The sequence below is a fragment of the Scleropages formosus genome, chromosome 22 (assembly GCF_900964775.1).
Source record: "Scleropages formosus chromosome 22, fSclFor1.1, whole genome shotgun sequence".
Classification (NCBI taxonomy): Eukaryota; Metazoa; Chordata; class Actinopteri; order Osteoglossiformes; family Osteoglossidae; genus Scleropages; species Scleropages formosus.
This window is the reverse complement of record NC_041827.1, coordinates 13798133-13942311: the sequence shown is the minus strand read 5'-3', so window position 1 is coordinate 13942311 and position 144179 is coordinate 13798133. Positions and strand designations below refer to the sequence as shown.

Genomic DNA, 144179 nt, shown 5'->3' with positions numbered 1-144179 from the left:
GCCTGTCACAAGGTATAAACACATATGCTTTCTATAGCACTCCGAATCTACAAATTAATTCTTTATTCTATGCCGTTAATTAAGATATATTAAGCATTAATGAATTAAGATACGATAACATACTTTATCATTGTATGCAATACAATGAAATTTTGTGTGGCAGCCCTCAGTAGTCACAGTTAATCACAGCGGTGTATTTTAATGTCCGTTATTTATATGCATTCTGTAGAATGGACATCTCCAACAGCATTAAAAGTGAAACGGACCTCACAGCCTTGTGACGACACTGAAGGAAAGCAGAAGAGGCCGACACATCACCGGCCGAGGGGGGCTGTATTTCCTTCCTCCAGCATATGTGCCTGAATGTGTGACCACAGCAACTACAGAATAATCAGAAACACATGCAGCGGTCTGAAAGCTGGCAGAGACGCGAGAAGCAAACACCGGCGCTATTCTTACCATCGTCAGGATGGACACTCACCAGAACACACACGTGCAGGCACACGCTTTCAATGGCTGTTTCCACCTCTCCCAAGTCTGTTTTTTTCAAGTCAAAGCTATAAGGTAGAGTTTTCATATATGTTAAATATTGATGTAAATGACAGAAATATATATGAGATAGAGGAATGTCCAAAAATAAATTTGGAAAAAATATTGCACTGAGTTTATTTCACTGAAATCTGATTACCTACACACAGTCTTATGTCATACTCTCACATGGTGCTGTCATAGACATTAATATAGGAGTAAATCATAAAAGCATCCACAGCAATGTTTATAAAGAAAGTTAGCACAGTACCATAGTATTTTTATTTTTTATTTAATTTAGATGCTATCATTTTCAAAGCAAGCTTGCACTTCAAGGAACCCCTGAAGCCTATCCATGGGCCCAGAGGGCATCACTGGATCACAGGTAAAAAACATGTGATAGAACTGTTAACTTGGACAGAATGATATGCAATGACTGGATTTTTTTCTGTTCAGTAATAACAAGAAATCGAGCTCTGTTTTATATTTTACTTCCTGTAAGATTTTGAAAAATTGTTAGAGTAGTTTTGACACTTTAAATATGGCTTTCAATACTCTGCTGTTTACATCGGTATTTTTATATGACTTTCTTTATTCTCAGATCTTATCTATATAATGTATGGGTAAAATTATACGAAATATTAATAGTTCACCAAAACTTAGTAGTATTCTATCATGTTTAATTAGCAGGAAACAACCGGAGCCACAAATAATACTCATAGAAGAGAGACCTGAAATGACACAACATCAGTAAGAAACTGAATTTGTCCAGGTACTAAAATGGTGTTTCTCAAAACTGGAAGAAGTTTGATTAAAATTAAAAAAAATGAAAAAAAGCAACTTTTAAATAAAAAGGAACAGCAGGTAGCACAGTGGTTCAGGACATGTGTCTGTAACCTGAAACCTGTTCCTCGCAGCCCCTTTTAGTCAAAACCATCTGCAGTAACATCTCCCTAGTACAATATATGGACATGCAAAGAAGAAAGTGTACGCTAAGCAATGAAATCCTATTTTCTGACAATACATTGCGATTCAGTATTTTACACAGCTTACCAACATGGCGAAGAGAACTGTTCCCTGTTTAGGTCTGGCAATGTGGGTTATTTGTTTAGGACCACTCGTTCAAAACACCCACGGCTCAACTGTGTATAGTGCTCCCAGAAATCTCATCAGTCATGGTGAGGACCTGCAGTACAAACAAATGCTCTCTAAGGCAAACAACAAAATCAGTGTTCAGAGGAATTAATCACAGACAACAGCACTGTGGACTGGGAATTCAATAGCTAAATTAAAACAAAGAATGAGAACAAGGGCTCAAAGTAAAGGACTATGACTTGCTTGAGCTTTACTTCATTTCATACTCATCCGGTAGCAATAAAACCTGTTAAAAAGGGTGAACTCTGACATATATGATTCGGGCAGATTACTTGTGTTTTTACTTTTGCGAAAACTGCCGTGTTCATAATAAGTGAAGAATAACTGCTATCAATGACAGATAGAATACGAACAGTCCTAGTTCTGACAGTATATGTTACCTCTCCTTAGTTTAAATTTGAGAGATCATATTTGCTTGAACATTAACAACTGGAAAATGATTGGAAAATAATTATGCGTGACATGAAGTAGGAGATGCACTGAAGACTCATAAAGTGAGGAAGTGGGATGAGTAGTACATGTGGAACTGTTCTCGACATCATTCTAGCAGAAGCATCCTCGTTGCCTTTTTCACATCTGGAAGTAACAACGATTTAATCTAAATTGTGATCATTAGCCCTAAAATTACAACAGAGTTCACAGTGAGGAAAAAGAAGGAGAAATATACAGTAGTAAATACTGTACAAATTACAGTTACAGGACTGTACCAGGATGGGATCTCTAAAAACAAAGGCACTGACACAATATTTCAACAATAAACAAATAAAAGTGAAATTTAAGTAGGAAAAAATGCAGTCTCTGACCAAACACTGTGAAATGAGAATGCTACGGTCAAACATTTTAAAGCCCTCAAAGTGGTCTAAATTATGGGCTACTGTGGCATGCTTTGACAGTTTTATATTTCAGCCACACATATAAGCGATGGACAGCATTCCTGGCAACACTTGCATTTGGCTGCATAATCACGGGTACATGCATCTGGAGGAGAGGTTTATTTGCAATTATAAAGCTGTGGGTATAAATACAAATATAAGAAACTATTCTATGCAAACATGAGGTTAGGAGTTCCACAATTTCACAGGGCCCTGTCACACTGACTGTGCACGTTTAACAGATCTAAAGCTATCTTATCGGAAGTTAACAGCACATTGTTAAATCTGCATTTAAAAATGAGTTTTGAAAACCCATTTTTTCAATCAGAGAACATATTTTCACATAAGATTTAAAAACTGACAGGAGACTAAACCATGGTGTAGGACAAGGCTCTCTACATTAAAATTTCCCTGATTCCTTAATCCAAAGCAGGTTACAATTATTTACCTGTTGAAACAGCATCCCATGAAGCAATTCAGCATAAGTGTCATGTTCAAGGGTACTGTGACAGGAATGGGATTTAAACCAACAATTTTCTGCTTTCGAGGCAACAGCCCAACTCTATGCTATGCTCAGTCCCAAGGAGGGATATCCTCCAGGATGTACCCTAGGCCAGTTCTCTGTTAATGAAGACCAGATGCCCTCAACTGAACATTTAGGACCTTCGATTAGGTAGCTGGTTTGAAATTAGCGAGGAGGAGCTTACAGCTGCTTGTTCATGGTGGTTTGTACAATTTCCTTTGTGGCTTTTTTTACACTGCCTTTGGTTTTCAGCTTTCTTCTTTGGTTGACCCACTATAAAAAGGCAATAACCTATGTCTCAGTGTTCTTTAAGCTAATAAAAGCTAATACATTTTGTTGGAACCATTCCTCTTCTGTGTCTCAATTGTGCCCATGTGGCCACATCCATTTACACAAAAAATACGTACAGACGGTCCCTGACTTACGATGGGGTTATGTTCTGATAAACCCATTGTATGTTGCAAATATCGTAAGTCGAAAATACATTTAATACACCTAACCTACCGAACATCATAGCCTAACATACATGAGATGGCCATTATGGGCTTGCCGCCTTCATGCTGGGCAATTATCTTCAGTTTCTCCTCAAGTAATTGCCTTCCTCTTCTTCTTCCCATCAGTAGCAGGAGACAGAAATGGGCATTTCGTAGACATGATGGATGCAGAAAACACAAGATACGGGGTGTGGTATCCAAAAAAATGCTGGCAACACAGAATACTGTAGAGTATTGGTTGTATATACTACCGACTGCATGTTAGACTGGGAGACGTGAATCGCTGCCACTGCCCAGCATATCGCTTGCCCAGGAAATTGATGGTTTCTACTGAATGCGTATCGCTATCACAAAGTTAAAAAATTGTAAGTTGGACCATCATAACTCAGGGACTGTCTTTACATTAGAAGGTAATCTGTTGATTGGAATACATGGTAAGGATTTCAGTCCATCCATCCAAACCACTCACCCCATATGGGGCACCGGAGCCTAACCCGGCACACAGGGCATAAGGCCGGAGGGGGAGGGGACACACTCAGGACGGGACGCCGGTCCATTGCAAGGCACCCTAAGCGGGACTCAAACCCCAAACCCACCAAAGAGCAGGACAAAGACCAACCCACTGCGCCACCGCACCCCCTTAAGGATTTCAGTAGTTATTCGTTATTCATTAGTTTTATTAGATAAAGGTTCACTGAAGTTTCCATGTGTGGGAAACAACTGGGGTATTTGTTAGGTGATGTGAGTTATGGTACCACTTCAATACGCACTCAATCTCAAAAGTTGAATCCAGTGGTTTCTTCAGTTACATAACGAATAACTTGATACTTCAATTTATGGTATATATAGCAATTGGTTGGTGTTTTATTTTGTTACTCAAAACAAATAACTGTCTGAGGAAGGACATAAATGTATGCTGTTTTGATGGCAATTGACAACTCTCCCTAAGTAATGGAAAAAAGTGAGCGTTTTTAACATTATGCCATGTCCTTTTCACTGTCTCATAAGAAATCACAGGACAGGGAATGGATTCTGTGAAGGCATTTGCCTGCCATTTTTTTCTCGAAATGCGTAAAACCTGACAAGCATACACCACTTAATCTACAAGCAGGTAAAAAGCTGTTTCCACTATTTTTCATTCTGCTATTCTCAATCCAACATCGTTTCTTTCACAGTGACAAGCGTTAAGAGCTACACTGGACACATTGCCATTATATCAGCCCTAGAAAAAATATCTGAAAAGAAAATTTGTGTTTGACATATTAATTCTCCACAGTGCTGATGGGGGAGGAAAAACATTGCTTCTTTGTGCTGGGCCAAGCTATGTCTTAAATGGTGGACTCAGCATTATCAGAAACACTCAAGACATTCACAGAAAAGCATAAACACATAAGGAATCTTTACAGGAGCATTGTAATACTTATAATTTCTCATCATCAGTAGCTTTCATTCTGAGAGATCTTTACAGGTCCCAAACCCATCACATCAGCAGTGATCAGTAGAACACATCAGTAGGTCTCTGGTCGCTGAGACTAATAATTGATGAGATGAAAGGTGAGCAGACAAAGACATCCAGTAACATGTGAAAACACTTCAAAACATTCAACATTCCCACCCTTCTGACACACACACACACACACAAATATAGATATAGATATCAGTTGATATAGATTGTATTGGATGTCATTGGCAATTACATTGGATGTGAGGGGTAACAACACCACTAACCGCTAAGTCTAGAGCTGAGACAACAGACCAACGATCTGCTGTTAAAGAGCCTACTGTAGGAGGCCTGTTTCACTTTTTGGTTCACGTTTACATGGAACTGCCATTCATACCAGCACATCTGGGTGGGTGGTATGTTGCAAAGTTTTTTCAGCAACGTGAAAAAGGATACAAAGTTCTAGCTAATAAAATCTTAGCAATATCCATACTAATAAAAGCAACATGAGTCAGTCAACAAATAAGCTTAAAAGAGTAGCAACAAATGATATAAACTCTTCAACTCTACCTTTTAAATTCTCTTGTCAGTTCTGTCAGGGATGGTCTGAACAGCTGAGACAGTTAAAAGAAACCAACTGAACCATTAAAGATAAAACTGTTCCAAGAAGTGTTGGAGAAAGACGTTGTTGAATAATTTTTTCTAAATATTTTTGTTTTGGATGTAAGAAATCAAAGGATTGTGGACCCACTGCTACTGTTTTAATTAACACAATAACTGCAATACGGTATAAATCCTACATGAGATCTAAAGTTTGCAAAAAAATTGCACACCGCAAACATCTGAAGTAAAAGTGGAAAAACCACAGCAGGTGCCAGCATGGTATTCACATTCAATTTTCTTTTTAAGGCCACTGCAAACATACCTGTCATACAGTTCAGTGACAACATTGCTGAGTGATAACAGCATCTGCAGTTCTCAACGAGAAAAGAATGTATGTGGGACAGATAATTTCCAGTCAGTAACTTTTCGGTCATGTTTACGCAAGGTATGAAGAATCATCCTAAATTAGTAAATCAGTACATTATCAAACCCAACAGAGCAAATTAGACATTGTAAGCTGCTGGGAGAAGAAATGGTGTGCAACAGACGAGGCAGGAGACAACAGATGCGGTGCCCGTCTGTGAATGGGTTTTATTTAGTCTTGGTTCAAGGAGAAGGAAGAGGATGGGAAAGGGGGGACAGGGAACGGGTAGGATGGGGCTTCGTGCGGGTCAGGGAGGCTGGGAGCCTTGGGTCGGTCTGGACGGTGTCGTCTCCGGGCTCGGGTTCGAATTCGTGCTCGTGCTTGTCTGCTTGGATTGCAAGATGGATCGCAGATTGCTTGTCCGCTTGGATTCATTCAACCCCAGCTGCTACCCCTTTGTCTCTAACTCCGCCCCCTTCCCCGGCCACCTCGGCGTGTTACATGGTGGTACAAGGTGGAGCTGCAAATTGCAGCAGATCCCCAAGGCCCACTTGGTGCCCTTAGTTAAGGAAATACCTTGGACCGGGACAGAAGGCACATGGTGTCTAAGAATGGGGAGAATCTGGAAGGAGAGCACAGCTCCTGCTCTCAGTGGAAGTTTCTACAGGTTTGTTGTTGTTTGTTTGTTGACCACTATTTCTAATTTTGACTTAGTATTGCTACTGAGGTTTTTATTAAAGGGTCCATGCCCTCAGTTTTTGTACTGGGAAAAAAATTTTGACTCTCTTCTGGATAGTGACTGGTTTTTCTCTATGTGACCAACTACACCTCAACAACTGCCACAAGATATACAACTAATAGCAAAATTACATGTATGATGTGAAACAGAGTAGGCCTTCAACATTTTTATAGTTGAAATGCATCTAGTTGCTTTAAAATAGTAAAATAGGCCACATTAACAAACACAATTTGTAGACCATTAAAAAAACCCTCAGTTTTCCTCAATCCATCTGGCCACAAATGGATGTGTTACATAACCTGTGGCACAAAGTGTCTGGTTTTGCAGAACTGGAATGTTCCACTACTGAATTTGGTGAATTTTCTAGCCAGCATTATTTATCAGAGCAAAGAAAAATACTATATTGGAAAAACCGTAATTTTTCTGCTCTCTCAGTGACGTTATGCGAAAAGGCATATAAACAGACGAGGTGGCGAAGAAGAGAGAATGAACTTATTTGAACTTCAGTTGAGCTAACAGCCCGATGAAAAAATATTAAAATGAAAATAATGACACAGAAAGAGTCAGTAATGTAGTGGAGGTTCAAACCATGACTTCAAGTTTTTCGCACAGGATGAACGTATTAAAGGAAAGAAAAAAGTTAAGCCTTGGTTTAATAAGAAACAGAATAGAGCCCTTTTGGTCTCCTATTCAGCATCACATAAAGGAAGCACAGTATTCAATGCACTTAAGAGGGACTTCTGGGGTTTCTGCATATCTTATCTGTGGCACACACACACACACACACACACACACACACACACACACACACACACACACACAGGCTTACAGATTTACACACATGCTAAAGCCTGCAGGGCCCATGTGAGCACAAAGAGAATGATATAGTTGTAGGATGTGTCCCACTCAATACCATCCAGGGGTTAATGTAGGGCTCTTTCTAGTTAGACACAGAGAGACTAACTTTTGCTTTTGTTACATTTTGTTGCAAGAAAACTGAACCCTTAATTCATTTCTACAAACCAGTTGCTCAGTAGTAGGTCACAGGAGTCCAGAGCCAATCCAGCAAAGTGGCACAATGCTATAGGGGAAAATCAGAGACACCCATTCAGCTGCAACACGCATTTAGATTGTGGGTGAAAACAGGAGAACCCCGAGGACACCAAAATGAACATGTAAACACCACACAGATGGATCCAGATTCAGGCCTAGATAGAGACTAAGAGTTGAGGAGTTGTGCTGCACATGCCCTGACCACAACACCACCTCCTGAGGAAATCTGAGATCTGACAATAGAACCATTAAGACACACACACACACACACACATTTTCAGAACCGCTCGTCCCATACAGGGTCACGGGGAACCGGAGCCTAACCCGGCAACACAGGGCGTAAGGCCAGAGGGGGAGGGGACACACCCAGGACGGGACGCCAGTCCGTCGCAAGGCACCCCAAGCGGGACTCGAACCCCAGACCCACCGGACAGCAGGACTGCGGTCCAACCCACTGCGCCACCGCACCCCCACCGTTAAGACATCTCCCTTGAAATTATCATGAGGTGGAGTTTGTTCACAGGCGAAAGAAACGGATCCTGGCTACTGTGAAAAAATGACTTCTGTGTATGCTGAGTGACAGCCAGCCTTTAAGTTCAGTTCCCCGAATTTTAGTGTGTTCCCCGACACGAACCTGCAAAACGGACTGAGCGAGAACTCAGAAGACGAAGTCATGTTACAGGAACTGAAGCGTCATGTTAACTTCTACAGCAATTAAAACTTCTTAAGTTTCTCTTTGGTTTTAAGAACCTCTTGTAAAATGAACTGCACATCAACTTCTGCAAAGGAACATAAATGCAATTATACAAAAAATTGCAGCAAATGCAATTATAAGACAATTATACAAAAAATATTACTCTGTGAAACTCAAAAAATGCTAAAATAAAAACAGCAGACTGCAATTGTTCCCCATTCTCTCAGGGCTTGTTTGTTAAAATCAGAACTGTAGTAAATTTTGTGGTATACTCCCTGCAAAAGGATGCATAGCAGCACATTCACTGCTGAGTGTCTGTCCCAGCTGAACCAATAAAGGTAAGGTTGTCACAATGGTGGGCTTCTGCCATCCCCCAACCCCAATACCCAAACATCTCCCAAATCTTGCATTCTTCACATGTCAGTGACCCCTCCTCCACCCCCCACTCTTTCTGCACTCTCAAATCACCCTTTGAACCAAATATTTCCCACGCTTTGATACATTTCCCTAAGCAGTGACGGCCGACATCCCATCTCCTACTTAAAGGGCCATTGGAGGCACCGGTGGGTGAAGCTGGAGTGAACCTGAAATCCGCTGACACCGAAAAATCAGAGAAAGGTGAAGATCATGTCCTTTCCTGCAGATTAAAGGATTTATGCTGAAAATATAGATAAAACAAGGTCCTACACACTACAGTGAAACAACTTTGTTGTGTAAAGATCTTTGGCAGCACAGGGATTAAATGTTGTTATTTAGAGCAAGTAGTGTCTCTTGAACACAGGACGCAACTGTTACCGCATTCAGCAGGTACTTCAATGACAAAGATTGTAGAAACTGCTTAGGTACTGTGCATCACAGTAAATATAGTCCATTATTGCTTAAGATCAGCGTGGGGAATAGAAGGAACAGCGTCATTTCATGGGTAATGGGTCTTTGACACATGGGCATTAGACTTGATAATCGAAAAACCAAACAATGGAACAAACTATGGATCGAAGGTCAACGGTCTTTTCTTTCTTTGCCATCAACAGCAAGGAAGAGGAAAGTTCACAGGTTGTGCTCCCATCGCTCAATTTCCAGGCAGAAGCTGTGCACACCTGGCAACACTTGTTTGCAAGAGCATTATTGCTGCAGTGGAGTGCAGTTTATTTATGCCTGTCCAACCTGAGTGCCTCGTTCAACACTAAAGGGTTCAACTGGTTTTATGGTAATTGGGGGGGAGTTTTATTGCACTGGCTTGTTAAGTGTTGCCTAGCACAAAAATGTGCTGGTCTGTAGGGTGCAGGATGGCTAGAGAAGCTTCAGGACAATCACATTAATCCACTAATGCTTCTGCAGCCTCCCTGGAGAGACAACATGCATTTTTCTTATTTTACACTTGTGCACAGCTTGGTCGGTAGTTTAAAAAGTCACATTTGGTGCCGTTCTCAAGAGTATGACACTCTTACCAGCTTGCTGAACTTTCAACCTCTTCCCTCTTAGCAGTAAATGCTGCTCTTCAGCTTTGCTGATTCTATTTTGTATTCATAGTGCCTTTAAGGCATGTATACATCCAAAAGCACAGTCACACCTTTATTGCAAAATCATCTCACATAAATTTCTCAAGTTTGCAGCGCTAATCTTAAAGAATGTAATACATGTTTTCATTCCTAACTCCCCTCTGCAGGAGCAGCACATATTTTACACATATTTTAATGTTAAAAATGTAAGTTATATTTTAAAGTTTTAAAATGAACAAAACCATCCCACCTTTATGTTCATTTATAGAGATCTGTGATTGGTTGTTCATGTATGGAAATTACTGAGATGTTGAAGGAGAGGTGGGATGCACTGAAAGTGCCTTCAGGCTTTTGCTTATCGACGATTACTCACATTTTATACCTCCCCACACAAAACTAGCTTCATTGTTGAGTCAAGGGTTGTGCTTGGAAGCCTTTTTGGGACACACACATACCTTTTGAAGTAATCATTACAAGCCATTCCTGAATATTTTACAATCCATCTCTACACACTCCTACTGCACAAAGCCTTAATGAGGATTTTCATCCACTGAAACACTCCGCACCACCAAACCTGAAGAGATCATGCTTTCATTTCTTTTAATTCCCTTTCATTCTAAGCCTCTTTGGAATGCTGGGTATGTGTGGTCACCGCACCATGTGTTGTTTCTTAAACATGTCACAAAACACACATCTGTTGGAGGTGAAGGTGGTGCAGCATGGAGCACTGGCACATGAGTAGCTTTGAAGAAAACCTCTAAACACTACGCACTTTGAGATGCACAGCTGATTAGACCCATATCCGCCGCCTGGAAAGCTTTAGCGCTCCAAATCTTCTGAATGCCTTGGAGAGAAATAGTGGTCAAGAGTGAAGAAGTAAAAGTGTAATAAAAAAATGAGAAAAAACTAGGAGAACAGCTCCAGCTTCCAGGCTGCAAAAGGCGAAAATGAGAGGTGGTTAGTCAGATTATACTTCTGAAGCGTGGTTCAACACCAGGGTCCTAATGGTCTCAGTGTATATTTAGAAACAAGCCCAGACCAATGAAAACTGCAGTTTGAACACTGGGTGAACTTGGGTACACTGACAAACTCAGATTTCTGCTTTGCCAGATTCAAATTATGGTTCCATTGGGATGCAGAGGTCATCAAATTCAGAGTGTTGAATGAAGCCAGAGGCCTTTTCACTGGCACTTCATCCATTTGACTGGAGCGTTCAGCCCTCTGCTTTTCCTCCACTGTTTCTACATCAGTCCAGTCACAGATATCACATTTTCACTGGTTACCCTTTACCCTTTCGAAAGAGGAAGTCAGGACGAATCATAAGGTGAAGACAGGAGATTGGTTTTCTGGAAGTGTGAGGTTGGTTAGGATCAGGGGTGAAATAATGAACTCCAGGCTCAGACTACAGGTCCGAATGTGATTCCACCGGCGAGTGCTCTCCTGTGCGCTCTCCACCCCGGGCACACAATGGCCCTCTGTGAGCCGGCCGAAGGAATGCTGCGAGATGGCCGGGCTGAAGGGGTGGGGAGGAGGTGGCGCGGGCGGGGTAGGGAGGTGGGAAAGGTGGTGGTTGGGGGCAGGAGTGGGGGAGGGTGGTGGCTGCCCCAGCACACAGAGGCTCCAGTGGTCGTGAGGGTGCCTGGGTTCTGCCAGCGGAGCAACCAGCCCGGGATGCCCGAAGTGGCCACACTCCATTCCTGTTAGGGAAGAGACCACCTCGCAAGTACACACCGAGAGCGACACCAGGGCCCTTCTGACCATTTCCAGATGAAGAACAAATAGGAAAACACATTATAGAATTAGAAATTGAAAAACTGGTTTTTATTTATTCCTCGGACTCTTATGTTTTCAGTTTCTGATGTAGGAGACAGGTGATTACAATTAAAGTCACTGAATCAGTGGAGAATGGGGAGTATGCAAGACTGATTTAGACAGGACCACATTTCTTAAGGTTTTGTACATGAAAAACATAATGGGAAAGGGATTTGTTAGCACTGTGTTCCCTTGGAGACATAGTGTCTGCTTCACAGCATAGCTCTTTGGTGCTCTATATTCCCCAGCTGATCCTCCTTACCTCTGTGCGCCTGTTCTACCTGTACTAATTCCAGCTTCTTCACTCAGGACACAGGAGCGCAGGACTGCTGGCTGCCTTTCTGCCAGCGCAGACGAAAATCTCCTGACTCAGACCACCACCAGCTGATGCAGTAAATGGGAATTAAGCAAACAGCCACAGCAAAGCAGGTCACTGGGACAGGCATGGAAATGTGACGGCAGACAAAAGAGCAGTGTTCTCATGAATAAATGGCATTTATGCAATAAATTCATTGGAAATGTGAAGAAAACCAAAACAAACAAACACCATAAACAATGAAAACACTATGGCAAATAACAAATCAATCACTGAATATCTCTGGTAAAAACCAAAACGTTAAATGAATAGTGTGTATGGTCGGTTTGGTGACTGATTACTGTTTTTGTTTTTCCATCATGTCCCTTAACTATAGCTGTTCTTTACGCATTTGTTTGATTCAAATTAAAGTTGGAGTGCAGAGAATCAGCCCATTGGAGACGTTTCGTTGAAAATATGCCCCTCTGTGGCAATTATGAGCCACTGCCCCTATTTCTAAGGGAGCCAAACAGACTTTGGATCAGAAATGCGCAACTGAGATCCTCGAGGGCCTGAGTACTGCAGATTTTAGAAAATACAATTTAATTACTGCCTAGTTCAAAGCTGAAATACCATGTGAAAGGGTAAAGTATGCATTTATCCAAATCAATAGTGCAGTTAAGTATTCAGGCCAGGGAAAAGCCAGCGCAGCCTGCGGCCCTCCAGGACCAAAGTCACACGCCTTTTCTTAATATAATTAATGGAGAGTAGGGACAATAACAAGATTAAAAGTTGAGTTAAATAGCATTTAGGAAAATACAGTCAGAAGGTGCAGTCATAACTAAGGCACTGATGACATTAGCGGTGACAGTAAGCGCCTTTCTCCTCGCTCACCAGAACCCATCTGTCGCACTGGGCACTGAGCGAGTTCCACACAAGCTGGTCTACCCTGCACTGCACATTACTGAACACATTTAAGTTTGCTCCCACTCCAGCAACAAGGCAATGATACCTCAATACATGTAATTTTTCATACATGTTTTCACACATAAATAAATATGTATAAATATTGTAAATTTATTTTTCAAAGATTTTTTTCCCCCCAAACAAAATTATCATTAATACACGAAGAGTAACTGAAAGATTCCTTTATGCCAATCAATCACTCTAAAGAATGTCAAATTAATAACCGTTATGAACGTGAAATGAATAATTGACTGATATCTGTCTTTTGACTTCCGAGTTCTGGAAGCGTGTTTGTAGATAGAAAGTGAACGTGGTGTAAGGTATGAACATATTGTACTACTTTTACACTGTTTCACACAACCACTACGTGTGCCACTGTTGTTGTCTCTATGGTCTGATGATTAGGCTCAAACCTTTATGCTGCTCACATTTGTTCCTGTTTAAAGTTACAGGAGTCTACTTTTAGCTATGTGAGGGGCAGGTTCGTCACGGGAATAACCCAAACTGCCTCTCCAGACTGCTCTCACCAGAGGAAACTGTGCTCCTTCTTGGAGTTTAATCGCTCAGTGGCAGCGGTCCAGTCAGCATCATTAGAGCCGTTTTCAATGCCTGCTCTGTGTAATAACTGGGTATGCTGGGGAACGGGCCAGGAGCTCACATGGTCAGGTGTCCCTGGATCAGAACCTTTTTTTCCCACTGCCGAGGTGAGAGTCGACATCACATTCTTTTGGATTAATCAGAATACCGCCAATTCCACACAGCTGAACTGACATCCGAACGCTACGGGACAAACCCTTCGGTCAGCGTAATCTTTTTGTGGCTGATCAGTTCTGCTAAGAATGTGAAAACAGAAAACACAAGTTGAAAGCAATGTGAGGTGGGGATCCTTCCATGCACTTGGCAGCTTCAGCTGTATTTACTTGGATTAATGGCTGTGCTTGTTACTGCCTGGCTGGGCTGCCTGGCTGCAGGCTGACAGACTGTGCTGCGGAGGAACAGGTGTGTGTCACTGCACCACTAATTCTAAAAGGCAGGGCAGGGCAGGGCAGGGCACACTCCTTGCTGTCCTCAGAGGCCCCCGGGTGCCGTCTGCTGGCAGGCCGGGAGACACACTCCTCGCTGCCCGGCTAGCGGACCCTCCAGCCTCAAGTGGCTGGAAAGCAACATTAACCCACTGCGTGCTCCCATGTTCCGGCAGACCCCTGGGACACGCCATGCCTACGCACCCATGTGTAAGGTATGGCTGTGGTTAAGAAAGCACGTGAAACACATTTCAGTTTGGCAGAACGCTCGCTTGCTCGCTTGGCGCTTTGGACTCAACCGAGAAAATGCACATCACTTGCGTGTGGTATTTCATTCAGCATTTCTCATAAATTTTGCTATACTTTGCACAACACAATTTCAAACATGAGAACTGAAATGTTAAAAAAAAGCGTGTGATTATATTCATTATGAGGGGGTGCGGTGGCGCAGTGGGTTGGACCGAGTCCTGCTCTCCAGTGGGTCTGGGGTTCGAGTCCCGCTTGGGGTGCCTTGCGACGGACTGGCGTCCCGTCCTGGGTGTGTCCCCTCCCCCTCCGGCCTTGCGCCCTGTGTTGCCGGGTAGGCTCCGGTTCCCCGCGACCCTGTATGGGACAAGCGGTTCAGAAGATGTGTGTGTGTGTATGCTCATTATTCTCCTCATATTATTCAGTTTGATTAGTTTTGCGCAAGGGTATGACACACAAGGTAGAGGAGCATGTTTTTGTTGAATTTAACTCGCTGAGGATTTTCAGAATAGCTTTCACTAGAGACAAAAATTTTGCTCATACATTGAATGTTCTAATTTTTTTCAGTCTTGATCATAAATCCTTGTGAAAATGGATAAATCTCAAAACTTGGAGCACATATCTATTCTGATTTGTATAAAGTTTTAAAATGAATACCAACGCCTCAAACATTCATCAGTCTATCATTAAATACACATTTCAAGCTACTCTGCTGCTTCACATGACCACTAGCATCCACAGGATAAAATAAAAAATTTTGATGTTAGAAAAATAATTACTACCCCTGTAATCCTCCAGTGTTTGTAAGATCTACACAAAACATAGACTACTGTGTTTGTACTGTTCTCTGTCAGCAGGGGGCTCCTTGTTTAATAACCACTGAGCCCTTAGGTTTAAAGGCCCAGAGAAGCTTCTCTCATCTCTCGTACTCATGGAAGAGCAGCCGGCTGATGCGGGTACAAGAAGTACACATAAAGGGCCAGCTGGCAGTTTCAATGCACCATGAGCTAACTGTAAACCAAGAGGCTTTGAGTGCTTTTTCATCCCTCTGATAAAATCTTAATTAGCACATTAAGAAAGTTTGGAATACGACCGGCTTGCCCAATTTCACCCACTGTTTAGACGTTCTCAGACCAAACACATCTCCGCCACGGTAACTCCTCAGTCTTTCCCCTCTGTGCTTATTAAACACAGGATGCTGGTTCATAGTCCCTGAGTTCAAAGCTATAATCAGGAGGATGGCAAAGAAACACTGCCTCAATTGACCCAAATTGTAGGAGGCGTGATTCAATCCAGCATTAGTGTTTTATACAGACATAATTTAGCACACACAGAATGCATGCACACCCTTACACACACAAAAGTACACATCAATGCACTGTTGCACTATGTACTTTAACAAACAATTACTACTTTGTGTGCAAACCGTGGGGGAGTTGGTAGCGCCCAGGTTGGACTTCACAAACCTCTGTAGAGAAATTAGTCTGCTGTTTAATTGCAAAACAGCACGTTTTCCAGTAACAGTCTGACGGCCCATTGTCAAACCATTTACTGCTTGGCTCTCAGCCACGTGCAGCAATATCTGGAGTTTTACAGCACAGGAGTCAGTGCTGACTTGAATTGAACCAATAGGCTTTTGAAGCTGTATGTTCATTGAGCTGTATGGGATTGAGTAAATATGAGTCTTCAAGTGCACTATGGTTCCAAAAATTTCCCCAGAAACTCCTCTGGATATAAGGGTAACAGAGGAGAGGAAAACAAACAAACAAAAAAAAAAAAACCCAACTGCGAAGTAGGGAGAAAGTTAAACTTCTAGGGGTCCAATTGTCAGTGGCCGCCCACCCCTCCTGAGCATTCTACTGTGGTAACAGGGAACCCATGTGGACGTGTTATAATATGAAGATCAGAATGTCTATGGAGGTAGAACTAAACTCCAAGGATGTTGAAGTCATTAACATTCTAAACTGGGCTTCTTCTCAGGGTACCATTCATGATTTCATCTCTAATTTTAATTCTAATGGTCAGATGAGTTGTGGAGAAGAGAGACCTGTGAGAACTTGAAGGAGCAGCTGGTCAGACACCAAGCTGTAAGGAGAGTCATTGGACTGGTTCAAACTAAAGGAATACTGATAAAATAGCACACATTTACACACAGAGTCATGAAAATGTTTTTTAAAAAAATATACAAATGTCTGTGAAAGAACGGGAAATGGTAAAGTGAAACTTCCTCTTCAACTCAGTCACACAATTTACAGATGAAAAATACATTACAACAGAAGGATTATCAGGGTTTATTAACAATTACTAACACCTTAACGAACAATGTGTTTCTCGTTGTGATAAAAACTGAACTGACAAGTACCTTTTAATAGCTAACATCACTATCTACTACAGTGAAAGTGAAAACTTAATGTACACATTTTACCTCTGGGTCATAAATGCTTTTGTGTTAGCAACACAATTTTTATAAAATTGTAATTCCTGAAGAAACTGATTTTCGAGAAAAAATAAAAGAAAAATAAAAAAACAAAAGATATTTTTATTTAAAAAATATCTTTGACAATTCTTTAAGAGGAAAATATGAAGAATTTTGGTGCATAAGGTGTGTAAGTTAAATTTAAATCAAATGTGTAGTATAAGCCTGCAGTCTGCAGAAAAGGGACTTTTCTGTTCTCTGATTTTTTTTTTCTTTTTGGAGGGAAACATGTCCCTCAGGAGACAGTAAGGTATTATTCCTTCCAGCAGTCCCCCGCAGGACCCCGTTTAGCACTACAGTACCACATCTGTCTGTGGCACTGTACGAAAATGCTCCCCTCTATGTTTGCATTGCATTAGATAAACATGCGAATGCAGAGGTATTTCTGTTTAGGTCAGAGTTGCTTCTCAGTGCTGCCCTGCTTACACAGTCGATACAATCATAACATTTTCCAGGCATCGGGGATATTTTTCCCTATTTCCTACAGCATTCCTACCTTTCCCCTACTCTTTTACAGAGATGATATTAGAGGAAAATATGTTGCACAAAGTCGTACATTCTTCATAGACAAAGGAGGAAGGAAGACTCAGTTTGGTCCATGCGGAAACATAAAGCAGAAGTCAGCTGACCGCTACAAAATACAGGTGTAGCCATTAAGAAGCAAAGAATAAATATGCGTGATCATTGCTGTGTTATATTTCGACCAACAGCTACAACTGCAAGCTGAAGTGTTGTTGAAACACACAGAAAGGAACGGAAATAACCGGCAATAGAAGTCTTTGTTCTGCCCATCAGTTGGTTTAGGGAATCAACTCTATGGACTCTGGTTTCCATTTGAAGTCGTTTCTGCGTGTTGCCTGAGTGAGTGGCCAAATTCTCATCCACTGGGGACCAGTTCACTTAAGGGACAGGGTCAGACTGGAGATCCCTTTAGCACAGTAGATTACAGAGTGCTGCTGGCTGGGAGTTAGCTGACCTTCTCATTCCAGCACTATAGCGAGGTCCAGCTCAGTTCCGTCATAGGAATCAAAATTTTTGCTGGAGCAGTTGGCAGCAGCTGTGACGAAGCCCTCCCGGGGGTCACGTGCACCCACCTCACCACCTCTTCCTTGACACAGGTCATCCAACCTAAAAGAGAAATATTCAGCTTCTTATTACATTTGATAAATATGTTTGTTTCATCCAGTTTGTCCCAAAGACATGGCAAAGACTAAGAAGGTGCAGCAGCAACAGTTCCATCGTTGGTGGAGACCCCAGAGTATAACTGATTCCTGCTTTAATAAGTGGCCAAAAAGTAAAATACAGCTGCCAAAATACATTTTTACTTGAACGTGCATTGCTATGAATAATTGTTTTCTGTTCAGGAATGGGAAAGCACAATTGTGAACTTGAGACAATTTTTTAGAAGCCACTCATTAAAACAGTTTCTTGGGGAGATTTTCTGTTCCAAGTAGCAGCGCAGAATCAAGACAGAGTGCTGCAGCTTAAGTCAGATACGATATTCCATGGAAACTTTGGCTATAGTCACAATTTTCCAGAAATTAAGCTTCAGGTTTTGACATTATGCTCTGCATGTATTCTGAAAAGGCATATTTCACAAAGAACATTTTACGTTTTTTCTTCCTTAGTGCTTTAGCAACATTTTGTTTTATCTTTAAGGGTGCAACTTGAAGGCTTGGTTCCAAAACACCGTCTGTCCACATAAACAATACCAACACAGGTCATGGCACACTGGCAACGGATGTTTGGAATTCCACTCTCTTGCTGCAAAGAATAAAGAACCATATTCATGTACTTGACTCACAAAGTCGGTGGTTTTCTGTACTTACTTGCAGGAACCTTTATTTATCAAATATGTATGATTACAGTAGTAGACAATAAATCAGTGCAGTAAATCAGCAATGTATGTGTAGACCATCTATTACTTAAATCCTCAGTTCCAGACGTAAAACAGATTGCACAAATGTTAATTAAAGAAGCCGTTTTTTAACAATAGACAAAAATACAAAAAAGTCTGCTAAAGGTGAGAACTAACATGTCAGCTGTGGTAAAAGGTTTATGTTACATGGAAAGAGCAGCTTTCTTGAGTGAAGTTCTTGTATATCCTCTTTTGAAATGAAATGATCCAGAGTCTTGTGTGTGTGTTTCTGGGTGTGTCAGTCTGCATGAACAAATCATGGTGCTACTGTGTACTCAGGCTAAATGTGCACATAGTTGTAATGCATCATTATACCTCTCTGCATTAGGAATTAGTTTGTATTAAAACTGGAGGCCCTGTTAGTGCATTTCACCCCTAAAGGAGCTAAAGCAGATTACTGGAGAGAGGAAAAGTGTACTGTCATTACTGCAGACTCCCTGGACAGCTCTGGGCAGTAGACACTGCTGCCTAGGTAGCCAGTTGGGAAGGACCTTATCACATTTCATCATTGAATAAGTGAGGTGCAAAACCATTGAAGAACTTGTGCTTTTCTCAGGCATCAAACAATTTAGGAACTTTTTTAGACATAACAAATCATTATTTATCCATTACCTTTATGAAGAAGGCAGAGCATAAACGCAGCTCTGCAAGTTAGTAAAGGCTCGCTGCCCGTTCTGCAAAAATAAAACAGAATCTTTTGATTGGTTTGGAGTGATCGCTTTTGGATGTGTTCCTGTAACTGGCTTTGACAGAGTTTTGAGATACATTCAAAGCAAAGATTTCCAAGTAACCCACAATGCCACAAAAGTTTGTTTTTCTTTAAAGTACGTAAATCTCATAATTATTGTGGTCATTTTCTACACATAAATCTGAGTTTTTCACTTTTCCAATTACTTCTTAAAGATGACTTCTATAACCAGACACTTACACTGGTTGAAAGCATTTCAAGGCGTGCGTTCTCCTCTGTACTTAAAAAATTGTGCTTTTCTAATTACGGACTTCCAGTGATTTAAAAAGAGACAGACATACAGTATGTCTGAAAACTGTGCCATTTCTTGACTCAGACTGTAACTTCTCTCACAAAAGGTATTGGCTATTTATATTCACTACATTTTTTGTCCCAAACAACAGGTTAAGAATTTGAAATGTCCTTCTTCATCCATTGAATCACAACTGGATCATGATACTCATATTACCATATTACCGTAGTGCTGTGAAGAAGATGAGCAGAGATAAATTCACATGGCACTGAACTACACTGAAAATACCTTTGTATACACATGCAGCATCTGTTAGTCCGTATAAACACAGTCTGTGGTTCGCAACAAGCGAATGTATGCACTATACACCATCAAACTTGTCTCTGTCCTGGTGGACATAGAAGATACAACGAGAGGAAGCTATTTCTCCTTTAGCCATTTCCTGGTTCAAGGTTCCTTTGTTGCTCTTGGATGGAGATGAGAGGGTTCCTGGGTGGGTGCATCCACAAGCCAGTGCATGATGGGGGAGAGGGGGGTTCAGAGAAAAATGGAAAACATACACCTCCCTTCACTTCCCCACTTCAGGCTCCAGGAGAAACATCCATGCAGAGGCTGCTCTGTGGGCCTGAGCCAGACTGACACAAAGAAGAGCACCAGCACCTGACACCAGTCTGACCCGGTGGCCCAACACAGGACTGCAAGATGTCAGCGGACCACAAATGCTTACTGTTGTCCAGGAGGATGACCTAGGAAGTATGCATCAGCACAGAGGAGCTCATCACATAGCTGCACACAGCCCATTTTAAAAGCCTGTACTGTTTGCCATGGATGAATAAATGGAAAAAATGTAAACAGGCTTTGGGAATGTCTTGGTTGCTATTTTCAACGCTCGTGTTGAAATTAGATATTAAATACAAAGAGAGAAGTCTACACTGCGCTTTGAGGGATGAAATCGTACATGTCCAAACTTTGCTCTGTTTCAGATGGAGGTTTTCAACTTGCTTACAGAACGTCCAGCGGCCAAGGGATATCTGTCTCAGAACAAAGCCTGAAAATGTTCATTTTCATCAAAATTGAGCAAAAAAAAAAGAAAAATTTAAATGAGGCAACAGACATCAACAAAGTCAGGGTGGTGGTGGGGAGGTTCTAATGCTTTCCTGTCTGGTGTTTCAGAAAATCTCTTCCTCTGAGAAAATCAAAACAGCCATTCTACAAACTGTGGGCACAAACTAAAGGCAAAATTTCTGACAGCTATGTGGGTACAGGGCAGAATAAGGGACAATAAACAAAGCACCCCCTCCCTTAGCCCTAAACAAGTCAGAAAGAAAAGCAAACGCTTCTGAGATGACCTTTGCTGTACTGGTGGGCAGCTGGTTTCCATTTGAGGTGCTGTGTGAACTATTGTCTCATTAGTGGAATGCCAAATGAAGACGACCCTTATTCCAGGATGCCTCTTCTTCATGACTCTCCATATTCACACAAGTGTTCCAAATCAGTGGACACCGGTGGGCCTTTGTAGTGGGAAAAAAAAAAAAAAAAACAGATTAATCTGTTATGTCAGCATTAGAACAGTCAGCATAGAAATACATTAAAAGTGTCACTAGATCTGGGCCACCTGGGCAATACCTGTATGAGACAAACTGGAGAGGAGAGCGAAAGCAAAGCAACCCACAAGTGTCCGACATCTCTTGGAAGTGTTACAGAAGACCTCGGAAGACATGTGAGCTCATTTCCAGCCCAGACTTGTTAACTGAATGCTTTGTAGAAAAACTTGTTTTCTCAAAGTGTACTCAGACTTTTGACTGGTATCATGCTACACAGTTTTTAGGAAAGCGTTTAGTAGGTAGACATAATTTTTGATCAGACAGGGAGTTAGAAAAAAAAATATTAATATGAAGCAAAAGCAGATTAGACTTAATCCAAAAGAAGCCACTTAAATGTCCTTCTCATAAATTTTCACTTAAAATTTCTTAATTTTGACTGATTTAACGCAATACCATCTTGCCTTTAGCAATAATAACTCTACTTCACTGCACATAATTAAAGAGCTTATGAATGCTGCAAGCAAGGATGTTGTTATTTTTTGAAAAATGAACCCACATTCATCCCGTAAGATACTGTTGTTCTTATTTAATGCAGTGGCTTCTGGAGCAGATGCCAGATAATCATGCATGGGGGAAGAATGGACAATGTGTTAGTGGGACACATTCCCCTCTCCTGCTGGAGTCAGTCTGGCCATGTCCTGCACACTGAGCCTCCATTGAAGAAGCTGGGCTCCTGGGCCACACTGCTGGTCAATCCAAAGCATCCTGATCAAAGAACTCAACCTAGCCGCAGCCCCAGTGTGCCTCTTTTCCTGTCTGAGACGGAGCAGAGGGACATGGCGAGCTCTAGGAGGCCAGGAGGGGTGTGGGGGTTGCTGAAAGGCCAATGGCTCAGCGAGGAAGTGCGGGGGACAAAGCTGCCATTCATCTCCTCAGTAATGGAGCAGGAGAACTAGATCTGAGAAATCTGCCACGGAATCGAGGGACACCAGAAGTAAGCGGTCGTAGGGCCTGGCCCTGAACTAGAATCTCTCCAGGCTCTTTTGGACTTGAAGGTTGTAGATTTAAGTCCCACTGCCAGCTCTAGTACCCTTGAGCAAAGATCCTACCCTCAATTGCTCCACTAAGAATAATCCAGCTGTATAAATGGGTAATTAATTGCACATAACTTAACATTGTAACTCATGCTGGAGAAAACCATCTGCTAGATGTAAATGGATTTATAGAACCGGGTAAATTTTACTGGAGCAATTCAGTGTACCTTTCTCAAGAGTACTAAAGCAGGAGGTGTTACTGAAACCTGGAACTTTGAATGGGTCTTTCAACTGAACGTTAACAGCACTAATGACTTTGTTAGCTGCCGTTTTGTGGGACAAAATTGGAGACACATTAAAGGTTAACACTGATACAAACTAGGGGAAAATATACTATTATTTACTGAGCTTGAAAAGGCAGAAATGTCTGTTTGGGCACATGAGTCTCCCTGTCCACCTGTCATATAACAGTAGAAATGTTTTTGTGCCACTGTAATGGACACTACTGCAGTCATCTATTTGAAAAAACATACTCTGAAACTGGGCACAGAAGGAGATATGATTGAACATAAAAAAAACATCCCAGAAGAACTCTTTTCTTCCGACTGGCATATTTGCTGATTCATCGCTTTGAATCCATTCTCTTATTTTGCTCAAGCGCTTCATGTATCCTCAGTGTGGCCCAGGCAAGATGCCCTGTGCTGTTGGCCGTCACTCTGAAAGCCTTTGAAGCCCATTGCAATGTTGTTGTTATTGTGTGTCTGCTATAAGGGCTGTGAGATTAAAGCACACAGCACATGAGCACTAATCAGGTCATACGTCGGAGATAAAACAGAGCGTTGTTGACATTGCCGGTGCGATCTGTATTTCACAAGAAAGCACGGAAAGTGCATCTAACACCGTATTTCATGATGTGTTCCAGGCTTCATGAAGTTAAGTGTGAAAAAACAGTTAGACTAAACACTGAAAATGAGAAACTGAGATTGGTCGTAGGTGAGCATAATTTTTTATATCTATGCCATAACTATCATTTTTAATGTGGATCCCTCAAAAATGCTGAATCCATTTCAAAATTCAAGAACAATGTCAGAACACATCTCTTCTGCATGCACTTCTCTGCTGATCTTGTAACAGCTCCATAAATTTGGATCTTTCTGTGTGTCACGATGGCCCTTGAAGTTCCGATCACTTCCATAGGCAACTACTTGTGCGGTGCGTGCCAGCAAAATTGGTGGTATCCAACAAAGCGACAGTGCTTCGAAAAGCGAGTCTGCATCCATGTCTCTGCTGCAAAATGTGCTTTTGTTTACTCTCAGTAGAATGGCACCTGGAGAAAAGCATCTGACAAATAAATGCATGGAATGTACATGTAAAATAGTAACAAGGAAATGCTCTATATCAGCGCATTTTTGCATAGTGCAGGTCTAAATAATATTTACCCTTGATTTATCCTGAATATTTGAGCAAACTCGCAATTTCCATTTAGACATGTCACTTTCAGTTCACACCAGTCCCTCGCAAGGCACCCCTCGCAAGGCTCGAACCCCAGACCTGCCAGAAAGCAGGACCTGGCCAAACCCACTGGGCCACTGGGCCACCGCACCCCCCTTTGCAAAGAAACTAAAAGCCGCAAATCATCGGGTCCAGAATTTGGGACGGGTCTGCCACAGCACCGCCTGGTACTGGGGTAATTTAGTCACACTTTCCACACAGCCTAACAAACTAGCGATAGTGCTGACAGCAGAATGCACCTATTATGGGAGAACTCTCGGGCCTCCCCTCCTGGAACGAGGAAGCGCCGTGGACACGAGCTGCCCAGGCCAAGCCCCTGTCAGACATCTGTCACTGCACTGCAGGGATTCTGGGGCGTATCTCCCTTTACCTGAAGGCACCTACGACAGTATCGGTCATCATCAGCTACAAATAACCAGCAATTATTACCTGTGTAGGTTATGGGGGTGGTGACTGCTCTTGAATTCAACTTGATTACAATCTCTCCGAAATTGCTCTGAGGAAAGTTACGGTCGCTTGGTAATAACTTTGGAAATTTGAATAAGCAGATTAGAGAGTAGCACTGAGGTCATTTATTTTGTTCTGGGCAGTTATAGATGAAAAGCATTCGTACTAAACCCCTTTTCAGGAAAAGAACTGGGGAAATCCAGTAATAAATTTACTGCACGAAACAGGTTTGCAAAATCTGTGTAAAATACAAGTTCCGATGAATCGTAACTGGATGTCGCTGTTGGATTAACACTCGTCACTGGGAATAATTTATACTCTTAAAGGTCATCGGCACCTTGCTCATTTTGCTGCGGATTTTAAAAGCACGGATTCTCCCGTTTGAGAAGAAAACATGACTTTTCAACCACGATCCGCTACACGGTAACCGCAGTCCAAAAAAAAGCGGATGAATGAGAACGTGTTAAGTTGGAACGAAAAGTACAACGAAACAATTTAAGAAGGGTGGAACACAGGCTGCTCTTCCTGAAATGGGCCAAGATTAGCAGTGAGCAAAGAGGGAAGCGGAGCGGTACGCTGGCACTTCATTCATGGCTTGGCTGGTGAGAACACTGGAGCTCTGTCTGTGTAGGTGACTATTCCTGGGAGAGCCTATCGCTACCGCTAACACAATGGCCCCTCAGACCTGGCCACACCGGCAGAGGCGGAAAGAGAGCGCCCCCTATTGGAGAAGGCCCTTGCAGAAGGAAAACGTTCTTTAGCCAGGGAAAGAAGATCCCCAGCAGTCAGTAAAGGTGTGAGGTAAAAGCAAATAGAGCAGGGTAATTCCGCTGCAACGGAGGCGTATTGTACAGCATTTAACAGGCAGCAAGAAAGAATTTGGTATGGAACCTTTTTAGCGTATGAAAAAAGTTTTCCATATGTCCGCACTTCTGATTAGTTGGCAGGCGAGGAGAGGAGGAGAGAGAGAGAGAGAGAGAGGGAACAGAAGCCGTTCTCTGTTGAAACATCGGAGACCAGCAGCTGGCAGTTACAGGAGGATCAAGAAGAAGTTGCACATAATACATTTATTTGCTTATTCAGACATGAATGAAACATGCTGCGGGCATCAGTATGATGCACTAAGTCATGAAAAAAATAAAGCCGCGTTTGTTTGAAAAGACTTCGTGAGAATTTCCCCGAAGAATTTCAGATTACCTTGTTCTGACACCCACTGGTTATGGGAGGTATTGCTCGTAAAACTAGAATTCTTAGTGAAAAACTAGAATTCTTCAAGACTGGTGTGACACAAAGGCGGGGTGTGGTGGCACAGTAGCGCAGTGGGTTGGACCAGGTCCTGCTCTCCAGTGGGTCTGGGGTTCAAGTCCTGCTTGGGGTGCCTTGCGACAGACTGGTGTCCTGCCCTGGTTGTATTACTTCAGCCTCGCGCCCTGCGTCGCCGGTTTCGGACAGTGCGCGTGTGGTGTGACACAAAATACCAAGAACAACAGACAAGGAAATCTTAAGGTAACATGATATTAAAAATAATGTATTCATTTACTATATTGACTTAGCTGGAAAAGTGACAAGACAGACACACCGTACTGTAACATTCCCCTTTCCATTGTAATTAAAAACAGGAGACCACATGTATAGTACAACTGCTATAAAAGACAGGATGTGTTTAATTTTAAAAACACGTGATCTTTGTATGATTTTATAACACTAAGGCAAACCTTGGTTGTGTATTTGAATAACATCAGCGTTGCAGTTGCGTGAATCAAGAAATTAGAATAACTGCAGATATAAAAGCTACAACAAACAGAATTAAAACACAGTCCAGTTATTTAATAATACACACACACACTCACACACATTTGCAGAACCGCTTGTCCCTTACGGGGTCACGGGGCCTACCCGGCAACACAGGGCGTAAGGCCAGAGGGGGAAGGGGACACACCCAGGACGGGACGCCAGTCCGTCACAAGGCACCCCAAGCGGGACTCGAACCCCAGACCCACCGGAGAGTAGGACTGCGGTCCAACCCACTGCGCCACCGCACCCCTCTCACACACATCAATAATATTTTATTAAAGCTTGTATAATAGTGACTGCAGCTAAAATATTTTTGCTGCTAAAGTCAGCAGAGACCTAGAACAACCATACCACAAGGAACAGCCCACTTGACTGTGAGCATATTAACGTACCACCTTCTCATCATTTACTTACATGAGGCACAAGCAGCCTTGAAAACTCTTTTAATTAAGCCTTTATTAAGACAGCAAGAGCACAACTCTGATGAAATGGTCAGAACTTGCACAAAAAATGCCTAAATTGGACCACCTGTGTGTTAATCCCCCTTCCCTGCTGGGCCCTTGCCATACACACAATTTGTTGTTGGCATTGTTCATTTTGCAAGGCATTTTCATTTTTTTCACACAAGATTTCTAGGCTTCAGACTAAAAACTGCAATAACAATAAAATAAAAAAAAATATATAACAGTAAAAATGGAAAAAGAAAACTTGCTTTTTAAGACAAACCCATACTATACACTGGAAATGATGCTGAATAGTGTTTACTTTACTGGTGTAGATCATGACACATAAATACTTAGGAATGTACTTGTTCTCACTGAGTCCATTTTTGGTACCTTCCTTAACCCTCTCAGGCCTAAATTAAGACTAGCATTTTGTGATACTCATTTGCAACATCTGCCTGGAGAGTCACGGTACCTTGATCAAATTTCTCCATTAAAAATGACCTGCCTGTATAAATGGTTAAATAAATGTAACCAGCCTAGTGCGTGAACATTGTTTTGGAGAAAAAGCACCAAAAATACCTTGTGTTACAAACATCTGAGTTACCAATTTTCAAAGACAGGAACATTTCTCAATTTTCATTTAATTTTCTGTTTGCTAAAATTCATGTTGAACATTTTCCACCGTTGACTGGGGATTTAACTCTTCTGGATTAGACCGCATCCTGTAGGACACTGGTTCCAACGTTTCGCTTCCCCTGTTGGAAGCATCTTCGGGGAGGAGCTGCCGCATCTCGTGAAGGCTAGATGTGAACTGGAGTGTTCGACGAGGGTGGGTGTATTTATGGGCGGGATCGGGGTCAGAGGTCGTAGCGGATGGTCCTGATAGGTGGTGCCCCTGCTGTGTTTTCCACTTGCACTGTATCTTTCGTGTTACAGGTCGGCTCGTTGAACTGAGCTTCCTTGAGAGGCAGTCGGGTCATGTCCAGGTTCTTGATAGGTTGAAACCCTCCTCCCGACTGAAGTTGTCGGGGTGCTTCTCTATCTCAATCGCCTCTCTTACTACATGGCTCTTGTATCCAGGAACACGTGGAAGAACTGTGGTCTCTTCAAAGTGGATCTCATGACCGGTCTGCAATGAGTGTTCAGCCACTGCTGAGTTGATGTTATTGTCTCGTCACTCTTATGTGTTCTTGGAGCCATGTTGAGATGTGGCAGCTCCCTGAAGATGCTTCCAACAGGGGGAGAGAAACGTTGGAACCAGTGTCCTACACGACGCGATCTAATCCAGAAGAGTTAAATCCCCAGTCAGTTGACACCAGCCGCGGAAGCCTACGGGCTTCGATATTTTCCACCGTTAGATGGCAGAGAAGTGCACACAAGTCTGCAGAGTGACCTGCGCACTCACAAAGTCCGGAATCTTCCCGGGAAGTCTTCTTGTACAGAGCTTCAGTGCTGCATGGCAGTAGGACTGTAGTGAGTGTGAACTATCATTAACGTCATTTTACTGTGTGCTATACCCATATAGCTCCTTAGGCTATCATACTGTGGAAGGGGTTCATTGAGACATGTGATACTAAGAATCCACTCCATCCACTAGCTCTACGTACAGTTACGTGCTCCTTTACGGCTCCCAAACAGCTGGGCTTTATACCATTTGACATGGGCTTTCTGGACAGGTCTTCTGAGAGACAGACTATGAAAGAGAGAGAGAAGACCAATGTGAGAGACAGAAACAGATAATGGTCTGTACCTCAGTAGTTATAGGACCAGATAATTCCTTACTCGCCTACAAGCCCTCTGCACTCCTCCACCTCTGACTGCATGGTGATCTCACTTACAAGTGGTACAAAATCAGTCTGGACTCTGATGTGGTAGACTGAGCTCCCACTCTCCCTCAGACCTGCTGAGTCCCTTATGCATTCAGGAAGGGTTTTATTGACCCATTTCTTTCTGATTTACTTCTCTCCTGATCAACTAAATTGGCATCCCATTGACAACAACAGCTCCCTAAATTGGAATCCCACTGCGATTGTTTTTGTATTTCCAATCTACGCCTTCCTTCTGGGAAGCAATGTGACCCAATGGTGTCAGACAAACTGTTCTTCAGTAATCATGTATTTAGCATCTAAAGCACTTTAACAGCTGTGAAATGCACTTATGTTCACCCTGAGCTGTCTGTCACTTCAAGGGACACCGGAAGCAAGCAGCTGGAGGCCCTGGTTGAATCACGCTGTTTATCCACATCAATGATTAAAAGCACAGAATAAATAGGTTGTGACCTGAGCAGGGCAACATATGTCAAATTAATAAATGTTGATCGCGTCAAAGTTAAATGAGTCACCAATAACTTTTTGTTACCTTCCTTCTGAACAGTCCAAATTGCAGGGGAGGAAATGGCAGGTCATTAGTGCTCAATTCCAGTTCCCAGATGGAACCGGGGGCTCCTTCCTAGGTAGGAGGATTATTGTTGCTCCAAGGGGGCCGAGCTCACCTCCAGCCTTGTGATGCTGTGCCAGGCGGAGGGATTTACGGCTCAGCAGCACCTTGGATTGTCAGCCAACGGCTTGCAAGAATCACCCGGGGTGCATGCATCTACTGCTGGATCGAGTGCTGCTGCAGCTGCTGCTGCTCGCGAGGTTTATCGTTGTGTGAGATGGGCTCCTGCATGCCTGGATTCCAAGGCCCTCAGCGAAGAGAATAACAGTGAGCAAGCAGCTGACTTAACTGAATCATCTATTTCACTTTAGCCCTTGCACATGCTAGCGCACGCCAGCGTTCCACTACGGCAAACAAACTGAAAAATTACTTCGAAAACTGAAGCTGTCGTGACAAATGTTCAGGCTTAAGCAATAGGCTGTCATCCTGCTATATTCACGGACAACATTGTCTGCGTGAATCGTTTCAAACTCGGTCTTCTTCTTACACAAGAAACAGAGAACGCTACCGCTTGAGCAGCTCATGAAGAAAGTCCTGACAGCAGCACTTTTTGGAGAAAAGAAATTGGTGCAGTTTGTCCAGCAGTTGTTGGGCGTACGTTACTAACTGCCTTCCACAGACTTGTACAAATAACACCATTTATTCTCGTGACACGTCTGAGAATGTCTGGTCTAGGAAGTGACACAAGAGAGCATTGTAATTTTTTGGAAAAAATAGGAGAGCTTTTAAAAATGCCCACAATTACACCACGGGCACAATACTAAGTGACTATAAGTATCAGCCCGAGATATGGGACGGCTATTCCGACACGATGTCACAGGCCACAGCTATGCAAAAGGTGTACGAACACCTAAATGTCTGTGCAACCTTGGACAAAAGAACTCCATGAGAAAACCCAATCTGCCCGTAAAAGGATGATTCAGCAGCCAGTCATCTCATCTATGCAGTATCTGCGTAAAAGAATCAAAATTAGCAGTTACAGAAGTTTATAAGCCTTATAATTAACTTGTTGAAACCACAGACCGTCACACAGACACATTCAGACAGACCCCCGAGCTTCTGAAAATCTGTTAAACTTCTCTAGCTGAAGCAACGGCTCAGAAAGATCTCTCTTCTGACCATATTCAAGAGCGCGGTGGGAATGCCTGTGGCTGAACTGGTGTACGATCAGTCCTAATATGAGTACGCTGCTCTTGGGTTGGGTTTCAGCTCTTGCTGTGCTTCCAAACGGTTTGTCTCTCCACAATAAAGTGAGTCCAGATTCCTGGAAATTAGCCTCTGGAACAGCTGACTATTACATATGGAATAGAAGAATGAGGGAAGTATGCAGTTATAAAATTACGGGAGACTGCTGGGAAATAAATCAGGGCTTTGAGAAGGTGTGCATATCTATGATGCACGGAATATTTACCTGGGGCATGTCTTATCATACATTGTAATGTCCCTCCTGTGTATGTTATACATATAGTGTCAAATGGGTTCAGGTTTTATGGAAAAGACATCGTTTAAGCAGTCTGTTTTAAATATTATTCCATATGCCACTTTCCTGGCAGGAGCGCTCCAATTGATGCTTTCAACATGGTTGCTTCAAAGTTATGCTTGGAAAGCTGGGAGGATTGTGGGACTGTAGCAGCGCTACCATCTCCAGCCATGTCTGTCACTCTCTACACGTTACATATTACCCACAACAACCCTACTCACTACTTACTTCTCTGATTCTCCACAACATACTTCTATTCTCTACATTCTGCACCCGCTCTCATTTTCCACACACTTCTCCATCTCTCTTTGCAGCACGCTGGTGCAGGGGGTACCACTGCTGTCCAACAGCTCTTGGGCTGTGAGCTTCAACTTGGGTTTGAATCAAGCACGGTCTGTGTGGTTCTTCCTGTGTTGTGTTGAACTGGTGACCGTAAATAACGCTCTGTGTGTGAGATTACCGTGTGACAGAGCAGTGTCCCATCCAGAATGTGTCCTGCCTTATGCTCTGTGCTTCTGGGATAGCGACCCTACACCAGACAGGACAAGTAGTTTTCGGTAATGGATGGATGATACTGACACCTACTGGAAAGGGGAAGTAGTGCAAGCCTGATTCAAAACTACACACACACACACACACACACACACACACACACACACACACACACACACTGTCTGAAACTGCTTGTCCCAAGCGGGGTCATGGGGAACCGGAGCCTAACCTGGCAACTCAGGGCGAAAGGCTGGAGGGGGAGGGGACACACCCAGGACGGGACGCCAGTCCACCGCAAGGCACCCCAAGCAGGACTCGAACCCCAGACCCACCAGAGAGCAGGACCCGGTCCAACCCACTGTGCCACCGCACCCCCTTGATTCAAAACTATTCCTTTAGAAAAATATTTTTATGATATCAAGATACACATGCATGGATATGAATGTAGAGTCCTCATCTAAAAGGCCCACAGACAAAAGTTACAACTGTTGGTTTTCTATAAGCTAAAGCAAGGATTACAAGAGACAGGAAGCCGTGACGACACAGCCTGTACGGCAGGACCTGGTGATATCTACAGCTGTGGTTTCCTACTATTTCCGCCACGACACACACACACACACATAGCCACCACTGGCGACATGAGGCACACTTCTGTTTGCATGGGAAGATCGACGGTGAAGTAGAACCGAACTTCAGACTCTTTGATCGGCGCTCTTCCCCGAAATGAACTGGAGAGCAGAGCGCTAGGGCCCGCCCACTCTTATGGGGACAACGCAACGTTGAAAAGGGTGTGGTCATATTGTGTGTGACCAAGTCGTTGCGAAGAGTACTACCCCTGGAGAAAATAGAGGCACGACAGGGAGTACAACACCTGGTGCCATGGCCTACCAGCAGAAACTGGCCGAGAAGCTGACTGTCCTCAATGAGAGGGGCAGAGGGGTCCTCATTCGGATGAAACACATAAAGACGGTGAGTGAGGAACAAGCTTCCCCATAAGATCGTGTCACTTTCTTCTGAAAATAGGAAGTAGAACTACTCAGTTTATGACTGAAGACATTACGTCTGCATTTAGAGTAAGCAGGATAGATGCTACAAACATAGGTGGCATCCTGCAGGTCTTGAGAACCTTCTTAGCAGCAGAACAGATGGGACAGGTGTGCAGGAAGAGCAAATTTCTTCCTTTTCTCAAGCGGGGAGATGATCAAGGCCACAACGCAACAGATGGGGGCCCCTTCACGTAGCGTGAAAAGTCTAAAGGATAAGGCAAACTGTCGGACTTGTGTTGTGCGGCTGCCGTTAAACGTATGCGAACGGTTGCAATAACGCGTCAAAGCTGTGTACGTGTGTTAGTTTTAGCGATTAAAGTGCTCTGACAGCAGAGAATTTCTGTGCCCGCACTCAGTAACTGCAGATGAGACTGCTTTCGGTTCTCGAAGGCCACCCCAATCTTGAAAGCGGAAGTCTGTACAGGAAGTAAGACTGCTGAAAGTTCGAAACAGCACAATTGACACAAATGCTAATTTTCAATTCTAAAAAATGCACAATCGTCGAGCGATATTCTCACCCCAGTTTTTACGTTACAACACTTTAATTTTACGGAAAACCGCACATATCATTGAAAGATGTGTCGCATATAAATGTGACGTCCTGTGAAATATGTTGTCAGATTCGCTGCATTTGCATTTGCTCGTAGCCCATCCAATGAGGTTGCATGAAAAGATTTTTCCATACTGGATCACAAGGCTACTCAGGGCTACTCTGTGGTTATGACCAGTGGTACGGTTAAGCAGCATATGGCATTTGACAGTGTTCTACTAAACTCTCAGTGCCTTGCTACCACTCACACTTTCATCTTTACATCTCTGTCATGTCAGGTATGCTCTGACCCTCAGCTCAAACCCTCGTTCTTGACAGAGAAGGCAATGGAGCCTGCTGTCAAATACATCAACAAGAAATTCCCAAACATTGACCTCCGAGGAAACATTGTAAGTACCCATGCTGCATTCAACCTGATCTAGTTTTCCCTCTTTCTCAATGCTAAATTCATTAACTAATCATCAGGTTGGGCAACTCAATGGGATAGCGGATAGCATAGTGGTTAGAGCTGCTCCCTTCGAACACAAAGGTGACAGGTCCAAATCTCACCTCCTGCTGTAGTAGCCTTGAGCAAAGTACTTACCCAAAATTGCTCCAGTAAAACTGGTCACCTGTGTAAATGGGTGAACAACTGCAAATAGCTGAACGTTGTCAGCTGCTTTGCAGAATCGGCTAAATAAGTAATTGTTTCACCTTTGCACTGTTACATTTCTTATAATTACAGCAAAATCTATCTGGTGTCCAGAAGCAGAAGTCAGAAATACTCGTAGCCCTCACAAGTTACTACTATTCCTTCATTGATGTGATGGAGTTCAGGGTAAGACAGCTGAGATCATGGCACTTCTACTTGTTGAAATTTGTTGGTGTTTGTTATGAACAAATTAAATTTTGACATCTGTTAAGCAATTTACAGGTAATTCTTGTGAAAAGTATTACTATTTTCTGTTGTGTCTGTTCTTTTAGGATCATGTGTATGAACTCTTGAACACCATAGATGCTTGCCAGTGCTTTTTCAATATAGTGAGTATGAAGCTATACTGACCCATCACTGTGAGATGAAAATGTAGAACCCAGCAATTGCCCCTTGACATGTTGTTGTCTGTTTTATTACCATATTAATCAATAACAAATAATAACAATACTGTATTATTATTATTATTTGCTTGGCCTGTGACATAATGGAAAGTAACTCGGAAGGTGACTTTTAAATCCCAGGAACTGAATCGGTTAAAAGGTGCTATACTTAACCACTAGTCTAGTCTACTTACTGCCTATTGTTAATTTCAGAGGTCAGCCCTTGCCAGTGAAAAATTGATTCCTGTTTTCACAGACAGTGAACTTTGACTTCACCAAGAGCTACCTGGACCTCATTGTGACCTACACCTCTGTCATTATGATGCTTTCCCGTATCGATGACAGGAAGGTGCTCACTGCCATGTACAACTGTGCACATGAGATGTCTAATGGCAACAGGTAAAGTCAAACTAGCCAAAGATCAATATTCATCAATATTGACAGCACAAAAATTCATGTCAATAAAAAAACTGAAATTACAAAGAACTCTGAAGATTACCACAGTGTTCAATACTGTACTCAATACTTTTTCTGCTGTCCTCCCCCTTTCTATACTCAACCTTCCAAAAGTGTGCGCTGTCAACTTGCACAGTGATGATGTACTTTTAAGACAGTTATGCAAACAGGAGACTAGAAGCCCTCTTTCTCACTCCTGTAGACGCAAAAAATCAACGCTCAGTTATATGTGTTACAGTCAATAAGTTCCGATGGCTTGCAACCACAGCATGATCACATGGCGACCCGCTGTGACTGTGACATGTCATAACATGTTACAAGGTGTCTCTTGAACAAGTGTAGCCTAACTGATGTAAAACATACAGTGACTTCTTGAATTACACAAGAACAGTGTAACAGATTGCTGCTTATACACACTATGTGCAACTTATTGCCACCAGCTTATTTGAAACACACATTTGGACTGTGGGAGGAAACCCATGCAAGAACATACAGGGCATACTCCATGGAAACTAAATCCAACCCGTGTCTTTCCGCACAAGGTGCCGTGAGACAACAGCACTACTTGCTGCGCTGCTGTGCTGCCCGTATTTGTTTATTTGGCGTTTATTTTCCTGTAGTGATCCTTCTTACCCCCGGCTGGGACAGATGATCTTGGAGTATGACCACCCATGGAAAAAACTGACAGAAGAGTTTGGCCCCCATACTAAAGTAAGCCTGAGTGGTGATGGGAATTTCTCGAAACCTCAAAACAATCACATTCTATTCGAAGTTGCACTAACAGTTTTCGCATTCACAAAGTTTTTTCTTTAAATCACAATCTGTCAGCTGAGTCAAACTTGGAAGGAACAGTGCTGTAAGAAAAGTGTGGGAATGATACTGATGCCAAACATGTCCCTGCTTCCTGTTTCTCTTCCCTTCCTGAGGGCAGTCGGTGACGGGTGCTGTGCTCTCACTGCACATGGTGTACCCGCGCAGGAACCTGGGAGCTGAGCAGTGGCGTAGCGCCCAGCTCCTCAGTCTGCTGAGCGTGCCAGCCGATATGCTCTCCCCAGCCTGCTGTGAAACCGTACGTACCACATCTCTCCCTGAGCACTTCCGGGGGCTCTCCTTGCAAGAACTCTCTTGTTTTGCGTATCTGGTAAAACCGTGTAACATATAAACATGAAAATAGAACTGGAAAAATCACAAAAGTGAAAACCACATCAATTGTAAGTTAGGGATATCAAAAAGAGAGCAGAAGACACACATCTCCCATATAAACGCCTTATTTAGTAATTTATCTATAGAAATATATTCTATATGTTGTGGCGGTTATTTTTGTGCATTTGTAAAATATAAAATACTGAAGAGAAACACATAAAAGTGTATATTAAACATACTCTTTCCAAACCATCCATTTAAACACGTGGAAAAGGTGCAGTATAGTATTTTACGCAAGTACTGGAGAAGGTTAGTTGGACTGTTTCTTCTTCTTAGATGCCTTGTGAGTACCTGCCTATGGAGGTGATGGAGCGCTGGATCATCTGTGAGTATTTGCCAGCTGGCCCACCAGTAATACTTTCTACATGCTGCAAACTCATTCCCATTCTAGTTATCATGTGCTAGGCTTTTTGTAACTGGAAGAGAAATAAAACTCCTTGGCTAAGCTGTCTGTGTAGAGTACAAAGGATTGTCCCTTCTTGATTCTTTGTATGTTTGTACCCATGTGGTCACAAGTGTCCACGTACGGGGGCAGGCTGCTCCATGATATGCTTCTCATTTGCCCTTCGGCCATCCTCCGCAGTGGGGTTCCTGCTCTGCCACAGCAGCCTGAACACTAACCAGGCTTCACAGGACCTGTGGAAGATGGCACTGCGCAGTGGCCTGTACATCACGCTCATCAGAGATGAGACAATCAACATACATAAGGTCACAGAGGACTACTTTGACACCCTCAAAGGGTATGTGCCAGACTTTACATTTACATTACAAAGTTCAATACGAGGCATCGGTACCCAAATAATTCATGCTGAACAGATGGCAAAATTATTGTTCAAATCTAAAACTGCTTCATTTGCTGTGAAGCATTCTTCTTTTTTAAATTTGCCTCTCAATTGGTTGAAAAAGTTGTATACCATCTGTATGTACCTTTCTACACATTCTGCAGTATACAGATTCTACTGCCATAAGGCACCACTGCTGTGGAACACCAATAATGTGAGCTGAGGAGAAACATTTCATGTTTATTATGGCTGGCTACAAATTAACATTTTAATAAGTCCCAAGAACTTGAAATCCAAAAAAAAAAAACAAAAAAAACTGTGTCTGAAAGCCTTACCTGCTTTATTTCTGATTTTATTTTTTTGTTTGGAACAGATACAGCAAGCGGATTGCAGATATCAAAGAGTGCAGAGAACATGTCATAGTTAACTGGTGAGAAAATGCAGTTTTTAAACATTCAGGCACATGTCAAAAGAAATGACCAATTGGCCTTAAATGTAACATGTCACCCTTTGTGTTATTTCACAAAGCCCATTTTGTGTCTCTGTGTGTTACAGTGGAGCCATACACAAAGAGAAAAGACAATTCTTACGAAATGCAATAAAAGAATTGTGTAAAATTCTAGAGGATGAACCAGGACTGCTGGGACCTAAGGTCTGTTCACATGTTTCTGTTATCTTTGGAAAATTTGGGTCAAAAAGAAATATAAAGCAAACATCAAAATGACTGCTGTGAATAATTTGCTCCTTAGACATAACAGGAATGAAATATGTGAAAGAGATTAATAGAATAGAGACCTAACAGGATCATTCATTTTCTCTTGTGTTAAAAAAGGCCTTGTATGTGTGCATGGCCCTGGCGTTTTCTCGCGATGAAGTGCTCTGGCTTGTCCGGCACTCAGAGAACGTCCCCAAGACCAAGACTCCTGAAGACTACATAGACTCGTGAGTCTACACACTCAGTAGAACGTCATGTCTGACTCTTTGAATTTCATAATTTTACCATACTCAATGCTAACCCAAGACCAACCAAGAATGGAAAATGTAGTAACAAAGAAATTAAACAAAATGCTAAATAACTGGGGATCAGAATATGTTTAAAAACTTATTATTGGACCTCAACTTATATTTATTTGTTAATCTGATGCTTTTCTCCAGAGTAACTTACGATGTTAAGACACTTACAACAACTTATCCAGCTAGGCATATTTCAACTGGAGCAATTTCAGTGCCCGTACCTTGCTCAAATGTATTACAGCTGGAGATGAGGCCTAAACCCACAATGTTGGGGGTCCAAGGGGAGTAACTCTAACCACTACACTACCAGCTGCCTCTGGTCCTTTAATGCCACTATTATTATTACTATGAGATGACAGGTAATTAAGAAACCATCATTAATCCATTTGCTTGGAGCATGTGGTGAGAAAATAAAAACACGGACTTCAGTCCTGACTTTGCTCGCCCAGCTCTGCAACAGCGTTGACGTGTGATGTCTTCTACTGTGTGTGCTACAGGCAACTGGCCGAACTGCTGTTCTACACAGAGAAACTGAAGACATTGATGTGCCGGCACAGCCGTGTACTGCAGCGTTACCACCTTCAGTACCTGGCGCAATTTGATGCCCTTGCATTAAACGACACAATACAGGTACCACAGGAGGTGTTAAGGATAGAGCTGCTGTCATTCATAAGAATATCTACCAAAAGTCTACTGCCCACATATCTCTGTTTCTAGAACATGAATGTGTGTCCAGAAGAAGAATCAGTTCTGATGACATCATTTGTCTCTACACTGTCTGCATTAACAGTGAAGCAAGGTATTAAAAAATAACTTCAAACAGATTTGTTTTGCTCCGCTTTACATAGGCACCTATCTGGTCATTTGTACCTAGTATTCTGAGGCTGATCTGTTTTTCTGTATGGTTTGACAGTGGAAAATGGGGAGGAGTTTGATTTCAGAGCTCTCAGACTGGATTGGTTAAGGCTGCAGGTAGAAGAACCCTTCCATCAACACTACTTTTACAGAACAGGCCTTATTTAGAATTCTTCTTTCTTGCACTGTCAAGTAAGGAACTTGAATTAAGGGAGGACTATTTGTTTCTTTCAGGCGTACACCAGCATGGCTAAGGCTCCACTCTGTCTCAAAGATTATCCTGACTTGGCCAAGATAATGAACATGACTGAGTTTCACACCAAAATGATGGATGACATTGATGGGGTCCTTCGAGAAACCTCAGATCTTTCAATACTCTGGTTGGTATTCATTAAGAGTGTACGGCAGGAAATCTGTACTAATTATGCTGACGATGCATGCTGTACTCTACATGATGGCTTATAGTTCTGAATCCTTTGACCTGTACTATTGCCATTCTCTGAAGGCATCTTTGCTGTTATGGCTCAGATAAGTAAGTAGAGCTCCAAATTATTTACAGTCTGCTGAATTTAAAGCTTTACGTCATATTACGGAAGGCACAGTGCCACAGTGATTAGTACTGTTGTCTCATAGTACTTGGCTGGTGCGAGAAGACATGGGTTTGATTCCCTGCTCAGTCTGTGTGGCATTTGCATCCTCTCCCTGTGTCTGTTTCCTCCCACAGTCCAAAGACACGCTGTTCAGGTTCCCCCATAGTGTGTGAGTGACACAGAGAGTGTGTTTCACTGATGTATGGATGAGTGACCCATTGTAAGTAGTGTATCTAGCAGTGTAAGTCACCGTAGTGAATAAGGTGTGTGTGCTGATAGTGCTACGTAGAGTTCATTGGAAGTTGCTTTGCAGAAAAGTGCCTGATAAATAAATGCAAACATTAATATCATGTATTATGCCAATCAACATAAATATGTTTGCCACAGAAATAATTCAAAATAACCCAATATTTATGCAATAAATTACTGACATTTATTATTAGTATTCTAAAGATTTTCCATTGAAGCACTAAAAAGCAAGCTGTACTTTTTTTCCCGACAGCTTCTACCCACGTGTCTTTGAGAAGATGTTTTCTCAAGGCTGTGAAGACGTATTAATGCAAAGATATCTTATTGCATTTCCTTTGGTCTGCTCGCACTTCAACCAATGTACTCATCAGATGTGCCCAGAAGAGGTCAGCATTGAAGAACACATGTAACTGATATTAAATGCACAGGCACTAAAATGAATGAGACGTTTGCTGAAAGTGACGAACAAAAACAGTAAAAGGGCTGCGGTGTAAATATTTCTGTTTACTATGGATTTAAGTTTGCAATGACATATGCATACAATGAAGGACACTGGCTAAACTGAAGGTTGGGACAGTTGGTAGTGCAGTGGTTAGACCTCCTACCTCTGGATCCATGAATTGCAGGTTTGATCCCTCCTCTGGCTGTAGTACCCTTGAGCAAGGTACTTACCCTCAATTGCTCCAGTACAATTACCCACTTATACAAATGGGTAAATAACTGTAACCTTAACATTGTAAGTTGCTTTGGAGACAAATGTCAGCTAAATGAATAACTGCTTTCCAAGCCATTTAAAACACAAAAAAAGATCCAGAAACAACACAGCTGGAAAACACCGGCAGTGTGACGTGCAAACATCTCTTCTGTGTGATGTAATTTTGTGTCAAACGGTAGTACATGTAATGTCTTCTGACTGAAACAAAAACATCCTTTATAACAGTTTGATGTGTAATATCTCCTCTGTTGCTCAATCCAGATGGATGCCATAGAGAAGAGAAGTCTGAGATTTTGTGTGACATTCCTGGAAGAAATTGCAAAGCAGACATGCAGTATTGTGCTGGAGATCTGTGCAGAGCAGTGCAACTTGGATGACCAGGTGCTGCCAAAGAACTTTACTGCCACCACAGTTCAAACATCTACCTGTCTGTATCTGCCATTCATCGGTCTTAAAACACAGCAGGATTCAGAACATATTTAAAATACTAATCCTTTAAAATAGCATTAAAATATAATTTTGCATATATGAACTCGGTACTAGTCGGCAGCTGAAATACACAGACTGAAAAGCATTTTTAAATCTGTCATCAAAATGCACATTTCCAGGTTTTCTCCACACCATTTAAAAAAAAAAAAAAAAAAAAAAACACTGATGACTGAGATGTGGTGAGAAGAATCCTATTCTTACACGAAGTACCTGGACCTAGATTTTAAAACTGTCCTGCCATGCCTTTGTACTGCAAATGGAGGAAGGCTATGACAAAATTTATTACCGTGGAAAACTGAAAAATTTTTATCATTACACCCAAAAATTCCAACAGGGATTATTAAACAATAGTGTAAAAGCACACTACTTTTCTTATAAATTATGTTATGTGTATGTGTTCGGAATTAGTGACATGAAAGCTCTGACTTTGCTCAAGTTTCTCCTTTCTTTCTGCAATGGGCTTGTGGCCCCTTCGCAGCTGCTGCCAAAGCACTGTGCTCACACCATCAGCACCGCCCGCAACAAGAAGCAGAAGAAGCAGGTGCCGAAAAAGGGGGAAGTGCAGAGGGAAAAGCCGGGGACTGAAAGCATGAGAAAAGACAGAGCCGTTGTCACCAAGTGAGTGCTCCAAGTCAGTGTACGCATGCAGTTATGTCTTGTTGTGCTTTTACCATCATCTAGTTTATTGCAGTTATTGTAGCCAACTGATCAGTGCGATAAAAATCGAGGGAAAAATCATTATAATCTATGCCATAACAGAAACATTAATACAAGTGCAAGAAAACAGTTGATGTAAATGTGCTCTTCCCATGGCTGCAGCATGGACAAGCTTCACCTGACCCTCACAGAGCTGTGCTCCTCCCTGAACTACTGCAATCACTTCACCGTGTGGGACCACGTCATCATCCCCCCCGAGTACCTTCTCTCACAGCTGGAAATAAACCTCGCCAAGTCAGTTACACCCTCTAATCCTTCAGCTGTTTTAACAAATTCTCAGTAAAAACATTTTATTGTATGGTGTGTATGTGTGTGCATGTGTGCTTGGTTATTGTACTTAGTTCACAGTAATAGCGATATGTCTGAACTAATAGCCATGCCAGCTGAACATTCAAATTAGACAGATGGCTGAAAATGGAATGCAACTAATTTCTATAAAAGCTCAAAACGTACGGTATGGGGCGGCTGCACAATGAAGTGTGTCACACTGCTCGTGATTATATACAAACAGTGCAAGAACAAAACTCTGCAGCAATTACACTAGTGGCAGCACTTATTTACATAGCCCCCAGGAGAAAATATACAACACTGAATCATGGTTCATTGAATCTTTCATGGACTACTTGCACATAATGACAGATCTCAATGCTGTTTACAGGGTCATCGTGCGAATGGCCAATTACAACAAGGCCACCCATGAGATCACTCGTCCGTCAGACCTGTTAGCAGGGATCAAGGCATACACATCCAGCTTGTACACCCTATCCCGGTACTTGAGTGTGGACGTCACCCGACTGGTGAAAAGTGTTCTGCTGCAGCAAACCCAGCCACTGGACTCCCAGGGGGACCAGACCATCACCACTCTCTACACCAGCTGGTAAAGACAATTACATACTACACAAGCATGGACTAATATTCTGTGCCGTCCCCTGCACCTAGACTGGACTGAGTTGTTCACAGATCATCTGTGTCATACAATGTATAAGGAGTTTTCTTGGATTATGAATCTCTGTGGAAAAGAGGATGACACAATAACCTGGCTCTGCCTGTGACTCACAAAAATCTGTATCTCAACAGGTATCTTGAGGGCCTTCTTCGGCAAGCGAGCAGTGCCTTAATTATCCACTGTCCCACCATGCATTGCTTTGTCAACCAGCCCAATGAGAATGAAACAAGATTCAAAGCAGAGGAGTACTCTGATGTCTCTGGTGAAAATTTACTTCTGCCTTTTACCATCTCTTGGTCAAACAATGAGCAAACGCTTCATACTGAATGCAGGGTATGACAAAATGGAATTTTCGTGACACAAAAAGTCTTCAGTGCTGGAAAATGCTGTGGCTCATACTGCGAAGGCCTCTGCTTATTTATCTTTGTGTGTTTTCTCACCTGCAGTATGACTTTCTTCCTCCTACACATACCAGTATCACCCACCTTCTCACCTCAGGAGACTTTGTACCCACTTTTAATGACTATATTATACCTATTTACATTCAAAATTCAGCTCCCAGCATGGCCAGGGCTGGAAAAAAGCTCAGCTCCCACACACAGGGTATCTGAATGCAACTGTAAATAAGCCTCTGTAATAAGATCTATAGTCAGCCATCAACATGAGTCAGTATGTGTCATGTAGTTTTGCCTCCCTCTACATCTCACCTCCCAGAGTTGCAAGCACTGGCAGAGCTGATTGGTCCATATGGACTGAAGTTCCTGACTGAGAACCTAATGTGGCATATCACCTCACAAGTCAGCGAGCTGAAGGTAAAGTTTACCAGTTTCTTAACCACCTAACACATATTCCAGCAAAAGCCAGCAACAAACATCTAGTTAGTGAAATTTTTGACGTATAACCCCATTTTCTGTTTTCCAGAAACTTGTGATTGACAACATGGATGTTCTAGTGCAGATAAGATCAAACTTTGATAAGCCCGAGGCAATGACCAATCTCCAGAGCAGGCTCCCAGGTATGGTGACTTCTGGCATGCAGGCATTCATGGAAAATGTTATGTATGTTAAAATATAAAAGACAAATTCGTTGTCCTCAGCAGGCTTCTTTCCTATTCCTTCTCATTCCTTCTCAGCATCTGAGAATGTTTTGAAGAGAATGACCATCATTGGCGTGATCTTGTCCTTCAGAGCCATGATACAGGCTGCACTGGGAGATGTACGTATCAATGCTTTCTTGGGATCTATTCAAGAACCATGCTATTCAATTTTTTTACTCTTGAGCTGTCTGCATGTGACAGCTCTCTCTGTGGTATCACATAAAAATCCACACATAAAAAGACCTGCTTCTGGCAGCCGCTGCATTATGATAATAGATTGCAATTCTGCATACCCAGCTCCAGCAGAGACTATTGACAAACCACCTCCAAATATACCCCATAAAATATTTAAAAATATATGAACAAGAGGGAAACAGTAATCTCATTTCTAAGAAGATACATATGTTAATGAACATTATCTAAGTCATCAAAACATAATGTCATAGTAGAAAAATAAGACAAAAATATATTGAAATTGAATAACTTAGTAAAGGTACAGTATTTAAGGCTTCAAATAGATAATCCATGTAAAACTAGGCAGAAAAGTCCACATCCTTTCTAAATACTGTAACCACAGGAAAAAAAAATTAACTACACACACATTTTCTGAACCGCTTGTCCCATACGGGGTCGTGGGGAACCGGAGCCTAACCCGGCAACTCAGGGCGTAAGGCTGGAGGGGAAGGGGACACACCCAGGACGGGACGCCAGTCCATCACAAGGCACCCCAAGTGGGACTCAAACCCCAGACCCACTGGAAAGCAGGACCTGGTCCAACCCACTGCGCCACCGCGCCTCCCCAAAAATTAACTAATAAAATATATTTTTACTTTGTTTCATTTTCATTTAAACGTTTTCTGTCAGTTAACCCTTCAACTTGCTGAGTTCATGTTAACCTTTCTTTTCAGACCATGCAGAAACATTGTCCCTACCTGATGGGACCAACTGAGTGCCTTAGGGACATGATCTCTCCAGAAACAGACATTAAGGTAAATGCATTTGTCATCTTCAGGTAAATTAGGAAAAACTAAAATTAATGACTATGTGTTTAACTAATCCTCAGAGTGATACTAATAAAAGTAGCTCACAAATTTCTATATAAATAGGACATTTAAAGAAAAGCAACAACTGTTGATGTTTGGGGGCAGCTGGTAGGGTAGTGGTTAGAGCTGCTGCCATCAGACCCAGCAGTTGCAGGGCTGAATCTCACCTCCAGCTGTAATACCTTTGAGCAAGGTACTTACCCTAAACTGCTCCAGTAAATAATTAGCCAGCCAAACATATGGGTAAGTAAGTGAAGGTCGCTTTGGAGAAAGTGTCAGAGAAATGATAAATCATTATAAATACAGTTTATTAAAAAGGCTATACAGACAGTAATAGGAATTATAGAGGTGGCAATGGTGCTTGGTTGGTCATTGCAAAACATATTCACATGAATTCACTATGACAGATACAAGTATGTGGGCTTAGTGTTGAGTACTGCCAAACAATATCCTTCCCTCTGAATCAACCCTCAATGCTGAAACTGATATATTCCGCTTCAGATGTATGTATAATCATCTGATAAAGATTTAAATATTATTTATTATTGGAATTAAAGTAAAACGACACTGTACAATGATCTAATTTACCCTGTCATAAATGAGAATCCCACATCCACTTATGGATAAACACATTAAAGCAAGCTAGGATACCAATCCTTTATCTTTGTGGCTAATATGGCTGAAAAATAGAAATAACAGCAATTTTCTCTTGTGAGATGACCGTGTTCAAAACTCACTTTAACTTCCAGTGACACTGGCAGCATTGATGGTCTGATGAAGCATACTCAGATCTTATCTACAGCTTGTGAACTATAACCACAATAACAACGGAAATATTCTGAGCAGGAGCCAGGAAGAGGTTTCATGCAGTGGCTGTGCATTTGTTTACTGGTTCATTTATGTGTGCTGTGTGCTCCTCTGCTCCCTGTGACATGTAGGCAACTCTAAGTGTGTTTGAGCTGGCCTCTGCAGCAGGACTGTCTTGTGACATTGATCCTGCCCTTGTCACGGCCATCGCCAACATGCGCACAGGTAGAGTGAAAATAGAAGGACTGACAACTTCAGTAGTAAGGATGTGTGTTTTGAAAGTGTTCTTCAAACTTGCCAGGATGTTTAATGTGTGGTTGCTCCATGCTTACAGATGGTTCATCTTTAGAGGAGGAGTACAAGTTGACATACCTCCTCCTGATCTACGTCGCAGTGTCACTTCCCATTCTCGCGGTGGACCCTAATTCATACTACAGCCGTGAATATGGAGGTAAAGCCTGACCAACGTAGGCCTAACTACCAAATCAGCAATGAGCTGGAGTTAACACACAACATTTCAGTGTGACTGCTCCAAAACTGCAGACATGAATTGTGGGAAGAATGTTTGGCCAAGAAAAATTTATTTACAGACATCTACTTCTGACGTGCATTCACAGTGTTGCTGTTGGCTTCCATCCTAGTGACCTCAGCTATCTGGCTTAAAGCCTAAACAAAAACGTAAAAACATTTTTTTTTTTTTTTCAAAAATCCAGCAAAGCAAAGGATGGCATTTTCCCTATGTTGCTTTTTCCATGGCCTGTTAAGGTTTTCCAAGAATTAAACTCTCGGGCCTCAGTGAACCAAATGTTTCCAATTCTGCACTGCATGCGTCTTGCTTTGTGGTCTGTTACCGTGTTAGCAGCCACTTTCACTGCAATTTTCTCTCTCTCACAGGGCACCATAACAACATCCATTGTCTTGCCACTGCCATAAACCAATTGTCAGCAGCTATGTTTACAGCTCAAAACAAGAACATAGAGCAGCACTTGAAGGAATTCCTCTTTGTGAGTAGAGGTGAAAATTCATACAGAAGATGCACAGCAAACATTTCACCTGTTCTTTGAAAGTAAAAATGCAGGAAGGTTGTAAAAAATTGCCATCTTTGTTAAACAAATACTGCTTTTCCGCATTGTCATTCAGTGCAATCAGGCATCTTACAGTGAAAGTTATGTGAAAAGAAGCAAAATCTTTCCTGGGTATCTCCCACAGGTGGCCTCTTCCACCTTACTGCAACTGGGTCAGAATGTGGAGAGAACTGACAGCAAAAACAGAGATTCCATTTACCTACTTCTGCACATGGTAATCCTTCTCCATCCATTTGCTCATTAAATGTGTGTGGTCTATGAAGTGAAAATTCATTATAACAACACATCAATATGTTCTTGAAAAATTCAGCTACACTGGCCCTACAGCTTACAAACACAACTGTGATGCATCTCAATTTGTTTCGAATTACTCAGTTTTATCACTGAGCAAAAAAAAAAAAAAAAAAAAAATCAACAAAAGTTAAATAATATAGATGTCCCCAAATTTATTCCCAGGTTAGGATGTAGCCTCAGATGAAGCTATAATTAATAAAAAACTCAGACTTCTATTCATTATCAGTAACTCCTTATCCAATGCAGTGTGATATTTAGAAGCATAAGGTGCAATATCAATAAAGGTTTAATACAGAAATTCCATAGTTAAAGAATTAGTTTCTGTAAAAATCTTGAATGTAGTTATAATACTGTAAATGAAAACATGTAATTTTTAAATTTCATTTATTTTCATTTTTACATTACAAACTTCAAGGCAAATTGAAAGTAATTTAAAAAAGGGAAATTAAAAACATCCCAACTCCACAAACTGCTATTCATATTTATCATCTTTTTATTGAACACCAACACTCTGCAAACACTGTAACAAGCAAGCTGAATTAATCCAGCCCCACACTTATTCTGCTTGGGTGCATTCTACAGACAACTAACTGCTGGACATAGAAACACAGTTGCTTCTGCTGCATAACAGAAAAATTTTAGAAGCAGTAACAGTGTTGAAAATGCAATTAAGCAAAAAAAAAAAAAAATCTTCATATATTTGTAACTCATATGTTCATAACACAAGAGCCAGTGTATTAGTTAAAATTTCCATGAAAATAAATGACTTGAGATTAATTCTATGAATTTCAAGGCTCCTATAAATTCACAATAGGAAATGTCAAGCCTGATAAGTATATGTTCCTTTATAGCGATGATAATAAAACCACATGAAAATGTCAATGTACCCTGATGTCCCTTTTTAATGTTTCTTTTTCTAGATAGTGGAAGAGTCCCCATTCCTTAGCCAGGACATGCTGGAGAAGTGCTTTCCATATGCCCTGTTGCGCAATGCCTACAGAGATGTGTACAAGTCATCCATCATTACTTTGGGTTGACGAGTCACATGCCACTTTCTACTAATAAGAGCCACACAGGGTGCATTAAATTAATCATACATAACATGGCCCAGTTATCTAATGACCTCTGAAAATTCCCAATGAAATTTGGTAAACCACTCAGCTAAAGCTACTATAAACAGTATGTGTCTGTCAAAGTGTAATTTTCTGCAGCTGCTTCTAAATAAAAATGAGCTAAAGATCACAAAAGAGTTGCATATTTTCAGAATAGAAGAACAGTGTACTTCTTACCTGATTAAGTCTTAACTTTTTGTTAGTAGGGGCGGCTGGTGGCGTCGTGGTTGGAGCGGCTGTTTTTGCCTCTGAAGGATGCTGGTTCAATTCCTGCCTCCAGCTGTAGTGCCCTTGAGCAATATACTTGTTCTGCAATTGCTCCAGTACCTCTGCCTGGCTGTGTGCCTGGGTGACTAGTTGTGGCCCTGCGATAGACTGGCATCCTGTCCAGGGTGTACACCCCCTCCTTCAGCCTTGCGCCCAATGTCTCTGGAATAGGCTCTGGCTCACTGCAACCCTGCACAGGGCAAGTGGCTATTGAAATTGGTTGGTTTCTTGCAAGTAGTACATTAGCATGACACTGAGCATATAGCTATGTGGTGCAGTGACACCTTTTAGCAGTCAAAGGCCTCCAGCTCTAACGTTGCCCTCTATCAACTCATACCCAAGTTTCACTCTGGTTCTGGACAGCCAGGTTGACACCCTGGAGATGTCGGTGGTGATCATGCTTCTTTTCACCAGAGTATGTGTAACATCCCAGTTGCATTAGTACAACAGTTACTGTTGGGCTTGTGTGTCCACAGTGGGAGGAAGCAGCCTGCCCAAGTGTGTGGGCAAGGACTGAAATAGCAGCATGCCCCGCACCCCTGCATTACCCTCACCTCTCTAGAGGCTGGTAACTAAGCGTGGTGATGCACATGAAGACAAAGCCAATGGGGCTTCAACAACCAAGAGAAACAAGTTCATAACCTCAGACTCCCACCTGTTTAAGCTTACATCTGTCATTATTATGCCATCAGTTATTCCATATTACAAAAGTCTTCATTTAAGTTTAGGAATAAAATTATCTGCATTACAACATAATGCATGCTCCTACTACAACTGCCATTTATGTTTCATTTTTGAGAGGGAGGGAGAAACAGACACAAAGATGCTCAGACATTGAGGTGAAGTACATATACACTGTACAAAACATCTTCACTAAGAATGGCAGAAAATAAAGATACCACACAGAATACATAAATCCTAGCACAGTACTAGGGACTGTGTTTTCATACCAAATATCCTGAAATTATATAAAGGAAATATATTTTAACATCATTTAACAATATAAATTTTCCTTTCGATATCATCATCAGGCCTGCACAAATGCACCTGGGAGGTTGTATCCAACAGCCTCTTAATTTCAAAGTAATCCTTTTCTCCAGAGGTGCTGATGACGACTGGAAATACAAGCTAAATAGTATTGTCTGCTGCAGGATGACTGGTAACACAATATTTCCCTGGACAGCTCATGTCACAGAGCCAACACCTGAACTCTCACTGGCAAATAGTCCAGGAGGAAGAGAGAGTACACATAAATTACATCCTAAATTCAAATATCTTCTGTGGAAAACAGGTGTTTGGTGCATAGTTAACTTCTTCAAGATACTGTTACTGTTTAGTAAATTAGTGGAAGTAATACAAATGCTACCACTTGTTCATTATCTGACACTTTTAACCAAGATGACCTACAATGTAAGATTAAATATGGAATTTGACAAGGATCAACACCAACTTTTAATGTAGTAAGACCTCTGGAAATAAGTGTATTTGTTGTAAGTTGGCAGTTGGCAGGATCATGGCATGGGGTAGAATTACTCTTGATGAACAGTTCTGAGATGCCTATGCTGTGTTCATTCTAACAGACAATGAGCTGCCTCTAATAAGACATTATGCAGATATAAAACACTGAGGCTAAAACTGAAAAGATAGAGTGGAGAGTAAGAAAACTGAAGATTCACTCACTTAAAAGGGCTAGGACATTCTTTTTTATTTTTGGTTAACAAATGCAATTTTTTTGTCATAACCCTGCTGTCTTGTCATTTTGTCTGCAAATGTTACTATTTACACCAGCAACAATGTCCATGTGAACTTTGCTGGGTCATTAAGAAACTGAGAAAAACCCATGATCCTACATCCTGACATGCTATGGTATGTCAGTCAAAACTGTCAAAAAACATTTGAAGACATGGCTACGATCAACTGCAATGGCCGAAGACAGAAAAGTCATGAATCCATCATATTTAGCAGTAGAGAGTAGGAAGCACATTTCAGTGGTAAAACGCTGTCGTTACATCAAGCATTCAACTGAGGAGGAAAAGGTCTAAATGAGACATCTAGTAAAGAAGAATGGCACTTAGGTGGTCACAGACAGGAGGACAAATGAAACCAAACATGGGGCAGTCCCATGACTGTCGGACATCCACTGCCCGTTTTTAACAATGAGGGCACCCAAGAGGCTCTGTTCAAGTTTTATAGGGATGTTTGCTACTTTATGTATTTTTATTGGCCTTTAAACAAAACCCTATCAAACCTAAAACTTATAATGCCACATTATCTTATACAAAGAAGTAATGGAGCCCATGCAAGAATTAAATATTACAATACCAGCATAAACATTTAAAAAACTCCTAGAAAATACTGTGAGACAAAAGTGCAAAAGTCCAGTTGTCCATGTGCTGAACAGTAAGTGCTTCAAACAAGGACCTGCATAAACACTATTGCTTTCATGCTTTGGTTAAGGGTTTCTCACGGACACACAGGCACAAACACTTACCGAAACAGCTGGAATATTACATATCTTTCCATCAAAAAAATGGACAAATTGGAATGTTCAATCTAAGAGGATTCTTAAACAGGACCCATGATTGAAGTAATATCATATGCCCTAAACCCAGAAGTGGCAAAGAGCATAAGAGCATGGGAACTCTTCAACCATGAGTCTAAGTGATATAAAAGTAACTCAAGCTTACACAAATAAATCACAGGAAAAAAGGAAGTCATCTAAGAGATCTCCAGTATCGAAAGCATAAAAACACATATTTAGAATGTTACTTAGGATTTTTTATGGGAGGAATCATAGACAAGAAAAAGGTATAATAAATCACAAGCAACCAAATTTGCCCATCCATAAATGGAAAGGTAGTTAATCTTAGCTATGCTGTACACGTTTCACCTACAAACCTCAGAAAAGACCATATAGCCCTATGAATCAAAGAGGAGGAAGTTACAGCTTATTATTTTAAAATTTCCTTTTCTTTAGTTTCCTTTTCTTTGATCACACTTACATATACTTCCTGTCCCCGGATTTATCCCTCTGTAAGAAAAAACATGCACTTTACATCCACATGGTTCTACAGAAAGTAAATTACCTAAAAAATTTGGAAAAAAAAAAAAACAACATCTGTTAAACAACACAAGCTTGCCACAAGCGACAGCCTCCCTCACAGCACAGGACTGCCACACACTGACTTGGCCAATCAGAGACAAGTAGGTCCCCAGGGGAGTGGGCGGCTGCTCTGTGCTGCTGGTGCGTTTCAGGACCGACAAGTTTTGTCATATCGTGAGAGCATTCTCCTCTCTGTCTCTTTCTCTCTGCCACTCCAAGTCTTGATCTCGCTCTACTCCTGTGCAACACTAGTCAAATTCTTCTGCTTTGAGGTGCTGGGGACACTGCCTAATTTAAAAAGAGATGGCTGAGCTTTTGAGAGTTCGTAAGAAACACCTTCAGACACCCATACGTAGGTAAGTGAGGTGGGGAATGAGCACTAGGCGAGATAAGTACAGAAGGTAATTTTGTGGCCTAGAACAATGAGGGTTTCCTATGAGATGTTCCTTATGTTTACATTTGTATGGCGTCTTTACACACAGTTATGGAAAGATAATGTTATGGCAACCTTTTCTTTTGTTCCTATGTGCATGAGGCTTTGAAAACTGTCACTCAGTGCTTTCAGGTTTTTACTTCTACATGAGTTTTGGGGGGTTGCTTTTAGCAAGCTTAGCATTAAAATTCAAAAACATGTTTTCATTTTTTGGATTTTTAATTTATCTGTTTGCTCTAAAAGATATCACATAGAAAATCTGGAAATTCTTCAACTATGTAATACACATGTATGATTCAGTAAAAGAAAAAAAAACTAAGAGAAGTATTATTGTTATTATTGTTCTAAAGATGGAGAAATTAAACTTCAGAATGACGGATACAGTATAAATATACTGCCAAGTTAAGCTTTTTAGTTTACTAACCAATTATTTTGATAGATTCTTCTATACTGCTAATTTGTTGATACTTAAACTCTGTCCATGAGGAAATCTATGTGTTAGAAAGAAAAAATCACAGATTATACATTGACATGATAAAATTTTGATGAAACTGCTGCCTTGGACTTCTGCTTTAATAATTTTGTTTAAAGTGTGTATGAACTCTGTTTATTTTAGGTCAACAAATTAATTCAGGAAATAAATATCTGCTTGGTTTAACATTGCATTTCTCAAGTGAGTACTAAAGCTGATACTATCTGGTATACACCAGACATTATGACATACTCCAGGCATATTTGACTAATAATTTTCTCTTTCCTGTTTTACACTAATTCAGAATAAACATTACTACAATTACTACAATGGAATAAAACTACAGATAAGGAGCAGCTGCCACATTCCAATGCATGCTTTTGCTGTGATCTCACTGCTGTACGAAAGTCTGGCTAACATGAAAAACACAAAGGCGGCCAGAGCTTCATGCCACTTTGGTTGCAAAAGCTGTCCATCATTTCTGACCGCTGCTAATGCGGCTGGTGATAGTTACCATGTGAAGCACAAGGGCTCTGAAATGACATGGCAGTGAATCAGTTCATCTTAAAAGGCCTACTATCCAAAAAGTGAAAATAAACACAGCTCATCTGTCAACATGGGGTTGTAAAACTTTTACTTTTAGTATGCATGAAAAGAGCGTATAAAAGAGTACAAGTATATTTTGGAAACTTATTTGCCTTTGTCTACAACATCAGTCAGGACTGAGCATGTGTTTGGCTGTACCATATGAGGTTTCCTGGGCGGGAGCTAACCAAACAGCATTTTTATTTTTTAAATAACCAAACTGAGAAAATGACAGATGTCTTTCCAAAAGACTTTGATACATCTACTCTATGAGACAAAATCATCATCTTACCTTTGGTCATGTAACTAGAACTACAAGACACAAGCATGAATTCCTTTTGACCACCACAACTTCCTTTGACAGTCTGAATTTACAGTTCCTGTTCAAAACAATTATTTTAGCTTGTACATTTAAATTCTGTGCCGTTAATTACAAATGTCATTTTTTCACAAATAAAATAAATACATTCGAGAACCCATTGTGGCTTAATACTTATTTAAAGAAAAAAATATGTTCAAAAGAATTTTCAGCTGCCATTTAAGCTGGGCCAAAATGCATTGCTTTACATCCCAGAAGACATGGTATTTCGTGTTAAATCACACATTTTCCCTTTTTCATTTACACTAGAAGAATCGTAATTGCATCCCTTCATTAATTCACTTGGTATGGCAAATTGTTTCAAACAAAACATAAAAAAAGAGCTCCTTGACCCCTTCTTCTCAGAGATACACTTGTAACACTGGAGTGTATTCAAGAAACAAACACACACACACACCGTCTGAAGCCGCTTGTCTCATACGGGGTCGCAGGGATCCGGAGCCTAACCCGGCAACACAGGGCGTAAGGCTGGAGGGGGAGGGGACACACCCAGGATGGGACGCCAGTCCGCCGCAAGGCACCCCAAGCAGGACTAGAAGTCCAGACCCACCAGAGAGCAGGACCCAGCCCAACCCACTGTGCCACTGCACCTCCCTCTCTTCTAGAAACAAAAAGTTAAATTTTAACATTAGTTTTTGTTGTTTTTCAGAATAAGTTTCGTGTAGCATTTCAATACACTGGCTACGGTACCCTGAAAACTACAGTTCCTTTTCTAACATGAGCCACCATTACCATTACAGTATATTATGGGAAATACATTTTTTAGGTTGAAGGCGTCAAAAACATTTCAAGGTTAAGATGTAGTAGCATTTTGGATTGCTGAAAACATTGCCATTGTTTCTTTATCTACAGGTTAAGATGCATGATAAAACAGCTTGATGAAAAAGAGGTGAACTTTGAAGATCTGAAAAAGAACTTAGACTACACTGCATCCCTACTCGAGGCAGTTTATATTGATGAAACGAGGTAAGGTTCAAACAAAATGAGGAAATTGAAGACACACCCTTTAATACACGCACAAATGAAAGTGCACTTATGGTTACCAATAAATATATTCAGTGTTAACTGGTTCTTTAATGTAGTTTTAACACAATACGTTAGACAATAATGCTGAAACAAACAGTGTTAACATCTACGAGATTAAATAACTGAAATATCTTTGATTTTCTCTATAACCTGCATAATACACAATATGGTAAGGTTTCTTACCCCTTTAATTGCAACTGAATACTTAGCTATGCCTCCAGTCAGCCAAACACCCATCTTACCTTAGGAGGGGGAAACACAAATACATTATGCCCTATGCGAGCTGTGAGTCGCCCTTTCTATTGAGTGTGTGGACAACAGTCTTTACGAGATGATGCAACCAACCAGAATCTAGTTACTACCCTATAGGCGCCAAGCTGACAGCAGGCATCATTGTGAATAATCAAAAGGAGGACATCTCAGCCAGCTGACACCGTGGACATTGGTCTGTTTGTGTTCACTGGAAATTTGTCATTGATTGCTAGAGCAGCACACCAGGAACTCAAATCCAGGGCTCCACAGAAGGCATAAGGCAGTATTTCCAGTGCACCACTGTAGAATATAGTACTTACATTGATACAATTTGTTATCAGTATCTTCCAAAACTGTAGCACACTGTGACCTATATAGTCATGGTGTTTTAAGTAAACCTTCTTTGTCACTGAACCCGCTTTTGTTCAAAGAAATGTGAAAACCTTCCTCACCTCTCCACCAATAGACAGGCTCTTGACGTGAAGGATGACCTCCAGCAGCTACGCTCTGACGCTGTGCCCTCAGAGGTGCGAGACTGGCTGGCATCCACCTTCTCTCAAAAAGGGCACCCCCCCAGCCGGCGCCCAGATGAGAAGCCCCGGTTCCGCAGCATTGTCCATGCGGTGCAGGCTGGGATATTTGTTGAGAGGTGAGCACTTTCAGATACTTTAGAATGCCATCTTTCACTCAAAAACATTAATCTCTCTTCTGAGGCACTTGAAGATGTAGAGCTTCTGTTCATATGGGACTCAGAGATTGTGGTTTTTCCAACTAAGTTGGACACAGACAGAATCTGGGTTCTTTGTTTACAACTTTAAGTGCTTTCTGACTTTTTTAAACATTTCTGTTAAAGGATGTTTCGAAAGGCCTATACAACAGCCATGCCAAACCAACCCTCGGCAGTTATTCACTGTCTCCGGGTAAGAGGAACATTTGGCTGAAGAATGTATACAACTAAATACCTTTGGCATAGTCTGTGTAAGACTTAATGCCCTCTTAATGTCCCTGTGTTGCGTTTCCAGGATGTCAACAGGTGGAATTTCGATGTGTTTGCACTGAATTCTGCAAGCACAGGAAATGCTTTACAGACTTTGTTCATGGAACTGATCACCAGATATGAACTTGGCAGTCGATTTAAGGTTTGTCTTACATACTATATTCAAATCAACACCGCAACAAAGTACTGAATAGTGTAAAAACCAGTCGTGCAAGTGTTAAAATTATAATTTTTAAAAATTATTTCTAAGATTAAATATTTACATCAGTACTGATTTTCTTTCCAGTGTGTTACCTTTGAAACACTTGAAATTCAATATTTTTCCTTTGCAGATACCCATCCCCCATTTGGTGTCATTCTTAGCTGCACTGGAGAGAGGATACAACAAACATGGCAACCCATACCACTGTCACATGCATGCTGCCGATGTCACACAGACCCTGCACTGCCTGTTGCTGCGTACTGGACTTGTGGTACTACACATACAGTATAAGAGAGATATTCAAATTACAGTTTCTACAGTACATTTTTACACATTCCTGAAGTGTCATTATGTTCACGCTAGCACTGGCTGACTGAGCTGGAAGTCCTTGCTTCATTGTTTGCTGCTGCTATCCATGACTATGAACACACAGGGACCACAAACAGCTTTCATATACATACAAGGTAAGGAAAAAGTGTTTTACACAACAGTTTATGATTATACCAACTGCATGACATTTCTACAAGTAGAACTTCAACTTTGTTAATTTGTTACTTAGCAGCAGAACAAGAGGTAGTGTAAAGTGTAGTCAATTACTCAGCAAATCTGTGCATGACGCCAAAGAAAAGTTGAATTCTTCAAGGTTTAGCGTAGATTTCTCAGCAGGAGGCCTTTAACCACACAACCATTTAGCAAAACAAAGTCCATCTAGAAAAGGCATTGAATTAAAGTCATAACTACAAGTGATGCAGTCCTGGGCTGCTTGAAATTTTTTTAAACTGCAACTGTATTAACATACGTTGTTTGGTTTTTACTTTAACTTCTGAAGTCCATAAGAACATAGGACTGTTTGCCTCATACTTTTACATGCTACAGTAATGTGTTGAATACAGTAGTCAATTGGCAAGATTGGTTAAATGTCTGTAAGTCCAAAATGGCTTTAGAAAATAAGTCTCATGGCAGACCTATATTTAGCTGAAACCCCCTTGGGAGTCTGAGTGCTGTCTCTTGGCATACTTCCTTATTTTTTATTGTGGGAAGGAAAACAACCAGTTCTCCAAGAAATGAAAGGTGAGAGGGGATTAGTTAATTGGTCCTGAAAAATGTATGGTAAAATAAAATGAGTACATAAGGAAAAGGCAAACTATTAATACAAACATCAATTCCAAATTAGTACATTTAAATGTATTCACTCAGCTAATGCTTTAAACTAAACAGTCAGCTTAAAGCAGTACACCCACACACACACACACAATGTCTACAACCGCTTGTCCCGAGCAGGGTCGCGGTGAACTGGAGCCTAACCTGGAAACACAGGGCGCAAGGCTGGAGGGGGAGGAGACACACCCAGGACGGGACACCAGTCCGCTGCAAGGCACCCCAAACAGTACACCATTTACAGTTATTTAAACATTTCTACAACAAGGAAAGGTTGACTAAATCTATTTAGATTAAGTACACTGCTGAAGGGTAATACAGCAGGAGGTAGAATTTGAACCTGCGTCAATCAGATCCAAGGGCAGCAGCACTAACCACTAAACTACCATTAAAACAAACACACAAGAAAACAAAAAATCCATGCTACTATTTAGCAAAGTATTACTGATTTTAACATACAGTGTATAAACAAATAGTGTGTAATGAAAACATACTACCTAAATATTTTTAAAGAAGATCTTATCTTTGTTAAGCACACTAAACTGCATTCATGTATGTCACATTTTTGTTTGCCCATTCCCAGACAACACAAAATTTGTGTCTATAATGCGTCACATGCCTAGTGGAAAGCAGCACTCTCTGGGGGGTGGCAGTGGTCTGACTTACAGAGGTCTCTAGAATCTTTCTTTTGGATACATTTTTCTCTGACTCCCCTCTGCAAGGTCTGAATTTGCTATGATCTACAATGACCGCTCAGTGCAGGAGAGCCACCACATCAGCGCAGCCTTCCGCCTGCTCCAGGATGAGGAAATGAACATTTTCATCAATCTCACACGAGAGGAATGGATGTAAGGATGGAAGAGGGTAACTTATGTCCCAGCCGAATGTTATGCCTTTCCTATGAATAATAACACAAAAGTTTCCGAGGGTCATAAAAGCTTTCGCTCAAAAAGAAAACACTAATATATATAGTCGTCTTGTAAGACATACATCACATTTTAAAATGTCAAACATTACTTAAAATAAGAAGAACATAAAACCTAAAGAAACTTCAGTGAAGAAGCTAATTGCTGTGATATTAAAAAGGGCATTACTAAATTTTGTTGGAATCACATCTCTTTAACTCAGAAGAGGAGCTGAATGTCAGATTCTTCCTCAGCTTTTCTCTGACTCACTGCTGAAGTAACAATAACATAGCATCTTCAGATTTTACTTATATTTTAGTCTGTAAGGTTTGGGTGAATTCCATGCACAAGTTACACCAGAATAACACACACATCTTCAGAACCGCTTGTCCCATACGGGGTCACGGGGAACCGGAGCCTACCCGGTAACACAGGGCGTAAGGCTGGAGGGGGAGGGGACACACCCAGGACGGGACGCCAGTCCATTGCAAGGCACCCCAAGCAGGACTCGAACCGCAGACCCACCGGAGAGCAGGACTGTGGTCCAACCCATTGCGCTACCGCACCCCATTCCCAGAATAACACTTTCCACCAATTGTATTTTAGATTGTATTTGTTTTACACTGATCTCATCATATTGGTTTAGTGATAATCAACAGCAGTTTCTTCTACATCCACTACTGAAAAACATGTTTGAGTGTACAGGCAGCTGGTTTCCTTAAAACTCTGAAATCACACATTGAGTGCTATACAGATTTCAAGTATGTGGTTTGTACGAAGAAAATGATGCCTCTGAAATCTTAACACACTTGATAACGATAACCATAGAGTTGCAAAAGAGCTATCCTAAGGTTATAAAAGCTGCAAGATGGTTGAGAGCTGAGAGCTCTTTTTGCTGGTTTATAACAAGTGTCACTATGTATTTGATGACTCTTCTTCGACATCTTGTTAACAACAGGGAGCTCCGTGCACTGGTGATAGAGATGGTCCTGGCCACAGACATGTCGTACCACCTCCAGCAGGTCAAAACCATGAAAGCCTGTCTACAGCAGCCTGAAGGGTGATGTGTCATAATTTCATAATAAAATAATTACTTTGTACTCAAGCTACTATTTTTAACAGTTACAAACCATCTAAGGAATAATCACAGGTATCTTATCTTCTATGGGAAAATGTGTTACAGATTCAGTGGACTGCATTCAAAATAAGTTCCACAAGGTTTTTTTTTTTTTGCATATGTCCCCAGGATTGAGAAACCAAAAGCACTGTCCTTGCTGCTCCATACTGCGGACATCAGCCACCCAATCAAGCCCTGGCGCCTGCACTCACGATGGACCAAAGCCCTGATGGAGGAGTTCTTCAGGCAGGTATGCATCCACTTTACAGAAAACCATATTTATGGTTTTTTTTTATTTGGAAGTCTCATTGTCATTATATGGTACTTAAGGCAAAAAGGTGAAACTAAACAAAATCAAACTAAAGTCTAATGTAAACATACAAGCATGTAACTTGGCAAGACCTAATTGACAAGATTACATAAATATTCTAAAAATAATATCTGTACAGCATTAGCAGTATTTCATGAATGGCCTTATCACCTGAAATGACATCTCTTTACATGATATCAAGTACAAAACAACACATCAAAAAAGCGATTAACTTAGCTCCACATATTCTGTTAATTCTATGACTGGATTTACTGTATATTACCATTTTAGCTCACCAGTATAACTATAGATTGATTAAGGTTATATTTTATTCAGTAAAGAAATTGAAAAAAGTTTAATAAATCTTTAGCATACATTTGCAAATGGATATACGTAATATATTTCTCAGATATTTCTGAGGACGAATTTTATTCTCTTTGACTATCTGTGAACCATTAATGACACTACATCAGAGGAGCTGTGTCCTCAATACATCATTGCAATTCTTTACTAATGGGAAGCGTGATGTTGCTGCATGTTTGTGTGTATGAGGGGGCACGGTGGAGCAGTGGGTTTGGCCGAGTGCTCTCCGGTGGGTCTGGGGTTCGAGTCCTGCTTGGGTTGCCTTGCAACAGACTGGCATCCCATCCTGGGTGTGTCCCCTCCCCCTCTAGCCTTGTGTCCTGTGCTGCCCGGTTAGGCTCCGGTTCACTGTGACTCCACCCGGGACAAGCAGCTTCAGAGAATGTGTGTGATATTTGTGTGTAATTGCATCATGATGTACTGATCCATGGTCTACCATATGTCATGCACTATGCCTGTAGACCACTACTGACAGCTTTGCGCAAGGTGACTTACAGTGCTAATTTTTTCCATTAATCTAGTTATAGGTACTCGTAGAGTTATGACATGTGCAATTCATGACCACATGGATTTACAATGGCTGTCCATTTAACCTTATTATTTTTTTGTCCCAATGTATGCTTGTCACTTCTAACAATGTCATCATAAAAATGCAGTCATCAGCTGGACACCATTTGTGCTGGGTCCCCACATTTGTTACTGTTAGGTCTTAGTCAGTATTTGGATGTTTAGTAGCCACTGATTTTTTTAAAAAAAACTTTCCACTTGTGACTCCCTTCAATATACTTTTTAATTTAATTTGAAGAGTCAGACACTGAAAAAGTGAGTGCTGGTGGTGCAGAAAAGAAAAAGGCAGTACATTTAGAAATGAAAGTGAAAAAGTGAAACATGAAAATATGATATTACTCATGTTCTATATTACTATTTATATGAATATATAAAACTGGTGAAAAAATATGACAAAGCCCTATTAAAAAAATGGAGCATTCATGCACGTTAACTGTTTATACATTGATAGAGTTCATATATGCAAAAGGAGATGTTCAGCTTACAATGAAGTTGACTCAGAAAGGGCTCATGGGAACAAAACCGTTATAAATCAAGGACCACCTGAACAATTATTTACCCATTTATACGGAACAGTATTCTTACTTCAGTAACCCACAGTGAGTACCTTGACAAAGGGCACTATAGCAGTAGGATTTAAAACTGAGGACCTTAAGGTTGCAAGGCTCCAATCCTAACCAGAGCACCACCTCATACTGATACTCTGTAAAAGCAGCACAAAGGTCCAGAAACATTAATAAAATGACCATCAGCATGTAACAGTATATCACTAGACACTGGTTGTTACAGTTTTTATTACATCTGGCTGTTACATCAGTGGGGGATGCGGTGGCGCAGTGGGTTGGACCGAGTCCTGCTGTCTGGGGTTCGAGTCCTGCTTGGGGTGCCTTGCGGCAGACTGGCGTCCTGTCCTGGGTATGTCCCCTCCCCCTCCGGCCTTACGCCCTGTGTTGCCAGGTTAGGCTCTGGCTCCCCGCGACCCCGAATGGGACAAGCGGTTCAGAAAATGTGTGTGTATTACATCAGTGCTACAGCCAGGGTGTAAAGCAGACTGATATTTTTCTCATATATTGCAAGTATCTAAGTGTGTTTGCTGTTTTAGTTGTACTTCTTTTCTTAAATTTTTTTTTTTAAATAAAAAATGAAGTTTCAGACAGCTCTACAGTAAAGAGCATTATGATCTAATGACTCATCAATTCATCATAAGATCAACTAATGAAATATTGATATACACACACAGTCTGAAACCGAGCAGGGCTGCGGCAAGCCTGCCCGGCAGCGCGGGGCCAGAGTAGGAGGGGGGAAACACCCTGGATGGGATACCAATCTGCCGCAGGGCACCTCGAACAGGACTTGTAACCTCAGACCCACCACATAGCAGGATCCGGCCAAGCCAGCTGCGCCACCGCACCCCCCCCAACATTTATACAGTTCATTGTTATACTCTAATGCATTACAGTGAAGAACAAGCTCTATTCCAGCTCTATTCCACTAGCAACAACTGAGGCACAAATACACTCAAACCCATAGATTTATATCCTGTAGGTTGCTGGATTAAGTCCCAAAGTTCTCAACCTAAAAGGCTACAGAGCTAACACCCAGCTTTTTGACAAGGTTAATACTACAAGACCCAAGGCAGCAAGCAGAGTGACCCAGGATGGATTCTCAGCAAAGATTAGCATGAGACTTTGCTTTCGGAAGTACAAATGTTTCCGGCAGAACTCTGAAGTAGTAAGATGTAAAAATCATGTGTTCCCGTATTTCAGATGAAAAACATTTATTACAGATAAAATGAAACAGTGTCTCTATTCAAACAAAAGTTAAAATAACTCAAGTGAACGGACCAGCCCAGATCCCGCAGCGCGCAAGCCACGTGAGCCCAGCTCGTGCGACCCCGGATGTGACCTGTGTAACGGTCGCGCGCGCCGGCCGTTGGAATGGAGCTTCTCTTCTCTCAAAAGACGGAATTATCTTTGGCGCTTTCCTAACAATCATAATACCACACCGAGCGCCTTAAAATTATATAAATAACCTCACATACTCTGCATAAATGACAATCTGTGCAGTTAAAATGCGTAAAACTGTTGAGAAAATGCCACTACAAAGTTGACGGAAAAACCATGTCATGCGCTCAGCTGGATCGTTTGTCTCGCTCGACAAAAAGTAAAATAACCAAAAACAGCTAAACACTTTTCTTAAAAGTTTTGTATCTGGCTACATACATTACAGTTACACATTTCGGTTGACTTCAGCAAAGGCTTGTGTAGAGACAAAAGGGAAACACGTCGCTCTGAGTGTGAGGTGCCAAAAGCAGATGGAACAAGCGCCGGAGGTTTAACCGGTTGTCCGGCGCGCGCCCATCCATCCCGTCCACTCACGCGCACGTCATTAAGTTCGGTATATTTTAAACAAACACCTAGAACATTCTTTGGACTTTTTCAAATTTGAGTTGCGTCTTTACACTGTCAGACACAGTGAAACCCCTGCGATCACACAAATTTGCGTATAACCCGCGACTGACTGGCTCCCATGATCCAGTATTATTAGCATTATTCGTATTGTATTTGTCTGGAGTCCAATTTGTTTGTAATAATCAGTCTTTTTCCTTAATAAATGAAAACAATAACAAATAATGACATTTTAAAAAATTTTTTCCACACAGTAACTGAAAGACTGACTGAAAAATGTTTACCATTATTAAGCTCACAGTAGTAACACGACCCCTCATTTTTGCAATTTGCATTTTTTGGACCCCACTTATCACGTTATAGCAGGGTTTCATTCCTTTACCTGGGACACCTAGTAAGTTTGTCTATGACCATCTGCTATTTTTATCTCTGTGGTAGTGGCGTATCACTGCCATGTAGGTATTTCCTGGAAAGATGTGTTTGCATAACAAACCACCCTGTGTGCTCCTGTCTACAGCTGTTCCTCCGTTCAGATCCACTTTTGTTTAGTTTTTTGGCTTGTGCGTGGTATCTAAAAAAGAGTTTCTCAAATATATGCATGTGTATGAGTTTGAAAGGCAAACATAAAGTAATAAAGCGCTGCTCTTCTTTGTAAGGGTGACAGAGAGAAAGTGCTAGGCCTCCCTCTTTCCCCTCTGTGTGACCGGAAGAACACGTTGGTGGCCCAGTCCCAGATTGGTAATGTACTGACCTCTTTACAGTACCAGTGAAAAGTGTGAGTGCACTTGGCCCACCTGGACAATACTTGTGTGAGATGAACTGGAGGGAAAAATTAAATCAGCTGGTAGTGTAGTGGTTAGAGCTCCTGCCTTTGGCTCCAAAGGTTGTTAGGTTTCACTCCCTCCTCCAGCTGTAGTACTCTTTCATAATTTTCGTAAAAAGTTTATTTAATTTAAGAAACCAACACAAGGTTTCAAGGCAACTCATAGATGACAGCTGGTAGTGTAGTGGTTATAGCTACTCTTTTAGGACCCAAAGGTTGCAGGTTTGAATCCCACCTCCAGTTGTAGTACCCTTGAGCAAGGTACTCATCCTAAGTTGCTCAAGTAAAAATTGCCTGGCTGTATAAATGGGTAAATGATTAAAGGTCAATCATCCTTGAAAACTGCTTTAGAGAAAAGCTAAATGAATAAATGTAATGTGAAACACAAATATCCAACATGGGAAAACAGACACATTACCTGCTCATTGTTAACAACTGTGTTTAGACTTCTGACTAGTACTGTATGTAATTATTTAGCAAAAGAATAAGTGAACTTTTTGCACTTTTTTATATTTGAATTGTTTCTTCCTTTAACCTCTGTAGTATTTTGTGTTAGAATTTTGGATTGATTAAAAAAGTACATATTATTCTAATATTTTGCTGTATGCTGGGGTTTTAATTTACAACATGTAATTTATAATGTATTTCAGGCTTTATCAGCTTTATTGTGGATCCTACCTTTTCCCTTCTGACGGACATGGCAGAGAAGATAGTTATTCCTCTGGTTCAAGAGAATCCAGACCCACCAGTGCCGTGTAATCGACACAGGTGCTCCAACCAGGGAATAGTGATATTATTGCCTTTTGTATATCAATAGGTTTTGAGAAAGAAAAATAATAATTAACTTAAAGTCTCATACAAAAAAACTGATTTTAGTACTATGGCATAAAATTCCACTGCTTAAGTACAGATAAAAATGCAGATTGATGGCTGAATCAGTGATAGGATATTTATTTTTATATGACATCTTTTGTCACAGTTCATTATGGAAGGAGAGCTCAAGAGGCCTGGAGTGGAATCTGGCTCACATAACTGCAGAGCTCGTCAGTTTCAGGTCAACGTGGACTCGTCACTCTGAGGACAATAAGATGAAATGGAAGGAACGAGCATCTTGCGGTAGCTAATGCCCTTTTCTACCGTAACATTAATTCTCTGGCTTTACATTAATCACTAAATCAAGTTTATTCCCTCATGAGTACTTTCTTCATGTACATTTTCAGGCTTGGAAAATCATTTTAGAATGGATTATCGATTGGGCTCTGGATATGTTTTTTAGCTATTTGTATACTGAGATATATAAGTATCATAAAAATGTTTCATGGCCAAATGCCTGATAAAAATGCTAATCAACCATGTACTATTTTACCACTATGTACTGTACATACAGACACACACACACACACACACACATTTAGTTTTAAATGGTTCTGTTTGGGGGGTGCGGTGGCGCAGTGGGTTGGACTGCAGTCCTCCTCTTCGGTGGGTCTGGGGTTCGAGTCCCGCTTGGGGTGCCTTGCGACGGACTGGCGTCCCGTCCTGGGTGTGTCCTATCCCCCTCCGACCTTACGCCCTGTGTTGCCGGGTAGGCTCCGGTTCTCCGTGACCCCGTATGGGACGAGCGGTTCTGAAAATGTGTGTGTGTGTGTGGTTCTGTTTGTTTTTAACAAGTAAATATTGCTGTGAAAATTGTTTAATTTCAATTGCTAAAATAAGTGTAATCACCAGTTTAGCAGAATCACCATGGATTATTTCTGTTTTGCCAGTGTTACAGTTGTCTGCTGCTTAGTCTTCAGGGATTATTGAGGAAAAGTGACAGTTAATAATTTAGTAAGCAATATATTCCTTGTCACTTGCTTCACTTGCACCTCAAATGACAGCCTTGAAATTCTTGCCTTAGGGTTGAGAGAACAGAGCTCCATAGAGGAACTTTCACCCAACAAGGAGGACTGCTCAGATGAGCCCACACATGATACCAGCCCACAGGTACACTAAACAGAGCGTACACTAAGTAGAGAGGATTTACTCAAAGTTGTTGGATTAAAAACAACATACTATATCTTCTCAAAGCTGTCAAACTGAATTGTTTGAAACCTCAAGAATCATTTACACTGACTGAACAACAGTGTACTGTGAGTTCTATTCAAAGCATTTGAAAAAGAAAAATGAAAAAAGAAAAAGTTTAGTCACACGTGTGCTTGTGTATAATGAGAATTTATAGTTCACAGAATCAAAGTGATTGAATGAAAATAGATGTAAACCAAAGAGTTATTTATAAGAATCATAGTGACTTTTACTGCACGTGATGTACATGCTAATCATGTTCAAATTTTCTGACAACCTAAATTTGTTTTTGTACACTTGGTTTACATTTGGAGAGTTACTCAGCTGTAAATATCACAAGGTAAGAATAGAGAAAAAGAACAAAATGTGCAATATAATGAAGTGATAATGGTCGGTGTAAATTTGTGTCAGTCAAATTGAATTTAATGAAATTCTTTATTTTTGCCAATTCAGTGAATCAAACTGATTGGTTAGTATAAACAATACATTGGTTCCTCATACTTACGAACACTATTTGGACCAGACGTTCGTTGATTCTTTCTAACTACTTTTTTACACATCAGCTAATTAATAAAAAAAATTGGTTATGCAAAAATTTAAGATAAATCTATAAAAATTATTAATCCGTAAGACAATTTTTAAACTTAAAAGTAAAATTAAAACTACTACAAAATGACTAAGCATAAAAAAAATGCCCTTACCAATCCTGATTCTTGACAGTCTGACAACATGTGTATGTTCAATGTCAGCTTCAGTGTCTTCCAAACCTTCTTTGTTATTTACAAGAATCAAAAGGTTAATGCAGGTTTATAGGTTAAAACAGACTTCACTTTATTTATTTATGTGCTACGTTCTGTAAAAGTTTCAGATAAAGCTATAATATTTAAAAATATTTTCCCCACTATTTATTTTAACATTATTACAAACATTAAACCATAAAAAAAACTAAATCACGAGGAATAAAAAATGTGTTGTCTCCACAAATTTAGATTTGATGCCAACTGATAAATATTTGCAGTGTTCCGTATCTTTTTAATGACCATGGACGCTGATCAGTACCTGACACAAGCTGTAAACACTGTGGAACAGAGCTGAACCACATTCCTATTCTGTATGAATCAGACATTGTCATAGAATAACATCACTGTATGCTGAATGTGAAATTATTAAAATATTAATTATTTCAACCTCTATTAAGATTGTATCAAACTCCTTTTTATAATATCACAGAGTATTGGGAATACAAAGTATTTTAATGATCTTCTGAGAGTAGGTTTTTATGCTACATATTTTAAATTTGATCAGACTTTTTTTTACAGATTTTGCTTTGTTACTCGAACATGCAAGCGTCTCCTTTACTATAAATTATATTTAACTATACCTTGTGTCAAGTTTCAACCATAATAATTATTATGGAAAATCTGTTGTTTGTTTGTTGGAAAACCTCATGTGATGTCAATTGTAATCTGGCCAAGAGAAAAAACAGTTGTAATTCGAATAGATAAAATTCTGTATTTGTAATATATGTAACAACTTAACTGAAACGAATTGGTCTTTAGAGATGCTTTTCATGTGTTTGTTTAATATTTTAAAATAAAAAAAATCCTTAGTATTTCACACCATCTTTTTGTGCCTGGAAACCTACTCAAAACATTCTGTCAGAGTACTGTTGGTAATTGCTCTATAGAAAATAAAGAATATTGGCTGACTAATTCTTTCAGTTATTTTAAAAGTTTTTTTTTTTTTTTAACATTCTGGCACTCGTAATACAGCACTATAAGCGGTAAAATACATCGGTTAACTCATTCTTTGAGTTGTTCTAAAAGTTTTTTACATTCTGTTACACATAATACATGTACATGTGTTCATTTAGCTTACGTTTTTCCAAAGAAACGTGTAAGGTTAAGCTACCTACATCGTTTATCCATGTATACAGCTGGGTAATTTTTTACTGGAGCAATTTAGGCCACATACCTTGTACAAGGATGTTACAGTAATACATTCAAACCTCTGAGTCCAAAGGCTCAAACCACTAAACGGCATGTTGTTTACCCTAACCTAACTCTAACCCTTACCCAAATGGAATATTGCAACTTTCTGAAGACTACAGATGTACCTCAATTGTTATCATAATAAATGTAGCTGATATAACTGATAAAATAACTACAAAATTATATTTTTTGCAAGTTTTATTTATGCATTATGTGTAGATGAAATTGAATTGATTTGAAATTGCTACACTTTACACTTAAATAAAATAAGACTCAACAGTATGAGTTGGCAAGACTATTTTGTTTAATTAATTTATAATATAAGACTTAATGATTGTAACAGCATATACCTGTAAAATACTGAACTTTTAATATGTGATTATATTTCCTAGATTGTAAAATTACACACATACTCAAAAAATAAGTATTCTGCTGTTAAAAAATTTTAAACAAAAGACTACCAAGTCTTTATCTGCCTATTGCACTATTAGATGTATAAATATAGAGTATAATTTTTTAAAATTCATATGTTAAAGCAGACTATTGTAACAAATCATCAGTGCATGGTAGTGGCAGTTTGAAATATTGGTAATATTAATATTATTATTAATTATAAGCTACTCTTCATTAAATACTAGATAATTGAAATCCAAGTCTGTTATTTGTATTTCTTGTATTGCAAATTGTCAGTAATGCATTGTAAACTCTACAATATACTTCAGTTTGATAAAGATTTATATTAAAATGAGGCTTCTCTTAATGTTATATCTGTATTCAAAACCAAAATGGTGTAAAGACTGTTTGAGTCTGTAGTGGAAATTTCAATTCTGTCATGTATCAGGCAGAATATTTCATATGGAGATCACTCAGTTAAAAAAAAAAAAAAAAAAAAGAAAGAAAAACAGAATGCTTATATTTACATACATGTGTAAATGTAACATTTGCAAAAGAATTCTCCCAGAGCTTTTTAAATTGACACATTTTACTCTGTGAAACTATTCCAGCAATTTTGAAATCAAATTACATCACACTTGTTCGCATTATACGCACAAATTCGCACAAATTATGTTATGTGTGCATTAAAATTCCAGTACTTTGCTGTTCTATAGTAAAATCTAATACTCCCTCAGTACCTGAAGTTATTTTTCTGTCAGGCGCTTCTCTGGTTTACCTTTAAAAACCTTTAAAAACTCAATTATAGTTCTTAGGCGGGCCATACATTTCTACCTGCTGCTCTATTTGAATCAGTAGCTACAGTAAATTAAATATAAAGTTATTAATAACTGATAACCAAACCACTCCTTCTAACACTTACAATTAAAAAAGAGATGCACCATGCACATTTTGAACATTTTGATGTTGAAAATAAATATGTATTTGAATATTGAACAAGAAATTAAACTAATGACATGTGCTGTGTTGTTGATATACTTTTAAAATTGTAGTTGTAATTGTAGTGCCCTCAAAATATCATTGTATTATGCTTTTAATCACATACATTTACAAAAATGTATAAAAACTTCCTAATTGTGGATGTTTCGGCCTTTAGCGCTCAGGTACTGCTTTGTTCCTTAAACAGTGGATAACAGACAGCCTTGCTGGACATGCAGGTCATGCATTGGAACTGAGATGTTTGTAACAGATTATTACAAAAAACTTCTGTTGAGATTAAACTTGACATGACTGAACTCATTAGCACTAATGGATGTAAGAGATCCGGAATGTGATAGACTGCATGAAATAATGCTATCATTATTACTTTCATATGTAGAACAAAAACTGGAATGTCAACATTAGGAGTACCTAATGCAATAAGAGTTATGATGAGTGCCACAGAACACCAGTTTAAAGGGCAAAATCCAAAGTCCTTGTAAACTGCACGTTTGCTGTATGCAAATTAATGCTTTCAGTCTCTTTTGTGTGTAATTCAAACACTGCAGAAATTTTACGCACTGACTAAAAACATACACAAACTTTAATTCCTAAGCCTGTAAAATCTTATTTAAACATTTGATGTTAATCTCTTCATTTGGCATTAATATGCTGTTGTGGTGTTATGATTTTGGTTGTATATGTGTAACGTGTGTATGAAAAGAGGACAAAGCCTTATGTTGCAAACTAGGACATGTTTGTTTACCGAACAAACCTTGTGGTAAACCTTCTCACAGCATAAGAACTGAAACTGAACACATCAACAAAGAAAACAGGTACAACCAGAAAACACAGCCTTTACAGTACCTAACTTGCAATGTGTCACTATAATCTGAGACTCATTTAAGGTCAGTTAAAATGGACATTTTATTGAGTTAAATCATTCTATTGTTCCCTTTGTCAACAAATTGTGACATGTTTGCTTAGAAGTTAAGCTAAAACACTACTATTGCTTTAAAAATTCAATGTCAATGGGTGTACTAGAATTTTTACCATGAGAAAGAAAACAAATCTGAAATTTTAAATAAAATATCAGTGAAGATGAATTAAATTTTCATAATTTTTTTAGAAATATCACAGATGTCCTGACATTAACAATGAGATGTCCACTTTTTGTGTATGCTTCCTTTGTTTTCTATAGGTAACAAACAGTAATCTACAAGTTCTTCACAAATGGTTGCTTGACCCATTTGTCAGTTTTTACCTCAAAATATGAAATTTCTATGTGTACAGTCAGAAAAACTAGAAGTGACAAAGGAATAAAAATAATTTAACTACGAATTCTGAAAGTACTTAATAAGTAAAGGCCAAATGTCTCTCCCCATTATTATCACAGAGGCTGAGAGACATACAGGATTTGATTGTTTGACTTCATCTATAAAACTCTTCTTTCTCTTCCTCTTATTCTTTAAAACTGATAGTTGGTGACCTGAAGGATCTTCTACTTGTTTTTCTCCTGGATGTTCTTCTTGCTCTCATCTGCCAATGGGCCCACCTTTGTTTCTGCTGTTTAGAAACAAAGAGGAGTTTCAGGCGGAAACTGACAATGGTAAAAGTGTTTTTGATCCAGTTGAATATATGACCCATTGTATAAAAGCTACAAATTCATTTTCAAGAGTGACATTATTATAACACTTTCAGTATAAACATTTTAAACATGTTGTTATTTATGAAATTACAAATTTAAATTTGTAACAGCCTTCTACCAAGGCAAGGTTGATACTATGTAGTACTGTACTGTACTATGTATGTGTTTTAATGACAGAAGACAGGATCACTTCAGTCACGTGAATGATCAGATTGTTGGATTAAAAACTTAACACAGTAGCTTGGTGTGTAAATTGTACCTGTTTGCTGGAGTTGTGTAGAATTTGCATTTGTGATGGAGGCACAAACTTCCTCCTGTAGTGATGGGCTCTCCACTCCACCAGCTGCTTCTAACAGACTCTCTCTAGAAAACTCTAGAAAAGAGAAAAAGATATTCATTATCACCATCCAGCTCTTATTTTGTATAAACCCCAAATCATTCTGAATAAACAACTCAATAATTAATAAATACTTCTTGAAAACAAGATTTGATCTCATTTTTTTATCTTTGATGTTGTCACATGTCGGATGCTATTCGCAGATAAAAATACCTTTGTGCAAAGGTGGGCAGTCAAAAACAATGCTTAATTAAAACCACCGTTCCTTTCAAAAAAAGTTTCTCAAGTAAAAGTCCTCATCCAAAGTTCTACTTAACTAAAAGTAAAAAAGGTAAACAAATTGCTCATATATCAAGTTACTTTGATGCTTTTTAGTTAGGATTTTTTAATGTTCTGAACCATTATTTAACAGCTTCAATATACAGTGTTAACTTACTGAAATAATATATCTATATATCTTTTCATTAAATTAAATTTGCTGGTCCAGTAGAATTTCTCATTGTCACTTAATACCTGCATGCATAGGATGGGACGTCATCCCCACTCTGGGTAGTCACATACAGTCTCACCCCAGGGGCAAGTTTACAGTCACCAATCCACCTGAAATGCACATCTTTGGAGTGTAGGAGGAAAGCGCAACACCCAAAGGAATCCCATAGGAATGGGGAAAATGTGCAGACTCCACACAGACTGAGCTAGATCTGCATCTGCACTCAAATGGCCCAGGTTCTATGAGACAGCAGCAGTTCCCATTGTGCCACAGTGCTACTATTCCAGTAAAATTAGATATTCATCCCTTATTTACCACACACTTGTGTGGTTGACCTACAGAATAACTAAACGTAACTCTTTACTGCCAACCTCTGAATGTGCTGTTATTTGTATAAAATGATATTTCATTGAATGCCAAACTAAAATAAAACACAGTCACATTCTGACTTTAAATTTCAGAAACCTTGTGTACTTCTTAAGTGAAAATACACACACGCGCACACACACACACGTTGTCTGAAGCTGCTTGTCCTGAGCAGGGTCACGGCAAGCCCGAGCCTAACCCGGCAGCACAGGGTGCAAGGCTGGAGGGGTAGGGGACGCACCCCGGACGGGACGCCAGTCCGTCGCAAGGCACCCCAAGCGGCACTTGAATCCTAGACCCACTGGCGAGCAGGACCTGGCCAAGCCCGCTGTGCCACTGCGTCCCCCTTAAGTGAAAATATTAAATTATATCTCTTCTGTAAATGTTTCCATTCATTTTACTGAGCACACAAAAGGTATACCTGATTTTCATTCTCACTGCCTTGTACTGCAGTGCTAACATTAGTTTACACATTTAGCTGTTTCTGAATACTATTCATTTCAATCTTTGATAGAAGGCAGTTTATTTACACACAGAATTGGTGCTTTAAATAAAGGAGCAGTAAAGACTAACTGGTGGTTTTTACTTTTGCTGTTTTTGATGCTTTCATCCTGGCAACAGTTTTATTTACTGGGTAGAATAAAATCCCTATCCTGTATCATTATTCCCTGTGGAAGGAGACTCCTTAGCCAGCGTTGTGAACTTTTCTCCAGGGCATCATACGATAACTCGGTGGCACACGTATCATATCATTTTAAATTCAACTCGAATCTCTTGCATCATAAATGCTGGGTCCCTTGCAGCTGTTCACCTTTGTGATTTCTAATTTAAATCAATTGGCATGGCACCAGATGAAATACTGCCAAAATGATGTACAAAAAAACAATTCCTGTCTCCCACTGTTCTGACTGGTTCAGGCAGAAACTGCCCCTTTTCACCTTCCATTTGGCAGCGCAGTTTTTCAAAGGCCTCTGCGGTGACCTTGTCCTCTGTGTTCCACCCCTCCTCATCCTCCGGCAGGTCATCTCCAGCAGGGACAGAATCTGGACTGGGTCGGTCCGACAAGCAGCTCTCAGAGGAGCACTCATCTCCTGCTGCGCCTCCCTGCTGTTGCCGATATAGGTGGTGCTCGACTAGGAACTGCAGCTCTGCAGAAGGAAAACAAAGGGAAGTGGGGATGTGTGTGCACGTGTTAGTTTATTTGTGTCTGAGAGCCTGTAGGGGCTGCTTCACCTTTTGATGTGTTCATATGAGAGTGTCAAGTGGTCAAACTGATTATTTCAAACTGATCGCTGCTTATGTCAAGCATGTGTAGTTATTATTCAAGAATGATGAATAATTGTACTATTAATTGGTATGCATAAAGACTATAGATTGTATAAAGGTTAGAAAGCCTGAAAACTATATATAGTATAAAGGTTAGAAAGTGCATAAAAGATGAAAAGTAACGATCAATAAAACTGACTCTTTGCCACATATCTTAGTGTTGCATCAATGAGCGAAATGTAATCTCGCTAGAACAGGATTTTGAGAATTCATTTGACTGCTTTGATGCTTCCTCCATTGTCATGTGGACAGTGGAGAAGGGATGGTGGTGTGATCACTCAGTGAGTAACTGATCCGGAGCCCCCTTTGACAGGTCAAGACTGAAGACGTCATACCTTTCATTGTAGGTGTGCCTCGTGCCCCCTTCCTTCGCTGCCGAGGGGAGTTCAGGAGGGCAGCCTAAGAACACCAGCACAGATCAGTCAGGAGGCGTAACACACTTCATATGGGGTGCTGGACTTAACACGTTTCTTTGTAGACGTACCACAGACTAATTTAAAGACATATTCAAATAACATATCAGAAAATAATTTTAACTGTTACTCTGTGGTATAGTAAGCCACATACAATGACTTACTCTTTTATATAAAAGAGGAGATTATGCTGGAACTCAAGGTAGGTACCTTGATCGAGGGTATTACAGTGAGTACAGGGATTTGGACCAGGATCCTTTCATTGGGAAGTGATAGCTCTAACCACTGTACTACCCTCTGCCTCTCAGGCAGTGTTGTAGGTCACAGCTTTGTAAATGTAAAAGAGTATATGATTATCCTTTATTCAGATAATGCCTTTGTCCAGTGCAAAGTATAATGTTAGATATGTAACCTTTCAATGATTTACCTGTTTTACAGCAGGGCATTTCTGCTGCATCAATTCAGGGTAAGTACCTTCATTGAAGATACGATAGCATGAGCTGGATTTGAAGAGGGAACATTCATATTACAGCGCTTCCCTGTGTATGAATGCCACCGATTATATGGTAGTGGAATTTTTTGCAAGGCAGTGTCCCCTCTATAGAGAAAAACAAAAGCAGGTTACCTTGTACAACTGATTGGAAAGTCGATCTTCATCAATTTCTGTAATTGAGAAGAAAATATTATCAGTGTGATTAAGGCAGGAAGGTTTAAACGTTAATTTGTAGTTTTTTAATAAGTTCAATGACAATAACTGCAGATCAGTAATTTAGAAAATAAGGATGTTGAAAACTGAAGTGCTGCAGTTTGCTGTCTTGAGGGAAGAATTGTAGTGCGGGTAGGAAGGAATATTTCATGCTGTGCCGCACAGCAAGGTAACTGCATGGTGATCCAAATGTACAAAATGATGGTACTCAGACAGCTGCTGCTGTCAGCTGTGCAAGTGGCCGATTTAATAGAAACATCACGGATCGGAACAAATACAAAAGAAAAAGGAACATTTCCAGTCAACATATGAAATAATGACATGTTGATTAGAAGGAAGAAATACAAACATAATTCATGTTGGTCCCCTGAAGTAATTGGAAATGAATTTAAAGTCATTTTAACACACGCCTGTCACTGGGTCTTTAAACTTTTTCTAGGACATCACCTCGTTGCCTGGCAACTGAACATCCCCAGACACCAAGCAGAGTGCGTATGCAAAAGGGGCTGAGCGGGTGTATGACGTGTCACTATCCTTTCCATCATCCAAATGCAGTGAAAATAAAAAAAAGAAAAAATTGTGTTGAATAATAGAGACATCACCTTTCCTCTTTAGCCTAGGAGTTCATTTAAAAATCGTAGTTTTAACTTGATCAAACGTTTTCTTCTTCGTTCATATACCTTCACATGCAGCTCACGTTGCTATAACTGGAAATGTATATAATAATTTAATTGGACTCTCAGTCAAGAGATAGTTTGTTTCAGATATTGATTTGTTATTTTTCTTAAAATTGTTGACCCCACTTGACAGCAGTCATTGTGTTTTTCATAGGCTGATTCTCAGGCTTTCACAGTTATCCTTTGTTTCCTGTGCTTCACTTTAATCTTGCCAGTACAACCAGACTGTTATTCTTCATCAAAACTGAATATCAAACTGTCAACTTCACAGATCGTTCCATTTTAGTAACTGACTGGTGTAGATTTACCATTGATTTTAATCCCACTTTCCACCTACATTTTTTATGATTCAGTTGTTCCATTTAATTGGACTCCGTGAAACAAAACTCCGAAAAATCTTGCAATTGTTTTGCCAAGGAACATTTTTGTCATTTTGTACAATGTCACAGATGGAAAAAACACAAAAACAGAAATATTTCAATAGTAAAAATCTGTTGTACAATTGCCTAAAACTAAGATAGATTGGAAAGAGTTCAAAGAAGCCTCTCTTATTGTGCTATGTTGGCCAAAGTGATAATATAGATTTTTTTTTCTCATCCTTAGGCTTTCTTTTTTTAACCAAAATGTAAACCTACTTTGTAGTTTGTCTCTTGTAAATTTGTAGTTTCCCCACTTTCTTTGATGGAATTGTTCCTTAGCCTGCTCCTCACAATAGGCTTAGGTTAAGAATTTTCTTGATGTTTTGCACATCATTCCAATCTGTTTCCATTTGTGCAAAAATAATATAACCGCTGGAGACTAGTGATCATAAACTGTTTTTTTAAAACATATGTCACTGTAGTAGTATAACAAATATGCTTTTTTTTAAATCCTGTCAGTTTCAGGTCTCATCGATAAGCCACCGAAGGAGAAAAGAGTGTCCACTATCAATCATTCTCTTCCAACACCTTACAGCTGTGAATGATAGTACTGATGACATGGGGGCCAATGACCAAACCTCTGACAGATGTGACACATTCCTTTTTATTACTGCCAGTGGTAAAAAAACAGCAATAATAAAGAACAAATGGCAAAGATCTCCATAAAACAGATGCTACCTATTTGAAAAAGATCCACTGTACTGTGACTATGACAGTTCAGGAGGGATACAAATAGGTGCCTTTTCAGAGCTGATTATGTCTAAATGTAGATATTTGCTCAGAGTGCTGGGAATGATGTACATTGCAATGACTGTGGGCGTCAGCAGACATGGGACTCAGCGACCCTGCCGCCAGGGAACCGGGGAATAACGTGAGCTCAGCTGGATGAGCTGCAGAGTGTTAAATAATGTAGTAAATTTCTGCACAGGCATGCTGCCCTGCATCAGCACCAGGCTCTCCTCAATCTCTTCATCCTGCTTAGTCTTCCTTGTCCTTCCAGTCCGCCTTTCCACACATCTTGTGCTCTCCATTTTTATTCCTCCAAATGGATTGTCTTGCCCCACTATATCTATTTTCTCTCCTTGTCAAATTTATTCCCTTTTCTCAACCTCCCCATCCTCCCATCACTGTCTTTCTCTGATCTTTTATGAGTTGGGAGGGTTAAAATGGGGGGTCTCAAAGATCAAGGCAAATTTTCAGAGTATCAGGGGCTTGCTGTCCCAGTTTCATTGTGCGTACATTTGAACATCATTATTATGACCGGATTTCACAGACTCTCTTACAGTACAGGGGAGATGTGGTGGCGCAGTGGGTCTGCCTGGTGCGTGTGGAGCGGTGGGCCTGGGGTTCGAGCACTGCGTGGGGTGCCTTGCAACGGACCGGTGTCCCACCCTGGGTGTGTGTTTCACCCCCCCCAGCCGTGCGTCCTAGGCTGTGGCTTGCTGTAACCCCATTCAGGACAAGTAGTTGCTGACAATGTCATGTCACAGACAGTACACATCAAGCTTCTCCATTCTTTAAACAGAGAAACTTGTAAAGTATGTATTCACTTTGATATACAGTAAACACATAGAAATAGTGCCCCTCTGATATATGTATAGTCTTTTCCACCTAGGGTCATCTAAATAATCTTAGTAGAATTCTTCTTGAAGTAAATTTTATATAATCTCTGACATTCGCTACTGCATAAAAGACATGAATGATTAAAATCTCTTAGGTAAACAACAGAATCGAAATATAAGTTTCAGTAAATATCTTGTGACTTGGCTGGTTAGTGCTTTTCCCTATTTACCAGAACTCAGAAGAAGCCCAGAATAGAAAGGACCGAACCAGTAGGCTGCTGCCCTTATTGTGCAATGACTCATCACTCTGATCATCAAATCATCATCTTAAATGACTTCAGGGTGCCTGAGTCGCTGGGTGGGAATACCATGGGGATATGAGAACTGGAACAGGAGGAGGTTACATTAACAGATCGTGAGAGCAGGGGTGTGGGAAAACAGTGTTTGATTTATTATTGTGCAGACTAAAGGGTCACGGACATGGGGCTAAGAGGCAACTACAGTACCTGGTGAAGACTGGTCACTGGATGCTACCAGAGTGGCAGGAGTGGGTCTTCGTCTCCTGATCTGCACAGAGAAAGAAGGGGAGAGTTTTGCTCTCAATTCCAGTTCATGTAGTTATCATGTAATTAAAGTAACCAAAATTTTATGACTCACCTGCTTTACATTTGGAGACTTATCAAGCAAACTGTTAAATTAGTCATCATATACAGACATAGAATAACCACCTGAAAGCTTAAGAATTTTTTTTCTAGTTTAAAAGTGCCTAATATTGAAATGTCGGTTACCAAAACGTTTGTGTATCAGGATGACCTGAATCGACCAGCCCTTTTTAATTTGTTGGATTTTGTTACCTTCACATGGACCCACTGCATGTTCTGTCATTGCACAGAAGGTTGCTTTGTTTCACACCTATTGTGCTCTGTGTGATAAAGAGGTTTGTTGGTATCAATGTCCAAAAGGATTTAAGTCTACGGGATGGGAACATTTTCCACAAGGAAATGTCATAATGAGCAGAAGACCTTTTTATTTCCATTCCTAATAGGCAGCATCTACTGCACTTGTCTTAGACCCGTGTAAATAGGTTTGAGCTTCTCAGTGCATCTCAAGCAGGATTCCCAAAAAAGCCATACACCGCCTGCTACAGTGTGACTGAACTAGATTTGCAGGACGACCACAAACACAAAGGGAGGCTGGGCCTGGGAGGAGGGCTGGTTAGGAGTTCCACCTCCCTGAGACTCCTGACTAATGGTGGGACCCAGATGGCCAACAGTCCTAATTACTGCTGTAGCCTGACTGACAGGAGCCAAGTGGATGTCGACTCCCTGCCAGAATATAGATGATAGTGAAAGTAGAAAGAGGCTAACAGGCTGTAAAATAAATACAGAAAGACATAAAATGCAGTGTACAGCTGAGTGACAGAAAAACCAAACAATTAATCACAGGAAGCATTTTAAAGTCTGCACGTGAACCAGTCGAAAAGGTTAGAGGCAGAGAAAGAGAGAGAGAGGGTGTTTGAAAAGACCTACATAGCAATTTCTGTTTCTTTACTGTTATTGGATCGTGTAGCTGATGCTTTGATCCAACGCAACATACAGTTTTTACCCATTCACACACAGTAAGAACCAAGTAATAACCTGCTACCATCAAAAATTAATGTCTGGATATTTTACTGGAGCAATTCAGGCGAAGTACTTTGCTCGTCTTACAGAAGACAAATTGCGTGCTGCTTGAGGGTCGGAGCTGCAAATTTTTGAGCTACCCTGGGTTAAGTGGCTTCTTGGAACCTGAAATTCCATGTACGGTGGATTTTGCGTGGGCTTCAACACCCTTGCTCCTTGTTCGTAACATTTTAACAGGTTAAGCTTTAAAAAACAACATAGAAACTGATTTATTGCTGATTTTAGTTACTTAGATTGTTTTATTTTACCGAAGACTTTAGGACAGGATAGGACAGGACAGGATGCTACTTTGTTAATCCCTACCGGAAAATTCAATTTTTATCCGTTTTGACTTCCCCAGTAGTACAGCAGCGCCACCCCTCTTAGGACTTAACAGTATTATAGTCACAAGACTACTTATGTAAGCACTGTACTACTACCTGTACCAAGTGACTTTTCGCTTCAGGTTTTATGGGGCTAATATAATAGTATATGCCATCAGAGTAGCTACCAGTTACTGAAGCTTCATGTTAATTCTCCAGCTCCAGTACTTTATTCACCTGTGCTACTGCCACCGAAAATCCAAAACGATGAATTCCAGGCTACTTTATTTATGCTGCTAATATTGTTAGGCTTGGGCTTAAATCGAGCTTTGACCACACTAGACACAGAGTCCTCTGAAGGGGACTTTTTCTCTCACGCTTGATCAGACTAATTTAGGCAGCAGAGCTGACAATGGTTTGTGTGGTAACAATGCAGCAGTAGAGAGAGAGCGCGAGAGACCATGAATGCTAATTGGATTTCATCTTTCTTCTCCTGGAGAAGTTCCACTTCCCCTCCTAGAGGCTGCGGAGAGGCAGCCATGCCGTGTCGGTAAAGTGTACGTAGATACGTGTGTGTGATTTATCCAAACTGCTGGTGAGATGAGTGAAAAACAGAGCAAGAAGAAGGCTAAGGACCAGGATAGCAGCTACTATGTTGTTCCAGCCAGCTCCCCAGGATGGCAGACTATTAGCATGCACAGGCACGACTGTGTACTGGGAGACCCTGACGAATGTGGCCACAATGTCATCCTCCCATCCTCTAAGGGTGTGGGCACAATGGCCACAACTGCCAAGGAAGGATCATGTGACCAGAAGGAACCGCAGAGACCTTCTGCCCCCCAGGAGTGAGAGCTCGCTTTCAGCCCTATCTGCTTTATTGTTTATCTGTCCAAACCCTGGTGAGACAAGGAGCCTGATTCCACAGTGTGGGACAGTGCACAGGGCAAACACACCTGCTGTGCTCTTAGAAAGGGTTAAAGTTTATTGTCTCATATTAATCACATGGCACTTCTCTGTATTTAACTGAAATTAAAATTCAGTGTTCTTAGACAATCTTGTTCGAAAAAAGCAATATAAAACTAAATGTAATTTAAAATGAAGGGGATGCGATGGCGTGGCAGCGTGTCGGGCTTGGCTGGGTCCCGCTCTCTGGTGGGTCTGGGGTTCGAGTCCCGCTTGGGGGGTTCTTGCGATGGACTGGTGTCCCGTCCTGGGTGTGTCCCCTCCAGCCTCACACCCTGTGTTGCCGGGTTAGGCTCCGGTTCACCGTGACCCCGCTTGGGACAAGTGGTTTCAGGCTCTGTGTGTGTGTGTGTGTGTAATTTAAACTAAAACTGAAATGCAGTGTTACATACAGATACAGCACACTACTGGCAATTCATGAAGGCTTTTAAAATTGTTACTCTGTCATGCTAATTAAATATGAAATTATTCCATTTCTGTTTCTTTTTTGACAATAATGTACTGTCTAAGCTAACACATTGTATTTCTTTTAAAAATAAGTGTCACTTGCCAGCACACATTCTAGCAGCTCAAGTAGGCAAACCTGCAGCAAATCAAGGGGAGGCATAAAAGGAGCTCCACCATCCACACCACTCACACAACCTCATTGCGAGGACTGCCTACCCTGTTCCACTGGTTTTGACCTATGCTTGCACTACCTGGATTTCAGGTTTGCCCCATAGATCAACACAACCAACTCAACTTTGACCAGGACCTAACCACGGCTCTTCTTCATCATCTTGCCCAAAGAATCACTGCCCAGATTCTCTTCAATAAAACCCACATTTGGGTCCAAGCTCTCGTCTTCCTGCATCCTTGGATTATTACAATAAGACAATTTTCCTGAAGTCACGCAGCATCATAATTCATAGCCTGGCAACTAGTGTGTCCGGACCTGTTCCCTTAGCGCTATCATTGTGGTAAGAGTAATGTGCACTATGTTGATCCCAGCACAATTACTCCCTGTCCTGTGGCCGCAGTTATTCCAGCAAATACAGTGCTGTATTCTGAATGCTGAACTCATGAATCTCTCTCAATGTTCAAGAGGGGTCTCTAAACACATCTCTTTCAAATTCAGTTCTCTCTGGATTTAACAACTACAAAATGGATTTACATTACATTGTTTTTCACAAATATATTTGAACTGAGGAGAGGTGCGGTGGTGCAGTGGTGCGGTGGGTTGGACCACAGTCCTGCTCTCCGGTGGGTCTGGGGTTCGAGTCCCGCTTGGGGTGCCTTGCGACGGACTGGCATCCCGTCCTGGGTGTGTCCCCTCCCTCTCCGGCCTTATGCCCTGTGTTACCGGGTAGGCTCCGGTCCCCCGCGACCCTGTATGGGACAAGCGGTTCTGAAAATGTGTGTGTGTATTTGAACTGCTGCTTTTTATATGCTACTATAATGTTAATGTTAACATTTTTAAAAACATTGTACTGTCTATATGCAGCTCCAAAGAGTGTATGCCTTTTTAACTGGTGAAATCAAACTGCCTGTACTGTGAGAATCTCGTGCCCGCATCTATATCTCTCATTTTCTTGGTGAAATGCACTTGTGTTTTCTTTGGGTTGTACAACCCTTTGAGAAAAAGTGTCTGCTAAATAAACGTAAATGTAAATGTAAATGTAATCACCTTTCCTCCGAGCTCCGGGTGCACAAATGTGCAGAATGACAAAGCTCTTATTAAATAAACAGGGTCTTATGGATAAATTCAGAGTTTCGCTAATCTTTTTCTAATGCCAACTGGTCCACCAGCACAACAAAAGATCATTCATAAAGGCTTCCTACTGTTTTTTTGTTGTCACTACTGTAATTGTTCATAAGAACAAATCCACGTCAAAGTCCACAAAATGTTTGGCATTTATGAACTTGAAAGGCAGTAAAATAATTATTTGTTTTCAAAGAAACACTTTTGTTCAGTATGAGAATGTCCGTTGCTCAATTAAATTCGTTGTTAAGCTATATTATAACAGTCAGGGTTGCGCACATTTCCTCAAATTGTAATAGAATCAGGATTTCTTAATACTGTAATATGTTTTCTATCTTTTAAAACCTAAAGTGCCTTCTCAACTCTCAGGAAAGCCGCTTACAGATTAAATAGTTGCTTTGATAATAGCCTCATTTTTTAACAGATTGAAGTAAAAAACTGAATTTTACAAACAGAGTAAAGAGGAGTGAGTTTTACTTCAAAAGCTAAATATACAGTTCATATGCTATTTCTAACAGGCTGTGTGAATTTGATGATTTCAAATGGTAGCAGAATCTGTGACTTAGTCAAGACATATTTTTCACATTTCTGTGTTTATTTAAGCAGCTTGGCGTTGCCATGGCACACGGTTTGCAGTCTCTGAAGAAGAAGGAGATGTTAGACAAATTGGCATGTGTTTACAAACAGCTTCCCATTTTTGGAACTCGATGCTGCTAAAATGAGTAACTGGAACCTGAGATGAAAGATCCCATCCTAGAACTGCATGTAAAGAAGAGAAGATCTGCACAACTCAACATGGCAGAAGGGGAAGGCCTGAATAGCCCAGCATTGCACACGAAGTTCTACACTATTTAGTATTGTACATAGAGAAGACCCATACAACCAGAATGACATACAAAAAGATGTGCAATCCAGCATAGCACATGTAGAAAACCTACACAAGCCAGCATGGCACATGGAGGAGAAGACCTATACAAGCCAGCATGGCACATGTAGAAAACCTACACAAGCCAGCAAGGCACATGGAGAACACCTTCACAACCCAGCATGGTACATGGAGAACACCTACACAAGCCAGCATGGCACATGGAGAGGACCTACACAATCCAACATGGGACATGGAGAAGACCTACACAAGCCAGGGTGGCACACAGATAATAGAAGATGTACAAAACTCATAATGGCATGACAGGAGAGTACTTGCACAGTTCAGCATAGCAGGTGGAGAGCAGTTGATCAGTTAGAAATTGCTGCTGGTCTTTCACAGATTATTACAAATGGGTGGGTTTTCACATGTTTAGTTAAATTTTAACTACACATACATACACATCATCTGAAACCGTTTGTCCCATACAGGGTTGCGGGGAGCCGGAGCCTAACCCGGCAACAGAGGGCAAAATTTTACCTACACAAATTTTAACTATGACAAATAAAAAAGACAGATTCATGTTTTGAATGTTTCCATTATTTCAGTGTCTTCCTCAGTTGGGAGCATAGAGTTACTGTATATAAATAAAAATCTAAATTAAATATGTATATAATCAAAGAAAAGATAAAGTATCTTTGGTGGATTTCAAATAATTATGAAACCAAGGGCTGTAAGACATCATACAGTTTGTGGTTTCATCACATCTTTGCCTATTGCAAGTATAAAAGAAAAGTGTAATGTTGAATGAAGCTGCCATTGCTGGACCTTCAGCCTTTGTTATGCCTCAACATAAACCTAAACAAGGGGCCAAGAAGGCCAACCACAGAAGGGTAGCTCCTCTTGAGCTGTTGGCTCCCAAAGGGTGCTCCTCTGAGGGTGCCAACAAGCCTCATGGAGAGGTGTGGTGGGACTGAAACAGCCTGGCATGAGGCCCTTGGGTGAGGCAGCATAATAATCTTGGTGAAGTTAAGTACATCTTGTGGTAAGCCACAGTACTTGACCTATTGTACATCTTTCACTGACATATGGCATTACAAAACAACAAGACCAAGGCAGCAAGCAAAGCTTTGGAACAGGTTCATAGACATGGCTAGAATATCAGGTTTGGTAGCAGTACCACAGAACATTACTTGGGTTATCAAAAATCAGAAATTTGCTATTCTGTTTCAGTGGTTGGTATCCTTGGTTTCAATTCTAGAGATTTGTTCCTTAGCTATTGGTAAACCTTTTTCCATAGATGAGCAATACACCAAGTTCAGTTTTGACAGCTTGTCTTGGGAATTCACTGGCCCATGTGTGCATTTCTTTTTCTCCTCTTCTCCTTTCTTCCTCTCTTTTTGTCTTTCTCTCTGTGTCCCTTTCTTAGCCCTTCTCACTTCTTAGAGGATTTCTGAGGATCTTTGAGGATTTCATTTTTACATTCAGTGCAGTGACAAGGACATTCTTTGAGACACTTACTGGCAGACACAGTAATTAGTTTTGACACTCCTGTTAAAGGCACCACTAAAGTGTAAAGGTATTCACAACCAATCAAGGACAAAATCATTTAAAAAATTGGTGCAATTTGGTGTGATTTCAGTCTATACTATAAATTACTTAAAATGTAAATTAAATGAAATTACTTGTCTAACGTATACTGTGACAAATTGACTGTACTCAAGAATCACGCGTGTGCATCCAAATCGCTCCTTCTGTTGGTGTAATGCACTTTCGTATTGTTCTCTGAGACGAATGTCACTTTGGAGAAAAGCATCTTCCAAATACATAAATGTAAATGTAATCAAGCTTTTCTAGATGAATATGAACTGATCCATGAAATGTGTTTTTAAAAGGACTCTCTGTGTACCTCATTCAGAAATATATCAGCTCGTTTAAAAATTCTTATCCGTTATTCAGGTGCAGCAAATGTGATTTTTAATGTTCTTAAGCCCCTCCAATTTGATGTGCCTGATTTAATATAGAGCTAATGTATTTTATTTATTCAACTACATTTAATTGAGGCAGACCTAAAGTAAGTTTACTGACCCAGAGAATGACGATGCCCGGGCAGAAAGCTTTCAGCTTGCAAGTGTTTCTTAATGGTGAAGAAAAATGCTGCACGCTTCATTTACACTTACGAAAAAGCTCACAGTCCACAATGAGTCCAGAAGCATAAGTGCACCGTGTGTGTGCAGTGCCTATAGAGTGATAACAACATCTGTCCCCCTGTGGGAAGATGCTGCCTGTAGGGACATTTAACTCGGGCTAAGGTAACCATCTCCTTGGTGTCAAGTGTGTGCATGTGTTTGTGTGGATATGTGTGTGTGTGTGCATGCTCAGTGACGAGTTCAGTGACATATCCCAGTCAGACGCAAGGAGAAATGAGAAGACCAGACACAAAGCTCACAGTCATTCTTCATGTCTCACACTACTGTCCACATCACAGTCTCAGCGGATCGCCACATGTCCATTTTCTTTCATTTTTCACTTGTGCTACCCTAAGTCGAATCAATAAGTTACCATTCCGGCTGTGAGCATCATAAAGTTACAATATGCTTTATCTGCTACATTTAACAGATTAAAAAGCATGTGGTGAATGTGACACCGTATTAGTTCAGAGTCATAATTGTTAAGGTCAGCTGGTTATGCTATTTGCTGCATTAGGACAATGCGCACTTGAATCCATGTGAATATCGCAGGTCACGGTGATCCATCTGCATAACATTTATTCCGTTCAAGTCGAGCGGCGCTTAAGCTTAGCCTAAGCTCAGTGTCACGCTCCCCTCGGCGACCGCTCACCTGCTCAGCTGCCTCCGGGTCCAGGTGCGAGTCCAGGAGAGGCACAGTGAATTGGATCTTGCGGGGGCTGCCGGTATCCATGTTGACGACAACAGGGATGAAGGAGGAGGAGGGAGTGTGGAGTGTGGGGTGAACGGGGGGGGGGGTTGGGAAGGGGCTCTGAGGAGGTGGTTAAGGAGGAGGGGAGGGGGGAAAGGGGATGCTGGTGCTCCTGTGCTGGTGGTCCTCTGTTCCTTCTGCCTCCTCCTTCTCTTTTCTTTCCTTCTCTCCCTCGGCTTTGCTCTCTGTATCCTTCTCCCTCAGCTGTACACGTTCCTGCGCTGCAGTTCTCAGCTTAATGCAGTGCCAAGGACATTCTCTCTGAATACCCCCCTCTCTGTCTTATTCGCTCCCTCTGTCCCTCTCTCTCTTTCCCTCTTCAGCCCCCCTCCCCTACACCCTCGCTCCCCATTGGTTCCCCATGCACAGGAATATGTGTTAGTGCAAACCCTAGCAAAATAGGCTTTAACTCTTTCGAGCAGCAGTATAAAGAACTCCAAAAAAGGCTATTGAAGACAAAATAAGGTTCGATCAAGTGCTGTCACCCCACACGCACTCACATTCGTGCGAACGGCTGGCAGAGAAAGGGCCTGTAACATTGAGAGAGCTGCAGGCTGGTGTTCTTGTACAACCTATTTATCTATATATTATTGAAAATGCCTTTTAAAAATGTATTGGAAAGAGCCTTGTGCTAAAAGCAATCATTCACGGACCATGGGAACTGTACAATCCATTTATAGGACAGTATATAAAATTTTTACTGGTTTGCTTTTTTAATGTAGCAGTTCCTTACAGAAGCCCCTATTGAATAATTCTTCTAAAATGAACAAGGTGTTTTTAATGGAATAATCACGACAAGGATTGCAATAATCAGCTATGCTGTATTTCATATAAATGCACACACACACACAATGAGATAAAAATAAATATTAAATCAAAAATTTTAAAAAATGTAGTGTATATTAAAAATCTGTAAAATGTATCTGTAAAATAAATATTCTTTTCATCCTTTTTCAGTGATGCATTATTTAATACAACAGAGAAAAAGGTTGGGTGATTTCAGATAAGAGTCCTTTTGTCTGGTTTATTCTCTGATCATCTGAAGGGAAATGAAAACAGGAATCACTGTTTTCCAGATTCCTGGCACATGGGGTACTGGGGACCACAATGTATTGATGCTGGAAAAGCACAAGCTATTTTGCCATGGAGACCACTCCAACGTGACCCACTGCCGACAGGAGACTTTTCTCCCTTCAGCAATCCCATGAACCTCGGGCTCGTCCTGCCACAGAGCACATTGATCTTTGGCGCAACAGAAATTCCCAACAGCACACTGGGACTCAGAACAGGGGGAAATCTGATGCTGGACAGAGACTGGAAGGCACTGCAATATGGAAAAATATTGAAATCTGATGCGCTGATACTCTGTCTCTTTTCCATTTCCTTACACCCTGTAAATAACCTTATTCAGTGCACAACATCTGAAGTGTATTTAAAAGTCTGACCTGTTCACATAATAAATAGCTGCATAAAGCAAACCCGTAGCACATCACATTTTAACCTACACATAGGCAAGGCATTTTATCTCCCTGGTTTCCCTGTGTGTCATATTTACATATTTAAGAAGCATACATGGATGCAGACTACATAGAGTGGAAAGAAATCCATGTAGAATGGATATTCTAATGCCCAGTCATCTTTCGGACATGTCTGATCATACATTGATTGTTCCTGTTTTACAGAGGATGAAATCTGGTGCCGCATGGGGCCAGTGAGATGGCCATGTGCCCCAGAGTCTCTGGCACTGGGGCAGTACTTCTCATTGTCAGTTTCCATGTTTCTGAGCTCTTTTTCCTCTTTTTTTTACACATTATAGATCTGTGAGCAGGAGGATGATGAGGCCTGTGGACCCCTTAACGACTCGAAGGGAGAAAGTTAAAGCGACGCACGGGGGTGAGAGGGTGCACATCTGGGAGGATTGCCAGGAGCTGGAAGGTAGACAGAGAAGAACAAGGTGTTCAGTCGGGGCTGATAAGGGCCGTCTAGAGTTTCCTGGCTCCCTGCTTGCGTGACTCCCTTTAACTGCTATTACATCTCAGATGAAAAATACATGTACTTACTTTGGCCACTCTGGCTCTTTTCTGAGTCATCACACCAGTAGTGTTTTTGCCATAATGTGTTCAGAGGGACAACAAAGCAACGACAAAGGACCGGGCTTTAAACGTGATCACGACAACGTAGTTTACTTTTCATTAACGAGCCACTGTGTTCGTTATACTGGAGCTGAATGATTTTATTAATAGCTTCAAAATTTGAGACATTGCAGGAGCTAAACTGAGATTCAGAGGAAGATGAGGGTCTCGGAACCCAAGTGCAGACCCCTTTTAGGGAGTGATATGGGCTGGAATTGAAATGGTTGGAACAGAGGCACGAAAGACTGTCCCCATTTTAATGGTGTCTCTTGTCAGTGTGTGAAAATGTGTGTCTACTTGGAGTCTACATAAATATTTAGCTCAATGGTGTGTAATTCTCAGATGGTGAGTTCATTCTTTCATTATCATTAACTGCTGCTTCAGTGCAGGGTCGTAGTTTTCTAGCGCATATCCCACAAGCACAGGGTGTTAGGCAAGTTAAGCCCTGGATGCGACACCAATCCATCACAAGGAAATCACACACATTCTGGCCACACATACACAACGAGTAAATCAAAGTCACCACGTTACCTGGAAAACATCTTTTGACTTAAGGATGAAAACCCATGCACGGAGAATATGCAAACACTACACAGACTGAGCAGGATTTGAAACGATGTCTGAGTCCACGATCTCCGGGCACCATTGCTATCCATTATGCCACTTGCATCATGAGCTTGTGTTCCTTCTATCCAGGCTCTAGTTAATTAATCCTGCGATTAAACACCTCCCTGCAGCTGGCACCAAACAAATTTAATGGTGACATAGCTTTGACACAATATATGGACAAAAGGCTCTTGGGAGAAAATTCTGCTGCACACATAGCGCTACATTCAGAAGAGAGGCAGCTGAGATGTTCTGAATGACAGTGAGACTTACTCAATGCCCGCCGAGTTGGTTTTGAAATGATCTATTAATGAAAGGGCTCGAAGCGTCAACAATAAAATTTGTGAATTTGCCACTGGGAAAAGGCCATCTTTTCATAGCCACCTCTTACAAGGGCAAAATATCACTTATTGCGGGGAGGAGGAACAGTTTCATATAACTCGGCGATATAACATCATCAGATGCTATCATTCTCTGCTATGCCTAACCTTGGCAAGAGGCAAATACCTGCTTACTGAAGAACACACACACACACTGTCTGAAACTGATCGTCCCAAGTGGGGGCACGGCGAACCGGAGCCTAATCCGGCAACACACGATGCAAGGCTGGAGGGGTAGGGGACACACCCAGGATGGGACGCCAGTCCGTTGCAAGGCACCCCAAGCAGGACTCAAACCCCAAACCCTCCAGAGAGCAGCATCCGGCCTAACCCGCTGTGCCAACGCGCCCCCCCTGTTTACTGAGGAGCCTCTGTTTTAAAACTGAATTGAGTACAGACTGAATAGTGCTGTTGTCTCACGACACCTGGAAGGTGTAAGATGTGGGTTTGATTCCTGCCCAGTCTGTGTGGAGTTTGAATGTGTTGGCGGGGTTTGCATAGGTTTCCTTCAGGTTCTCTAGTTTCCTCCCACCACCCAAAGACATGTCGACTGGTGCCAAATTCTCTGTGTGTGTTTCATTGTGTTGGTGTACAGAAGACTGATGGACTGGTGGTGTACTGTAGTGTATATCGAAGTGTAAGTCACCTTGGATGAAAAGGTGTCATAGTATTCAATGGAAGTCACTTAGGAGAAAAGCATCTGCTAAATAAATCAATGTAAATGTACAGTAGATTTCGATTCAGTTCATTTTTTATAGAGTGTTCTTCACACCGCAATGAGGCAGAGCGCTGCACAAGTCTACAGCACAAATTTAATGATAATACACTAAAATGAACACGGATAACGATCCCAATTCGTGCATGGTGTGAGAACAGTTCGGCAGAGCAGTACAAAGCAGTGAGAGAAGACATGAGAAAAGTTGTTGTGACATTTTTTATCAAATGCAGACAGGCAGAGGTAAAGGCAGCTGAGGACGTTTTATTTCTCCTTCATTTAAAGTATGTAATGTAAAGAAATTATGAAGTAAAAAGTAAGAAGCCTACATAATGTTTCTGTTTAATCAGTTTAAGGCACTATGATCCTGCTGTGAGGATCGACACCCCTGTGCAACCAGAACAAGAGGGGATCTTTTCACACAGCGATGAGAGCCACGACCAGGAGAGCGAGTTGTACAAGGGAGAAGACCATCCTCGTCTCTTTGTGGCCATTTTGGCTTGATGTAGCCACTCTCAGCCAGATTTCAACATGCATAAATGAGAAGTTGCAGAAGGCAGGACCAGAACTTGGTGTTCGCAGCCTCTAGGCACTTTCATTCTGAAATGTGCAAAAAAAGAGGGGTAAAAGCCAATAAAATCATATTGACTGACAAGATGTACTTTAAAATATTCTACTGCTAAACTATGTAATTGGTGGAGAAGCTGAAGAAAGAAACTTTCTAAGGAAATGCCTGGAAGTTCTAGAATTATGTTTTTGAAGTGTAATTTCTAACTCACATCTCACCTTTTTTTTCCTTAGTTCTTTTTTTATTTTTCATTATTTTTTCTGCTTTTAACATTTTTTTCCCTCCATCATAGAGCCTGAAAATTTCTGAAGCTATAGGCACCTTGCCCACTGAACCTTACGGGAAACTCGGCACTGACAGCAGTTCTGAATTTTAACTTTTCTGACTGCTCAGGACGAGCAAAACTCTTTGGTAAAACTCAGAGGTGGAGAATTTTTCAGTTGTTATTGGCATCAAATAGAACCTTAGCCTAAAATAATCTGACATTCCTGCAATTCTGTGGATTTCCAAGGCTAGATTCTCATGTATGTATTCATCCATGAAGAGTTTTATAATCTTTGTCCCTACAATTCACAAAATGCAATTACTCATATTTCTTGACTTTCAAGGGATACATTCTTTCTCTTAAATTAAAGAGGATTTTTAATATTAACCCAACCGTAGCCTTCATCCAACAGCCGGTTCCTAAATCTCGCATTGTACTACAGCCCTGGCTAAACTACTGACTTACAAACTCAGGTTTCCAATTCAGTGTCATGCACTCGACTCCCTCTGCGGAATCAAGGACTCAGGCTGATGACTTCTGAAGTCCTTTCCCAGATCTCCAGTCCTTCAGCAGCGGACCTCCATTTACCACAAAACCTGCAGGCATTGCTCAAGGCTATTGTCTACCATCTTTGTGAGGAAATACCGCACAATGGTCTTAATGAATCAAAGTGTAATATAATTAAGACGTTTGGAGAGGTTAGCCTTACAGTGGTATTTTAATTGAACTCCTGAGAGGGGTCAATGAAAAGAAAGACACCTTTAATACCCATTACAGAATTTCTGCCTCATGTAAATTACTTTTGCATTCAATCAATTAAAGTCTAATTCAAGATTGATCATGCTTATTCTCTTTTTTCTTGTAACTGTTATTCGCCTACCAAAGAACTTATTTGTTTTCCTTGAAAATGTCATGATATGGTAGAAAGGTGTAGCACTGTTTGCGGAACTTTGTTAAGTGATCTGCAGCTATGATTTATCAAGCAAGTGAGGACCAACCCCAGGGGCCCTGTGTTTACTGCCCTCCTCTCTGCTGGAGTTACTTCCAACCTAGAACAGGATGTGCTGTTTGGGAACAACAGATTTGTCACTCAGGCTGCTGCCAAAGCGAGCTTTCATTCTTGTCCTGCCCTGTCCCCAGGCTTTGGCTGATGTCACCCTTCACCATGCACTCATCTCCTTTAGGGCCATTCGGGCTGAACTGGACCCTGCTTTCACCTTGACAAACAGGCAAAATCTCAACAACTTCACCTGCAATGAGCCAAGCTCTCAAAAAACATGTTACTAAAGCATGACAATGATAATGAGAGTATACAGGGGAGGTATTCAACTTAACCACATCCTTGTACACGTCCCCTTCACACTGCCCTACACTAGCACTGGCAAAACACTGGTATCCCACTGGTAATACACTCACAGTTCAACCTAAAAGCTGTGTGGGGTTAACTCTGTTTAAAGCACAAATATGCATCTGTCACACTACTTCAGGTCTCCTTGCATAACTGCTTTCCTGAGATACGTATGCATAGCCAGTGACCTACCCTTTAAATTAGGAAATAACACTGCATCAACCATGACTCAGGTCCAAGTCTGAAACAGCTGGGATCCGTGCAGGAGGCTGACAGAGTCCTTGGACAAGGGGAATGCAATAAACCAAGTGGAGGCATCTGCAATAACGATGAAAAATAACTGCAAGTGCAAAAACAATCTGCAGAGAACCACATTAGACTACATTAGCTCTCTTGCATATGCAGCAAACATGCATACATACTTAAATTCATGTTCAAACTTATTAACTCACCAGCACACTCGGACACCTTAATTTTTAATTGGCTTTGAGTCAGGGCAATTTTTCGAAAAGCTCCTCATAAATGCAATAAAGTATTTATATCACTCTTATTACAAAAGGTCTATTAATATGCATTTAAACAGGCAAGTACACTTTGAAGTGCATCCATACATAAGCACATCTGAGCCCAATAACGTGTATATACACATATATTTATGTGCATGTAAACATGTGCACACGTACACATTCATTGCAGGCGCATATGCACATGCATGCGCGTGCGCACACACACACACACACACACACACACACACACACACACACACACACACACACACACACTCATGCAGCAGCCTACCTCCCACTTGTTCTCCTGACTCATGAAATTCAGATGAGCTGCACAGTGTCGTCTCCAGCTGCGCTGATCAGGGGCCACAGCTGCATGGAGGGAATAACAAAGCAGGGCCTTTTGTTCTCCCCAGCATCATCATGGACTTCCATTTCAAAGCTTTCCAAAGCTCACACAAGCGGGCTATATAAAAATACTATGTTTGTCTATAAACAATATAATTTATGTGCAGTTTGAGAGGTTCATTCCTACTTTGTGCTCTGCTGCGCTATGCTCAATGACAGCAGCACTCCCCAAACTCATGACTACATGCGGCACCATATTCCCACCATTTTTTTTCAGAAATCATCTCACGTTTTCTCATCAGAAAGGACAAGGTCTTACAACCGTACGAAAACAATAACTTAACTACATATTACACTGCAATATTTTTTGCATTGTGGTGTAACATGGAGTCAAAATGAAACTCCAATCTGTCCCGGACTGCAGTTCGCAGAGGTTTCCATCAGTAAGGTCTGGTAAATGGATATGGAATTTCAGTCTGCTGTTTTCTACTATTATTTATAAAATTGCTAAGAAATGGCAGGGAAAGAAAAAGAGGAGGAAGAACAAAATCACTGAAATAGCTGCGGGTCACATTTACTGCAAGAAGACAGTTTCTACTGAGCTTCATTTTCAGATGTTTTCTCGTAATTATTTCTACGCAGGCTGCTCAAGTCAACATAAACTTGCACGCACTCAGACACATCCGATGCCCAAATCAAACCGTACTTCCATCCACCAATACGCATTATCACCCTGATGATTCCTGTTAGAAAACAGCGGGACACACTGTGCATATGGAGGTCATTGTGGACTCCAGCTTTTAGCCCAGTCTCTCAGTTTTGCCTTTTAACGTTGGCGTGGTTCAAAGGCCAGTTAAGTAAAGCTAATTTCATCCATGCTGCGACAAAATTGGAACAGCGTAATTGGTTGCTGAAACACAGAGCGCATGGAGAAGAGTAATTACAGGCTGACGTCTTTTAATTAGCAGTAAACTACTACCATCCGGCTCACAGGATGCAAGAAACCCTCCCAAAATCCTCTATCCGACAAACACTCACACACACACACACACACACACACACACACACACACACAAACACACACACAAACACACACCACCCCACCCCACCCCATCCCTCCCCTCCCCACCTCTCCCCACCCAGCTCCTCTGCTGCTTTGCCAATTTTGGAAAGATCCTCCTCAACAACAGGGTAGGGATAGGGTACCACGCTTCAAAATGTTACTGCACCAGCCAGGAGGATTTCAGTATCGGAGGAAAATATACAAATAAAACTTTTGATTTCCTACATCAGCATCATATGCTCGAGCTCCTTTGTTGCCTCGAGGCTTTTTAAATGGCTCAGTCCTCCAGCGGTAAGGTTAAGCGAGGGAAAAAAGAACAAACCCAGAGTTCCAGCTAGGAGTGCTTCCATAATCAGACTGTGGTGCGACTTCTCCTTTGACAGATATTGCTCCTGCAAAGCTAAGTCCTTACGTGCGACCGACAGAGACAGACAATTATACCTTGATTTCCCTTTCCCTGTCATTGCACTGAAAAAGACAAATTAAATAAATTCAGACACTGAAGATGTAGGCTGTGTTAAGCTGCAGGTCTATAATTCTCCCAGCAAACATTACTTCTTTTTTAATATCCTGACAATTTGCCTTCTTGACAGCATCCTCCCATCCATTCTTCAGTATTTAATAAGTCATTAATGTGAATCTCCCTCCCCTTCACAACATGAGCAATTATGAGACCAGGTGTCACTATAACAACCATGCATGTGTCAGATGTGGAATTACCCTAATCCGCTGTCCTCTTCACAGCTATATTAGCCATTTAGCATCTTAGTCACACAGCATCACGTCGCGTTGCCCGGGCCCCCGTGGTGTGCCCCAGTGGAAAGGAATGAGTCACGATGCCTCGCCGGGTTGCCTTCGATTCTACGGCAGGAGGCCGCCACGAGTAGCCAGAAGAGCCATAAGGAGAGAGACAAAATATCTCACTGCAGTCTGTGAATCGGGCATAATGGTGGCAGACCTGCTCTCCATTTGCCACATCATTAACTCCACCGGGGCAGAAGCAGAAAGCCTGGGGTTGTCTCCTCCACCCTACCTTTCAGCTCTGTGCTAGGTTCACCAAGAGTCTTTTCCAGGCACAAAATTGATTTCTAAATTAAGGATTTGATTAGATGCAGGGAGTACAGAGGTTACTGATGGTATCTCAGAGGTGCGAGGCAATATATAAAGTTAATGAAAAGGCTTTTAAATCTGCATCACAGAGAAGCCAGTGCATTATTCCCTTGGCAATCCCACATGCCCTCGTATGAAATTTTAGAACCCTTTTCCAGCTAGTTTCCAGTTTCCCAGTTTCAATAATAAAGTGTCATCTACAGCTGAAACACTGCTCAAGCACCTTTAATGAGAATATGATTTTTGCATGAGTTGGTGTATGCAATTTGTCATTTTTCTATCCCACCAAAATCAGTTTTTCCATTATTGATGAAAATGGGTAAGACTTGTTTTAAAAATGAAAATAGAAATTAAGAGCAAGTTAATGTAGATATATAGTTCAAGCAGATATCTTAGTAGCATGATAATAAGATAGTATGACTACAATAAAATAATAAGATTAGAGTCAAGGATTACATTTCATAAGCTTTTATTGAAGAATCATAACCAGAAGTGTGCTGGTAACTGAACATTACGAGCAATTTATTTACAGCACATGTTTAATTCTGATTTTGCCCGACGGATTTTTTTTAACCCAAAATCACCAGCCAGTCAGCTTACAATAAGGTTAGATGCAGCGAAGCACTGTGACTGGTCACAGTGAAGGTGGGATGTTGATGGGTGGATTGCGATGGTAGTCTGGATTTGACAAAGTGAGCACTTCTTGAAGAAAAACAAACAAAAATATGAATGTTTTATTCATTCATGTTTTAGTTGCTTTAAGTCATCCGCCTCAATCCCTTCAGGTCTCTCTACTTCTTGCCAAATCTCTGCGGCACAGCCATGCTCCAGATCTGACCGGGGACAGTCTCCCAGTCCCGAGACTGAATCCGACCATCTTCGCTCAGACTGCCCCTAGTCCCCCGTCCAAACCTGTGGAAACAGGGTATTAGCATGGCAATGGACGGTGTTGAACACACGCAATGAGTTTGTGCATAGATGTGTTAAATGTGTTATATTTAAAAAGGAGTATCTTGTTTAGATAAAAATATGCAAAATCTTTTTGAGATTTTAAAAAAGTCAGTGACTTATTGTTGCTAACGTATTTGAAATAATTTTGTCAATTCAAGCCCTTTCATTGCCATTTCAGTCTTATTACTGACCTCCAATAAAAAAAACAATAATTAGAAAACCATATATTTTGAGTGGTGTAATATATGCAATAAAACATTTTTTGTTTACTTTCCAAAAGGATATTAAAAAACACAAAGACATTCAGAAAAAAAAAACCATTCAAAATCCAGACATGCTAAATTTGAAACAAATTGATTTTTTTCTAAATACAATGTTTTCCACAATCTGTGGGAGGTTCAAAACTCTTTGTTGTTGAAAGTATATTGTAACAGTACCACAGGGTAGCTAGATAGAAACTTTCTTCCTGGATAACCATTTCTTCTGATATTTTAAAAGAAAATATGGCAGGGTCAGTCATCACTAGATGCAATATAGAATGCGTTTGCTACCATGGCACTTACCTCTGTGGTTGGTGGAGAATTGCAGGGTTGCGCCCATGTCTCTCCATCCCTTGGAGGAGGGAGCGAAGCACAAAGCTCAGAACCCTCTCCTCCATTTCGTGCACTCCATGATTCTCACTATCCTGAAATTAAGACACACTTGCCTGTAGTCTGAAATATAATATATGTATTTGTACTGCATACAGTTCATTGAAAGTCGCTTTGGAGAAAAGTGTCTGCTAAATAAACAAATGCAAATGTATTTGCAGTTTATAACTTTCAACAAAACTGAGAAGGTTGTTGTTGCAGGGCACTGCTGTTAGTCTTTTTTGTAGTGTTGGCTAAAATTTTTCATGAAACAAAGGATAAATTCACCAATAGCTGTTTTCTATTTCGATGTCAGGAAATGAAATACAAATGAGATGAATGAGGAAAGAGAAACACAGAGTCTCTATCTCTATCCTTGCCCAGAAGGCGACATTCTGAGCTTGTCCTCTTTTTTAGTAGATCGAGACTATGGTCTTGCCCCCATGACTTCTGGTTCTCCACCCAGATGCTACTGGACAGTAGCTGACCAGCCACCACAGCAGGCTTTACTGCTCCGTGGCCAAGAACCCTTCAGGCACCATACCCAACCGCAGGTGGGATGAACTAGTGGACTTGGGCTGCAGACACTTTTTGATGACACTTGAACACCTTCATACCCCTATCCAGTCTATTTTCAGAGCCCTTCTTTCAGTCGCCTTCTGAAAAAGACATGAGGCTTAATGCTTTGTTTGCTTAATGCACAGGACTGGAGTACACAAATACTGCTGTCAGTCATTACAGTTCAAGTTACAGTCTTCTGTAAGTATCTGTAGGCAGTGGGCCATGTTGCAGAAGGAAACCTCAAATAAAATTTAGGAACAAGGGTTATAACTGAATGTTGACCTCTAAAGTCTATATGATTAATAACCAGTTTGAGTTAAATATACAATAATAGTCTGGCACTTGTGTCTTTGGATAAGAAATGTATAGATTATGTTTGTGTGTGTTAGCTGCTTGCTGGTGGCTCTTACCAGTGCGTCTGTTAGCCGATCTGTGAGCGCGTCCTCCGTGTCGCTCTGCAGGTATTCACTGGATTCCAGCCTCACATCCTCCTGGAGGGTTTGGTCCACCACAGTGATGGCCAGCAACAGCCCAACAAGGGCTAACCATGCTCCTGTCTCCATGATCTTCAGTTGTAGGGAGGAGTGCTGCAGTGATCTCCTAAACTGGTCTTGCAGCTGAATCTTCTGAGTCTCGATCTTGTTGTGTCCGTTGTCTTCCTGTCTGGCCTAGTTCTGCTTCTGCAGTCAACAGGATCTTCAAGTAGCCTTTATATACCCTGTACGTGTAGCTTTTCTGAACCTTTGGGACCACAGGTGGGTTGAGCGGGGTGTGTCCGTTTGTGTGTGCCTGTGTGTTTCAAACAAAGAAGGGAGAAAGAAAAGTTGAAAAAAGAATGAATCCTCTGGGCTCTGAGCATTATGTCCCTCTAGTGACTACCAAGAGAAGACGCACCCCCTTTTCATCTTCATCTTCATCTTCTTCCTCCGCTTATCCGGGACCGGGTCGTAAATCCCAGCAATTAGAGAACTATGCAGCACCATGTCCTGTTCTTCAGCTTATAGAAAAATCAAGAGAAACATTTATTACTGACTTACATATATGACCACAAGGTTGTAGGTTGAAAATAGCAGCAGAAAAATATTTTTGTAACCTTTGAGCTACTTGGAAGTACTTATGTATCTCAATTGTTTCCACAAGTATTCAGCTGTATAAACGACACACTGCTCTGTATGAATGGGGTGATTTAAATTGTGAAAGTGGAACCATTTGATGAATCATCTGATAACTAAGTAAAAAAAAAATGTAATGAAACATTAATTTCTCAGTAGAAGACCTGCTTTTCTTTTTCTGTACTTCCACCTAGCGTCATTTAAGAGCAGATAATGAATATGTATCTCAGTTTTTTACCTGAGTTTACTGCAAACAACAGTTAAGAAAGGATGGTAAATTGCTCATCTGAAGCCAGATGAAGTTGGAGTATATGGTGCATAAGCTGATTTTTTTCTTTGAGGATGTGTTTTGTTAATAGAATTACGTAGAAGGAACCCACTTTAACATTTAATGTATTATTTTTCCAGTTAAGCTAATCATTAGATTAGAGGACCTCCCAAGTGACTTTGCTTAATGTGAAGTCCATTTATATAAGAGTAGGCAATGGTTATGTGATGGAGAGAAAGGGACATTTGTATGCCAGTCTTTCAGAGACCCTGGACACTCTCTGTAGTCCCTTGAGTGGGCCCACAATACCTAATGTCTTACAATCTTCTTACCAACGTCTCAGCACACCATCAAGCCTCTTCGACCATTACTTGCCATGACAACCAGTAGGATTACTGAGGCAGAGGAAACAGAACAGTCATTGAGGCAAAAGCTGAACCATGCTCCAGAGACCATGGCTGTGATGTGGATACATTAGGTTTTATTGAGCTTTTTTCTGTTTTGGTCTTTTCAATGGCATGACTTTAAGTGCTCATTTTCCTATACAGTACATAGCTGGTTCCTTTTTTCAGATCTAGTAAGTTGAACTAGTAGCAAGCATGTGAGAAATTCACACTCATGGTGAGCTCTACAGACAGGAATCACATCTAACTGTACAAGTCTTGATTTTCAGCAGAATGTATAACGCAAGCATTCACACCAGGGCGTTTACACAGCAACAGTCAGATTATTATTTGTAACAATACTGTAAAAGTAATAAATAAATTAAGAACCAAAGGATATCTTTTTTTCTCAAAATACTTTATTTACAAAGAACCAGATGAACAATATATTTAAAACAGCATTGAATGAACCAGCATACACACACAGCCTATTGTCTGAAAATACATAACAAGTAGATATTCTGTATTCTAAACAACATATTCCACATTTGAAATGTCATGCCTTCATACATGGTCTGTACGCAAATGTTTAATCATTTACACAATGTCAGCAATCATGTCACAGTTTATCCTTTCAGTTAAATCCTAAAATTTAAGCTTGGCTGTGCTTGTTCCAAAGCTACTGCAGTATTCATCAGTCAGCAATTGCGCTCTACAGATTAGGCAATAACATCACTGCGGGAATAGAGAAAAACTTAAGCATTTGTGACACTTTTCTTGGATCTGAAACATTTGAATGAAAGACCCTTGAGGAAATCAAGCAGAGGGGCGGGTATTAATGGATAAGCACTTTCAATGCAAAAATGCAAAAAATAGCACACAAGTGATGAAACACAACTGAATTGTTCTATAGCACCTATTTATTATAATATGTTGTTGTTTTTAACTGCTTTTTTTTGAGGGGGGGGGGGGGGGTAAATTATTGATAAGTGCAGCAAAATACCAGAATGTAATCCAACATGAACCAGCTGCTGAATGCTTATGTACAGTAAAAGTACCACATTTTGCTACATCTTCTCAGAAGCAAGTTGCATCGTGGAGACGAACAGTGATGTCACAGCAGTTCCACACAGAAACCATCCGAGTTGTGGCTTTATCATTTCCGCTAGATCCTTCTGTCAACTGCTGGTAGTTGCAATGTATTATAAAGACATAAAAGGGCAGCAGGTGGTGCAGTGGTTGAAGATTCCACATCTGGGCTCACAGATACCAGGTTTAAATCTCACCTTTTGATGTAAAGACCTTGAGCAAGGACTGTACCCTAAGTTGCTCTAGTAAAAAAACTACCCCACTGTACAAATAGATAAATAACTGTAAGTTTAACACTGTGACTTGCTTTTGGGAAAAATCTCAGCTAAATGTACAACACATCATTACACTTGGGGTTCTGAGTCATCTGCTTGCCGTCTTTTTCCCTGTTTCTCTCCGCAGTTTCTCTCTATATATTTTTAAACAGTTCCATCTCTAAACATTTCTGTCTTTCTGTATTTATAGTTGTAAAACCCAGGAGGCAGAAATAAATAAAAAAACATGAGCGTGTTAAACAAACCAGTGTGTACAGCAATTGTGACCTATGAATTAGAACAAGATTGTCCAGCAATACCTATGTGTAGCTTTCAGCCTGAACTGGAGTTGGTCTCTATGACAACAGGTGCCCAAATTCCCGCACACTCTGAAGGATTAAAAATCTTTGAAACGCTGGCTTTTAACGACCAACTAGGTCTCCTTCTTCAATACAAGGAAAAATTTAGAGAAACCAAATAAGGCCCTTTTCATAATATGCTGTGATTATGTTTAGATTTTTTTTTATAAAAATATTTATTTCTTGGGTGCTGTATTTAGTTTGCACTTCAATAAGGCACTTTCAAATCATAACCGTGAAAAACTGTGAACTACTCTTGTCATATTTCTAGTTACAATTTCAAAACATAAGCTACATCCTCTTTACGTAACTTTAAAAAGTATGACTATGATCTCATGTCTTTTTTATACTTTTTTACTGAAAGCCCAAGTCAGCAACTTCTTGGTTTTCAAAGTACCTTGATATCTGACCAAGCATTCTCATGGTGTTTTCTCTTTTTTTTCCTCACTGCTGTTAATTCCAGCCCATGTAAAAGCACACCTCAAAAAAGAAAGCAAAGTTTCTCCTCTCTCCCTGCTTGTTTCAAACACTGTTCAGGAATTGTCTTCATCTAAAGTGAACCATATGATGCTTATTTGTCGAAGTCACATAGATTCAGAGACTATGGATAATGAGCTGAAGACAGGTTATGTGGGATCCCTTTACGTATCTACCCAGGCAAGTGCCTGGATTGTCTCTATGCTCATGAAGCCCCCAAAAAAGAAAAAAAAAAACTGTTAAAGCAAATACAAAAGCAGTATGTTTTATCCCTTCACTTTAAGACAAGAACCAGCCCCAGCCTTACATTGTCATGGTAACCTGGAGAAAGGGACTGCTTGAGTCTTATTAACTGTGTGTCCTGTGCCTTTGTGTGTGTATGTGTGTTTCATTCAATATGAGCAGTTTAGTTATAGTGACTAGACAACATTTTTTCCTTCGAAATTCTGTATGTTTATGTGTCAGTAGCACTGCAGCCATCACTTCCACATTTTTCCTCCTAACGGATGGCATCAGGGAGTTGGGGACAAGATATCGATTGCCTGTTCAGGCAGCCTTTTTAGGCATCGCTGTCCATCGATTAGTGAACTATTAATTGTACAGTGTGCATTACAGCAGTCAGTGCATGCTTGCTTCAGTGCCCTTTCTGTATTTTTATCAGTCTCTAAGTCGGGATCAATAAACTGTATGCTTTGCCATTGAATATAGTCGAATTTTTGTCATTGCAGTTCTGTGTGGAGTGTGGTCCAGAGTTTCAGAAGGTACTTTACGTTTTATCACAACGCCCTGTATTGAGGCAGTCTGTTGAGTGGAGAGATCGGCTTTCAGAGACCCCAGTGGACACTGCACGTACAGGACTGAGTCGATACAAAGCTCAGGATGTTCCATCGCTCCAGTGTGTGGCCCAGTCCTTCTTGCGTAATGTTCCCGTCTTCTCGTTCTGGAACTGTGGGCGGTCCTCACGAGGAATCTTTATGGCGTGGTACTGGGGCACGGTGTCTTTGTACTGGGCTCGCTGGAAGAAGCCACACTTTGAGATGGCCGCAGAGAAATGCAGAGGGAGGGAAGGGTGAGACAAGAGGTCAGTCGTCTAGAGGCACGAACTTTGCACCTTCTCGACTAAATACTCGACTAGGGCGACCAAGGTGTTACAGGGTAATGGGATTCCTGAGACAAGCATTTTTAAGGACTAAGGTGAAATAACTGATTTTAGTTCTGAAGCAGGAAGCACACCGGTTGGATTGCTGGTTCAAGTCTCAGGAACGGCCCTGCTGTTCCTTTCAGTAATGTATTCAACCTACATTTCCTCTATGCACTTTCTCACAATATTGAGATGTAACGTTTAAGCAATCAATAAACAACAAATAATGACACAAATACTTATTCAAAAAACTGTAACTTCATACACCTGGGTCTTTGACCATAGTATATGCAGTATGTTTCTTTTTGCGTAACTATGTAAGCATTCGGTGTGAAATATTCACAGACACCACTTTATTTTCATTATATAAGTAATTGTTTCTGTTAAACAGTTTTAACTCAAATCAAGCACAGTGGGCCATCATCCTGACAGTTGATTGCTGAACTCAATTTCTTCATAAGTAATTTGCCGGATAATTTACATCCCCAGAAAATTCCGTGAGTGTGTGCGTGCATGTGCCATGAAACAAAAACTGATGCTCTTATGTGCTGTTAAACTTAGTACCATTAAACAATAAGAAAATGTGCACAGACACAGCACGTGCATACCGCTGCTCGGGGTCACAAAGCAGGTTAAGAGCGGCAAACGCTGAAGAAGGTAATCTAAACACTAAACACGGCGAAAAGTTCATTCCGGTACCTGCCCTCGAAAGATGCAAGCCACATATACAGTATTTCACTTTACAGTCTTAATGATATGATGGAGAGGGTGAACTTTGAAATGCACATGTTTTAGGAAGCCCTTGAAAATTTAACCAGGATGAACTTTTTGTAGGCGGGCGGGACCAACACGACACACAGCAAGCCACGCCCCATTTCACAGAGGCTGATGAATGTGGGCAGTCGGGCCGAAGGCTGGTTTACCGCATGGGGGGAAAGGGAGGGGAGGATGGGGCTGAGTGGGATGGCCCTATTGGAGCTCAGAGGCCTGCTTCTCTGCCTCTGATGGCTGGACCTGCAGGTGGGCCCGGTAGTACTCCGTCGTGTAATGCGGGTGGCGCTCTGTGCGCCGGAAGAACCCGCACTAGCGGTGGAAGGACCAGAGCCATGGAGGGTCAGAGCAAGTAGAAGAAAGGTAGAAACAGGAAAGATAAACAGGTGTGGTTGACAAACAACAACGATAACAGATGGAGGGATTAGAAAACTAATGGCTGTAGGGCACATTACAGAGGGGAAGAGGCCAAGAACGAAAGACACGAGAAGAAGGTACGGCGCAGGAGGAACAAAACGGCAGAGTTTTATCAAACAGACAGACTGGATTCAACAGCAACACCACAGACATGCTTTAACATCCCTCCTGTGTCTCTGGAGTTCCCTGTCAGAATACATCTCCTTGATTTCTACTTGGAAAAAAAAGCTGTATGAAAATAATGGGTTCCTTTAAAACAGTGAAAGAGGAGAAAAGGACGTGGAGAAGCATAAAATGAAAAATTAATAGGATCAAAGTGAAAAGGAGCTGCTTTGACCCCTTACCTTCCAGAGTATGCACACTAGCAGAGCCAGGACAAGTATTCCAGCTAGCACGGCGATGAGGATGATCCACCAAGGGATCCCGTGCTGATCTGCCACCCCGTGTTCTGGATAGATCATGACTGAGACCTGTTTGCACACAAACACTCAGAAACTGGTATCCCTGGAAATGACAGAAGTGTCTGGATTCGCAGCTCTGGGCTCTAGTGGCCGTTTAATGCATTAAGTTCACGCTACCATTTCACTGACCTCACCCCTTGGAAAATTTAAAGTGGAAATCCCATCGTCAGTGAATTGATGGAATTACTGCTTTCTCGCTTAAGTGACATTTTTGTTCAGTTTGAAGTTTTATGCATTTATAAAACTCTATGTGTTGATGCGCAGTTTTAGGTCTCAGATCTATACCTGTAACAAGTATGCCTCCCGCTGCCCTCTTTTGCTTAGTGTTGTGGGAACAAAAGAAGTGGACATGCATAAGCAGCTCAATGCACCTGTGAAGCAGCATCCCTCAAAACCAGGTGTTTGATGCTGGATTTGACTGTGATGTTGGCTCTCACTAGCAGCTCCAGGGCGCTGACTGAGGAAAACTCCTGCAGGACAGCGATGAGAGGAGAACATGAGTCTGATGTAGAGCTGAATAGGAACGTTTCACTACTTGCAATGAAGCCAGTGCTGAAAAATCTGTGTATCTTTTGTGAACCTACACTTTGCATGTAGATCAGCTAAACCACATACACTCTGAATTTGGGTGAGAAGGAACAGTAGACACAACACTGGAGAACAACCAAGAAGGGGATCAATTCCCACCTCCAGGAATGTGGCGTTCCACAGCCGGGCTTGGACGCTGAGCACAGCTGAGCCGGAGATGCTGTGCAGCGGACATTGGAGCAGGAGACAGCGGGCCGAGCCCAGGAGGCAGTCCTGCAGAGAGCAGTTGTGCACCAGTCACTGTATCGCCAACACGATGGTGTGAGTCCACTTCCCCCACGCCCCATTATGTCTCTTTGTGCTCTCACCAACTGCAAGGACTTCCTCCGCTCAGAGGCTGCCACTGCTGGGGTGCTCCTGGCCACAGTGTCCTTTACCATGTCCTGGTTGTCTTCCTCTTGGTGGGAACGTACATTTCTTCTGGACGGGTTCTAAGGAAAAGTTTTTTCTATTAATTTGTCTGTTAGAATGGTGAGTTGTGACTGAATGGGATATATTATTTACGTTATATATGGCATGATATCAGACACTCAGCAGAGCAGATGATCAGGAAATCATTTTTAAATGCACTCAGTGTGAATACACACACACACAGGACAGGACGCCTGTCCACTGCAAGGCACCCCAAGCAGGACTCGAACCCCAGACCCACAAGAAGGACCAGGCCAACCTTGCTGCGCCACCTTGCCCCCTGCAATCTGAATACACACGCACACACACACACACACACACATTTTCTGAACCGCTTGTCCCATACGGGGTTGCAGGGAACCGGAGCCTACCCAGCAACACAGGGAGTAAGGCCGGAGGGGGAGGGGACACACCCAGGATGGGACGCCAGTCCACCACAAGGCACCCCAAGCGGGACTCGAACTCCAGACCCACCAGAGAGCAGGACCTGGTCCAACCCACTGCACCACCACGCCCCCCCTGCAATCTGAGTATTAATTATTAAACCCACTTTTTTCACAACATTAGCATCTATTGCGCAACACTGCTAAAAACAAATTCAATGATAAAACTTAAAAAAACATAAACGCCTCATGAGCTAAGGAAATGTGAGGTCCTCACTGTGTGATGTGTGTCCTGGCGGAGGTCATCATGATGGTGGTGGTGATCTTGGTGGTGTTCATGGTGATGGCGGGGATGACTGTCAGTCAGGCTCAGCGGATTGAGGGTGGCGGGGGTGCAGTGAGTGTTCGGGTGCCCCTGGAAATGCACGTCGGTGGGATAGAGCAGCCATTTCCCATTAGCCAGCTCGTGGGGCCACATGATGTTCAGGAAGGCAGAGCCCAGTGTTTGCAGAAACTGCCCTGGATTGGTCACCTGACAAACAGCAGTGGGAGGGATAGATGTTGAGACACCAGTTAAAAATGTTCTGTTTTCCTGGCAAAATGCAGAGAATAATATGATGTTGTGTTTTACGTTTAACGAGCAAGATGCCAGATTCTCACCGTGAACTCAAATTCCACCGGGCTGCCTACATCGTCTAGAGTCACCATGGCGCTCTCGCCCTTCACCGTCCCGCTGAAGAAGAGCTGATGAGGCCGGGCCACCCTGGAAACACATCAGCATATACAAAAATGAAGAACAGAATCCAGAGTGTACATGTAGTGCAAACTGGCCCGATGTTGCTATAAGTGGTAAAGCGGTACACTGTGACTGTTTTTTCCCCAATAATATTGCCTACTTCCTTTTCACAAAAAAAGCTCAGTTCAGTGCATGTTTCAGGCAAAAGTTTCTAAAATTTCAAAAATTGAAAATAAATTCACTTATTTGTATTTTTTTTCTGTTGATTCAGAAGTTCTAAGGATTTTCGACATAGTTATTTTGTTCTAGTTATTTATTCCGTAGTTATTTTTTTGTATTGTATTAATCTTGTTTATTAACAGAACTAATAATCAAAGGGAATGAAAAGTATTAATTCCCTGAAGTGTTTATTCCCTGGGTGGGACCCCAAATAGGATGGGCTCTAAAATGTTCAGAAACTGGCCTGAGTGTAAAGATGATGTTTCTGCAAATGAGTTAGATCCAAAATTTGCGTTCAGAACCGGATCACTTACCCGCTGATGGACAGAGGGAGCTCAATGACTACTTTAGCATGGGCTCTGACTGGTGCCAGATCGGACTGCTCGCTTATGCTGGAAAGACCGCAATCCGGACGCAGACACCCACAGAGACAAAAACAAATGTCCCATTTATTCAGCTACATAAATCATGCAGTCACAGTGACAGCACTGATTTTCACAGACACTCAAAGTATTGGCATCTGTGAATTTGCATTAGTCTTTAACGCAGATCTTACGTCACCAGCAGGAGATCAACTGACAGCGCTGTGGTTTCTATGGTGATTCCAGATGTGCTTAATATAATATAAAATTTTAGCTAGAGAAAAGAGAAAAAAGAGGGTTAGGTAAAAGTCAAAATCAATATCCTCCCGCAGTTAAAAGATATAATTTTCAGGTGACATGATGACTTTAAATTGCCCATGATATGTTTACAAGTGTGAGTAAATGAGTGTTTGTCTGATGGCTCTGTGATGCACTAGCGTCCAAGGTATACCCTGCTTCACCCAATACCCAGTGCTTCTGGGATTGGCTCTGAACCACAGCATCCCAGCACCGGAAAGGCAGGTATTGATAATAAATGAATACTAAACTGTATGTGAATTTATGCTATATTTTATGCAAAGCCATAATTCGAGCGTAGAACAGATCTGTTTTCTAACATCCATTTATGAACATTGATAATTTCACCATAATGTAGATAACTGCTATATTATAAGGTGTGACTTAGAACGCGAATGCAAAGCATCGGAAATCTCCCGCTGAGGATTGAAAGGGAGCTGAAATCTTGTGGTCTCTTTCAGTATCGCTATCTGAACTGTGGTGTGAAACACTGGGCGAGCGAACAGACTCATGCCGCCTGCAGGAGATGTGCTGTGCTTACCTTGGAGTCTCTCTTCAGCGGATTTCCCAGCTCACATTCAGCCTGAGAGCCGTTTTGGTTGGTCTGGCACACCACCTACGGTGATTGGCCAGATTACACCATCAAAAATCTGCTCGAAATGTGTAATGTTTCCAACCAGTGTGAGCGCGATCTCGCATACACGCGTGTGTTCTTATACAGCTCGGACACGCGAGTACCTGTTGACCTCTGAAACCAGAGTAGGACAGCGTGTCAGGGAGGGTCACCAGGAGCTGCGCTGCATGGGCATCATCTCCATCCTCGTGTGGTCGCTGGGGGTCAGAGGGCATGTTGGTGACCAAAACCTCCAATGCTATTGACCGCTGGTCGGACAGCGAAAAGACCGGTACTCCATCTTCATCTCTATATCCAGACATAGAAACACGGAAGCAAGAAACACACAGAAATGTGTCAAAGGTGGAGTTTTGACTTCAAGTGAGCTGACGTTTTGAGATTTATATTTGACAAAGCATGTATATCGGTACTAAGTACCCGTGTACTGCACTCACATGGGCAAAGGGGTGAAAAGGTCAGAGTTTACAGGACGGGTGCCAAAGCGATAGCTCAGCTGCAGGTTGCTTTGACAGATCCTGTCATCCCCACATCCCTCCCGCAAGAAGTTCACCTGCACGCAAAGGACGAGCACGCGTGTGGGTACAAACACTTCTCAGAAAGCGTTTTTAATAAGGCAAAAAAGCAATAAAGCAACCTATCGGTGGCTTCACGCACCTCTGTGTGCAGAGTGCTGGAAATGGAAGCGCTCAGCACGGGAGACAGCGGCCCCAGGTGTTTGGGAGCGACGTGTCCGAGGTGGCGGGCTCGTTTGATGCTGTGTGTTATTGCCAGGGAAATGGGGCGCAGCTTGTCACGGAGATTCTCCTAGCGTTGCATCGAGTTATAAAAATGCAAAGCAATGAAATCATGTGTACGCTGGTCAACATATGATCTTATATTTCTGTACTAAAACTTAAAAATGTGTGCTGCAACAAACCATATACACAGTCGCATGGGAGCGACTTTGGCACTCTGCTGCCCCCTACCTGTAGCTGAAAGGTCGCCACCTTGCACGCCGGTTGGCTCTGGCCACGAAGCTCCACCTCCTCAGAGCGCTGGTACTCCAGCTCCGATGCAGTGCGACCCAAGAAGCTGATGCGGTGGGGCAAGTTTAGCTTCCTGCGCTCCGTGTCGGCCTCAAAGCGCACTTCCAGGGCTGTCAGGGAGATTGGGAGCAGAGCGAAGTCATAGGAAATGCAACCCGTACAAAATCAGATAAAAATAGCTCTGCTCAAATGGAGGTACACCTTCATGCAATATTATAATCTTCATAAAAAGTTTATTTATTTTAAGTAACCAACACAAGGTTTCAACATAAATCATACAGGACAGGAGGTAGTGCAGTGGTTGCAGCTGCTCCTTTTGGACCCAAAGGTTGGAGGTTTGAATCCCACCTCCAGCTGTAGTAGCCTTGAGCAACGTGCTTACCCGAAATTGTGCCAGTAAAAGTTACTCGGATGTAACAATGAGTAAATAATTGTAAGTAGCTTGACAGTGTAAGTTGTTTTTGGAAGAAAGTGTCAACTAAATGTGAAACTAATTGCAGTATCAGCAGAGAAGTAAGTTTAGTAAAATCATGGTATCAATGGTAAATTTGAGAAAAATCATGATCCAGCTGTTTCCTCTTGAATAATGGAGCAGATGAGGAGAATAACAGTGTCAGACATGAAGAATGACACAGATGAGGCAGCAGACAAAGACTATCCACTGGAAGAGGAACCTGTCGTACTCACTGATGTAGGGTGAGTATGATGTCGGACGAGCAGTATAGGTGAAACATGCCTTCACCTCCACGCTGCAAAAGAGCAAAAGAGAAGTAATGGTCACAATGTGACCGTTGAGAACAATTTCTTTTACTTTTGCAAACATCAGCAAGAAGATGAGAAGTTGGACTGATAAGTAACAGAGAAGATTTCAGGTCTTTTATAACTTATCTATAAGAGTGCAGCCATGGCACAGCAGGCCACAACCTACCACACTCCATCACGACCTTTACAGTTACGGTTCTCCAAGTCAATGTTTTGGGGTTCAATACTGATGTCCCGTCTGAGATGGATGACGGGGCGAGATCTGTGGTTAGAAAGACCAGGGATAGGATGCTTCTTGTTAGCATTCTTTGAAAGAAAAACCAGATTGAAACTGCATAGATGCTCACTGAAGATATATTCATCTTACCTGTACAACACAACCTGGTCATCAAGGGAACCCACTGCCAAGTCAGGGTATGAGTTCCCGTCTATGTCCAGACCACCAGAAATAGAATAGCCAAAGTGTTTCACCCCCACCCCGACCCCATCCAGAACCTGGATAAAGAAAGTGATTTAAAAAAAAAACATAATGTTGAGGAATATAAGCTGTGTTAACCCTGTAAATACACACAAAACCCAAGTAAATCTACAGTTGTTATCCCAGACTCACCTGGGAAGTCTTGGTGTCAATGCCCGAGGATGAACCGCGGTAGATGAAGACCTTACCGTCTCCATCGAATGGAGCTCCCACCGCAATGTCTACAAGAAGAACAGGAACAATGAACAGTAACCTTCTCGCAGCTCATATGCGCTGAATGTGACGGGTTCAGCTCAACGTGTAAGTTTCCTTGCTTTATTTTTTCACATAGGAATTCTACAAAAAATAGTTTCTCCAACTCTAACTGACGTATTCTGTCTCTACGATCAAACTTCAACTGAGACAATGGTATATGTTGCAGATCGGTAAATGTGCTTTTAATAAGGTGACTCTGTCCTTCACCTCACACTCACCCCCATAGCCGTCTTGGTCCAGGTCCCCCACGCTGGTGACAGCTAGGCCGAACATGGAGTCATGCGTTCCGTTCAGCCGGATGGGCCGCGCCTGGTGCCAGTGGCTCGCTGGGTTCAGGTACACATACACCGCCCCTCCAATCTCTGCCTTGCGGTCAAAAAAGTTGGGGGCCCCAACAATTATATCTGTCCACCTGAGAGAAGGAGGGGAGAGTCCAGTTGACATTGCACAGATACACAGCGCTGGTATTAAATGCAAACAGCTTTCTTTGTAATAAAACCTGTATGAAACAGATTAGTTTATTAAGAAAATGAGAGAAAGAAATAATATCTTCATTGTCTTTGTTTCATTACTGACTTTTGAAATCTGTGAAAGTGCACATGTACCTGGAGGTCTTACCCATCATTGTTGAGGTCCGCCGTGGCCACCGAGTAGCCGAAGGAGGAGGCCAGCTCCTCCCCCCACAGGATGTGCTGGGGTACGAGCCGGTACACGTTGTCCTTTCGCAGCAGCACCACTGCGCCCGTATGGTTGGCACGTGGCGCTCCCGCCACGAAGGTCAGGTGCCCTCGACTCAGCACGTCCTTAGCGGAATCAACAGAGAATCCTGCACCGGCGCACGGGGAGAGGATGTGTCACCACTGACCACGGGTACGAATGAGTCCTGTCACTGCCTTTATTTTTATGCCTGATTACGTGTATTTCTTGAGCGTGTTTAAGTTTTGCTGATGGAAAAAACATAAACATGATACGTAGAATAATTATACTTTTTGGAAGTGTGGAAAGTAGGATAGTGGATAGTATCCTGTGATGAGAGCTGTTTACTTCAAATGAATTTCTTAGCTGCTGCTTTACTCACAGTGAAAGTCGGACTGGTGTGTTACATGGACAAAGTGCTTTCACGTAATGTTCATTCTGTGCTTATGAAAGTCCCTGTAACCTGGACTACATCCGAACTCTTTTTATGGCTTAATAGGTTATATAACCTACTAAAATCATGCAATAGAGGTCCAATTTGGAGGCGTCCGAACACATCGGGTACTGCATTCCAGATCACTCTACACTAGATGGCAGTACAATGAAAATTAAAGGCAGTGCACATGATCCCATTGCCTTCAAATGCAGCCATGACCTTTTATTTTTAACATATTTGTACAGCATGTGGCTGATGTTGAGACAGATCTCTTTTATTTCAGACTGAGATGATGTGTGCAGCAGACCTGGGGCCAGCACATACGTGCAGAAGTGTGTGAGAGGGGGTGATTTGGCCTGACTGTCATGGCAGGATTTCATTGATCTTTTCACTACTCATCAATATTTAAATTCCACCTTTTCATCAAAGGTGAGAAAGCAGGTAAATGAGAGAGAGTCTGATAAATGGTAGAGCATGCAGTATGGGCAGGGTACCACAGAGGCCGCAAAGAGGGAGAGGGTTAATGATGGCTTGAGACCAACATGCAGATGCCACACACTGACAAACAGGTAGACACACAAGGACCGAGCAGTTTCAGGGTGGCAGGTGTGGAGTGAAACCCCAAGAAAACTAAAGAAAAGCTATGGAAAGAAACATACCAGAAGAAAAATCTTCAGAACCGTTCTGATATAAAAGCCTGGATCGTGGTCACGAAGAGGCGAGAGCACATTTACAACTAAAACTGAGCACCTCTCTTGACAGCTGAACTGTAACTTGTGCAATTCCCATCCAAGTGGTGAATGAAATATTTGTTACATTACATAAATGAAACATTTAAAACCAGGTTTGTTGAAAATCTGAACTGAATTTCATCTGACATGCTTTTGTTAAGAGCAAAAAAGTTACACAGTAGATGTTTGATTTAATTCCCTTATCATTAAGGGTAGAAAGCTGCTTTAGTGGTGATCAAATTGGCAGTAATGGTTTATCATTTACATTTAGTTGATACTTTTCTCCAAAGTGAGCTAGAGTATTAAGCTACTTACAGTTATTTACACATTTATACAGCTGGGCAATTTTAATAAAGCAATTCAGTAACTTGCTCAAGGGTACTACAGCTAGAGGTGGGATTCAATCTCATGACCTTTGGGTCTAAAAGCAGTATGCCTAACCATTATGCTACCAGCTGTCCCCAGCTGAACTGAGTATGGCATATTGCAGTACTTTCCCAACACCTATGCATTGAAGCCTTATATATATATGTAGATGAAATCAGTCCAGCATAGAACTAAAAAAATCGCAAGGTTTAGTTCTTTTCTATTTAACAGTTTTTGTGTATGTGTGTATGTTTTTGTTGCATGACTTTGGAGCAGTGATGACAACATACAAGTTGCACTGCCTATAGTGTTTAGGGGGTTGTGTGGACAGTGCAGTAATGTCAAAATAGCATTCATGGCTTGTGAAGGAGTACATGAAGGAAACTATTGATCATCCTGCACAACTCACTGATCTTTTGCTAATTGAGAACTGCTGTCAAATAGGATACACTGGCTAATACACAATAGACAAATAAAAATTCAAAATATTGTACAATTGTTACATTTTCATCTATTATTCTCATTTTATCCTACAGCTGCAAAATTCTAACATTTGAAACTCCCTATCCTGTTCATTTTCCAATGCGGTTATCTAAATGAGGGTAATGCTACACTTCATTATTTATTTAAACCATTTACCTTCAGTAATATTCTTTTCCCATAATACAACTTTCCATTTCAAACAGTGTAAATTACTCCTAATTCAGTAACACACAAAGAACTGGTTACTTGAGAGAACTGCTGTGATTTATTTTATAGTCAGTCCTCCTGGCCCTGGATGTCTACCACTGTGAGAACTTCATCCATCTTCTACAATCCACTGCCACTGAATCCCTGAACAGCTCCACAGAGACCCCAACACAGGCATGCAGACAGAGGTCTGACTGGACCGACACCAACACAGAGTACAGCTCTACCCACCAAAGTGCGCACAGACCCCCAACCGCTCCACAACTAGAGCAAACTGCTGCTCAGAACCACCGCACCCTGTGGAGACTGCGCCTAATGATGGCGCTTTCCAAGCTTATATTGATAAGAGACCTTGATCTGGAGGAACATTAGCCATATTAATGACTGATATCTCTGGATAATCCTGGAACAGCATGTGTAACACTTCCTATGCAGCAGTAGCAGTTGCTCTCTGTTGAGGAGGAGTTGTTTTGGAGTCTTACTGTTATTCTACACAAAATCTACACAGTTTCTACACATTGGCTAGATTGCACACAAGGAGCAGGGAACTGAGGTTTGGAGGGATGGGAGGGGTTACTCTACCACTACACACGAGAATCCAGTCAAACAACGGTTTCTTACGCCTACAAACCTAAGTAGCTATTCTGAGCTACGTCCTCAAAGGTGGTGGGGCGGTATAACGGCTCCAGGGTTTTGTACACCAGTGCGTCCTCCACGGGACTAGCCATGAACAATAGCCCTGCGGCCCCAAGTGCAGAGGCAAAAAGGGCAGGTGAGGGGGTGAGAGTGAGGGGCATAGACAGGGAGAGAGAGAGGAAGGTGCAGGTGAAAAAGACTGCATTGTGTTTGTGGCACTGCGGAAGCCAGCATCGCTGACCTCAGGTAACATGCAGAAGGATGAGAAGTGCAATTCAGACTGAGCCCAAAATACCATCCATGGAGAATGTAGATATCTGTGGGTACATCAAGACTTATTTACTGTAGCTCGCACTAAGTTCCTACTGTGACTGTAATTAATTACAAAATCTTTTTGCCAAAACCAGATATCTTTATAACTTAGAACTTAGCTGAAACAAAAGTTAAATAAATTTAGAATGGGAATGTCTTCTAAAACCATCACTGGGGTATACAAATACGGGTGTGTATAAATGATGCCTGACTGAGGCTTAAGAAACATGGGGGAGACAGGGACTGGGACAGTTCTGGGCCCAGCTGCAGCAGGTCTCACACTTCCCCAGGCCTCTCTCCAGTGCTCCAGCAGCACTGAGCAGGCCCCCCATACCCAGGTAGCTGTGGAAGGGAACTGGGATTAGCCGTGCATCCTGTTGTTTCTCATCAGCTACTTCGTATGGCCCATCATCGTAGAAGCCCAAATCAAGGAGGGACTGATTGAGGAGCTGCACGCGCAACTCTCCTGGAATGTATAAGGGTAAGAGGCACAGAAACACACACACAAACACATACATATGTACCTGACACACAGATAAACACTTGCCATGTACAATGGCTCAACAACTTATGAACATAACTGGCACTCCAAAGTCTCTTTTCACTCACACTTCATAAAAACTTAATAGAAGAGGTTTTCCTTGCATACAAAGTATAAGTCTTTCCTTGAAAGCTCCTCAAAAGGAAGTCTTGTAAAAGAAAGAAAGCCTGAATTCATTTAAATATGTTCCTGAGCCAGAAAAGATTATACCATTATTTTCACTAAACATGCAAAATTCCTACTTTATTCTTGAAAAATAGAGAAAATTAAGTTCATAATATTGGAACTACACTTATGTCCTTTAAAATCAGGGTTAAGACCCACATGTTCATAGCTACCTATCCATAACCCATTTGCACACTCACTTTTCTATCTTCTTTCTCCTTCCTTCTCATCATTTCCCTTACCGTTATTTTCTCTGTTTTACTGCTTTATCCTGTTCTGTTCTTGGTGGTGCAGCAGGTGCCTCACAGCTCCAGTGCTTTTGGTTTAGACATGGGTTTGAAATAAATGATTTCTAACTTCAAGTTTTAAGCTGATAAGTAAGGATTTCCTTTGCAGATTGTGTTTCCACATCTTACAAGACTTTCTTTAAATTTTTTTGTTGCTTCATTGCTTATTATGATAGATGGTTTAAACTATGATAAAAGTAAAGAAAGATCAGGTTATGAGCCAGCTATGAGGTAGCTGAGATGCATAACAAAGGTCTGCTTGCTTTGTGTTGTGTTTGACAACACTAAAAAGCTCACATTTTGAATTGAAATTTGTGCTACTTCTACTAAGCAGTTTCTTGAAACTTGATGAGTCATTATGCAAGTTTCAGGGTACAAATTACATGTTGTCATGAAAATTCAAATTCTCGTGAAAAGTCTGTTATGAGTGCTTGTTATATGAGAGAATACTCTAGGGACTTCCCTCAATTATTCCTTGGTTTACGTTCCCTAAAAACCCTGCATATAGCTAAAATAAATATTTAGAAATCACTCTTTTAATCTACACTGCTGGTGAATGGTTGATTCAACAGAGCTACAAATACTCATAATCAGTACAGATCTTTTAACAATTCATCCCTGAAGCATGTGCCATGTTCAAAATCATCTTTTCACTTTTGCCTTAATTATCTCCACTTTGTTCCCCATGGTAACAATACACCTCTTCTTAGTGGTACAAATAGAATCACCACCAGTCAACACACCACACATGACAGTGATACTTCTATTCTGTGTTTTTGCACTTTACTACCACCTATTGACTTGGTCGCTAAGCATAGGTTGCATTTGCCTCTATAGAAGTAGAAATTTTAGAATACAGAAGAGTGAAGAAAATGCAGTTTGGAAATAAATAAACCAACTGAAAAAAGTTTTTATCCTAAAAATTTTGAAACATGACATTTCATAACTTGCGGAGCCAGTGTACAAACATACATTAGCATTTATTCATTTACATGTAAGTTCTTCATCTTACGGAGGTTCAAATATACAAGGTTACACCAGCATAAACAAGAAAAAGTGTGTGTACTTACCTGGTTCTGGAAGAAGTTACAACTAACTCTTTCACCTGAAGTATAAACTGGACTTGCAGTAATAATTTAAATGTACTTATTTAGCTGATGCTGTTCTGCAAAAGTGACTTACCGTGTTTGGTTTGTATATGGAGAAACTTTGAGTTATTAACTGCATCAATTTAGGCGACTTACTTAAGGGTACTACAATAGTTTATGGGATATGATCCTGGGACCTTCCTGTTTCAAGGCCACAACTTAAACCATTGTGGTACCAGCTGCCCTTTGTTGTGTTCTCTTTCATACATCTGTCATTATAGTATATTGAAGAGAGGGGTACAGTAGGTAAAACCAGTGCTTCACAGCTCCTAAACTTCTTGTCGCATGAAGAGTTCAAGTCCTGCTCATGGTATATGGAGTTTGCATGTTTCAGCCTGTTCAACCTGTGTTTACACCCCTCCAGTGATAATCACTTTAATTAATAGATAAAACACAATTTTTTCCGGAGAAATATTTTGTCTTTGTGTTTGTTTTCAAGTTTGAAATCCTAGTGTCTGTATATTCCTACTGTATATGTTACATCCCTGGCAATGGCTCTTTTTTTATGTCACGCCCCCCATGGCTGCAGAACAGGGAACACCTGCTTCGAATTAGCAAGCACAAGCTTAAAAAGGGGCTGCGGAACCTTGTTCAGCCTTATTGATCACTTGCGCTCCTAGTCTTGCTCCTCGATCCTCGTTCCTCGCCCTGCTCCACGCTCCTCGCCCTGCTCCTCATCTCCGACTCACTGGTTTGCCTGATCGCCCGTTTCTTGGATTACGGTTCTTGGATTTGCCCCTTTGGATTCTGTCTGTACATCGGTGACCCTTTGCCTGTTCCCTGACAATGTCTACTGAACCCCCCCTTGACCAAGCTTCCTGTGCCCCGCACTTGGGTCCGACGCAACCGCGCCGGGGGGAATAGCATGACATTTTATTTGTTTTTATTCTGCAAGATAGCTGGCATTAGGGAGGAGTGCATAGCAGGGATGCAGCAGTCACTGACTGCCTCTAACTCGCAGACATCCGATTGGTTTTACTGAGGCAATCAGCAGCCGAGAGGTACATCTCTGCCATCCCTGTACTCTCTCCTAGTGGAACCAAATGCATTTTTCTCTCCTGACACAAGCAGTTACAATTAACAAATAACAGATCAAACTGAGTCAAAGAGTTTAAAAGAAGAAAAAAAACAAAGTCTTGAAATGCAAGGAGGACCTTGGGTCCCTGCTCCCTGCCTCACCTTTCCAGTTGTAGGTGCCTGGAGCACCAAAGAGAATAAAGTTCTTGTCGGGCGTAAAGCTGACAGCCAGGCCTTGCTGGCAGAAGCCAAACTGCTCATGGCTCTGCGGCCTCCCCTCGCAGAACTTCCACTCGCCCCCGTCCAGGTCGTCACGCTCTGTCAGGTCCTCGCTCAGCACGTAGCAGCGCCCAATGGGGTCCCGAGTCTCGGACGACTGGTTCACACGCTGGCGGAGCTCGTACAAATGGGCGCAGGTCTGAGGGGTAGATGAGGGTAGGACATATGCAATAATGTCTCTTTGCTGATCCACAAAGACGAAAAAAACAGCCAGATAACTTCATATACATGTTTATAACCATACATAGCACTATATAAAAAGAGGGTTATACATACACAAATATAGTATTAAGATATTCAGGATTCAGTGCAGGTGGGCATCTACTTTGGCTGATTCCTGACTTCCAACATGTTTTGGGAACTCTGACTTTAGTTTTCTTTCTAAGTTTTTTGCACTGAAAATACTCACCACGACTTTTCCACCAATCCCCTGACTCCTAACGGTGACACCCAGCCACTGGTTGTCCTTGCTCTCACGATCAGGCCTTACTATGGAAACCACGAGCACATTTGTGTATCATTGACAGAAAATGAGTGACACAAGACAGGTAATGATCACACAATGGAATGGTCACACTCCATATTTAGCACAAACCCAATGAGAGCACTAGGTTTGACGTTGTCCCTCAGGTCCACGTGAAGTCACGATAGGCACGGTTTTGTCATTGACAAAAGGGAAAACACACAAGTTCATTCACGAATTGCGCACGTATTCACACACAGTCCACAGTAACTGCTCTCCGTCCCTCACCTTCCCCATCAATGTCCACTCGCTCACAGTCGTACTCCTCGGCTGTGATTGGACAACGGTACAGAGCACCAGGACGGCTACCCTGCAAGGCACCCAGACCGCGTGCTCGTGGCGCTCCCACCAGGATCCTGCAAGAAAGGGACAGATTGCTCCAGATTTCCCATTGCAAGCAACATCCTGCTGCTACTGGGCCAGTAAAACAGAAAGGACAAGGTCAAACTGATTCTCTAGATCTGAGGGCAGTATCCCAAAGGTCTGAAAAAAAGGAAGAAAGTGCATCTTGATAGGTGTCACAAGTAACTTTCAGCCCCGACCTCTCCCTCCAATTATTTTTGGCAGACGGTGAAAATCTTTATTTTCAAGGCCGTGGCGGTTGATATTTTGGGTCCCACCAGTGGCACGAGCCTTATTTGGGCTGGACGGTTACTGGAGCTATTTAAAAACCCATCATTGAGCCACATTCCAACCGACAGTCTCAACCTGAGCACAGTGGCAGAAGTGTGTGTATGTGTGTCTGTGTGTGTGTGTGTCTGTGTCTGCATCTGTCTGTCTGTCTGTCTGGAGGTGGTGGTACAGGACCAAAGGAAAGAAAAAGAGCAGACATCAAGAGGACGAACGCAAAGCAGAACAGCCACTCTCAGAGCTGTCATTATCATCTGAGGGGATGCAAACTTTCGTGCTCATTTTCTTTTTGCGTCTCTCTATCAAAGCCTAACAGCCCCAGCATGGGAGCGACCAGAGGTGGTCCAGCAAGAATGCAGCAATGAAAAATACTCCAGCATCTGTTAATGTCACCCGGTGGTCTCTAGCAGATAGGATACATGCGATTTTACCCCAAAGCACTGTCCACAGGTGGTGGCGCATGGTACTTTCTATAGGTATTCCTGTGACTTGAGCAGCCTATGGTTTTACAAGCTGCTCTGTTTACAGGCCAACAGCAGCTGTGGTAGCTTCACATTGGCTTCACTTTATGTGCTTGCTGGGGAGTAAGTAAATGATCTGGGGGTGGGAAATGTAGGCGAGATGGGGGGACTGCTGGAAGAAAGCTAGATGCCTTCTTTACCCAGCTATCATACTCAGACTTCTACCACTGGATCCTCAACCCCTAGACTGCCAGTACAGCTGTTGAATTTCACAGGCTCACACTTTAAGTCCCTCACACACTCCATCTGCCTCTGCTGAATATTGTATAATGTCCCTGGGATACTTCTTCCATCCCATCTTCTGTACCACTTCTCACGATGAGAGCTGAAGTTTGATTAGTGGCCAGACAGACAGAAAATTGCACATGAATATCTATGTTTTCATTAGGACTTATTTGAAGATGGTGTCTCTCTTATAGGTATTAAATCCTGATCATTTGTTTTATAAATCTTTTTTTTGTCAGAATTGTTTTCTTCAAGGGGGGTTGCGGTGGCGCAGCGGGTTGGACCAGGTCCTGCTCTCTGGTGGGTCTGGGGTTCAAGTCCCGCTTGGGGTGCTTTGCGATGGACTGGCGTCCTGTCCTGGGTGTGTCCCCTCCCCCTCCAGCCTTACGCCCTGAGTTGCCGGGTTGGGCTCCGGTTCCCCGTGATCCTGTATGGGACAAGCGGTTCTGAAAATGTGTGTGTGTGTGTGTGTGTGTGTGTATTTAATTGTAGGGAAACCAAAGGAAGAAATCAATAATGTAAATATTATAATGTGGAAATATAATTAAATTCACTAAATACGTACAAGCTCATCCCAAGGCAGGATCATGGCAGAACAGAGCTTTTTCCTGAATCATATGGTGTGAGGCACAGTGCACCGTGACTGGAACTCATCCATTGCAAGGTAATCACGCACGTACAAACAAACACATCAGGCAATTTACTGTCACCAGTTCACCTGAAACACATGTCTGGACTGTGAATAAAAACCAGACCACCCAGGGAAACCCACTCAAACATAGACAAAACATGCCACAGATATTGGATGGGGACTCAACCTATACCCAACCATGGTTGTCCAGGTACTGTGAGGCTCGCATGTTACCTGCTGCGAAATCATGCTGCCCCATAAAGAGTTTAATTATAAAATTAAATAGTTAATACCACACAACATGGCACTCTCTCCTTTATTATATACATATATAAATACTTATTATAATTATACATTTAAACCATTGCTGATGCAACTTTTGGACTTTTTCTCCTGGTTTTCTCCTTTTCCAGTTGGTTAGTGTGCTCCATTAAAAAACATCAGGGAATTTCGTAATTAAATATGAAGCTTCGCCAATAGCTCATTTTATCTCAGACTCATCATAACAACCTGATTTGGAAATGTTTCTATCACAGATTCCTAGTTTAAACCATATCTGGCACACAGAGCCACAGAAACAAGCACATGTGTTTTCAGCAAGACTTCCTTTCTCAACTCCAGTAGCTTAAGACAATTTTTCAGCCCTTGCCTCTTCCCTGCATTATCATTTCATAATCCCAGATTCGATGCGCCAGAGGTGCCCCATCACCCTTCCCCTTATTGCATGGGATATCTGGGCGCTGAGTGTGAAAGTGACAAAGTGCCATGGAATTCCCGGACGGGGCCAACGCTGCCGAAACCCCACCGACGTGAGCGAGTGTGAAGGGGCGCTGATCTGGTGCTCGAGACAGAGAGGGCCGGGCGTGGGAACCAGAGTAGTAATGCTCTCACATCTCCCAGACCTCAGTGCTGCGTGCATATCTCCTACCCTGGAGAAATGTCTTTCTTTCCTCATCATAAACAGTGGCAGTAAGGAAACACTAACAGAGCTCCCAATAGTCATCGCTGACATTTCTTCAAAGAGAAGAAACACCTAACAGGAACAAAAGCTGAAGTTTGTAACAGCAAATGCAGTTTTTTTTAAACGTAACAACTTATTTCAATCTGCCCCTCCCTGATAGAAATACTCCATTTCCAATGAGAAGACAGCAAGACAGCACACCCCTCCTCCACCGAAAGAAACCAGAGCCATACATGGGGCCTGCGGTCCTTTTCCGCCTCACTTCCTTGTCTTTTCTGTTGTGGCTGATAGAGGTCATTATTTCCACCGGCTAATGCTCAGTAACCCTGAAACGTATTTGCCAGAAGGTACTGCCCCCCCGCCCACCATGGCCCAGACACACATCTGACTGTGCCCTCATCTCTTCTCCCCACCTCCGTATTCCTGGTGCCACTCAATAGTATCTTCAGTTACCACTATAATGACTCACTAGTGCTTGCGGAAGCTGGACTAATGCCCTTATCGTTTTACCAAATATGGAGAATATCAGTCTAAACCAAGATAAAGTCCCGACTATTCCATCTGAAGATTTCAAACCATTTGCAAAAGCTTGAGTCTGCAACAGCATCATGGCATTGACGACTTATCTTGAAAGACATCGGGGTGGGTCCTTTTAGGATTTCAAAAAGGAATAACATTGAACTGTGAGCTTCAGGACAAATGTGAAATCTTGCAGCAGTATTGATTGTAGTGACCCTAATGACATCCAGTGGGGGAGGGAGGAAAGGAGACAAAGGTTGAAGGAAGGCTGTGACATCTAGATAGTGTATGCTTTTTTCATGTTGCCACACAGTTATTAACCAAGAGGTGGGGAATATACAGGTTTAGCTCTACTTTCAGCGCCTGTTTTTATATCAGCTCCACCAATTGTCAAGCTTTACAGGCCATTAAAAGCCGTAAAACAAGTTAGACGCTCGGATTCTGTAAAGGCCGTTTGTTGTACATTATAACCTGCAACCATGAATACCACAACATGGAAAATCCAAGAGGAACCAGAGATGACATTGCGCTGAGCTGCACTGTAGTGAGCCCTGGAAACGTCTTGTTTACTGGCAGAATTTGATAAATACTTATTCTGCTATTCTTCTACCATTTTCTGTGTAAAATGACAGTGTACAAAAGACCTGGTCAACGACATTAGAAAAATTTGTGGATTTATTTAAAGACTAAAAGGTTTTTGCAAGTGGAAAAATGAGCAATTGTGCTCTCGTCTTATGATTTTATGGCCTGAATTCACATGTGGACAGCTGCTGAAAATCAATCGTACTCCATCTGACCACCCCCGCCATCAGGTCCAGTATCCTCCTTTCTGATTCTGTCCACCTCCTGGTGTCAAATCCGCTCCAACATCTTCCATTCATTCCAGTCTCCATGTTCTGTAAGCAGTCCAATAGCAGCCTTGCACAAGTATGAGACCATTATTGCTACTCTGGAGAAATATGGCAAAGGTATGCCAGTGTTCTGCCAACAGACTGTACTCTGATGATGAATTGCTTTCAGCTCTTTTCCACGAAATGTCTGATAAAAAGAAAATAATTATAAAACAACAATCAAACCTATCGGAAAGGAAACCCTTACAACGCCAGATTGTTGATTGCCACCCATCGAAAAAAAGGCAGCGGAAAGTTTACCATTTTTTTTCACCTTTCTTCTGGTTTATTGATGCAAGAATGCCAACAGCTGAAATATCTGTGCCATGACTCACCATGATTCCTTGATTCCTTGTCTCTGCAGGAATGCCTGGCCAGGCCAGGGTTAGGCATCCAGCGGAACAGCGAGGGACTGGCAGAGGGAGCGACAGAGACAGCTGCGCAACACCCCCATAGAGTACAACAGTCCAGAGCTAGATTCTGCACAGTTGTACTGGGAACTGCATTACTTGGCTTATCTGGTAAGCTAACAAAAGCTAACAATGCCTTGTGGTGAGATCACCTTCATCAAGCTGGCCCCTGGAACTGTGCTAAAGTGAAGTCAGGCAGACCTGACAACACCGCTCAGGTTTGACTTTAATTTCTCCTTTTCTGACATGAAGTAAAAGTTTGAGCCTTTACAGCACTCTGCTTGAAGACATCATCAAAGGAATGGCTGCACCCCTAACCAATCTGTCCTAACCTAACAAATTCATTTTAAGCTGTTATTTCACACACACACTTTCAGAACCGCTTGTCCCATATGGGGTCACGGGGAACCGGAGCCTAACCCGGCAACTCAGGGCGTAAGGCTGGAGGGGGAGGGGACACACCCAGGATGGGACGCCAGTCCGTCACAAGGCACCCCAAGGGGGACTCGAACCCCAGACCCACTGGAGAGCAGGACCCGGTCCAACCCACTGCGCCACCGTGCCCCCGTTTTAAGCTGTTAATCTTTAAAAAAAATATTTTAGATTTGTCTCACTTTGTGCAGAAACCACAACATCCTGATGATGTCTTTAGCATCATTTGCAGCCTCCTGTACTATGCTTGGATTGATCGAAATGCTGAACGGTCATCTCCATGGACAGATGGTGTAACCCGCTCCCCTGGGATCCCTTGTCTAGTAAACCAATAAACACATGTGCCCACAGCTACTCAGAATTGTATTACACTCGCACTAGCCTTATATTGTATTATACACACATGTAAACACATTGCAGAAGTTATCCATTTTGGAGTGACGCACAGACACGTAATTTTGCAATTTTAGAAAAAAATTCACAAAGCTATCCTTTGTGTTTCTAATTTTGCGGTAATGCACTCTGCAGAATGTTTTACATACATAAGCAGGCCATCGACCAACACCGTGAAGTACATGTTTCACTACTTCTTCACTTCATGATATACAATAACTACTGTATATATAAAAAAAGGCAGGCGTGTCAAAGGAATTCCCCCTAGTTCGCAAAGGACAAAAGGCTTCATTGCTTTTTCTGTGTCAAATCTACACACAGACTCACTACATTTGCAGCTCAGTAACTGTACAGCATGTGAGCCAAGTGCCTTGCTGGTCTTTCACATTCTGATCACATGGGTTACCGCCCCTCCTGTTCTTCATCAACGATCTGGCTAATCTAGAATTGTCAGCATTTCTCGGCACCCTGGAGCCCAGCCGCTTGGCATTTACTGTGGCGGTCCAGATCACACCTGAGCGCTTGTCCCATGGAGTGTGTACAGCTGCAGTTTAGCCACAATTTAGGAAGTGCTAAAATCCTTCATGGAGAAAAGGCCCTCTCTTTCCTGTATACATTTTTATGAACAGTATGGAGGATCACTCAGTACACGCAGGGAATAAAAGGTACAGTGTAATATAAGGTCACGTCTTCACCACTATTAGACGTACCTAATCCAATTTTATGCAACACCAGGCAGTTATGATGACTGATGGGAATAGAAGTGCACCCCAGTAAGGATGACTACTCTTGAGAGGCAATAGCAGACAGAGAAAACATTGAGCAATTTCCTTCTGCTCTCTGTGTGGTACTTGGAAAATAAAGCACACGGAAAACTGTGCACTTGCCATGGTGGTGCCACTTTGTGTGGTTTATGATGCAGTGTAGCTGTGAAAAAAAGATCCCTTCCACTCCTGGCCTTCCCATTAATATCCCTGGCCAATAAAGGCCCCTGTCTAATCTCCACAAATTATGAGATCCCAGTGCTTGTCATACAATAAAAGCATTAAATTGTGTTTTTTATCAAAGTATTGGGCTTTGCTGTGATTTATTAATCCATTGATTCAAGGGTAGGGAGGGAGCACCAGGGGACCCTCTTTCAAAGCAGGTTGTTAAAGGAGAAAATAAAGCTAATGAGCTTCTCAGCTGAGCAAAGAAGCACAATGTGTCCCTGGTCTGCCTATATATGTATGCAGCTCACTGCATACTTTACACACACACACACAGTCTGAAGCCACTGGGCCCGAGTGGGATCGCAGCAAACTGGAGCCTAGCCCGGCAACACAGGATGGAAGGCTGGAGGGGGAAGGTACACACCCAGGACGGGACGCCAGTCCGCGTCAAGGCACCCCAAGCGGGGCTTGAACCGAATAAGAAAACCAATTTAATTAGGAAAAAAATGACATCCAAGGGTTTTTCTTCTGCGTAATGTTAGTTAACCATTAACACCAATTCTAATTTTCTCTGTTTATGGCATTTTTTTTTAAAAAACAATTCTCTTTTAAACTCGTGTGAGTGTAAAAAGGGTAATAATTGTTGTACGTTGTGAATCCACACCATTCATACTGTATTTGAGCAACATTTAATTGAGTATTTTACTAGTTCTGGGAATTTTCCCACAGGTTTTAAGAAAGTACTGTCCTGTCCTGTCCTTTTGTAACACTAAATGAATAATGTGAACAGTCATTTAATGATTAACATATTAAAATTAAACATCCACCAGGATTAGAATGCTTTCCTCAGATCTCAAACATTGTCCTCTCCCTCTTTCCTACGGTACACTTTTTCTGAAAGCTCCTTCTCCAGATCCATTAGGGATCTTCTTAAAAGCAAAATGGGGAACATCACTGGAGAAAAAAAGGTGCAAGGAAAAGTTTAAAAAAAAAAAAAACTGAATGTGCTTAAGGGGGGGCGCAGTGGGTTGGACCGGGTCCTGCTCTCCAGTGGGTCTGGGGTTCGAGCCCGCTTGAGGTGCCGGAGCCCACCCGGCAACACAGGGCGTAAGGCCGGAGGGGGAGGGGACGCACCCAGGACGGGACGCCAGTCCGTCGCAAGGCACCCCAAGCGGGACTCGAACCCCGGACCCACTAGAGAGCAGGACCCGGTCCAACCCACTGCTCCACCGTGCCCTCCTAATATAATATAATATAATATATACATATATATATATAATATATGTATATATAGGAGACACTAGTCCAGTGCTGCTTCCTTTGATCATCTACAGACAAATGAAGGAGCGCTAAGGCCTGAGCATTTACAAGGATTCCACAAACGAGTGATGGCGATTCAGCAGCAAGAACAACTTTGTGAGATACTAAAAGGGACGGTGGAAAAAGAAATAATGAATTGATTTAAGGAGTGAAAAGAGGCAGGTTCATTGTCAGCCTGTAAGCTGGTTCACAAAAGAGGATTTTATGCAGCTATTGTAATGCAAATTAGCTCTCAGAATTTTTCAATGTGTTTGGAATGTGTGAAGGAGTTCTACTGTCCGCTTTTCAAAATGATTCACAATTCTGTAATGCCTGAAGACTCTCGCCGGATCCAAGCAGTCCGTCCTCGTACTTTTCAGAAAACCTAAATTACTGCAAAGTGAAGTGTGGCAGAGCTATGAGGAATTACGGTAAAACGATGACACAAAACAATATGGAACTTTTGTCTGTTTACTTGTGAACCACCTTTTTGGTCATTACAAGTTACAGTTATTAGGTTTGGTGTGTCTCTAATTTCTCATGTACATTACTTATAAAACAACGCTTTTGTAAATTTTACTGTTCATGTCAGTCCTTTTAGTCAGTTGTAAACGTTTTTTCTCTTTAATTTTTAATGCTAGGAATTTCATTTGGGTGTTTAGCATGCAAATTATGGAAAAAAGAACAGGGTGAGGAAAATCATGTTTGACTTTAGTCTCTGTGTGTGCAGTTTCTTTTGGATGCTAATTACTACCAACAGGATGGACACCCATCTTATCAGGGTTGTCACTATTTGGCTGTATTGGAATGAAGCCACTTAGATCCTATAAGGGTTTTCATTCTCTCTCTGGGTGTGTGATTTTACACATCTAAACAGAACTTAAATAGAATAGGATCACAGACACTGGAAAGGGGACAGCGGGAGTATTTGGTTTTACAAACCTTAGGGTTTCTACTTCTGACCTGGAGACAGTGTCAGATTGCCAGAATTCCAGCTATGGATAGAACCAGAGCTGGAGACACTTGAAAACACTTGTACCTCGTCTTTTCAATATGCTTTCCAGGCCAGCAGGTTGGGGAGCTGGAGGGAAGTGAACCATGTTTTAGATCATCTGAAATCCGGAATGAGACGTAAGGCAGGTAACTGTGCAGATGCAGATATTACCCTGGGAGAACATCTCTAAAAATAGCCAGTCTCATGCTTGACCAGACACCTTCTCTCTGTCAAAACAAGTGAGACTAATAGAGAAAAAAATTCTTGTTTACTTTTATGTTTCCATTTTAAGTTTTTTTGACAATGAAAAGAAATTATCAAATAAATTTTAATCTTATAACAAGACAAATGTGGACCAACCCTTTGAAAAAATAAGTTGGTTGATATGACATTGTAAAACTTGCTGAGTGTGAAAGCTATTTATTCTTTCACATGTGTAGGAGCACATGACACTTATAAACATATGACATAATGGTAACAGAATAGATTCATTGGAATTTAGCTTATTCAAAGCAGCTGGTATTTAGCTGTTATCAGGACTGAGCTACAATCATTACCTTGCTCATTCACATGCGCAAAAAATCAGTTAAGTTTCGGATGAACGCTCTGTGAAATTTACCCTCCGAAAATTAGCGTGTAATTCATCCATTATCCCTTAAACAAAGTGTAAAGAAGCCATAATTCCATTTTCAAAAATAAGGCATTACTAATTCCTGCATGAATGATGCGCTTGCAAGAAATGGAGATATCAGTGCTGTCAGCAACGACACCATACTTAAACAATTGCAGAAGGTGTCCCTAGTGACAAATTTGAGGGAAAATATTATGCCAATTCCTCCTCTTCCCTATACATATACAGGTACTGTTGAGATTGATGCAACACAAAAGCCCAGAGTTAAAAGTATTGTGGGAGAGCCTTTCCCTTTCACGAATGGACTATTAGGGGCAGCAGCTCTCATACCAGTATATATAGAAACTCTACATATAACCCTTGATTTTCCCCTCCCATTGCTGTTATTTTGATCCCGGCTTGAGCTTTTACCACTAGACAGTGACAAATATTAAACCACATGCCTCATCTTGAAGGAGATATGCTTTCGGAGCTGTTACTACAAGAGAGGGATACACTTTTTACCTTTCTTTGGAACTCTAGCATAGATCAGCTCACCCCTGTCCCTGCAGAGCAGAGGTACCTAAGTCAATAAGGTCTAGCAAAAGTCTCACATTAGTGTAAGGTACAACACTGGAACTCTGGACTGCTGTTAGAGGACATTTTTGGCTTGCGACTTTAAGCTAATTTTGGGTGCACACTGCACTCGGAAGATATTGAAAAACGCCTGTCTGATCACAAATGGATACATCATTTCTATAACTTATGTGAAATGCATGAGGGGGGCGCAGTGGCACAGCAGGCTTGGCCAGTGCCTGCTCTCTGGTGGGTCTGGGGTTCGAGTCCTGCTTGGGGTGCCTTGCGGCAGACTGGCGTCCCGTCCTGGGTTTGTCTCCTCCCCCTCCAGCCTTGCGCCCTGTGTTGCCGGATTAGGCTCCGGCTTGCCGCGACCCCACTCGGCACAAGCGGTTTCAGTTATTGTGTGTGTATGAAATGCATGACATCAGCCGTGACAGTGAGCTCCTATTGTCAAAGTATCATGTCGGAATGACCCTTTCATTCTCCCTTTGCCATTCACACCACTAATTTGCCAAAGTATGGACGCAACCTCCTCCCAGCCATAGAGCCCTAACAAAAAGCCAAACTGTAACGTTACAAAGAGAGAAGCAATCTATACAATAGAAACAAAGGTATTCATTTTCCATGCCTTGCTTCAGGGCCTTTCTAACTAGAGCTACCTTTATGAACCAGTCTTTTGGCTGCACTTATGAAATATCACAGAGAAAAGAGATTTCTTTCATGATACTGACCAAGATTTACGATAAACTTTCCACCAATGATTTCAGAAAGACAAAGGAACTGCTCTGATTTTGATGGCAATCAATGCTACTGTATGTGACAGGCATCTCAACTGGCAGCTCCTGTCTCTGAATCTGCCCTTCACTGAAAGGCAACTGTTTGCTGGTTTTCAGTGAATTCAAAGTGCAGAAATAGGCTGTGACTGGAACACCAGGCTTTAGTCCAAAGGGAGCAACATGTGTAAATTAAGTGTTGAGTCAGAAGTAGGTTTAAGGGAAACTTTAGTGGTCAAATTCAAGTAGATGACTCTGATGTTTCTTCTGCTAAGACTGATGACCTAATCCATTGCTCACGCTGTTATGCATAACCTGACATCACACAGCATCAGCAAGTGACTTGAAAAGACTTTCAGGCACTCAAATTTAAGGAACATGACAGATGAAAATTTACAGAGCACTTAAAAAAAGCACTTGAGAAACCTGAAGAAAACGGTGCTTAGCAACCATCAGTGATTGTACAACACTTCAAGATTTTCTCCCTATTGAATCTGCTGTACCAGAGCTGCACTGTCAGCTGTGCCTGGTAGCCTTAAATGGGGTAAATTATGACCACTGGATGAGTTCATGGGCCTTTCACTGCACAAGCAATACATAACCACAACGGAACTTCTACACCGACGTTGTGATTGAGGTAGAATTGACACATCCACCCCGGCAATTATAGCGGAAATGGACACACAACAAGTTAAACATCATACCATCTCAGAAGCACCCCGGAGTCCTTTACAACAACCAATCTCCTAGGAACACTGAGTAACAAATGAGGACCCATTGATGATAATGCAGTGGCATTTATGAAAGGCAAGAATAACTTTTCTTTAGAGAAATGGAGCCCTGCTAATAATGATGGAGCACAGGGATCCACTCACCAGCTGTGGGATATAGGACTGAGCTGCTGGTGGAGAGCTAAGGAGAAGCCGAAGAAGCTGCCCTTCTCACCCTCCTTGGTCAGTGTCTGTGTTGTGTCCAGGTTGAATCCCAGAGCCAGAGGAAAAGATGCCAGTGCTGCAGCACAGAGCAGCAGGACCCAGCTGGAGGTAGATCCACACGAAAGGGTGCCTTTCCCCTCACAGGAGCAATGAGACAGCATTGCAAATCTCAGATATGTCCTTGGACCAGCTCCCTTTCAGTAGCAAAGACACAGTACAGTTTTGTCCTTCTCTAGGCAGAGAGTGTATGGAAATATCACAGCAGCAATTTCTCACTTTCCCTTTTTTTTTTTTAATCCTTCCAGAAATCTTCCTCTCATTCCCTCCTCCCTCTCCTTCTCTCTTTTTCCTTTTCTTTCTTTGCCTATCTGAAACTTTCTCTCCCTTCAGTATGCTGCTGTTTGCAAGGACAGCTGGAGAAAATGAGGCTGTGTGTGAGCCAGCCTGTATGTGTGTGTTCCCTCCTCTTGTCTTCTTGGCTCTGAGACTGGGAGAAGCGGAGGACAAGTGCTTCGAATAGCCCTCACTCCTCCCCCTGCCTCTCATACACCCCCCCCCCCCAACCCCCAGCTGACATCAACACTCAAGGGACCGCTGCCAAAATACCAGGCAGTGTTGTCAAGACACTTGGACGCTTTTGAAAAGGAATAAAATCAGGAGAATGGAAGAAAACTGGCTGCCGTTTCATCTGCAGCAGTATGTTATAACAAGCAAATACAGGTGCTAGGGTGGACAAGAAAAGAACCAGAAAAATGATGGCATTAAAGCCGAAGAAAAAGGGGAAGAAAGCAAGAGAGGGATTAAACAAGTTGGTATGCTTATCTGGAGACTTTCAGAGATCTGGAATTAATCTTAAGTATAATCAATGAACCTTGACTGCTGAGAGACTGTACTGAGATGTTTAAAAATACGTTGCAGTAATATCTTAATAATGCATTAAACAACAAATGAATATACAAGTGTAAATGAGGAAAACTTCCCGCATGGTGACACCCTTCAAAAGAATGTTCCTGCAGGAGGTTGGAAGCAAAGCCCATGAAGCAAAACAGCAGATCCTGTGAAGAAGTCCGACCCGTGATCTGCAGAGGAGTTGCACTGCCCTTTCCAGTGTTGCCCGTACACTGCTTCAGTGCAGCTTGTCACAGGCAAAAACTGCATTGCTAGCATTGCAACTGTGATTATCCACACATGCCCCCCTGCCCCTTTATGTTCCCATGCAGCTGTCATTTATACCTTCTGCTGTAACCCACCAGCAATGTTCTCGCTGTCTCCTGCATCCCCATCAGTGATGCCTTTCAATTATTCTGATCACCTATCTAAATACAGAGCACTGCTTTCACGCACAACTTGTCTCCAGTGCCGTCCTTGTAGCTAAATTCATAGCTAAGTGACAAAATGCACCACTAATTCCAAGTCAGGGGGGTGCGGTGGCGCAGTGGGTTGGACCACAGTCCTGCTGTCTGGTGGGTCTGGGGTTCGAGTCCCGCTTGGGGTGCCTTGCGATGGACTGGCGTCCCGTCCTGGGTGTGTCCCCTTCCTCCTCCGGCCTTACGCCCTGTGTTGCCGGGTAGGCTCCGGTTCCCCGTGACCCCGTATGGGACAAGCGGTTCTGAAAGTGTGTGTGTGTGTGTGTGTGTGTGTGTGTGTGTGTGTGTGTGTAATTCCAAGTCAACCAACACTGAAAAACACCAAAGTGCCAGTGTGAGAACTTTCCTTTCCCGACATCTCGATGCCTTCAAAAAACAAGACTTCACTTGACCCGAATGAACAACAATTCCACCACGTCAGTTGTTAATACTAACTAACCAGCCTCATGCCTTCGCCAAGCTTTTTAAGGGATCCTCGTGTTCATTGTTAGGAAGACTGAGAAGAAAAGCTATTCACCGGTGATGTGAACAATTTTGGAGAAGGCTGCCATTTTAATGGAGTTTGAGCAAAGTAAGCACAGCTGCACACAAATGGTTTCTGAATGAAAAATCCACATAACCTGCCTTTGATTTTACTGCTGCTCTTAATAGTGAGTCTGATGTGATGACGGCACAAGAGGTAATTTCATTATTCAGTGTAGTCAAGCACATACGCAGGAAGAGGCAGATTGGCTCTCTGTTGTGTTTCTAAGTGTTTCCTGTTGTTTAACTATGCCACGCCTGTTTCTTTATTAAGAAGATCTGGGAGAGACGTGGGTTGGAAGCTGTCGTCTCAAATCAGGAAAGAGAGCTATTCCTATTTAAACAACTGGACAAATGGAGATTCAACCACTTCCACTTTGGTTAATAATGGGCAGATTGGAATTCCATAATATCCCCGCGGTGCTGGAACACACCTTCAGAGAGAATGGTTAAAATTTGCGTGGTTCTAATGTGTTCCAGAACTTGCTGTATTGTCTCAGTAAAGTTCAAATCTTCTCTGGCAATTAAGCACACACAACAATATCAAGACAAATTTCACAGTTTTTAGCATAAGATTTTCAGGTGTACTTTTTTTACATTTCAAGTCTTCTGAATATTCTGGTACTCGTAATGTTATGTTGAACAAAATATGAAAAGCCCTTGGACTGTAAATCAGTGCTGGAAGATTTACATTTATTCCTTCAGCTGATACTTCTGTTCAAAGTGACTTGCAATGTCAAGCTACCTACAGTTACACACACACATTTTCAGAACCGCTTGTCCCATACGAGGTCGCGGGGAACCGGAGCCTACCCGGTAACACAGGGCGTAAGGCCGGAGGGGGAGGGGACACACCCAGGACGGGACGCCAGTCTGCTGCAAGGCACCCCAAGCGGGACTCGAACCCCAGACCCACCGGAGAGCAGGACTGCTGTCCAACCCACTGCGCCACCGCACCCCCTTACCTACAGTTATTCACCCATTTATACAGCTGGGTTAATTTAGTGGTGCAATTTTAGAGTAAGTTCCTTGCTGAAGAGTACTACTGCCAGGGGTGGGATTCAAACCTGCAGCATTAGGAAGGCAACACCTCTAACCACTATGCTACCAGTTGCTGCATCATCTCACTCACACACAAACTGTCTAAAACTGCTTGTCCCAAGCGGGGGTCGCAGCAAACCAGAGACAGGATGTCAGTCCACCACAAGGCACCCCAAGCAGGGCTGGAACCCCAGACCCACTGGAAAGCAGGACCTGGTCAAACCTGCTGCGCCACCACACCTCTCCTTCATGCAGCATGTAAGATGTGATTTTTACATATTGAATAAAGCTCAGTTATTTTTATATTGAATAAACATTGCAAAAGTTCTCTGAAGATGAGAACACTGAAGATGAGTAACCAATTTTCTGTAAATGAGAGCACCAGCACACACACACACACACACACACATTTTCAGAACCGCTTGTCCCATGCGGGGTCACAGGGAACCAGAGTCTACCCGGTAACACAGGGCGTAAGGCCGGAGGGGGAGGGGACACACCCAGGACGGGACGCCAGTCCGTCGCAAGGCACCCCAAGCAGGACTCGAACCCCAGACCCACCGGAGAGCAGGACTGCAATCCAACCCACTGCGCCACCGCACCCCCTGTAGCACCAGCACAGTATGGAGATAATTGCATTACCTCTACATTAACAGAAAGTCTGCCAGGAATCAAATGTATTTACTCAGTGTCACGGCCATTCCCACTCTTCTCAACCATTCCTCACATACTGCTTTTGTATTTAGAAACTGACAGAGGGTTTTCTTTCTGCACGCCTGTTCACATTAGAACACTAAGAATTTTAGGAGATACCGTCAACAGCTGACACTGAATCATACAATGAAATATACTTCTGGTTATCACTGGATGTATCATCTGAAGGCAGAAGTTCAATATCTGGAAAGTGTAATGTTGAATGATGTCACAGTGCATCATACAGGCTACAAAGAAATTAATATTTAATTCCGAAAAAAGTGCAGTGTGAAATATTTTCATCCAAATGAACTTTTCTTTCACCTTTCAAACTGATTTTTTTTGGTCTAAAATATTTCAAGAGTATAATTCTACCACTCCAGAAAAAATAGAAGTACTTTAAAAAAATTGTCTGTTAAACAGTTCTGTTTTACATTGTCATTTCCTCTCTCTAATCTCTCTGTGTAATCTACCTACGCACAACACCTTTATGAGAAAACTCTTTAGTCACTCATTGAATATGAAAGATTCGGAACAACTGAGAACATGAAACATGACTCTTAGAACATCTTGAAACATTACCATATACAGTATCTAAACACTTTACAGAAATGTTCAAAACAGGTAAAGAATTTGTTCTAAAGACCTAGTGCATGATTTAAATTATGAATGAAAGCAGCAAAATACAGCAGTTTCATTAGGTAGTATGGCATCTTTTTCAGTACGCAGGAGTTTCAGTGTTCATGCTCATTATGGAAGATCTCAGCCATGGTGGAACTAGTTATTGCTGGCGCGGTCCGTGAAAAGTCCGTGGTGCTTTCTCCACCAACTTCCGTAAAAGAAAAAAGAAGCAAAAAATAAACAATTAAATAAATAAACATATTATATTGTATGACAATTAACATATCCCACACATCCCAACCCATCCAAGGCTCCTGAGATCTGGAGAAACCAAAAGAAGAAGAAATAGTGGGGGCCTTAAAAATGTTGGAAATACCTTAATGGCAGCCAGGGCAAGAAGCCCAGATCTTCAAATAAAGCACAGAGCTGGGAGAGGAGGAGCAATAGCGACGATCGAACCTCCTGTACACAGTGTCCGGAAGATCTAGCCTGACACTAGCAGTGCTGCAAGGACTCATTAGCAGTCCAGGCCACACTTCAAGGAGAAAGCTTATTTTTAGGTAGCAGTACTTAAAGTGGGGTCGTTTTTCTTGATCCTTCTCCTAGAGCACCACTTCACATACACACACACACACACACACACACCGACAACTCTCTGCTATTGCTGCAGTCAGCACTAACACAGAATTGATTAATGGATGCGTTAGTGTAGATAAGCGAGTTGCCCTTTCACATTCTGGTGTGGTGTCTGTATGTCCCCGCTACATCTGAGACTTTTTTCAATTCACTGTCTCTTAAGCATCGTGTATGTTTTCGTCTTCCCCCAGCGACTCTAATTTCCTAATGGTGCAGTGCCAATACTGGGATATGTTCCAGCATACATAATTCAAGAAACAAATATCTAATGCCACAATGTCCATATATCAGCATTGCAACGGAAGCATTTTTTCTCTCCTCTGGCATTGCCCTTGAAAGACATACAATGGAATATTCTGTATTCTCAGATTTTATGGACACAGTTTTGTGATCTTTTCATTTATTTTGTTTACGGTGTGCTTGTTCAGAAAAATGTCAGTGCATGTATGTATAACCTGGAAAGGTAATTAAAAAAAAAAAAAGCCTTATTTGATGTCATTCTTCCGATAGCAAATACTGTTCCTCTCTTTGTTAATTTTTTACATTCAATAATAATTATAAGATGCAGGTGGTATTATTATTAAACAATCATTTCAGAAAAGTTAGCTCTATTGTCTTCTAATATGCTCTGGATATATAGTTGTGTAGTCTATTTTATGGTTTTCGATACTTCATTCAAATAATAAATTTGTACAGGGTGGACAAAAGATTTAAATCCAAAACAATATATACAAAGGAAGTCTCCACTTTTCTGGGGGTTGAAGGATGTAGAAATTTAATTTGCATTCAGTGATCCAAAACGGGGGTGCGGTGGCGCAGTGGGTTGGACCACAGTCCTGCTGTCCGGTGGGTCTGGGGTTCAAGTCCCGCTTGGGGTGCCTTGCGACGGACTGGCGTCCCGTCCTGGGTGTGTTCCCTCCCCCTCTGGCCTTACGCCCCTGTGTTCCCGGGTAGGCTCCGGTTCCCCGTGACCCCGTATGGGACAAGCGGTTCTGAAAATGTGTGTGTGATCCAAAACTTTTGGTAATGCTTCTGTGCCGTTCAGATCATGTGACTGGGGAGGTCGGTGAAGGTGTGTGACAACATCTTTATGGCTATCGAACTAATCTTGAAGGTGTTCAAATCTAGCGTGGTCTGTGTGGAGTGTGCATGCTCTCCCAGTGTTCACATGGGTTTACCCTAAATAGTATGGTTTCCTTGGACAGTCCAGAAACAAGTTATTCTAAATTCATAGTGATTATAAATTGCCTGTAGTGAATCAAAGCGTATGTGTGGCTACTCTGCAATGGACTGGCATCCTGTCCAGGGTGTACCCCTCCAAGCCTAGAACCCACTAATTCCAGGATAGGCTCCAGACTGCATGACCCTTCCAAGGTCAAGTGGTTAATAAGACTGAATGTTTTTGTGACTGTCGGCAGGTAAATGTCCAACAATCTCCGTCAGCGAACTTCAAGTTTAAACAACAGTTTCTTTTCCGACGCCATTTATCCTTGCTTAGCACAGGCCTATACAGTCAATTTCTATGGTAAAAATCGTGCATTTTTTGCGACCGATGCATCCGCAAAAACTTTCTAAATTTGTAACCGTCTTGCGTTGCTGGTGCAGCTCACACAGCGAAGTTCATTTGCGTGAACTCTCTTGCAGTCGACACGTTGGTTACTGGTGTTCAGCTTAATCTTAGCCTTCAACGTGGGTCGGAGGGCAGAGGTCCTGCCCTCCCCGACCCCCAGTCCCCAAATTCCAGCCTCGTTGAAAACGTTTTCAAAACTTTGTCAATTCTTTTTAATTTAAATGTTATTCTGGGAGGCCGCACGATCACCCACGATCGTACGGCCTCCCAGAACAACGCCGGCATCATCAAATTTGCTGATGAAACGACAGTCATTGGACTGATAACGGGAGGTGTTGAGTCAGCATACAGGACGTTAAGTGGCTGATCTGGTGGCGCCAGGACAACAATCCCTCCCTGAATGTCAACAAAACAAAGGAGATGATTGTCACTCCACGGAGGAGGAGAGAGCAGCACTCGGCATTGCATATTGGTGAGACAGAGGTGGAGAGAGCGAGCAGCTTCAGATCCCTGGGCGTTCACTTTACTGAGGATCTCACCTGGTCTCATAACACTACACATCTGGTCAAGAAAACACGTTACGGTTAGTGTCTGCACTTCTTGAGAACGCTCAATCTGAAACAACGGGGAAAGCAACGTATCCACGTTTCTTAAGGATTTAGATACATAGTATCATAGTTTTAGTATCTTTTTAATTTCCCAAACTGAATTGAAATGAGTAAATTCAAATATACTTGACTGAAATAAAACATTTTTAATGCGTGTGTCTGCGATGTCATTATCTCCCCTAAACGAGCGTTACCTAGCATTTAACAAACGCAGTTCTTAAAGTTCTTATCATGGCAGGTATGCATATTTCAGAAAAAATAATTTTTTTTTTTTTTTTTTAAAAAAAAAAAAAAGGTTTCTCTGCGTTAACCAGAATTAACTTTCCACGACAAAAAAAAGAAAAAAAAACGTACATTAATTGACGAGACGTTTACAATGAAGCGTGAGAACTAGAACTAAAGCGCGTGGACGGCAAGGTCGTCCCCTGTCTGTGTGTCTCGCGCAGTGGGTGGCCACGTATTATTCGGCGAATAGCAACCGGTAGCTATCTACAGGACGGTCCGAACATCATTCAGTTAACTGGCCCTTGAATGCCGAAATAACTATGCTTTCTCGTTTATTAAAAGAGCACCAAGCGAAGCAGAATGAAAGGAAAGAACTTCAAGGTAAGCAAAGTATGCTTTTCGTGTAATGTGTAGCTTTCAACGTAAGGCCTTAAGCGCATTTAGAAGCACCGTGACTCTGGTGAGAGCGCTGACCGACACCAAGTAGAGACACTCGGCTGAGTTTTTACGGTGTTCCGCTGTGGAAGCTGTGGCCCGAGGTACTAACAGCTCGCAGCTTGAGACCGTCCCTCTTAAATTCTGATTGGTTTCTGCGTTGTCTGCTCAATATATGAGTGGCTTAAAGACCTGTCAGTCTTGCTTCAGTTTTGTTGCAGGAAGCAACTACATCGCAATTAATACAGAAATATTTGTTTTGTGTTTCACCGTTTATTCGTAGGAAACCAATAAATACATTATTTTAAACAGTGCACAAACTGGCTATTTTTGTCCTTCATTTCGTCAGTAGTTTAAGGTTTTTGCACAAATCCAAACATTGACATCAGTTTTCTTTTTTCACTGAATGAAATGACTCTGAGTGACTCTCTTGTCTCTGAGGTTCATCGCTCAAGTAGGTGCATAAGACACAGACAAATCCCGATACCCACACCAATTTTTTTTTAATTTATTTTTTATTAAATATTATATAAGATACACAAATGAGCAGAACAATACAGAGTAATGGCTGAATAAAGGTTGTATCTGGGGATGCTTCTGGAGCTACCATGGTTACACCATAGATGATCTGAAGGGATCTTGGGCAAAGTGGGTCTGGAAAAAGGTGGGTTTTCAGACCCTTTTAATTAGTGTAAAGTTAAACTGTAGGTGTACCCATTATGAAATAAGAGAATAAGGCATGTTTTATCAAGAATTATACTATTATTTAGAAATAAATAATGGAATAGAATAGAATGATTACTCATATTTATTCATTTAATGGTTTTTGTCCAAAGTGACTTATTGTATTGGGTTTGTTCCACTAATTTTTTTTACAGTGATTTTTCTTGATTTTATAAATAATCTAATTTTGGGTAATTTTAACTAACATACCTGAGTCCTTTGATGACAACGGTAGTAATGGTAATACAAGTACTGAAATGAGCAAAGAGGACAATTGTTTTGACATTTATTTATTTATTTAGCAGAAGTTTTTCTCCAAAGCGACATACATCTCAGACAAATAAAATTTGTGCATTACATTGGAGAAAGAGGGACATAGTTGCAGACGTGTGATTCTTAAGTAAACTCAGTTCGTTTCTTTCCACTATGTGCACCGATGTTTTTGACCATGTAACCCGAGTGTGCTGCTTCTGTGTGGTCTCACCCCCCAGAGAGACGCAGGCGAGAGGCAATAGCAGCCGCCACCTGTTTGACTGAGGCCTTGGTGGACCACCTCAATGTTGGGTAATGTTCACATGTGAACTTCTGATCAATGACAGTTATTGAGTTATGAGACAGCATGCTTCATTTATGGTTATACTGTTGTTTTTGGGTATATATTTATAACCTTTGCATATCACTCACGTTTTGTCCAGTAACTCGTTCAATGAAACAATAAAATACTTGTTTGATGTTCAGAATCAGAACAAGCTTTATTGCAAAGTATGTTCACACATACAAGGAATGGAATTTGTCTTGGTGACTGGAACTTCCACAGCACAAACAGAATGACAGTGACAAGACAGATGAGAAGATAGAGTATGTGAATAAGGGATAAAAAATATATAAAAATATAAAGTACCCAATATACAAAAATAGTCACTAGATACAAATGCAAGGGAGTGTGAGTAGGAGATATGATGTGATAAATAGTTACAAATACAAATATAAATAGCGTTGTGTATTGCACTGGTTTACTCTCTGGGGGGGGGGATTTAGCTGTTCATCAGGTAGGTGGCCTGAGGAAAGGAACTTTTCTTGTGCCTGGCTATTATGATTAGGATTATTCTGAAAGTGTTGTAGCAAATGTATAAATAGATTCAAGTAGCTCAACACATGAAAGTATAATGCTTGAAAAGCTTATCCTCAGCTTATCTTAAAATTTCTTGTACATTTTTTGCTTAATTGGATCAATCATATTCTGTCTCGGGGTTTTCAGTGTTTACCTTACCTTGTCTTTTTCCTCCCCCTCTAGTTTCATTAATTCTTCATACAGTTAAGCTTTATTTGACTAAAAACACTCAATCAGTAACAGCTGATGTGTGGAGGAAAGCTTGTAGAAATCCATTTTTTCATGACATATCTTCGTTTTTAAAAATGTGCTTGAAAATTAGTGTGACATTGTGATCTAGTTTCTTCAGTAGTAATGTAACCCGAACTATACCTGGAATAAATTCAGAGTGCCTGTGGCTGTAAATGACCTCAGTAAGTGAAGTTGAAGGAGGAAAGGATAGACAACTGAAGTCGCCTGATCTGATGTGTTAAACTGCTCAGATTTTCCCGGTTTAATGTACTTGCTTTAATTTTTTATTACTTCACTGTTAAGAGGCCATGATATTTCTAATGTCTTTAGGAGAATGACTAAAGGTTTTGAATGGACACACTACGAGTAATTTACGCATCTTGTATGCTGTGAATCTGCTGAAAACGCTGGTCATGCCACACGTCTTAAACTCTGACGCCAAGTGTGTCCCAGGATTTTGGAAGTGTAGCACAGTGTCATGTCTCTCTAGAGAGCCAGTAATCACACTGGAAGAATATAACTGTGTATCTTCTATAAAAGACACATAAATTCAGAATCAATGCATATCCAGTTCACATGTAATAATATTTTAGTTCAGCTTCTAGTTATTAGTGCTTTTCCCAGGAGCTCATTTCCACCAACACAGGGTTTCCTGGAGATAAGAGATACAATTAGTTTTAACCAGCTCTTTAGCCATATTTTTCATTTTAAAAGACTGAAATTTTGCAAGCCTTTGTCATTAAGCAAAGGACACAATATCATTAATTCATTAATTTGATGGCCACCTTCAAACAGTCTGAATAATTTCTTCTTGCTTATTTGCATGTTCTCCCCGTGTCTGCGTGGGTTTCCTCTGGGTGCTCCGGTTTCTTCCCACAGTCCAAAGACATGCTATTCAGGTTCCCCCATAATGTGTGTGTGATAGTGTGTTCCACTGATGTATGGTTGATTGACCCATTGTACATTTATTCATTTAGCAGACGCTTTTGTCCAAAGCGACATACGCTACTTACTTTTTGCTGAGATGTATCTAGCAGTGTAGGTCACCTTGGTGAATAAGGTGTGTGGGCTGATAGCACTACATAGTATCCATTGGAGAAAATTGTCTGCTAAATAAAAATGCCATCTAAAAATGTCTTAATTCACCAATCATGGAATTTGGATCATTATTAGTTCAGTATTTTGTTACTTTACAGGTTGTTTAATATAATGCACAATTTTGCAGTAACATTAAGTATTTAATGCTGGCATTAACTTTAGTGATGACAGTTTACGGTTGTGTCTGACAGTTTTCCAGTATAGAGTCAATGGTGTAAGTAGGATGAATCCATCTCTTTATTTAGCTCAGGTTCCAGGAAGATGCCGCATACCCATTACAGGATGTGCTTCACTGAATATATTGATTCTCACTTTAGATGTGAGCCTGACACAATAATTAATAAGGCCATGTGATTAATACTAATATTGATCAGGCAATTCCAGTGATAACCCACCTCAGGAACAAAGTGAAAGAAATTAGTAAAAGATTACAACAGTTCATGTGTTAGTGTTATTTTGTTGACACAGCTTCTCATGTGGAAGTAGCTGAACTCCCGTAACTGGTATACTCAACCTGGAGCTTAGGACCTGTTTGTGACCTGTTTGGTTTGCTTTGTGGCAAATAATATAACCCTGCCTTGTCTTGTAATTGTATGTGCATGGTCTCATTTTCCTGTATTGGGACACTTACAGCATTTTTACATTCCCAATTTCATATTTAATGACAATCCAGTATTTTTCACTTCTTATCTCCTGCCAGGGTGGCCCAAGCCTATGTGAACCAGCGCAAGTTAGACCATGAGGTGAAGACACTACAGGTGCAGGCCAGCCAGTTTGCCAAGCAGACATCCCAGTGGATCAGCATGGTTGAAAGCTTCAACCAGGCTCTCAAGGTACAGAGCACCAAGGAGAGTCTTTTGATCGTGTTATTCCAGATCCTGTGAGCTATATGGCAGCATAGGAGGAAATTTTAAAATGCATATGAGTGAAAAGAAAGAAATGCTCTTAAATTCATTCTGAGCATCTGATGTTGCATTATCCTAAATGTATTTCTACTTTGTTTGCACTCATGGAGCTTTCAAGAACTGGAATGTAGTTCAAACTGAAGATGATATTGATATAACAGTGAATAACTGTCCTGCACCTCCCTGCTTCAAGGTGGCATTGTTAAAGCAACAGTTGATATTCTTGTGGGGGCTGTTACTTTGGTGTTTATACTGCCTGAAATGTAATATTTCCTTTGATCAAAAAGTATGAGGCTAGATCATCAGGACTATCTAGTATCTCTTCACCCTGTAGACAAAATGATTCATCAGTCACAGGGGCTCACTTCCTGACATCCTGTAACATGTACAGAGCTTTGCTTGTGGCTCACATCCCCAGAATTTCACTGTTACATTTAAATTTCCCTGTTCAGTATAAACATTACAAAAATTAAACTTTAACAGTCTTCTTACAGAATTATGACTGCTAACATATGATAGAATATGTTTCTCTATTTTGTGAATATATATCCTATTATGTTATCTTTTTGTGCTCTCTTCTGAAAAGGGTCACTGAACAACAGGAAAGATTTAAATGTCTAAAAAATGCTAGAACACACTTAGTCTGAAAAAAATAGTAATAATGGAAGTAGTAATAAACAGTAGGATCAGTAAATGTATTGTAGAGCATGTACTCTGAGACACACTTATGTTGTATTTAACCCTAAGGGCTGTCATCTGAGCCACTTCTAAGGAGAGTGTATGAAAAGTGAGGGCAGCCTTAAAATTGTAGCATAATACTGCTTTTTGATTTCCAAAACTGTGTTCAGTCACACAAATTTAGTTGCCACACAGTAAATGACCTACTGGAAAATTTGGAAGCCTTCTGTTCCTCACTAGACTGTAGTTCCTTTTCAGCCCTTGTTGATTCACTGGGTCGTGGTATGAAAAGAGCAGCATGCCTTTGGGCACTAAAATTCAAAACCCACAGTGCCATCTATGCTGTGCTGTAGTCTCATATGTACGTGTGCCTTTGTCACTGATCATTCTCGGCAGTGCTGAGACACACCAAAAGGCAAATGCGAGCGGGAATCCAAGCACCTGTCGCTGCCGCATCAAACCGCACACTCCCCTTGAGCCCTCTGACACAGAGCAACTCCATGCGTTGTGTCAGACAGACACACACAGCCCTTTGGTGGTGAGCAGTAGGCAGCGTAGCATAGCTTGGGCCAACGGGAAGTTCTTGCCGTCAGCGGCATGCAGTTCTGAGTCATTAAGGCAGAATAAGGAGTAGAGGGATTAATGTTCTCAATGGTTTAGCTTAACCTTTTGTGAGTCTTGCTGGGTCAAATTACTGCAGATTCTTGTGCTGAAATTAGTCACTTTGTTTAAACAAAGGAGAATTAGAAAGAATTACAATTTACGCAAGGAGAGATTTTAACCTGTGGTGTGTTTATAGAACTGGGAGAAACCAAGCCTTTAACCTTTTCAGTTTTCTGAAACAGGATAGGTAAAGCTCAACCCCTTCAGCCTTCCTGTCTGAAATGTCTTCTTTAATCCTCTTCGCTTCAGTCTTAGTATAGGGCCTTTGGTTTCGCTGGGCTTGGAACCGTCCTTGGTGGAGTTTGTTTGAAATGTAGGTGCACTATATGACTTTATCACCATCTTGTGTGATAGAAGTGTAACTACAGACACCTGTTCACAGCTATTTTTGGTGATTAGGTGCAGGCTGTCTGGATTAATGAGAAGCTTCAAGGAAACATTTCTCATGAAGTTACAAATATCTTTGAATCATAATGAAAGGGTTTGTACTTTTTCTGGAGTTAAAATGTACCCATTTTTAAATCAGTAAGTCAAATGTGATTGATAGAAATTGATCAAATTTATTCATTCGTTTCTTTCACATGCACAATCAATATGTCAGATAAAAAATAAAAATGCACATATGAAGATGTACTGGGATACAACAATACTTCCTCAGACCTTTTAAACTGCTTTTAATGGTACTCTGATTCAGCTGCTGACATCAAGCTACACTTCTGAACAAACCTGATTAAAATGTGTTTCCCTGTGCCTCTGTGTTGTGCAGGAAATTGGGGATGTGGAGAACTGGGCTCGCAGCATCGAGATGGACATGAGAACAATTGCCACAGCGCTGGAATATGTGCACAAGGGGCAGCTGCAGGCTGCATCCTCTTAGACTCACCTCAGACGCACCGCGCTGGTCCAGCCTGGGTAAAGATGTGGCCTTCACCAACTCCTCGGCTCATACGCTGGCTTGGTTTTTTTTCTCACCAGCACAGTATGTCATTACCGTTAGTAGATTATAGATCTGCTTGGGCACAAGGATGTGAAAGGCTGTAGCAACGCTTACTCGGGAGTAAAAAGCCTATTATGATTATTGAAGCCCATGTTGAGAAACAAGACTACTCCCCATAGCCCTACTCTGAGATTACTGGGGCCTTTATGTCATGCTGGGTGTTTTCCACTTCTTGTTCCCAATGATGTGGCTTACAGGCAAATACCAGCAGTTTTGCCAAGGCTCCAGTCTGACTGTATAAGTCTTATTCAGTTATCACCTGTTTGAAAAGATCTCATTCTTCACAGCACTCACAGACCCAAGAGTTAAATATTAAAGCTTTCTACTATATAAATTTTCTTTAATTTTTCCATATTTTTAATGAATTCAATGTTTTTTCAGTCGCTAATCTTGTTGCCCATTTTATATCTGCTTGCTTAAACGTTTGACATAAAAACTAAGCAATTAATGGTTGACATTTAAAAAGTCCAAAGACTTAATTGTTTACATTATGGACAAACTCTTAAGTAATTTGCCGTGATTATTTCTTATTTCATGTGTTTACCAGAATACAAGGGTAAGCCAACAACTCTCTGCCATATTATTTTTTTTTTAAATAAATGTTTGGTAGATGGGGGGTGCGGTGGTGCAGTGGGTTGGGCCGCAGTCCTGCTCTCCAGTGGGTCTGGGGTTCGAGTCCCGCTTAGGGTGCCTTGCGACGGACTGGCGTCCCGTCCTGGGTGTGTCCCCCTCCCCCTCCGGCCTTACGCCCTGTGTTGCCGGGTAGGCTCCAGTTCCCCGCGACCCTGTATGGGACAAGCGGTTCTGAAAATGTGTGTGCGTGTGTGTGTGTTTGGTAGATACTTTTTACTTACACTTGTACATTTTTTTAAACCCTTCAGTTAACTATTTTGTTTTAATATTGAACTGAATGTTGTAAGGACCTGGGCATAAAATCCAAATGCCACAGGTTCTTGGTGAGATTTAATGTTAAGTAGTTACACACTTGAGCCTACTTAACCCTAAAGACCTACTGGTATTAATTTCCCCACATTTGTAAATATGTCATATCTTCAGCTCCAAGCTGAGTACACTTTGTCCTCACAAACACATGTGTTTCTGTATGTCTGTTTGTGTGTGTGTGTGTGTGTGTGTGTGTGTGTGTGTGTGTGTGTGTGTACAAATATACCCTTTGGCTTATACAGGGGTTAGGTTTTAGCAAAACCTCAAACAGAACTATGATAAATTAAAAAAAAAAAAAGCACTAACCCATCCATCCATTAACAGTAACTGCTTGTACAGTGTAGGGTTGTGGTGGTCTGCTGTGTGCTAGAAAGCTAGGGTGTGGTTCAGGGTGCACCCTGGACATGATGCCACTGAACTGTTGTGCAAAATTTTAAATTTCTGAAAATAGAAATTAACAATTACGACAACCTCACATTTAATGCAGGGTACCAATTCATCTCTTAAGAAATTCCAGTGTTTGTCAGCTTTTGGCCAATTTTAATTTTGATGATTGTCTACACAATCAGTAAAAGTAAGCTACATGTAAAAATCTTTGTAAGAGTTCATTTTAATATTTCAGGACTCAGATATTAAGACTAAAAATATTTGTTACAAACCGTTTTTAACTGAGGATAAGTTACCCATTTATTCTATAAACAAGTGCAATATTTGTCATCTTGTTGATCACTAAAGCAGGAATGCTGGACAAGAGCTATAAGTATTATAAAGTTGGATGAAGACGGTCAAGCACTCCTGTTTTTATTCTCTCTGAATGTGCTTTATTACTAACAGCTGGACACAGAAACAAAGGTGGCTTTCACAACAAAGGGCAATGTTAGAAGATAAAATACTGTACTGAAGAAAATGCAATAAAAAAATGAAACCCAGAACGTTTGTACCTTTGAAGCTCCGTAACTCAGATGTTTGTAACGCAAGACCCCAGTGTACTGTAAGTCATTTTAAATAAAGGGATTTGATGAGTAACTTAACATTGCTTTAGGTTTTCAGTTTTTATAATATTTTGGTATAAGAGTTTACTGTAGTAGAACAGGATTCCTGGTTCACTCATTATCTGTCTTGAAATCTGCAGGGAGAATTGGAGCAGGTCTTCAGGATAAGGTCCTTCTTAAAGCTCTGTCCACTTTTTGAAGTAATCAGCTGGAAACAGAGGAAATGATAAAATGAAAGGGTTTGTGGGATACTTTTCAGCATAAATTAGTTTGGCCAGGTA

The 144179-nt window shown here is 41.5% G+C and overlaps 5 protein-coding genes across 5 annotated transcripts; 3 read left to right on the top strand and 2 right to left on the bottom strand.

The window, feature by feature from the left end:
- The first annotated feature begins 31473 nt into the window (after nucleotides 1-31473).
- nckap1l (NCK associated protein 1 like) lies at nucleotides 31474-47109 on the top strand. The gene is made up of 31 exons (XM_029247975.1): nucleotides 31474-31834; nucleotides 32740-32850; nucleotides 33186-33278; nucleotides 33425-33481; nucleotides 33792-33934; nucleotides 34612-34702; nucleotides 34923-35060; nucleotides 35471-35519; nucleotides 35778-35934; nucleotides 36350-36406; nucleotides 36532-36628; nucleotides 36809-36918; nucleotides 37488-37620; nucleotides 37708-37789; nucleotides 37904-37962; nucleotides 38080-38225; nucleotides 38938-39070; nucleotides 39661-39780; nucleotides 40367-40506; nucleotides 40708-40839; nucleotides 41264-41482; nucleotides 41683-41813; nucleotides 42266-42363; nucleotides 42473-42566; nucleotides 42684-42766; nucleotides 43556-43636; nucleotides 44629-44722; nucleotides 44832-44948; nucleotides 45392-45501; nucleotides 45707-45796; nucleotides 46797-47109. The coding sequence occupies exons 1-31, from the start codon at nucleotides 31745-31747 to the stop codon at nucleotides 46911-46913; spliced, it is 3372 nt and encodes a 1123-aa protein (XP_029103808.1). The 5' UTR covers nucleotides 31474-31744; the 3' UTR covers nucleotides 46914-47109.
- A 3426-nt stretch (nucleotides 47110-50535) lies between these two features.
- Nucleotides 50536-65031, top strand: LOC108928405 (calcium/calmodulin-dependent 3',5'-cyclic nucleotide phosphodiesterase 1B-like). Its single transcript, XM_018742309.2, has 14 exons — nucleotides 50536-50714; nucleotides 53080-53193; nucleotides 53972-54154; nucleotides 54359-54425; nucleotides 54528-54644; nucleotides 54835-54975; nucleotides 55068-55168; nucleotides 56585-56710; nucleotides 57726-57827; nucleotides 58014-58134; nucleotides 62189-62270; nucleotides 63006-63123; nucleotides 63335-63471; nucleotides 64253-65031. The coding sequence occupies exons 1-14, from the start codon at nucleotides 50662-50664 to the stop codon at nucleotides 64345-64347; spliced, it is 1557 nt and encodes a 518-aa protein (XP_018597825.1). The 5' UTR covers nucleotides 50536-50661; the 3' UTR covers nucleotides 64348-65031.
- A 2321-nt stretch (nucleotides 65032-67352) lies between these two features.
- On the bottom strand, nucleotides 67353-84500 carry LOC114909316 (protein phosphatase 1 regulatory subunit 1A-like). The gene is made up of 7 exons (XM_029247681.1): nucleotides 84117-84500; nucleotides 76229-76289; nucleotides 72984-73021; nucleotides 72281-72344; nucleotides 71558-71767; nucleotides 69686-69799; nucleotides 67353-69344 (listed from the first exon to the last, which is right to left on the bottom strand). The coding sequence occupies exons 1-7, from the start codon at nucleotides 84195-84197 to the stop codon at nucleotides 69280-69282; spliced, it is 633 nt and encodes a 210-aa protein (XP_029103514.1). The 5' UTR covers nucleotides 84198-84500; the 3' UTR covers nucleotides 67353-69279.
- Nucleotides 84501-99816: 15316 nt separating this feature from the next.
- Nucleotides 99817-128169, bottom strand: itga7 (integrin, alpha 7). The gene is made up of 26 exons (XM_029247962.1): nucleotides 127781-128169; nucleotides 116335-116462; nucleotides 115993-116072; nucleotides 115467-115722; nucleotides 112481-112612; nucleotides 111830-111937; nucleotides 108898-109105; nucleotides 108498-108691; nucleotides 108157-108245; nucleotides 107914-108041; nucleotides 107713-107808; nucleotides 107472-107533; nucleotides 106725-106894; nucleotides 106414-106563; nucleotides 106194-106309; nucleotides 105864-106047; nucleotides 105667-105741; nucleotides 105023-105102; nucleotides 104781-104858; nucleotides 104172-104274; nucleotides 103789-104043; nucleotides 103026-103148; nucleotides 102817-102930; nucleotides 102501-102599; nucleotides 102013-102138; nucleotides 99817-100369 (listed from the first exon to the last, which is right to left on the bottom strand). Exons 1-26 carry the CDS (start codon nucleotides 127999-128001, stop codon nucleotides 100214-100216), a joined length of 3531 nt encoding a protein of 1176 aa, XP_029103795.1. The 5' UTR covers nucleotides 128002-128169; the 3' UTR covers nucleotides 99817-100213.
- Nucleotides 128170-135332: 7163 nt separating this feature from the next.
- LOC114909345 (biogenesis of lysosome-related organelles complex 1 subunit 1) lies at nucleotides 135333-142602 on the top strand. Its single transcript, XM_029247878.1, has 4 exons — nucleotides 135333-135504; nucleotides 136773-136845; nucleotides 139422-139554; nucleotides 141734-142602. Exons 1-4 carry the CDS (start codon nucleotides 135444-135446, stop codon nucleotides 141842-141844), a joined length of 378 nt encoding a protein of 125 aa, XP_029103711.1. The 5' UTR covers nucleotides 135333-135443; the 3' UTR covers nucleotides 141845-142602.
- The last annotated feature ends 1577 nt before the right edge of the window (nucleotides 142603-144179 follow it).

Excerpts from the sequence above, each read along its gene's own strand:
- nckap1l (XM_029247975.1), top strand. The coding sequence starts at position 31,745 with ATGGCCTACCAGCAGAAACTGGCCGAGAAGCTGACTGTCCTCAATGAG. Across the intron at positions 45,502-45,706 it reads ACTTGAAGGAATTCCTCTTT|GTGGCCTCTTCCACCTTACT; the intron begins GTGAGTAGAGGT and ends TATCTCCCACAG. Across the intron at positions 45,797-46,796 it reads TTTACCTACTTCTGCACATG|ATAGTGGAAGAGTCCCCATT; the intron begins GTAATCCTTCTC and ends TTCTTTTTCTAG.
- LOC108928405 (XM_018742309.2), top strand. The coding sequence starts at position 50,662 with ATGGCTGAGCTTTTGAGAGTTCGTAAGAAACACCTTCAGACACCCATA. Across the intron at positions 63,124-63,334 it reads GTGCCGTGTAATCGACACAG|TTCATTATGGAAGGAGAGCT; the intron begins GTGCTCCAACCA and ends CTTTTGTCACAG. Across the intron at positions 63,472-64,252 it reads GAAGGAACGAGCATCTTGCG|GGTTGAGAGAACAGAGCTCC; the intron begins GTAGCTAATGCC and ends TTCTTGCCTTAG.
- LOC114909316 (XM_029247681.1), bottom strand. The coding sequence starts at position 84,197 with ATGGATACCGGCAGCCCCCGCAAGATCCAATTCACTGTGCCTCTCCTG. Across the intron at positions 72,345-72,983 it reads TTTCCAATCAGTTGTACAAG|GCTGCCCTCCTGAACTCCCC; the intron begins GTAACCTGCTTT and ends TGGTGTTCTTAG. Across the intron at positions 71,768-72,280 it reads AGGCACACCTACAATGAAAG|AGCTGCAGTTCCTAGTCGAG; the intron begins GTATGACGTCTT and ends TTCCTTCTGCAG.
- itga7 (XM_029247962.1), bottom strand. The coding sequence starts at position 128,001 with ATGCTGTCTCATTGCTCCTGTGAGGGGAAAGGCACCCTTTCGTGTGGA. Across the intron at positions 105,103-105,666 it reads CGCTGAAGAGAGACTCCAAG|CTAAAATTTTATATTATATT; the intron begins GTAAGCACAGCA and ends TCTTTTCTCTAG. Across the intron at positions 102,931-103,025 it reads GGAGGAAGTCCTTGCAGTTG|GACTGCCTCCTGGGCTCGGC; the intron begins GTGAGAGCACAA and ends TGCTCTCTGCAG.
- LOC114909345 (XM_029247878.1), top strand. The coding sequence starts at position 135,444 with ATGCTTTCTCGTTTATTAAAAGAGCACCAAGCGAAGCAGAATGAAAGG. Across the intron at positions 135,505-136,772 it reads TGAAAGGAAAGAACTTCAAG|AGAGACGCAGGCGAGAGGCA; the intron begins GTAAGCAAAGTA and ends CTCACCCCCCAG. Across the intron at positions 136,846-139,421 it reads GTGGACCACCTCAATGTTGG|GGTGGCCCAAGCCTATGTGA; the intron begins GTAATGTTCACA and ends ATCTCCTGCCAG.